Genomic DNA, 105660 nt, shown 5'->3' with positions numbered 1-105660 from the left:
GAACTGCCAACCTTTTCATTAGTATCTGAGAGCTTAACAGCATCATAAGGGATTCCTCAAGCTGTAAAAAGGACACTGATATTTCATGATGAGATGTGTTAGTTGAGATATGCAAAATATTACCACTGAATATTCCTATTATAATACTTATAGGAGTCAAGATTCTGGATGAACATGCACTTGATTACTTACAAAATTTGTGTGAAACTTTTGAGTATAATGAGATTGGGTGGTTGCTCTTAACTGCTTTGGAGGAAGTGGGGAAATAAAAGGAGTAGCTGTGGGCTTCAAATTCCCAGTAGCAGTACCCCATAAATGACATAAAACTTTCTGTGCCTTCCCTAAAAAAATATCTTTTCTCCTATAGTCTCAAGGGTAAGTTTTCAGAAAACAGCCCAAAGTTTTGCATTGTGAATGGCTGAATTATAACGCAAATTGATTTCCCAACCTTGCAGGATGTCTTCTGTTAAAGTGAGATTATTGATTGGAAAGGAATAAAAAAAAAAAAAAAAAAAAAAAAAAAAAATTTTTTTTTTTTTTTAAATCGGAAGGGAGACATGTAGGTAGATCATGATGAAGCTGGGGACATTGAAGCCACTGATGTGGCTTCTTGGCCAGTAGAAGGAGCCCTTACACTCCTGTCTGAGGTTTAATAAATTAACCCTGCTTTTCCAAGAGAACCTGTAATGGCCACCCCTCAGGTAGTTTCCATGCAAGACACTTCTGATTCTTCTCAGAACCCACCCAACCACTCATCTTGTCTTCTGGATTAAAACTAGACTCAAGTCCCATCAGGCCCAAAAAGACAAGGTACAAAGTATGACCCATAAGTTTGCTACAATCCAAAAAAATGCATGATTATTCCAATTTATACAGACAGAAATCTAGAGAATTTGTGTGAGAATGGTTATTAAGGATGTTGGATAATGGCGAAAGGAACATAAATTTGAATCACCATGAATATATTGGCATGGGTCCACTAAGCAGAGATTCTAGATTCAATTTCATAGCTCAAGGGGTTAGACATGCCCATTCATCCCAAAAGAGCTCAGAGGGCATATTTTTCATACTTTGAGAAATAAATAGGAAAGAAGAGTCCAAGTATCTTTAAAGAGCTCCGTGGTTGCTCTTCTATGTAGGTCAAAATTTATAGTGGGAAGCACTGCCACTGAACTGGGAGTCCTTACATGCACTGGTGATAATTGAATCCCAGGTGGCAGGGCCCAAGGGCTGTACTTAATCACCAAAGTCAAGGTGTGTGTGGTTACCATAATTGACAGAGGAGTGAAAACATTAATCAGAATAGTCTGACTAGTGGAGAACTATGGTTGCTTATAGTCTTCATAAAAGAGAGATAGGTGGTGTACTAAATACTTAATTTTTTCAAGTGGAGGAGTGCCAGATCGAGTGAATAGAAGTCTGTTTTGAATCATTAGAAGTGAGAGTCATGAAGTTTCAATCAATACTTAGACTTGAGCCAATTTATACACCCAGAATGCCTAGAATGAATACAAGTCCGGGTCCTTTGAGGTAGGACTGCACTGTACTGCTAATAATTTATACTGTTAATATTTCTTCAGCCTTTTCCAAAAGTATCTATAGCCTTTTAACAGTGTGGCTGTGTATCAAAGTTAGGATTTTTTTTAGAGAAACAGACCTAATACAATAGATAGATGATCAGTTAATAGGTATCATCTTAGTCATCTAGTGCTGCTATAACAGAAATACCACAAGTGAATGGCTTTAACAAAGAGAAATTTATTTCTTCACAGTAAAGTAGGCTAAAAGTCCAAATTCAGGGTGTCAACTCCAGGAGAAGACTTTCTTTTTCTATCAGCCTTCTCATCAGTCTTCCCCAGGTTGAGGAGCTTCCCAGGCACAGGGTCCCCAGGTCTAAAGGACATGCTCTCCTCCTGGTGCTACTTTCTTGGTGGTATGAAGTCCCCCACTCTCTGCTTGCTTCTCTTTCCTTTATCTCTTATAACATAAAAGGTGCTGCAAGTCACGCCCCCGGGAAACTCTCTTTACATTGGATCAGTGATGTGACCCTAGTAAGAGTGTTACAAGCCCATCCTAATCCTCTTTAATATATAATTACAATCACAAAATAGAGGACAACCACACAATACTGGGAATCATGGCCCAGCCAAATTAATACGCACATTTTTGGGGGATATTATTCAGTCCATGAGAGATAATAAACATACATATGTAGATAGATTGAGATTGATTGATATTTGAGGAATAAACTCATGTGACTGTGGGGCTGACAAGTCCAAAATATATAAGTGAGTCTGGAAAATATGGCAGTCTTGTGTCTCAGAATTGAATTGGTAGGTCAGCTGATGGAGGAGTCAGTAGAGTTCTGGTAAGTTGTCTGTTTATCTTCTAGAGCAGAATATTCCCTTGAAAAACCTCCATATTTGATTTCAAGGTCTTCAACTGATTGGATGAGACCCACCAAGTTTATGGGGGCTTATCTGTTATACTTAAGGTCAACTGATTTTATCACACGTAAATAGTTTATTACATCTAGACTAGTGTTTGACCAAACAATTGGACATTATTGTCTAGCCAAGTTGAAGCATAAACCATCCCATTGTGCATTTAGGAAAAGAAAATAATAAGACTTTGGGGGATTACTCCACACTGGTTATGTACCCACAATAATTACAGAGAACCTCAAAACTGCTATGGTTCACCAGTGAGAGTAAGGGCTTATGGAGGCCACGTAATCAGGGAATAATGAAAGAATAGAAGGAGAAAGTTGTTGTAAATATACTTATAAATATCAGAGACAGAACAAATCATTCCTTGCTGAGCTAAAATAAAATCTAATGAAATTTGGTAATTCAATACCACCTTTGCTAAGGACTCTAAAGATTCTTTTTGTGCAGTTATTTCATTAGCAACACAAACATCAATTTGGACCATAGTGGTAGCTAGATTATGAATGGACATTTCCTATTGCACAATTACAAACCATGGTACAGTAACAGGTAAGAAAAACTATCCCTATCCTGAGTAACCAGCTATGGGATTGTTCGTAAGGATAAGGTCTCTCTTTTTTCTGGATATTAATTCTGAATCGCTGTTCCATAGTAAGTTGTAGCTGTATGAGTGGGTACTCATGGAAATGTCTAATATTCCTAGAGTACATTGGCCTAGCACATTCCAGCCAGCTAAACACAACAAAGCCCAAATATAAGATGAAATATTGTACTTTTTTTTGCTGCCGTCTTAGTCATCTAGTGCTGCTATAACAGAAATACCTCAAGTGGATTATTTTAACAAACAGAAGTTTATTCTCTCCTAGTCTAGTAGACCAGAAGTCCAAATTCAGGGCATCAGCTCCAGGGGAAGTTTTTCTCTGTCAGCTCTGGAGGAAGGTCCTTGTCATCAACCTTCCTCTGGACTAGGAGCTTCTCCAAGCAGGAAACCCAGGTCCAAAGGACAGGCTCTGTTCTCAGTGTTGCTTTCTTTGTCGTATGAGGTCGCCCTGTCTCTCTGCTGGCTTCTCTCTTTCATATCTGAAAAGATATTGGCTCAAGACACAATCCAATCTTGTAGACGGAGTCTTGCCTCATTAACATAACGGCTGCCTTGTGATCCCTGTCAGGGGAGTTGGCAGTGGTAGCTGGGTACCATCTAGTTGTGCTGGACTCAGTCTGATGGAGGCTATGGTAGTTGCGGTCCATTAGTCCTTTGAACTAATCTTTCCCTTCTGTCTTTTGTTTTCTACATTCTCCCTTGCTCCAGACAGGGTGAGACCAGTGGACTATCTTAGATGGCCACTCATAAGCTTTTGAGACCCCAGACATTAAAGCAGATGTTTTAATCAAAGCCTCTTTTTAGTTATCACCTCTTGACCTTTGGGGATAAGATAGAGTGGATCAGGTTTAGAGGCTTTGAGATGTTCACTGAATGTTTGTGTCATTAAAGAATAATTAGAAATCAAAGCTTGACAGTACCTACAAAGACCTAGAAATCCCCTTGTTTCCTTGTCTTAGGAGAGGGAAAAGCAGCATTGTCTCTTTTCTCTTGGGATCAATAGAAATGCCTTCTGTAGAGATTAAATGACCTAGGTATTTGACAGAAAGCTGAAATAATTCCTATTTTTCCTTTGAAACTTTATGTCCACCAAGGATTAAATGTTTTAACAATTCAACATTATTTTAACAGAGTAGATTTATTTGGAACTTGCAAAGACTGCAAGTCTCCATGTAAAATTTGAGAAAAATAACTGGGAGGCAGGCTCTATAACCCTAGGGCATGGCATTCTAAGTCAATTGTTGATTTTTGCAGGAAAAAGTAAACAGATATCTACTTTTGGGGTCAACAGGAATGTTTAAAAATGCACTAATCAAAAACCAACCACTGTCGAGACAATTCTGACTCATAGCGACCCTATAAGACAGAGTAGAATTGCCTCATAGGGTTTCCAAGGATTGGCTGGTGGATTTGAACTGCCAACCTTTGGTTAGCAGTTGTAGCTCTTAATCACTGCACCACCAGGGTTCAAAGGCCTGTAACAGTAAAGCACACTGCTTTGGAGAGAACATTAGAAAGTAGCAGGTATGGACTGGGAACAATGGGGTAATTAGGAATAACAAAATGGTTTATTGCATGTAGATTTTGAACAAATCTCCAATGCCTTCTATGAGGTTTCTTAACAGGAAGAATGGGGGTGTTGCAAGTGCTAGTGTAGGTGACAAATAATCCTCTAGAAAGAAATTCTTGAATAATAGGTGTTATCCCTTATTTTGGTTTTTGTTTAAGTGGGTATTGTGGGATGTTAAATACAGGGTTAGATATGTCCACGTGGGTTTTAACAGGTTCAGCAGACAAAACTATACTAACATTTACTGGGAAAACACCAGCTACTCCTTGGAAACACTATGGGGCAGTTCTACACTGTCCTATAGGGTCGCTATGAGTCGGAATTGACTCAACGCAACCGGTTTGGTTTTCTTTTTTTTGGTTTTTATGTGATTTTGGGCCACAAAGTTTCAGAGACTTGAGAAATAACTTCAAGGGGGAGAGAATGTATTGGAACAGAATTTTGAAGAGGCATTGTAAGGGCTTGCATATGGCAAAAAATCTCTTCCTTTTGAATGTTGTCTGTTTCTGAGTTTTGATTACCAGGCTAGATCAGTAATATTTCCCCCTTTTCATTAAATTGTAGATGGCAATTCCATTTAGATAAAACATCTCTTCTTAATAAATTAACAAGTGTTTCAGGGCTCAGTAGGACAGGGATGAAAATTTCCCACAGACCAAGAGAGAATGGTACAGGTTGAGAATGAAAAAGTGCTGTTCTTTATTTGTAACCTCACTAAAACTGAAACCTTTCTACTCTGGGGCAGGCTCTTCTGGGCAAGTAGAATTTATCACAGACAAAGCAGTCCCCTAATCAAATAAAAATTTACAGCGTTCTCCATTAATATATGTAGTTGCTTGTCTTTGAGAGTTTAGAGCTACCATAAAAAAAAGTCTCTGTTTTGTCCCGGAAGTCCTTTCATTCTGAATCAGGTGAAGGAAGTGTGACTGATGTGGAAACCTTCTGTTTATTCTTTACCTTACAGCACTTGCTTTTCTAGTGACTACGGCTTTTATAATAGTTTTAGAAACTAGTTTTAGGTCTATTGAAAGGTTTTAAACCATTTTTTCTGAGTAGGCCCGTGTAGCTTTTGTAACTGGAGGGCTATTATCTTATTGAATTTGTTAGTTTGAGCAGTTTGCTTTGTTCCTAAAGTCTAAGTAAGCTCACAAACTAAAGCAGTTAATTCCTCAATGGAAGCTACTTTCCAGTCTAAATGATGCTTCTTGACTAATTCTGAAATTTCAGGCTTGAGACCAGAAAGAAATAATGTATTAAAACTTCCTTTCAGGAAGGTGAGGCCAAGATGGTGGAATAGCCACATGGCTCCTGCTATCCCTCTCACAACAAAGAACCAAAAAAAAAACAAGTGAAATGATTTATCACAATCTAGGAGCCCTGAACATCAAAGGGAAAGTTAGAAAATGGACTGAGCGGCAGTGGGAGGGAGAGTCCGTTCAGAAGTGGAGAGGAGCTACCAGACCTGAATTGCCGAGATCCCTCAGGCACCATTCCCGGGAGCGGTGGTGGTGGGCTGATGGTAGTGTTATGCCGCAGTTTCCTCAGAGAGAAGCAGCGAGCTGCAAAGCCTACTCACACCTCTGGAACCAGAGATGAGTGACGCTCTTGGCAAAAGCTAAGTACTGGCATGTATTTTAACACACGCCCAGCCCCCAAGCCGGCTTCACTGGCTGTTGATTTCCCTGGGCCTGAGATAGGCCCTGTTGAGCTCCTGGAGCCATCCTCCTGGCCTTGGAGAAGGAATGCAATTACAATTGGGGGAAAAGAAAATCTGCCAGCTCCACTAACCTGTGGAGCTCAAGACAGAAGCAGTTCCTGTCCAGGCAGAAACAGTCCATGGACTTTGAATACCTTTCCTTCTTGCATGGACCTGTGTGGGCCTATTTCAGGAGAATAGGCCCTTCTTGGCAGGCTGCAACCACTTAAGCTGTGTGGTGAAGAGGTGGGTGTTTGATATTTGACATAACTTTGCCTATTAAAGAGGGTCCTCACCTACCCACATCAGGGACCTAATGACTGGTGGTGGCTCTACTAAGGTCACCCAGCCACCCGTGACAGGGGTCCAAGGATAACTGGTACCTCCCCGGCCTTACAACCCAAAGCATTGGGTGCCCATGGTCAGTCTGCACAGCCCACCCACCTGTATGCTCAGGGAACACGAACACACTTTCTTCACAGACACCTTGGGGATGGTTCTCAGCCCCCTGCCTTGTTCAAAGAGTGACCCCTGCTGCAACCAGGTACCGGTACCTAAACTAATCACCCCATCACCTCTAAGACTGTAGAACACAGCCTCTACCACACACTTGATGATCAGCTACCTGGACACCTGAGCTGAATTCATATAAGAAAAGTGAATGGACTCCTAGGCTGACATACCTGATAACAGCTCCACCCGTCTGGTGACAGGACGTCAGAGTTTCAAAGGCAAAAATGATCAAGCCAGCTCACTCAAGCAACCCATTGGGTATATCAAAACAAAACAAAGCAAGAAGCTAGGATACAGTAAGGAAACATAAAATAAACTAATACATTAAATTAGATGGCTCGGAGACAACAGTCAATATCAAGTCACATAAAGAAACAGACCATGATCACTTCAACAAGTTCTGAAAACAAAGAATCAATGGATCTTGTGGATGAAGGTGCTTTCCTGGGATTACTGGATGCAGAATTCAAAAGATTAATATACAGAACCCTTCAAGACATTAGAAATGAAATTAGGAAGGAGATCAGGCAATATGCAGAACAAGCCAAGAAACACACAGATAAAGTAGTTGAAGAAATTAAAAAGGTTATTCAAGAACATAATGCAAAATTTAATAACGTGCAAGAATCCATAGACAGCAATCAGAAATTCAGAAGATTAACAATAAAATTACAGAAGTAGACAACTCAATAGAAAGTCAGAGGAGCAGAATTGATCAAGTGGAAGGCAGAATTGGTAAACTTGAAGGTAACGCATTTGGCACAAATATATTTGAAGAAAAATCAGATAAAAGAATTTTTTAAAAAATGAAGAAACCTTAAAAATCAAGTGGATCTCTATCAAGAGAAATAACCTACTAGTGATTGGAGTACCAGAACAGGGAGGGATAACAGAAAATACAGAGACAATTGTTGAAGATTTGTTGGCAGAAAACTTCCCTGATATCGTGAATTTGAGAAGATATCCATCTAAGATGCTCATCAAACTCCACATAAGGTAGATTTTAAGGAAAGTCACCAAGACATATTATAATCAAACTTAAGAGCAGGTAGGGATAAATGTAAAGTCACCTACAAAGAACAGTCAACAAGAATAAGCTTGGACTTTGGACTACTCGGCAGAAACCATGCAGGCAAGAAGGCAATGGGATGACTTATACAAAGCATTAAAGGAAAACAGTTGTGACCCAAGAATCACATATCCAGCAAAACTGTCCCTCACATATGAAGGTGAAATAAGGACATTTCCAGATAAGCAGAATTTTAGGGAATTCATATAAACCAAACCAAAACTACAAGAAATATTAAAGGGAGTTCTCTGGTAAGAAAATCAGTAATACCAGGTATCTATCCAAGACTAGAACACTGGACAGAGCAATCAGATATCAACTCAGACAGGGAAATCACAAAAATAAATCAAGATAAAAAAACACTCAAAACAGGGAAACAGTGATGTTATTGTGTAAAAAAGACAACATTAAAATAATAAAGTAAGGGACTAAGAAATGTAGTCATAGATCTTTCATATGGAGAGGAAGACAAGGAGATATAAAGAAATAAAATTTAGGTTTAAACTTAGAAAAATAGGGGTAAATATTAAGGTAACTAAAAAAAAGTTGACTGACTATCCTACCTGACAAAATAAAATACAAGAAAAAAATAGAGACACAGCAGAAACAAAATCAACAACAACAAATAAGAGGAAAAGACAATACATAAAGATAAACTGCTCAGCACAAAAAATTAAGTGGGAAAAAGAAACCGTCAACAATGCACAAAAAAAGATGTTAAAATGACAGCACTAAACTCGTATCTATCTATAATTACACTGAATATAAATGACTTAAATGCACCAATAAAGAGACAGTGAGTGGCAGAACTGATAAAAAAACACGATCCATCTGTATGCTGCCTACAAGAGACACACTTCAAACTTAGAGACACAAACAAACTAAAACTCAAAAGATGGAAAAAATATATCAAACAAACAACAATCAAAAAAGAGCAAGGGTGGCGGTATTAATTTCCAACAAAATAGACTTTAAAGTTAAATCCACCACAAAGGACAAGGAAAGACACTAAATAATGATTCAAGGGATGATATAGCAGGAGGATATAACCTTGTTAAACATTTATGCACTCAATGACAGGGCTGCAATATACATAAAACAAACTCTAACAGTATTGAAAAGTGAGATAGACAGCTACACAATGACAGTAGGAGACTTCAACACACCACTTTTGGTGAAGGACAGAACATCCAGAAAGAAGCTCAGTAAGGACATGGAAGATCTAAATGCCACACAATCAACCAGCTTGACCTCATAGACATACACAGAACACCCAACAGCAGCCAAGTGTACTTTCTTTTCTAGTGCACATGGAACATTCTCTAGAATAGACCACATATTAGGTCATAAAGCAAGCCTTAGGAGAATCCAAAACATCGAATTTTACAAAGCATCTTCTCTGACTATAAGGCCATAAAAGTAGAAATCAATAACAGAAAATACAGTGAAAAGAAATCAAATACTTGGAAACCGAACAATACCCTGCTCAAAAACAACTGGGCTACAGAAGATATTAAGGTTGGGATAAAGAAATTCATAGAATCCAAAGAGAATGAAAACACTTCCTATCAGAACCTTTGGGACATAGTGAAAGCAGTGCTCAGAGGTCACTTTAAATTACTAAGTGTACACATACAAAAAGAAGAAAGGGCCAAAATCAAAGAATTATCCCTACAACTTGAACAAATAGGAACAGAACAACAAAAGAAATCCTCAGGCAGCAGAAGAAAGCAAATAATAAAAATCAGAGCAGAATTCAATGACATAGAAAACAGAAAAAAAAATTAAAAAATTGAAAGAATTAACAAGACCAAAAGCTGGTTCTTTGAAAAATTTAACAAAATTGATAAATCATTGGCCACACTGTGAAAAGAAAAACAGGAGAGGAAACAAATAACCCAAATAAGAAATGAGATGGGTGATATTATGACAGACCCAACTGAAATTAAAGGAATTGCATCAGATTACTATGAAAAATTGTACTCTAACAAATTTGAAAACCTAGAAGAAATGGATGGATTCCTAAAAACATACTACCTACCTAAACTAACACAAACAAAGTAGAACAACTAAGTAGACCCTTAACAAAAGAAGAGATTGAAAAGACAATAATAATAATAATAATAACTCCAAACAAAAAAAGCTCTGGCCTGGATGGCTTCACTGCAGAGTTTTACCAAACTTTCAGAGAAGAGTTAACACCACTACTACTAAAGGTATTTCAGAGCATAGAAAAGGATGGAATACTCCCAAACTCATTCTATGAAGCCAGTATATCCCTGATACCAAAACCAGGTAAAGACACCACAAGAAAAGAAAATTACAGACCTATATCCCTCATGAACCTAGATGCAAAAATCCTCAACAAAATTCTAACCAATAGAATTCAACAACATATCAAAAAAATAATTCACCATGAGCAAGTGGGATTCATACCAGGTATGCAGGGATGGTTCAACATTAGAAAAACAATTAAGGTAATCCGTCATATACATGAAACAAAAGACAAGAACCACATGATTTTATCAATTGATGCAGAAAAGGCACTTGACAAAGTTCGACACCTATTCACGATAAAAACTCTCAGCAAAATAGGAATAGAAGGAAAATTCCTCAACATAATAAAGGGCATTTATACAAAGCTGACAGCCAACATCATCGTAAATGTAGAGAATCTGAAAGCATTCGCCTTGAGATCGGGAACCAGACAAGGATGCCTTTTATCACCACAAGAGTGACCAACACTGTGCTGAAGGTTCCTAGCCAGAGCAATTAGGCTAGATAAAGAAATAAAGGGCATCCAGATTGGTAAGGAAGAAGTAAAAGTATCTCTATTTGCAGATGACATGATCTTATACACAGAAAACCCTAAAGGACCCTCAAGAAAACTACTGAAACTAATAGAGGAGGTCAGCAGAGCAGCAGGATACAAGATAGACATACAAAAATCAGTTGGATTCCTCTACACCAACAAAAAGAACATTGAAGAGGAAATCACCAAATCAGTACCACTGGTGGATTCAAACTGCTGGACCTTTTTGTCGACCGTTGTAGAACCTAACCCTTGTGCCACTAGAGTTCGAACCTTTTCACTAGAAGATATCTTCTTTTTTAAATACTAGGATGTAAAGTTAACTATGATTAATACATCTTATAATATATGAAAATGGAATAAGAGAAGGAAGAAAATAAAGATATGGGCGTGTATGTGCATGTGTCTTTGTTATCTAGTGCTGCTACAACAGAGATGCTATAAGTGGATGGCTTTAAGAAACAGAAATTTATTCTCTCACAGGCCAGGAGGCTAGAAGACCAAATTCAGGGTGCCTGCTCCAGGTGAAGGCTTTCACTCTCTGGAGCCTTCCCTTGTTCTTCCTCTGCTCATCAATTGTCCCCTGGAAAATCACATCAGATGACATAATGGTGGTCAATCACACAATACTGGAAATTGTGGTCTAGCCAAGTTGACATGCATTATGGGGGGATAACAATTCAATCCATAACATTTCAACCTTTCACCCCCCGAAATTTATGCCCTTGTCACATGTAAAACACATTCATGCCATCCTATCAGAATAAAAGTCTTAAATGACCTCCAAGTCCAAAATTCAAAAAAATTCCTCATCACCTGTGAAATCTAGAATACATGTTATCTGCTTCCAAAGTACAATGACAGAACAGGTACAAGGTAGATATTTCCATTACAAATGGGAGAGATTGGAGGGAAGGAAGGGGTGATAGGCACCAAACATTATTTCACAAGTTCTCAGAACACCCTGGGTTGAACCTATCAGATGAGAGAATGATAGGAATTGCAATGCAGTGTTTATTTCTGGCCTCAGGACTGAAATTTCTGCATTAGTCAAGAAACATCATTTAGATTGGAAAGCAGCTTCCAAGAAGGAATTAACTACTTTAGCTTACTTAGACTTTAGAAACAAAGCAAGCTGCTCAAACTAACAAATTAGAAGCTTAGAAAACTAGTTTTAAACCCTCAAACAGAACTAAAACTAGTTTCTGCAACTATTATGAAAACCCTGGTCATTTGAAAAGCAAATGCTTTATGTTAAAGAATAAACAGAAGGTTTCCACCTCAGCTGCTCTTCCTTCCCCTGATGCAGATTGAAAGGGCTCTCGGGACAAAACAGACTTTTCCTGTAGTAGCTCTAAACTCCCAAAGACAAAAAACTACGTAAATTAATGGCGAGCCCTCTTCAAGGGCTAGACCCTTCTGATTACATGTCCAAAGTACATGAATCGAAGTCTTGCCATCCTCGACTCCAAAGAGCTCTCTGGGTGTACTTCTTTCAAGGCAGATTTGTACATCCTTTTAGCAGTCCATTGTATATTCAGTATTCTTCACCAACACCGTATTTCAAAGGCACCAATTCTTCTTCAGTCTTCCTGAATCATTGTCAAGCTTTTGCATGCATATTAGGTGATGGAGAATATCACGGCTTGGGTCAGGTGCACCTTAGACCTCAAAGTGACATCTTTGGTTTTCAACACTTTAAAGAAGTTGTTTGCAGCAGATTTGCCCAATGCAGTACATTGTTTGATTTCTTAAGTGTTTCACCCATGGGGGTTGATAGTGGTTCCAAGTAAAATGAAATCCTTGACAGCCTCAATATTTTCTCCATTTATTATGACAGTGTTTTTCAGTCCAGCTCTGAGGATTTTCGTTTTCTTTATGTTGAGGTGTGAACCTTACTGAAGGGTGTAGTCTTTGTTCTTCATCAGTAAGGGCTTCAAGTGTTCACTTTCAGTAAGCAAGGTTGTGTCATCTGCATATCACAGCTTGTTAAGGAATCTTCCTTCAATCCTGACACCTTGTTCTTCTTTATAAAGTTCAGCTTCTTGGAATATTACAAACACATATATTTCTGCCTTATTCATGCTGCACAGTATGAATGAAATGTTTCATTTCTGAGGAACACTTACTAGTATTCCTGTATTCCAAGTAATGATGTAATGAAAATTATTTAGACATTCCTCTATTTGCACGTGGAGTAGATATGAAGAATTTGAATTCTTAACATTGTAAGTTATTACATTTTATACTTTAATAAATACTGTCAAATTGTCTTCCAAATAGATGTACTAATTTATAATCCAGTCACCAGTGCAGGCAAGTACTCATCTATACATGTCCTTATATATATGTTGACAATGTATTTTCAGCCTTTGTCTTCATCAATTTGATGGCTGAAAGTAGTATCTTATAGGATAGCTTGCATTTTGCATACATTGCCTGGGTTAATTCTTGCAACATCTTACTAAGGTAAATAAAGTAGGTATTATCAACAATTTACAAACAAAAAAACCGAGGCTTCAAGGGTTAAGAAATCTACCCAAGTTATACCTAAGAGTAGCAGAGCCAGAGTTCCTACTGAGTTCCTCCCGATGGTTGCACCATGTTGCCTTGCATTTCTGAATGCCTACTTGAGTCTTCCATTCTCAGGACACATTTAGCTGCAAAGCTGTCCCTGATTCATAGAAAGGCCAGAGAGGATAAGATCCCCTTTCCACTCAAGTGACACTGTCATCTACCCTCTGCCCTAAACATGCAACTGTGATTCCCATCATGCATTTTTCTGGCTGCAAAATAAGAATCTGAAAATCTGAAAGAAACATAATCTGAGTACTTGAAAAGAAAATGCCCATGTTGCTACTCAGAGGAAGTAAGTCATCTTTCCCTAGGTTGTTTGTAACAACCATCTCACAATTATACGTAGGGGGACAAACTTAGCCTCTCCCTGCTCTTCTGCTTCAGCCCATAAAATATGAACTTTTGCCCTCTTGGAGTTATAAGTACACAGTCTCTTCTCTGAAACCCCTGGTGACCTATGTGTTTCCAAGTTCAGAACTGTTTGATTTTTTAGAAAGGTATTATGATGTATTTGTTGTAGATTTTATGTAATCTCAATACAGTGTGGGATAGTACCATATATATGTATACATGTTTTGGGAAATGGACAAACTACCACTAAAATTTATTTGGAAATGTGAACAGCTAAGAGAAACCTAAACAATCTTAAAGAAGCAGAACAAATTTGTAAGAGTTACCCTGCCAGATATCAAGGCCTGTAATAAAGTTTTATAGCCCCAAACTGGACACAACACAACTCAAAATCCATCAGCCCAGACTTGTGGTTTTTGCACTTTTCTCATCTTGTGTTGGTAGAGGATTGAAATCATACTGTGAACACAGGGACTTCAAGAGTACTGAGGTGCTGTGTACGAAAAGGAAATCTTACCCTGGGGATGAGGTAGTTCCTGAATTCAATATCACGGGTCACCTCATGGGCCAGGGGGATTGCGATGAGGTCGATGTATCTCCGGATCTCGTGCACCACAGCATCCGTGCAGGGCATGCTGCCCCTGTCCTGCATGCAGGGGCTCCAGTGTCAGCCATCCACACGGTCGATCTCTTCCTGGACTTTAGCTGAGAAGACATACTAAGAACTGACAAAAAGGAGAAAATTGGCACATTTGCCATAGCAATTCGGCATTACATGAAGTGTTATGAAATTGTACCAATATCGTCATAAACATACATTATATGCCCAGAAGTACACCTAGACAAAGAGACAGAGAATTGCAACAGTGCAGACACATATACCACCATTTGTCTGTTAGTTTGTTGTGCTGTGGTGGCTTTTGTGTTGCTGTGATGCTGGAATCTATGCCACCAGTATTTCAAATACCAGCAGGGTTACCCATGGTGGACAGGTTTTCTGCGGAGCTTCCAGACTAAGATACACTAGGGGGAAAGGCTTGGTGATCTATTTCTGAAAAGTATTCAATGAAACCCCATGGATCGCAACAACAAATTGTCCAATATTATGCTGGAACATGAGGCCCCTAGGTTGAAAACTACTGAAAATACCTAGTGGCTGGAACAATGGGCTCAAGCATGCCAACAATTGTGAAGATGATGCAGGATCTGGCAACATTTTGTTCTGTTGTACAAGTAGTTGCCATGAGTCAAGGCAACTCGATGGCAATAAGCAACAATAACAGACACATATAACTCTCTTAAAAGCTTGGCCTTAAGAAAAAATCTGTATAAACCTATATATTGTCACACAGAGTAACTAATACTTAAAGAAATGATAAAATGCTTCAAAATATAGGCAATTAACACATAATTAACTCAAGAAATTACTGTCCTTGCAGAAGGATAAACAGGAATGAAATTTTAATTTAAATCAAAATAATATATGGTAACCCATTACCCAGTGCCATCGAGTCGATTCCGACTCATAGTGACCCTATGGTATTAAATATTAAATTTTATTAAAAGATTCATGTGTGTGTGTGTATTTGAGTCTGTGCAATTTGCAGTAGTATTGTTTCTCATCCCCATTCCCAAAGGCAGCCACTTTGAATCATTCTGGCAGTTACTTCTGAAATTTATGTTCATATTTCTAATTAATGCCTCTAGTTCCATTTCCATTTCCAGATTTGCTCATTTTTAGACAACATCTAATAACTACCAGGTATGGATTCTAAAAGGATGTGGAATGAGGAATATCATTGTTGATATCACATTGATCTTGGCTGAGAACAGGGAATATCAGAAAGATGTTTACCTGAGTCTTATTGACTATGCAAAGGCATTTGACTGTGTAGATCATAACAAATTATGGATATCATTGTGAAGAACGGGAATTCCAGAACACTTAATTTCTGTTTGTTAAAGCCATCCACTTGTATTATTCTTGTTATGGCAGGACTACATAACTAAGACACACCTCTATTGTGCAAAGTTGTCTCATTTTTATTCCTTCATCAAATTTGGACAAATTTCACCCGGTGCCATAAAAGTTTAAATAATGAGGTTTCTCTAAGAGAAACAATGGAAAACACTAGCTGTGTCTTGCCAACTTCTTTTCTGAATTTCACCCCGCCCACCATCTGTGGTTGTACCTGTGACCTCTGGGTGCTTTAGCAGAAGCAGGAGTCCATATCTCAGGGTGATGCTTGTTGTCTCTGTCCCAGCTCCAAGCAGATCAGATACCTTGGCTAACAAATTTTTAGTAATAAATTCAGACTGTTGATTGTGCTTTTCCTAAGAATGATTTGACACAATGTTGACAAATTAGTTCACCAGCATATTTAATTACAACGCATCCAAAAAACTCAGTTGTTCTAAAGCTAAGCAAACTTAGAAACTGGAAAATGTAGTTGTATAAAACAATCTAGTGTACGGTATTGTGGAAATTGTTGATGAGTTGGCCCAATCTTAATTTTCTAACCTTTTATCATACTTGTACTTGACAAAAAAATTCATTTCCCAGCCTCTTTTGCAGTTATGTGGGCCATACAACATAGTTCTTTCCTATGAGATGTAAGCCAAAGCCTGGTGGTACCACTTCTTCTCTGTCCTACTTCTGACTTCAAACCCAGACGTGAAGGTGAAAGTTGGCAGTCATCATCTCAGGAGATGAGGATTTAAGCATGATGATATAGGCCTACATACTAAGTTTGGTGAAAGAAAATGGAAGACTATTGACTCCTTGATGCTTCAGGGCTATTGTGCTTGCTTGGACTGCCAAAAATGAGATTCCTTGTGAGATAAATCCACTATGTGTTTAAGCCATTGTTAATTGGGTTTTCTTTTATTTGAGGAAACTCTGGTGGCATAGTGGTTAAGTGCTATAGCTGCTAACCAACAGGTCAGCAGTTCAAATCCACCAGGCACTACTTGGAAACTATGGGGCAGTTCTACCCTGTCCTATAGGGTCACTGTGAATCGGAATCAACTCGAAGGCAACGGGTTTGGTTTTTTCTTTTTTTTTTTTATTTGAAGACAAAACACAATCATAGTTGGTAGACATGAGTAAATTGGGGCCATATCATGAAAGATATAAGCCTGAATCAAGAGTTTGTAATTCTCTTCTTCTGTTAAAGTTTTTGTATGAACTCAGTATTGCTTGAAAACTCATTGGGAAGTTTAAATTATGTGAAAGCTTATATGGCAGTACAGTATCGAATGAATTATAGGGAAAGAAAATGGATTCCCAGAGATAAGATGGACAGCACTATTGTACTCCAGATGGGATGCCATAGGCAACTTTGTCTAATGAACAACTGCAGAAATGGCTAGAAATATAAAAATTAAAGAGACACAACAACCATGAAGACAGAGAGTTAGGTCGTTAACTATCCATAAAGAATGAAGGAGAGAGTGGGGATAATGAAGATGCTGAGACTAAGGGACTGACTGAATGGAGCTCTTATGAATTGGAAGCTGGAAGAGGAAAAGGACCTGACAAGAACAAGTAAGACTTATTTAGGACTAGAGGATGATGAGACACTGAACAGAGAATTTAAAAAGGGCAGTTTGAAACATTGACTGAAGGGAGTCATTAATATACCTAAAGAAAAACTCTTTTCCTAACCAGTACACTAGGCCAGCATTATTTTAATGAGCTTCTTATAATCTCCTGGTGACCTGTGGCATGTCTAACCACTATGCAATTAAACCCATTAAGACTGACTTACCCATAACAACGGTTGTACATACTAGACAAATCTAATCGTCTCCTTAACCAAAAAAACCCATTGCCTTCGAGTCAATTCCGACTCATAGCGACCCTATACGACAGAGTAGAACTGCTCCATAGGGTTTCCAAGGAGCTTCTACTGGATTCAACCATTTAAACACCCATAGTAAGTACTACTCAGTGAACCACAAAATGCACAAGCAAACAAATAACTGAGTGGCCTCTACATCTTACCTGCTTCATTTTGATCAGGAAACAATCAATGAAGTCCCGAGGATTCTTAAAGTCCAAGGATTCTTCGTGTTCTTTCACTTTCTCCAAAATATAACTTCTTACATAAACAGTATTATTAAGGAATTTGCTATGACTCCCTGGGAAATAGGCAATCAGCATGGGGAATGTATTGCAGACCTATAAGAGAAAAAAAGTGATTTGTTAAATAAAAATATTTAATGAAGATATACATGTGACATGCTAAGCCCTGGTTAAAACTGGAGCTATAAAGATGAATAGAAAATGGTCTCCATTTGGAGGGCTAATTCCTTACTGTACATACATACAAAGTAATGTTCTATGCTTATAGAATTATTTGATGGCGAAAGCTGACCAGATTATCATAGATGATAATCATTTCTGACACTCACATTATTTCTATAGTATGAAAGCAACTTTATATCAATCCTCCCATTTTTTATATCAGTTCTTTCCTACAACCTTGAAGTACAAACAGCATGAATTACTATAATTCACATTTTGTAGGTGAGGACCTAGTAGGTTAAAGAAGTCTGAGCAACCTGATTGACATAGGACACAAAGCTAGTCATGGCTACCTCTACTTCTTTCAGGCTTACTCAAACAAAGAATCAGGGTTTTAAAACTGGGAGGGGCTTGAAGATATCATGAAACCAAACTTGACACCCTTTGATACATTACCTGTGCTCCAGAGCAGCTAAGTGAGTTCTCTAAGATCACACAATTATCATCCAGGAAGAGGGCAGAACATGCCAGCTAAGCACAGAGTAAAAATGTGATGATTGTTTATGGCTTACACCCTGTAAACCCCAATCATTTTGTCATCTAGGATCCCAACTGAAGCATAAGCAACATTACCTTAGTAACATCTGTGGCCCTAAACATTCCCACTCATTGACATGCCAAGTTAGAACATTTCTGCCAAGTTATTTGATGCATAGGTCATTAAGCATTGAATGGAGAACAAGCCTTGTTGGTAATGGAAGCCTTTCAACAAGGACCTTGGCTCTCCACTGAGTGCTGTGGTCATGCTTTTGGGGCAATCACTAAAGTACTTTACGAAAACTGGGCTTTGGGCTTTAGAGGAAAAACCACTGTGCAGGGAGCCACTGGGCTTGAACGGAGCTCTATATTCACAGCATCCGTTTTCATCTGTGTAAAATAAAGCTCTGGGGGAAGGTCTTTGTCATCAATCTTCCCCTGCTCTAGGAGCTTCTCAGGCCAGGGACCCTGGGCCCAAAGGCCACACTCCCCTCCTGGTTCTTCATTCTTGGTAGTAGGAGGGCCCCCTGTCTCTCTGCTCACTTCTCTCTTTTATATCTCAAAAGAGACTGGCTCAAGATACAACCTAATCTTGTAGATTGAGTCCTGCCTCTTCAACATAACTGACTCTAATCCTGTCTCATTAACGTCAGAGAGGTAGGATTTATAACACATAGGAAAATGACATCAGGTGACAAAATGGTGGACAATCAAACAATACTGGGAATCATGGCCTGGCCAAGTTGACACACAGTTTTGGGGTACACAATTCAATTTATAATAGAATCCACACGAATATGCGAAACTACTTGGGAGATCGTTTTCAGAATAGAGCATGACCTCCTGCAGACTTGACTGGGCTCTGGGAGAAGAGGTGGAGAGGGCCATAAAGACATGTCCTGCTCCAGCTGCCACTTGTTCTTTAACTTGAAAACCGAATTTCTGGCATTTTTTTTTTTTTAATTTTTAAAGTGCTTTAAGTGAAAGTTTACTAATCAAGTCAGTCTCTCACACAAAAACTCATACACACCTTGCTACATACTCCCAATTGCTCTCCCCCAATGACACAGCCTACTCTGTCCCTCTACTCTCTCTTTTCGTGTCGGTTTCGCCAGCTTCTAACCACCTCTACCCTCTCATCTCCCCTCCAGACAGAAGATGCCAGCACAGTCTCAAGTGTCCACCTGATCCAAGAAGCTCACTCCTCACCAGCATCCCTCTCCATCTCATTGTCCAGTCCAACCCCTGTCTGAAGAGTTGGCTTTTGGAATGGTTCCTGTCCTGGGCAAACAGAAGGTCTGGGGGCCCAGACCACCAGGGTCATTTGAGTCTCAGCCAGACTATTAAGTATGGTCTTTTTATGAGAATTTGGGGTCTGCATCCCACAGCTCTCCTGCTCCCTCAGGGGTTCTCTGTTGTGTTCCCTGTCAGAGCAGTCATCGGTTGTAGCCGGGCACCATCTAGTTCTTCTGGTCTCAGGGTGATGTAGTCTCTGGTTTATACGGCCCTTTCTGTCTCTTGGGCTAGTCATTGCCTTGTGTTCTTGGTGTTCTTCATTCTCCTTTGGTCCAGGTGGGTTGAGATCAATTGATGCATCTTAGATAGCCACTTGCTAGCGTTTAAGACCCCAGACGCCACTCTTCAAAGTGGGATGCAGAATGTTTTCTTAATAGATTTTATTATGCCAATTGACTTAGATGTCCCCTGAAACCATGGTCCCCAAAACCCTGCCCCTGCTACGCTGGCCTTTGAAGCATTCAGTTTATTCCAGGAACTTCTTTGCTTTTGGTTTAGTCCGGTTGCGCTGAGCTCTCCTGTATTGTGTGTTGTCTTTCCCCTCACCTGAAGTAGTTCTTATCTATCTAATTAGAGAAAACCCCTCTCCCAACCTCCCTCCCTCCTTCCCCCCTCTCATAACCATCAAAGAATATTTTCTTTTAGTTTAAACAATTTCTCGAGTTCTTATCATAGTGGTCTTATACAACATTTGTCCTTTTGCTGCTGACTAATTTCACTCAGTGTAATGCCTTCCAGATTCCTCCATGTTATGAAATGTTTCACAGGTTCATCACTGTTCTTTATCTATGCATACTATTCCACTGTGTGAATATACCATAATTTATTTATCCATTCATCTGCTGATGGGCACCTTGGTTGCTTCCAAATTTTTGCTACTGTAAACAGTGCTACAACGAACATGGATGTGCATATATCTGTTCGTGTAAAGGCCCTTATTTCTCTAGGATATATTCCAAGGAGTGTGATTGCTGGATTCTATTTCTAGCTTTTTAAGGAAGTGCCAAATTGATTTCCAAAGTGGTTGTACCATTTGACATTCCCACCAGCAGTGTATAAGTGTTGCAATATCTCCACGGCCTCTCCAACATTTATTATTTTGTGTTTTTTGGATTAATGCCAGCCTTGTTGGAGTGAGATGGAACCTCATTGTAGTTTTGATCTGCATTTCTCTAATGGCTAATGATCGTGAGCATTTCCTCATGTATCTGTTAGCTACCTGAATGTCTTCTTTAGTGAAGTGCCTGTTCATATATTTTCCCCATTTTTTCAATTGGGTTATTTGTCTTTTCGTAGTTGAGTTTTTGCAGTATCGTGTGGATTTTAGAGATCAGGCGCTGGTTGGAAATAAAGCTAGAAACTTTTTCCCAGTCTGTAGGTAATCTTTTTATTCTTTTGGTGAAGTCTTTAAATGAGCATAGGTGTTTGATTTTTAGGAGCTCCCAGTTATCCAGTTTTCTTCTGCATTTTAGTAATATTTTGTATACAGTTTATGCATGTATTAGGGTTCCTAGTGTCATTCTTATTTTTTCTTCCATGATCTTTATCGTTTTGGGTTTCACATTTAGGTCTTTGATCCATTCTGAGCTAGTTTTTGTGCATGGCGTGAGGTATGGGTCTTGTTTCATGTTTTTGCAGATGGATATTCAGTTATGCCAGTACTTTTGGTTGGAAAGACTGTCTTTTCCCCCATTTAACTGATTTGGGGCCTTTGTCAAATATCAACTGCTCATATGTGAGGGCATTTATGTCTGGATTCTCAATTCTGTTCCTTTGGTCTATCTGTTGTTGTACCAGTACCAGGCTGTTTTGACTACTGTGACAGTATAATAGGTTCTAAAATCAGGTAGAATAAGGCCTCCCACTTTGTTCTTCTTTTTCAGTAATGCTTTACCTATCTGGGGCCTCTTTCATTTCCATATGAAGTTGGTGGTTTGTTTCTCCATCTCATTAAAAAAATCATTGGAATTTGGATCAGAATTGCATTAAATCTATAGATCAATTTTGGTAGAATAGACATTTTTATAATGTTATTCTTCCTATCCATGAGCAAGATAAGTTTTTCCACTTACGTAGGTCTCTTTTGGTTTCTTGCAGAAGTATTTTGTAGTTTTCTTTGTATCAGTCTTTTACATCACTGGTAAGATTTATTCCTAAGTACTTTATCTTCTTGGGGGCTACTGTATATGGTATTGATTTGGTGGTTTCCTCTTCGATGTTCTTTTCGTTGATGTAGACGAATCCAACTGATTTTTGTATGTTTATCATGTATCCCGATACTCTGCTGAACTCTTCTATGAGTTTCAGTAGTTTTCTTGAGGATTCTTTAGGGTTTTCTGTGTATAAGGTCATGTCATCTACAAATGGAGATAATTTTACTTCTTCCTTGCCAATCTAGTTGCCCTTTATTTCTTCATTTTGCCTAATTGCTCTGGTTAGGACCTCCAACACAATGTTGAATAAGAGTGGTGATAAAAGGCATTCTTGTCTGGTTCCCGATCTCAAGGGGAATGCTTTCAGGCTCTCTCCATTTAGGGTGATGTTGCTATTGGCTTTGTATAAATGCCCTTTATTATGTTGAGGAATTTCCCTTCTATTCCTGTGTTGCTGAGAGTTTTTATCATGAATGGGTGTGGAACTTTGTCAAATGCCTTTTCTGCATCAATTGATAAAATCATGTGATTCTTCTCTTTTGCTTTATTTCCACGATGGATTACATTAATTGTTTTTCTAATGTTGAACCATCCCCGCATACCTGGTATAAATCCCACTTGGTCATGGTGAATTATTTTTTTGATATGTTGTTGAATCCTATCAGCTAAATTTTGTTGAGGATTTTTACATCTAGGTTCATGAGGGATATAGGTCTGTAATTTTCTTTTTTTATGATGTCTTTACCTGGTTTTGCTATCAGGGATATGCTTGCTTCATAGAATGAGTTTGGTAGTATTCCATCCTTTTCTATGCTCTGAAATACCTTTAGTAGTAGTGGTGTTAACTCTTCTCTGAAAGTTTGGTAGAACTCTGCAGTGAAGCCATCTGGGCCAGGGCTTTTTTTTGTTGGAAGTTTATTGATTACCTTTTCAATCTCTTCTTTTGTTAAGAGTCTATTTAGTTGTTCTACCTCTGTTTGTGTTACTTCAGGTAGGTAGCATGTTTCTAGGAATTCATCCATTTCTTCTAGGTTTTCAAATTTGTTAGAGTACAACTTTTCATAGTAATCCGGTATGATTCTTTTAATTGCAGTTGGGTCTGTTGTAATATCGCCCATCTCATTTCTTATTCAGGTTATTTGCTTCCTCTCCTGTTTTTCTTTTGTTGTTTTGGCAAATGGTTTATCAATTTTGTTGATTTTTTCAAAGAACCAGCTTTTGGTCTTGTTAATTCTTTCAACTGTGTTTCTGTTTTCTATTTCATTTAGTTCTGGTCCAATTTTTCTTATTTGTTTTCTACTGGTGCCTGAAGCTTTCTTTTGTTGCAGTCTTTCTATTTGTTCAAGTTGTAGGGATGATTCTTTGATTTTTGGCCCTTTCTTCCTTTCTTTTTATATGTGTGCTTTTATTGATATTAAGTTACCTCTAAGCACTTCTTTTGCTGTGTCCCAAAGGTTCTGATAGGAAGTGTTTTCCTTCTCATTGGATTCTATGAATTTCTTTATTCCATCCTTACTGTCTTCTATAATCCAGTCTTTTTTTGAGTAGGGTATTGTTCAAAGGAAAAAAAAGACTGGATTATAGAAGACATTAAGGATGTTTTTTTTTCTTTTTATTCTTCAGTTTCCAAGTGTTTGATTTCTTTTGCCTGCTTTTTCTGTTATTGATTTCTACTTTTATGGCCTTATGGTTAGGGAAGATGCTTTGTAATATTTTGATGGTTTGGATTCTGCTAAGGCTTGCTTTATGACCTAATATGTGGTCTATTCTACACAATGTTCCACGTGCACTAGAAAACGAAGTATACTTGGCTACCGTTTGGTGGAGTGTTCTGTAGATGTCTATGAGGTTAAGTTCATTTATTGTTGCATTTAGATCTTCTGTGTCTTTATTGAGCTTCTTTCTGAATGTCCTGTCCTTCATCGAAGGTGGTGTGTTAAAGTCTCCTACTATTATTGTGGAGCTGTCTATCTCACTTTTCAATGCTGATAGTTTGTTTTATGTATCTTGCAGCCCTGTCGTTGGGAGCATAAAAATTTTAAATGGTTATATCTTGTTGGTATATTGTACCTTTGATCATTATATAGTGTCCTTCCTTATTCTTTATGATGGATTTAACTTTAAAGTCTATTTTGTTAAAAATTAATATTGTCACTCTGATCTTTTTTGATTGCTTGCTTGATATATTTTTTTCCATCCTTTGAGTTCCAGTTTGTGCTTCTAAGTCTAAGGTGTGCCTCTTATAGGGAGCATATAGTTGGATCATGTGTTCTAATACATTCTGCCACTCTCTGTCTATTTAATGGTGCATTTAGTCCATTTACATTCAGTGTAATTATGGATAGGTATGAATTTAGTGCTATCATTTTGATGTCTTTTTTTGTGTGTTGTTGACAGTTTCTTTTTCCCACTTAATTTTAGGTGCTGAGTAGGTTATCTTTATATATTTTCCTTTCCTCAAGTTCATTGGTGTTGATTTTGTTTCTGCTGAGTCTCTATCTTTTTCTTGTATTTTATTTTGATGTGTAGGATATTTTGTCTCCTTTGGGGTTACCTTATTATTTACCTCCATTTTTCTAAATTTAAACCTAACTTTTATTTCTTTGTATCACCCTGTCTTCTTCTCTATATGGAAGATCTGTGACTACATTTCTTAGTCCCTCTTTATTGTTTTTTTTTTTTTAATAATTTTTATAGAGCTTCAAGTGAACGTTTACAAATCAAGTCAGTCTGTCACATATAAGTTTATATATACCTTACTCCATACTCCCACTTACTCTCCCCCTAATGAGTCAGCCCTTCCAGTCTCTCCTTTTGTGACGATTTTGCCAGCTTCCAACTCTCTCTACCCTCCCATCCCCCTCCAGACAGGAGATGCCAACACAGCCTCAAGTGTCTACCTGATACAAGTAGCTCACTCTTCATCAGCATCTCTCTCCTACCCACTGTCCAGTCCCTTCCATGTCTGATGAGTTGTCTTCGGGAATGGTTCCTGTCCTGGGCCAACAGAAGGTTTGGGGACCATGACTGCCGGGATTCCTCTAGTCTCAGTCAGACCATTAAGTTTGGTCTTTTTTTTTTTTAATTTTTATTGAGCTTCAAGTGAACATTTACAAATCAAGTCAGTCTGTCATATATAAGTTTATATACACCTTACTCCATACTCCCACTTGCTCTCCCCCTAATGAGTCAGCGCTTCCAGTCTCTCCTTTTGTGACAATTTTGCCAGCTTCCAACCCTCTCTACCCTCCCATCCCCCCTCCAGACAGGAGATGCCAACACAGTCTCAAGTGTCCATCTGATACAAGTAGCTCACTCTTCATCAGCATCTCTCTCCTACCCACTGTCCAGTCTCTTCCATGTCAGATGAGTTGTCTTCGGGAATGGTTCCTGTCCTGGGCGAACAGAAGGTTTGGGGACCATGACCGCTGGGATGCCTCTAGTCTCAGTCAGACCATTACATATGGTCTTTTTGTGAGAATTTGGGGCCTGCATCCCACTGATCTCCTGCTCCCTCAGGGGTTCTCTGTTGTGCTCCCTGTCAGGGCAGTCATCGGTTGTGGCCGGGCACCATCTAGTTCTTCTGGTCTCAGGATGATGTAAGTCACCGGTTCATGTGGCCCTTTCTGTCTCTTGGGCTCATAGTTATCATGTGACCTTGGTGTTCTTCATTCTCCTTTGCTCCAGGTGGGTTGAGACCAATTGATGCATCTTAGATGGCCGTTTGTTAGCATTGAAGACCCCAGACGCCACATTTCAAAGTGGGATGCAGAATGTTTTCATAATAGAATTATTTTGCCAATTGACTTAGAAGTCCCCTTAAGCCATAGTCCCCAAACCCCTGCCCTTGCTCCGCTGACCTTTGAAGCATTCAGTTTATCCCAGAAACTTCTTTGCTTTTGGTCCAGTCCAACTGAGCTGACCTTCCGTGTTTTGAGTGTTGTCCTTCCCTTCACCTAAGGTAGTTCTTATCCACTAACTCATCAGTAAATAACCCTCTCCCACCCTCCCTCCCTACCCCCCTCATAACCACAAAAGTATGTGTTCTTCTCAGTTTATACTATTTCTCAAGATCTTATAATAGTGGTCTTATACAATATTTGTCCTTTTGCCTCTGACTAATTTCGCTCAGCATAATGCCTTCCAGGTTTCTCCATGTTATGAAATGTTTCACAGATTCGTCACTGTTCTTTATCGATGCATAGTATTCCATTCTGTGAATATACCACAATTTATTTACCCATTCATCCATTGATGGACACCTTGGTTGCTTCCAGCTTTTTGCTATTGTAAACAGAGCTGCAATAAACATGGGTGTGCATATATCTGTTCGTGTGAAGGCTCTTATTTCTCTAGGGTATATTCAGAGGAGTAGGATTTCTGGGTTGCATGGTAGTTCTATTTCTAACTATTTAAGATAACGCCAGATAGATTTCCAAAGTGGTTGTACCATTTTACATTCCCGCCAGCAGTGTATGAGAGTTCCAATCTCTCCGCAGCCTCTCCAACATTTATTATTTTGTGTTTTTTGGATTAATGCCAGCCTAGTTGGTGTGAGATGGAATCTCATCGTAGTTTTAATTTGCATTTCTCTAATGGCTAATGATCGGGAGCATTTTCTCATGTATCTGTTAGCTGCCTGAATATCTTCTTTAGTGAAGTGCGTGTTCATATCCTTTGCCCACTTCTTGATTGGTTTGTTTGTCTTTTTGTGGTTGAGTTTTGACAGAATCATATAGATTTTAGAGATCAGGCGCTGGTCGGAGATGTCATAGCTGAAAATTCTTTCCCAGTCTGTAGGTGGTCTTTTTATTCTTTTGGTGAAGTCTTTAGATGAGCATAGGTGTTTGATTTTTAGGAGCTCCCAGTTATCGGGTTTCTCTTCATCATTTTTGGTAATGTTTTGTATTCTGTTTATGCCTTGTATTAGGGCTCCCTAAGGTTGTCCCTATTTTTTCTTCCATGATCTTTATTGTTTTAGTCTTTATGTTTAGGTCTTTGATCCACTTGGGGTTAGTTTTTGTGCATGGTGTGAGGTATGGGTCCTGTTTCATTTTTTTGCAAATGGATATCCAGTTATGCCAGCACCATTTGTGAAAAAGACTATCTTTTTCCCAATTAACTGACACTGGGCCTTTGTCAAATATCAGCTGCTCATATGTGGATGGATTTATATCTGGGTTCTCAATTCTGTTCCATTGGTCTATGTGCCTGTTGTTGTACCAGTACCAGGCTGTTTTGACTACTGTGGCTGTATAATAGGTTCTGAAATCAGGTAGAGTGAGGCCTCCCACTTTGTTCGTCTTTTCCAGTAACGCTTTTCTTATCCAGGGCTTCTTTCCCTTCCATATGAAGTTGGTGATTTGTTTCTCCATCACATTAAAAAATGACATTGGAATTTGGATCGGAAGTGCATTGTATGTATAGATGGCTTTTGGTAGAATAGACATTTTTACTATGTTAAGTCTTCCTATCCATGAGCAAGGTATGTTTTTTCACTTAAGTAGGTTCTTTTTAGTTTCTTGTAGTAGTACTTTGTAGTTTTCTTTGTATAGGCCTTTTACATCCTTGGTAAGATTTATTCCTAAGTATTTTATCTTCTTGGGGGCTACTGTGAATGGTATTGATTTGGTGATTTCCTCTTCGATGTTCTTTTTGTTGATGTAGAGGAATCCAAGTGATTTTTGTATGTTTATCTTATAACCTGAGACTCTGCCAAACTCTTCTATTAGTTTCAGTAGTTTTCTGGAGGATTCCTTAGGGTTTTCTGTGTATAAGATCATGTCATCTGCAAATAGAGATAATTTTACTTCCTCCTTGCCTATCCAGATGCCCTTTATTTCTTTGTCTAGCCTAATTGCTCTGGCTAGGACCTCTAGCACAATGTTGAATAAGAGCGGTGATAAAGGGCCTCCTTGTCTGGTTCCCGTTCTCAAGGGAAATGCTTTCAGGTTCTCTCCATTTAGAGTGATGTTGGCTGTTGGCTTTGTACAGATACCCTTTATTATGTTGAGGAATTTTCCTTCAGTTCCTATTTTGTTGAGAGTTTTTATCATAAATGAGTGTTGGACTTTGTCAAATGCCTTTTCTGCATCAATTGATAAGATCATGTGGTTTTTGTCTTTTGCTTTATTTATATGGTGGATTACATTAACGGTTTTTCTAATATTAAACCAGCCTTGCACACCTGGTATAAATCCCACTTGGTCATGGTGGATTATTTTTTTGATATGTTGTTGAATTCTATTGGCTAGAATTTTGTTGAGGATTTTTGCATCTATGTTCATGAGGGATATAGGTCTGTAATTTTCTTTTTTTGTGATGTCTTTACCTGGTTTTGGTATGAGGGATATGGTGGCTTCACAGAATGAGTTAGGTAGTATTACATCATTTTCTATTGTCTGAAATACCTTTAGTAGTAGTGGTGTTAACTCTTCTCTGAAAGTTTGGTAGAACTCTGCAGTAAAGCAATCCGGGCCAGGGCTTTTTTTTGTTGGGAGTTTTTGGATTACCGTTTCAATCTCTTTTTTTGTTATGGGTCTATTTAGTTGTTCTACTTCTGATTGTGTTAGTTTAGGTAGGTAGTGTTTTTCCAGGAATTCATCCATTTCTTCTAGGTTTGCAAATTTGTTAGAGTACAGTTTTTCGTAATAATCTGATAGGATTCTTTTAATATCAGTTGGGTCTGTTGTGATGTGGCCCTTCTCGTTTCTTATTCGGGTTATGTGTTTCCTGTATTTCTTTAGTCAGTCTGGCCAATGGTTTATCAATTGTGTTAATTTTTTCAAAGAACCAGCTTTTGGCTTTGTTAATTCTTTCTGTTGTTTTTCTGTTCTCTAATTCATTTAGTTCAGCTCTAATTTTTATTATTTGTTTTCTGCTGGTGCCTGATGGATTCTTTTGTTGCTCACTTTCTATTTGTTCAAGTTGTAGGGACAGTTCTCAGACTTTGGCTCTTTCTTCTTTTTGTATGTGTCATTTATCAATATACATTGGCCTCTGAGCACTGCTTTTGCTGTGTCCCAGAGGTTTTGATAGGAAGTATTTTCATTCTCGTTGCATTCTACCAATTTCTTTATTCCTTCCTTAATGTCTTCTATAGCCCAGTCTTTTTTCAGCAGGGTATTGTTCAGTTTCCAAGTGTTTGATTTCTCTTCCCTAATTTTTCTGTTATTGATTTCCACTTTTATGGCCTTGTGGTCTGAGAAGATGCTTTGTAATATTTCACCATTTTGGATTCTGCAAAGCTTTGTTTTATGACCTAATATGTGGTCTATTCTAGAGAATGTTCCATGTGCGCTAGAAAAAAAAGTATACTTTGCAGCAGTTGGGTGGAGAGTTCTGTATAAATCAATGGGGTCAAGTTGGTTGATTGTAATAATTAGGTCTTCTGTGCCTCTATTGAGCTTCTTACTGGAAGTCCTGTCCTTCTCCAAAAGTGGTGTGTTGAAGTCTCCTACTATAATTGTGGAGGTGTCTATCTCACTTTTCAGTTCTGTTAAAATTTGTTTTATGTATCTTGCAGCCCTGTCATTGGGTGCATAAATATTTAATATGGTTAAATCTTCCTGGTCAATTGTCCCGTTTATCATTATGTAGTGTCCTTCTTTATCCTTTGTGGTAGATTTAAGTTTAAAGTCTATTTTGTCAGATATTAATATTGCTACTCCTTTTCTTTTTTGCTCATTGTTTGCTTGATATATTTTTTTCCATCCTTTGAGTTTTAGTTTGTTTGTGTCTCTAAGTCTAAGGTGTGTCTCTTGTAGGCAGCATATAGACGGATCGTGTTTCTTTATCCAGTCTGAGACTCTCTGTCTCTTTATTGGTGCATTTAGTCCATTTACATTCAGCATAATTATAGATAAGTATGTGTTCAGTGTTGTCATTGTGATGCCTTTTTATGTGTGTTGTTGACAATTTCATTTTTCCACTTACTTTTTTGTGCTGAGATGTTTTTCTTTGTAAATTGTGTGTTCCTCATTTTCATAATATCTGACTTTATGTTTGCTGAGTCGTTATGTTTTTCTTGGTTTTTATTTGAGTTATGAAGTTGTTATACCTCTTTGTGGTTACCTTAATATTTACCCCTATTTTTCTAAGTAAAAAGCTAACTTGTAATGTCCTATATCGCCTTGTATCCCTCTCCATATGGCAGTTCTGTGCCACCTGTATTTAGTCCCTCTTTTTGATTATTGTGATCTTTTACATATTGACATCAATGATTCCCTGTTTTGAGCGTTTTTTTTTTTTTAATTAATCTTAATTTGTTTTTGTGATTTCCGTATTTGAGTTGATATCAGGATGTTCTGTTCTGTGACCTTGTGTTGTGCTGGTATCTGATATTATTGGTTTTCTGACCAAACAATTTCCTTTAGTATTTCTTGTAGCTTTGGTTTGGTTTTTGCAAATTCTCTAAACTTGTGTTTATCTGTAAATATCTTAATTTCACCTTCATATTTCAGAGAGAGTTTTGCTGGATATATGATCCTTGGCTGGAAGTCTTTCTCCTTCAGTGCTCTGTATATGTCATCCCATTGCCTTCTTGCCTGCATGGTTTCTGCTGAGTAGTCTGAACTTTTTCTTATTGATTCTCCTTTGTAGGAGACCTTTCTTTTCTCCCTGGCTGCTTTTAAAATTTTCTCTTTATCTTTGGTTTTGGTGAGTTTGATGATAATATGTCTTGGTGTTTTTCTTTTTGGATCAATCTTAAATGGGGTTCGATGAGCATCTTGGATAGATATCCTTTCGTCTTTCATGATGTCAGGGAAGTTTTCTGTCAGCAGATCTTCAACTATTCTCTCTGCGTTTTCTGTTATCCCTCCCTGTTCTGGGACTCCAATCACACACAAGTTATCCTTCTTGATAGAGTCCCACATGATTCTTAGGGTTTCTTCATTTTTTTTTAATTCTTTTATCTGATTTTTTTTCAGCTATTTTGATGTTAATTCCCTGGTCCTCCAGATGTCCCAGTCTGCATTCTAATTGCTCGAGTCTGCTCCTCTGACTTCCTATTGCGTTGTCTAATTCTGTAACTTTATTGTTAATCTTTTGGATTTCTGAATGCTGTCTCTCTATGGATTCTTGCAACTTATTAATTTTTCCACTGTGTTCTTGAATAATCATTTTTAGTTCTTCAACTGCTTTATCAGTGTGTTCCTTGGCTTTTTCTGTAGCTTGCCTTATTTCATTTCTGAGGTCATCCCTGATGTCTTGAAGCATTCTGTAAATTAGTTTTTTATATTCTGTATCTGGCAATTCCAGGATTGTATCTTCATTTGGGACAGATTTTGATTCTTTAGTTTGGGGGGTTGTAGAAGCAGTCATGGTCTGTTTCTTTATATTGTTTGATATCGACTGCTGTCTCCGAGCCATCACTAAGATATTGTAGTGATTTATTCTATATTTGCTCACTGAGTCTTGTTTTGTTTTCTTTCAATATACATGGTTGGGCTACTAGATTGTGCTGTCTTGATTGTTGTAGCCCTTGACTCACTTATGACCTATTACCAGCTGGTTTGGGCTATTACCAGACATATATGCCTGAGTCCATTCACTATTCTTGAGTAGAATCTGGTTTTGGGTCATCAAGTGTGTGATGCAGACTGTCACCATCCACCTAGAGAAGTAGTGGTGATGGTTGTGTGCACCAGATTCTAGTAGCATCTGGGGTTCACACTCCGGGGGGGCAGGATGTTGACAGGCTTCCCCCAAGTGTCAGTGAGGTAGGTGTGTCTTTATTCCTAAAGCACCTTGGTGGGTGGGCTCTGCAGCTGTACCTTAGGCCCCCAATGCAAGTACCTCTACAGATTGGTAGGTGTCACCCTCCTTAGCCCCCTAAGGCAGGAGGCTAGGTGGTCTGGGGGGAGCTTCAGCCCTCAGTTCCCTGTTGTGGGTCAGTGAGGGCTCTGTTGAATACACAGAGGTATCAGACCTGGGAAACTTGTCTTTCCAGTAAATCCGCTAAAACAATTGCAGTCAGATCCCTATCAGAAATGCCTTTGCATTATAATAGCCACCTTGTCCCCTGTAGGGATGAAAGCCCAAGACTGTGGATCACATATGCTTGGCTGGAGGTGGTTCTGTGTTTTCAGTCCAATTAGGGAAGGATTTTTGGCCCTTGGGTTTTTTGTAGTTGCTTCTCCCAGGCCAGGAGAATGGGTTAGGAAAAGACAAAAAAAAAAAACGGAAAAAGAAAAACCACAGAGCAGTTCACTCTGGCTCAGGAAATTCCAATGTTAATGAAGCTGCCTGGAAAGGGGAGAGTTCAGATAAATAGGAGAGAGTAGCACCCTGGAATATAGACAAAGTTACTTATCTTGCTTGGGATGACTGTTTTGTCTGAGATTCCCAAGGGGCGCATCGACTGTGTGTGCTGGCTGGGTAGAGATTGCCCCCGAAGGTCAGGCCTGCGTCCCATGCTTGCGCTGTCTCAGAAGCTGCAGTCAGTTCCTCCGCTCCGAGTCCAAAGCCCAGCGTCAAGGTTCCCCAGCTGGGACGCTGCACTCCCAGCTCCAAAACCAGTCGCTGCCTCTCGGTGACTTCTCCTCCTGTCAGCCACGTCGCTGCGCTGCCTGTGTGCACTGGCTGGGCTTCCCCCGAGGTCAGTTCAGGGGGCTGGGGCTGCGCCCTGTGTTTGCACCATCACAGGATGCCGTGCTCAGCTCCCATGCACCCAGTCCAAAGCCCCATGCCAAGGATCCCCAGCTGGGACGCTGCACTCCCGGCTCCAAAACCAGTCGCTACCTCCCGGTGACTTCTCCTCCTGTCAGCCGCATCGGCGCGCCGCCCGCGCGGACCAGCTGGGCCCCCTCCCAAGGTCAGTTCAGGTGTGTAGGGCTGCTCCCCGTGTTTGCGCCGTCACAGGATGCCATGCTCAGCTCCCCTGCACCCAGTCCAAAGCCCAGCACCAAGGTTTCCTGACTGGGACGCTGGCTCCAGGCTCCCAAAACAGTTGCTGCTTCCCCGTGGTTGTTCGTTCTCAGTCTCTGTTACTCAGGTCAACTCTTTAAATCTGTGTTTGTTGGTCAGGGTTAGTAGATTGTCATGTATGTGATCGAGTCACTCGTTTTCCCGAGTCTTTGTTGCAAGAGGGATCCGAGGTCGCATCTACCTAGTCAGCCATCTTGGCCCCGCCTCCCTGTATTGTTTTAATATTGTGTTCTTTTGTGTAATAACATTGCTGTTTCCCTGTTTTGTTTGTTTTTTAATCTTGATTTATTTTTGTGATTTCCCTGTCTGTGTTCACTTCTGATCGCTCTGCCCAGTGTTCTAGTCTTGGGTTGATACCTGATATTATTGATTTTCTAACCAGAGAACTCCCTTTAGTATTTCTTGTACTTTTGGTTTGGTTTTTACAAATTCCCTAAACTTCTGTTTTTCCGGAAATGTCCTATTTTCACCTTCATATTTGAAACACAGTTTTGCTGGATATGGGATTCTTTGCTGACAATTTTTTTCCTTCAATTTTTCATATAAGTCATCCCACTGCCTTCTTGCCTGCATGGTTTCTGCCGAGTAGTACAAGCTTATTCTTATTGACTGTCCTTTGTAGGTGACTTTTCATTTATCCCTAGCTGCTCTTAAAATTCTGTCTTTATCTTTGGTTCTGGCAAGTTTGATTATAACATATCTTGGTGACTTTCTTTTAAAATCTTCCTTACATGGAATTTGATGAGCGTCTTGGATAGGTATCTTCTCATATTTCATAATATGAAGGAAGTTTTGTGCCAACAAATCTTCAATAATTCTCTCTGTATTTTCTGTTATGCCTCCCTGTTTCAGTACTCGTCACTCGTAGGTTATATTTCTTGATAGAGTCCCACATGATTCTTAAGTTTTCTTCATTTTTTAAATTCTTTTATCTGATTTTCTTCAAATATATTAGTGCGAAGTGCTTTATCTTCAAGTTCAGAAATTCTGCCTTTCACTTGCTCAATTCTACTCTTCTGACTTTCTATTGAGTTGTGTACTTCTGTAAGTTTATTGTTAATCTTCTGAATTTCTGATTGCTGTCTGTCTCTGGATTTTTGCACCTTATTAAATATTTCATTATGTTCCTGAATTATATTTTTAATTTCTTCAATTGCTTTATCTGTGTGTTTCTTGGATTTTTCTGCATATTGCCTCATTTTCTTCCTGATGTCTTGAAGGGTTTTTATGTTAATCTTTCGTATTCTGCCTCTGGTAATTCCATGAAGGCACTTTCATCTAGAAGATCCCTTGAATCTTTGTTTTGAGATTTTGTTGAGGCAATCATGGCGTTTCTTCATGTGACTTGATATTAATGGTTGTCTCCGAGCCATCTATAAGTTATTTTATTAGTTTATGTTTGCTTACTGTGTTGTAGGTTCCTGCTTTGTTTTGTTTTGATATACTGAAATGGCTTCCTCAAGCGAGGTAGCTTGATTATGTTCACCTTTGGAGCTCTGATGTCCTGTCCCCAGATTGCTAGAGCTGTTATCAATATATCAGTCTAGGAGTCTGTTCACTTTTCTTGTATGAATTCAGCTCAGGTGTTCAAGTAGCTGATCATCAAGTGTGTGGTGCAGGCTCTGTCCTACAGTCTCAGAGGGCAGGGGTGATTGGCGTAGGTACCGGTATCTTGTTGCACCAGGATGTCACACTCTGAACAAGGCAGGGGGCTGAGAATCATCCCCCATGTGTCTCTGAGGACAGCATGTCCCTGTTCCCTAGAGTGTACAGGTGGGTGGGTTCTGTAGATGGACCATGGGCATCCAATGTTTTTGTTGTAAGCACTGGGAGGTACCAGTTATCCTTGGACTCCTGTTGTTGGTAGTTGGGTGCCTGAGTGCAGCCACCAGTCCTTAGGCCCCTGATGTGGGTGTGTGAGGGCCCTGTATCATACCAAAGCAATGTCAAATATCAAACACCCTCTGCTGAAATGGTTGGAGTCTGCCAACAATGGCCTATTCTCCTGAAATAGGCCCACACAGGTCCATGCAGAGGGGAAAGGTACTCAAAGTCCATGGATGGTTTATACCTGGACAGGAGCCACTTCTGTCCTGAGCTTCCCTGGTTAGTGGAGCTGGAAAACTATCTTTTCTCCCAATTGCAAATTTATTCCTTCTCGAAGGCTGGGAGGATGGCTCTAGGCACTCAACAGGGCCTATCTCAGGCCCAGTGAAATGAACTGCTGCTTGGAAGTGGGGGGCAGAAGGGGCAGGGTTGTGTCATAAAATATATGCAAGTGCTTAGCTTCTGCCTAGAGCGCTGTTCTTCTCTGGTTCCGGAGGTGTGAGTAGTTTGTGTGGCTGGCTCCTTCTCCCTGAGGAAACTGTGTCTGAATGCTAGTACCCGCTTGCCACCACTGCTCCTGGGAATGGTGCTTGAGGGTTCCCGGTGATTCAGATCTGGTAACTCCTCTCTGCTTCTGAACCGTCTCTTCCTCCCCCTGCCCTCAGTTCTTTTTCTAAGCTTGCCTTTGATGTTCAGGGCTTCTAGGTCGTCATAAATATACTTGTTTCAGTTGTTTTTTTCAGGTCTTTGTTGTAAGAGGTCTAGCCGGAAGCTTCTGTTTATTCCGCCATTTTGGCTCCACCTCTGAAAGAAAAATTCTTGGAAAATACAGGAAAAAAAAAGGAAGAATTCAGGAAAATAATACTCCTGCCAGAAGGCCAAAATAAACTCACAACTAGAAATCATACAAAAACAACAATTAGAAATCCAAAAGATAAACAACAGGATTTCAGAAATGCACGGTGTCATAGAAGGGATGAAGAGCAGGTTTGAAATGATGGAATACAGGATCAGCGAAATTGAAGATAAACACTTGGATACAACTCTGAGGAAAAATCAAATAAACAAGACAAAACAAAAAACAAAGAAAAATGAGGAAACCCCTGAGAATTATGTGGGATATAATCAAAAGCAAAAATTTGCAAGTGATCAGAATTCCAGCACAGGGAGAGAATATAGAAAACACAGTAAGAGTCATTGAAGAATTGCTGAGAGAAAACTTCCCTAATCATGAATGATAAAAAGCTGACCATCCAGGAAACCCGATGAACCCAATACAGGAGAAACTCCAAAAGAAAAACAGCAAAGCGTATCATAATCACACTCAGTAAAACCGAAGACAATTTTCTGAGAGCAGCTCGAGAAAAACAAAAGTCACATACAGAGGAGAAACAATAAGTCTAAGCTCTGATTATTCAGCAGAGACCACACAGGCAAGAAGGCAATGGGGTGACACCTTCAAAGGAAAAAATTGCCAACCAAGAATAATATATCCCGCAAAACTTTCATTCTAATATGATGGTGAAATTCGGACTTTTCAGATGAACAGAAATTAAGGGAATATGTACAAACCAAACCAAATGTGAAAGAATTATTGAAGAGTCCTTTGACCTGAGAACAACAATATCAGAATCTAGGACAGCCTGAATCTAGGACGCAAGATTGTACCATTAAGATAACAACCTAGGAAGTAAACTCTCTAGAACTATCCAAAACCAAAAGAATTGCAACAGGGAACCAGAGAGGTAAATCTGTAAGTGGCAACAATGTCAGGACAACAAAAGACGGAATAAACGGTATAGGTTTTGAACTTTCTAATTGAGAGCAAGTCAAGGGGATACCAAGTAATGAGAGACTGGCTCAAATCTAGGAAGATAAGGGTGAATTTCAAGGTAACCACAAAGAAAGTTAACAAACCTACTCATCGAAATAGAGAAGAAAAACATTAAGTCTCAATATAAACAAAATCTACAAAAACAAGAGAAATGAAAAAGAAATCCTCAAACAAAAGGAACTCAGCACAGGAGAGTAAAAGGAACAAAGAAAATGTTAGCACCGCAAAAGAAAAAAAAAATACTACAAAATGACAGCAATAACCTCACACTTGTCAATAATTACACTCAATGTAAATGGCCTAAATGGCCCCAGAAAGAGATAGAGTGACAGAATGGATTAAAAAAAAAAAAAAGGATCCATCAATATGCTGTCTACAAGAGACATGCTTTAGAAACAAAGAAGTAAATTTATTAAAAATCAAAGGATGCAAAAAATATATCAAGCAAATAACTACCAAAAAAGAGCAAGAGTGGCACACTAATCTCATATAAAATAGACTTTAAAACAAAACCCACCATAAAAGGAAAAGTAAGGTACTACATAATGATTAAAAGGATGATCCATCATGAAGACTAAACCACAATAAACATCTAAGCACCCAATGACAGGACTCCAAAATACATAAACTCTAACAGCACTGAAAAGAGAAATTGACAGTTCCACAATAGTAGTAGGAGACATCAACACACCACTCTCAGTAAAGAACAAAATATAAAGAAAGAAACTCAACAAAGATACAGAAGAGCTAAAGGGCACAATCAGCCAACTTGACTTCATAGATATATATAGAACACTCCATCCAAGACCTGCAAAGTACACATTCTTTTGCAATGCATACTGAATGTTCTCCAGAATAGACCACATCCTAGGCCATAGAGCAATTCTCAACAAAATCCAAAACATTGAGATAATACAAAGTATCTTCTCTGACCACAACACCATCAAAGCAGAAATTAACAACAGGAAGAGTAGTAAGGAAAAAAACAAAAAACAACCAATTACATGGGAACTGAATAACACCCTGCTTAAAAACCACTGGGTAATAGAAGAAATCAAAGATGGAATAAAAAAATTCCTATAATTAAACAAGAGTGAAAGCACATCATACCAAAACTTTGGGACACAGCAAAGGAAGTCCTCAGAGGTCAATTTATAGCAATAGATGCACGCATCAAAAAAGAAGAAAGGGACAAAATCAAAACATTAGCTGCATAACTTGAAAAAATAGAAAGAGAACAGCAAAAGAAGCCCGCAGCCACCAGAAGGAAGGAAATAATAAAGATCAGAGCAGAAATAAATGAAACAGAAAATACAAAAATAATAAAATCAACAAAACCAAAAGTTGGTTCTTTGAAAAGATCAACAGAAACGACAAACCACTGGCCTGTCTGGCAGAAGAAAAACAGGAGAGAACACAAATAACCCAAATAAGAAATGAAATGTGGGACATTAAAACAGACTCAACTAAAATAAAAAGGATCATAACAGAGTTCTGTTTTTTTAGAGGAAATGGACAAATTTCTAGAGACACACTAACACAAAATGATGCTGAAAATCTGAGCAGGCCCATAAAAAGTGAAGATATTAAAAAGGTCAAAAAAAAAACAAACCTCTGAAGGAAAAAAAGGCGTGGCCCAGACGGCTTCACTGGAGAATTCTACCAAACATTCAGAAAAGAGCTTACACCAGTACTACTCAAACTATTTCAGAACATAGAAAAGAAAGTGATACTTCTGAATTCATTCTATGAAGCCAGCATAACCCTGATACCAAAACCAGGCAAAGACACCACAAGAAAAGAAAATTACACACCAATATCTCTCAGGAATATAGATGCAAAAATTCTCAACAAAATTCTAGCCAATAGAATTCAGCATCACATCAAAAAAATAATACACCACGACCAAGGAGGATCCATACCAGGTACACATGGATGGTTCAACATTAGAAAATCAATCCACATAATCTACCACATAAATAAAAGGAAAGAAAAGAATTACACGATCATCTCAATCGATGCAGAAAAGGCATTTGACAAAGTTCATCACCTATTCCTGAAAAAAACTCTCAATAAACTAGGTACAGAAGGGAAAATTCTTAACATAATAATGGGCATCTACGCAAAGCCAACAGCCAACATCATTCTTAAACATTCCCTTTGAGAACAAGGATGCCCTTCATCACCACTCCTATTTTACATTGTGCTGGAATCCTAGCTATAGCAATAAGGCAAGAAAAAGAAATTAAGGACATAAAAATTGGTAATGAAGAAGTTAAACTTTCCCTATTTGTGGATGATAGTAAACCCAAAAGACTCCACAAAAAAATTACTAGAACTAACAGAAAGATTCAGCAGAGCAGCAGGATACAAGATCAACATACAATAATCAGTTGGATTCCTATACACCAATAAAGAGAATGATGAAAAGGAAATCAGGAAAACAATATCATTTATAATAGCCCCTAAAAAAAAAAAAAAAAAAAAATTTGGGAATAAATCTAAATAGGAATGTAAAAGACCTTTATAAAGAAACCTACAAAACACTTCTGCAAGAAACCAAAGGAGATCTACATAAACAGAAAACATACCATGCTCATGGATAGGTAGACTCAACACTGTGAAAATGACAATTCTACCCAAAGCAATTTACAAGCACAACGCAATACTGATCCAAATACCAACAAAATTCTTTAAAGAAATAGAAAATTATCATTAACTTTATATGGAAAGGGAAGAGAGCTTGTATTAATAAAGCACTACTGAAGGAGAAAAATAAAGTAGGAGGACTCACACTACCTGACCTCAGAACCTACTATACAGCTACAGTAGTCAAGACAGCCTGGAACTGGTACAAAGACAGATACATTGACCAGGGAACAGAATTGAGACCCCAAATGTAAATCGATCCATCTATGGTCACATGATCTTCGACAAGGGCCCAGAGTCCATCGAATGGGGAAAACACAGTGTTTTCAACAAATGGTGCTGGCAAAACTGGATGTCTATCTGCAAAAAAAAATTAAACAGGACCAATACCTCACACCACATACAAAAACTAAACTGAAAAATGGATCAAAGACCTAAATATAAAGTCAAAAACTATGAAGTTCATAGAAGAAAAAATAAGATCAATGCTAGAGGCCCTAATAGACGGCATTAACTGGATACAAACCACAACCAATTACACACAAGCTCCAGAGGATAAGCTAGATAACTGGGATCTTCTAAAAATTAAACACTTATGCTCATCGAAAGACTTCACCAAAAGAGTAAAAAGAGAACCTACAGATCGGGAAAAAAATTTTGGCTATTACAAATCCGACAAAGGTTTGATCTCTAAAATCTCCAAGAAAATCCAACACCTGTACAACAAAAAGACAAATAATCCAATTAAAAAAGGAGCAAAGGAAATGAATGGACCCCTCACCAAAGAAGACATTCAAGTGGCCAACAGACATATGAGGAAATGCTCATGATCTCTAGCCATCAGAGAAATGCAAATCAAAATCACACTGAGATACCATCTCACCCCGGCATTACTGGCAGGAATCAATAAAACAGAAAATAACAAATGCTGGAGAGGCTGCAGGGAGATCAGAAATCTTATGCAGTGCTGGTGGCAATGCAAAATGGTACAATCACTTTGAAAAATCATATAGCGCTTCCTTACAAAGCTAGACAAACAAACCACCCATATGGTCTAGAAATACTACTCCTAGGAATATATCCTAGAGAAATAAAAGTCATCACATGAATAGACATATGCACACGCGTGTTCACTGCAGCGCTGTTCACAATAGCAAAAGATGGGAACAACCTAGATGCCCATCAACTGATGAACGGATAAAAAAACTGAGGTACATACACACAACGGTGTATTATGCAACACATGAAGAACAATGATGAATCTGTGACGCATCTCATAACATGGATGATTGCTCAGCATACAGACTGAATAGATATGGTGAAAGAATACAGCCCTGACGCACACCTTTCCCGACTTTAACCCAATCAGTAGTATCCCCTTGTTCTGTCTGAACAACTGCCTCTTGATCTATGTAAAGGCTCCATATGAGCACAATTAAGTGTTCTGGAATTCCCATTCTTTGCGTTGTTATTTGTAATTTGTTATGATCCACAGCATCGAATGCCTTTACATAGTCAATAAAACACAGGTAAACATCTTTCTGGTACTCTCTGCTTTTAGCCAGGATTCACCTGACATCAGCATAGATATCCCTGGTTCCACGTCCTCTTCTGAAACCGACCTGAATTTCTGGCAGTTCCCTGTCAATATACTACTGAAGCTGTTTTTGAATGATCTTCAACAAAATTTTGCTTGCACGTCATATTAATGATATTGCTGTATAATTTCCCCGTTCAGTTGGAGCACCGTTCTTGGGAATAGGGATAAGTGCGGATCTCTTCCAGTCAGTTGGCCAGGAAGTTGTTTTCCATATTTCTTGGCATAGAGGACTGAGCATCTTCAGTGCTGTATGTGTTTGTTGAAACATTTCACTTGATATTCCATCGATTCCTGGAGCCTTGTTTTTCACCAATGCCTTCAGAGCAGCTTGGATTTTTCCTTCAGTAACATCAGTTCTGGATCATATGCCACCTCTTGAAATGGCTGAACATTGACTAATTCTTTTTGGTATAGTGACTCTGTGTATTCCTTCCATCTTGTTTTGATGCTTCCTGCTTTGTTTAATATTTTCCCCCATGGAATCCTTCACTATTGCCACTCGAGGCTTGAATTTTTTCTTCAGTTCCTTCAGTTTGAGAAATGCTGAGCGTCTTATTCCCTCTTGGTTTTCCATCTCCAGCTCTTTGCACATGTCATTATAATACTTTTCTTTGTCTTCTCGAGACACCCTTTGAAATCTTCTAGTCAGTTCTTTTACTTCATCAATTCTTCCTTTTGCTTTAGCTGCTCCAAATTTGAGAGCGAGTTTCAGAGTCTCCCCTGACATCCACCTTGGTCTTTTCTTTCTTTCCTGCCTTTTCAATGCAGTAAACCTTTTGGGACCTTCATTTGCTGATGTGGCAGAACTCAAAATGAGAAGAAACAGCTGCAAACATCCATTAATAATTGGAACCTGGAATGTAGGAAGCATGAATCTAGGAAAATTGGAAATCATCAAAAATGAAATGGAACACATAAACATCGATATCCTAGGCATTAGTGAGCTGAAATGGACTGGTATTGGCCATTTTGAATCCGACAATCATATAGTCTACTATGCTGTGAATGACAACATGAAGAAGAATGGTGTTACATTCATCGTCCAAAAAAAGTTTCAAGATGTATTCTGAAGTACAACACTGTTAGTGATAGGATAATATCCATATGGCTACAAGGAAGACCAGTTAATATGACTATTATTCAAATTTACGCACCAACCACTAGGGCCAAAGATGAAGAAATAGAAGATTTTTATCAGCTGCTGCAGTTTGAGATTGATTGAACACGCAGTCAGGGTGCATTTATAACTACTGGTGATTTGAATGTGAAAGTTGGAAATAAAGAAGAAGGATCGGTAGTTGGAAAATATGGCCTTGGTGATAGAATCAATGCCGGAGATCGAATGATGGAATTTTGCAAGACCAACGACTTCTTCATTGCAAATACCTTCTTTCCCCCACATAAACTGTGACTGGGTTTTTTTTTTATACACATGTACCTCACTAGGTGGAACACAGAGAAGTCAAATTGACTACATCTGTGGATAGAGATGATGGAAAAGCTCAATATCATCAGTCAGAACAAGGCCAGAGGCCAACTGTTGAACAGACCATCAATTGCTCATATGCAAGTTCAAGCTGAAACTGAAGAAAATCAGAGCAAGTCCACGAGAGCCAAACTATGACCTTCAGTATATCCCACCTGAATTTAGAGACCATCTGAAGAATAGATTTGACACATTGAACACTAGTGACCGAAGACCAGACGAGTTGTGTGATGACATCAAGGACATCATGCATGAAGAAAGCAAGAGGTCATGCAAATATTAAAATATTAGCAATTAAAAAAAAATCACTATTTGATTTATATTCTGTGGATTATTCAGATTGATAATGTCATCGTATTCTTGATGCTTTTATTATACTATATCCAGTTTCAAATACTTTTAATTTTACACAGACATGATGGTGATTTTATAGCTGCCATGTAAAGGGATCTCTGATGTGCCAGGCCATGGGACAGACACTTCTTCCACACGTTGCTACAACTAATCCTCACATAAACACCATGGGCAGGTTTACTTATGCCTATTCTACAGAAAAGCAAACAGATTCAGAGAAGTTCAGTTTGTTTCCAGTGTCTCTCAGTTAATGATTAAAACCCATTGTTGTTGAGTGGGTTCCAATATAGCAACACTGCGTACACTAATTGCCAATCACCCTTGCCTGTCTAAGACAGTAGGTGAGAGCCTGCACCACACACTTGTTGACTGACTATGTGGACACCTGAGCTAAATCAATACAAGGAAAGTAAACAGACTCTTGGGCTTATATACCTAGTAACAGATCTAACCACCTGGTGACAGGACATTAGAGCTTCAAAAGTGCCAATAATCAATCTAGCTCACATGAACAGCCTATTTGGGCATATCAAAACAAAAGAAGAAGCTAAATAAAATAAATAAATTTAATAACTTACTGACGGCTCACAGGCAACAGTCAATATTGAATCACACAAAGAGGCAGACCATGATGTCTTCAACAAGCTCCCAAAGCAAAAAATGAAGAAATCTTATGGATGAAGAGATCTTCCTGGAATTACTGGAGGTAGAACACAAAAGATTAACATACCAAACTCTTCAAGATATCGGGAAGGAGATCAGGCAAAACCCAGAACAAGCCAAGGCACACGCAGATAAAGCATTAAAGAATTTAAGAAAATTTTTGAAGAGCATAATGACAAATTAACAGACTGCAAGAATCCACAGAGGCAGCAAACAGAAATCCAGAAGATTAACAATAAAATTTCAGAATTAGACAACTCAGTAGAAAGTCAGCATTGAGGCAATGGAAGTCAGAATTAGTGAAATTGAAGGTAAAGCACTTGACATCAATTTATTTCAGGAAAAACCAGATAAAAGATTTAAAAAAATGAAGAAACCCCAAGAATTATGTGGGACTCTATCAAGAGGAATAACCTACACGTGTTTGGAGTACCAGAGTGAGGGGGATGACAGAAAACACAGAGAGAATCATGGGAGATTTGTTGCTAGAAAACTTCCCTGATATCATGAAAGATGAGAAGGTATCTATCCAAGATGCTCACTGAACCCCACACAAGGTAGATCCCAAAAGAAAATCGCCAAGACATATTATAATCAAACTTGCCAAAACCAAAGATAAAGAGAGGATTTAAGAGCAACTAGGGATAAATGAAAAGTCATTTACAAATAAGAGTCAGTAAGACTAAGCTCAGACTACTCACCAGAAACCATGTAGTCAAGAAGGCAAGTGGATATATATAAAGACTTGAAGGGAAAAATTGCCAGCAAAGCATTATATATCCAGTAAAACTGTCTCTCAAATATGATGGCAAAACTAGGACATTTCCAGATAAACAGAAGTTTAGGGAATTTGCAAAAACCAGACCAAAAATGCAAGAAATACTAAAGAGAGTCTTGCACTTAGAAAACTGATAACATCAGATAAAAACCCAAGAGTAGAAAACAGGATAGAGCAATCAGATATCACCCTAGATAGGGAAGTCACAAAACTAAATCAAAGCTAAAACACTGAAAATAGGGAAACAGAGATGTCAACATGTAAAAGATGACAACATAAAAACAAAAAAGAGGGACCAAATAGTGTATTCTTATATAGAGGAAGTCAAGGTGATATAAAGAAATAAAAGAATGGTTTAAACTTAGAAAAATAGGGGCAAATATTAAGGTGACCACAAAGGAAACTAATAATCCTAAACATCAAAATAAAAACATTAAGACTCAGCAAATACAAGATCAACAACAATGAAAACGATGAAAAGAAATCACATAAAGAAAAATGACTCAGCACAGAAAACTAAGTGGAACAAAGAAACTGTCAACAACACACACACGAAAAGACATTAAAATGACAGCACTAAACTCATACCTATCAATAATTACACTGAATGTGAATGGACTAAGTGCAACAATAACGAGACAGAGAGTGGCAGAATCGATAAAACAACATGATCCATCTATATGCTGCCCATGAGAGACACACCTTAAACTTAAAGACACAAACAAAAACTCAAAAAGTACAAAACATATATATACCAAGCAAAAAACAATCAAAAAAGAACAGGAGTGGCGATGTTCATTTCTGACAAAATAGACTTCAAAGTAAAATCCACCACAAAGAATAAAGAAGGACGCTATATAATGAATAAAGGGTAGATACGCCAGGAGGGCATAACCATAATATTTATGCACCCAAAGACAGGGCTCCAGAATACATACATAAACAAACTTTAACAGTGTTGAAAAGAGAGATAGACAGCTCCACAATAATAGTAGGATACTTCAACACACCACTTTCGCTAAAGGACAGAACATCCAGAAAGAAGCTCAGTAAAGACATGAAAGGTCTAAATGCCACAAGCAACAAACTTGACCTCATAGATATATACAGAATACTCCACCCAACAGCAGTCAAGTGTATTGTCTTTTCCAATGCACATGGAATGTTCCCCAGAATGGACCTTGTATTAGGCCATAAAGCAAACTTTAACAGAATCCAAAGCATGGAAATACTACAAAGCATTTTTTCTGACCATAAAGCCATAAAAGTAGAAATCAATAATGGAAAAAGCAAGGAAAAAAATATCAAACACGTGGAAACTGAAGAACACTTTGCTCAAAAACAACTGGGTTGTAGAAGAAATTAGGGAGGGAATAAAGAAACTCACAGAATCAAATTAGAATGAAAACACATCTTTTCAGAAACTCTGGGATACAGCAAAAGCAGTACTCACAAGTCAGTTTATAGCAATAAGTGCACACATCCAAAAGGAAGAAAAGACCAAAATCAAAACGTTAACCCTGCAACTCGAACAAACAGAAAGAGACCAGCAAAAGAAGCCCTCGGGGAAGGCGGGGCTAAGGTGGCAGAGTAGTCAGGTGCTTCTGGTGAACCCTCTTACAACAAAGACCAAAAAAACCAAGTGAAACAAGTATATTCATGACAAGCTAGGATCCCTGAACAACAAAGGCAAAGTTAGAAAATGGACTGAGCAGAAGGAGGAGGGAGAGATAGTTCAGGCGTGGACAGGAGTGGCCAGACCTGAATTGCCAGGATCCCTCAGGCATCATTCTTGGGAGCGAATGCAGTGGGCTGGTAGTAGTGTTTGGCCACGGTCTCCTCAGGGAGAAACAGACAGCCACACAGCCTACTCACACCTCCGGAACCAGAGAAGAACTGCGCTCTCCGCAAAAGCCGAGCACTTGTGTATATTTTACTGCACCCCCAGGCACCAAGCCGACTACAGTGGCTGTCAATTTCCCTGGGCCTAAGATAGGTCTGCTGCATGCCCTGAGCCATTCTCCTGGCCCTGGAGAAGAAATAAATTCACAATTGAGGGAAAAGATAATCTGCCAGCTCCATTAACCTAGGGAGCTCAGGGCAGAAGTGGTTCCTGTCCAGGCATAAACGTACCCCAGACTTTGAAAATCTTTCCCCCCACATGGACCTGTGTGGGCCTATTTCAGGAAAATAGGCCCTTGGTGGCAGACTGCAACTGTTTCAGCTGTGCAGTGGAGAGGTGGGTGTTTGATGTTTGGCACCACTTTGCCTATTAAACAGGGTCCTCACCTACCCACATCAGGGGCCTAAGGACTGGTGGTGCCACTCAGGTCACCCAACCACCCGTGACAGCAGTCCAAGGTGAACTGGTATCTCCCAGTCCTTACAACCAAAACTATTGGTTGCCCATGGTCCATCTGCAGAACCCACTCACCTGTGCTCTCTAGGGAACAGGGACACGCTTTCCTCACAGACACTTGGGGGATGGTTGTCAGCCCCCTGCCTTGTTCAGAGAGTGATCCCCTGCTGCAACCAGATACCAGTACCTACACCAATCATGCCTGCCCCTCTAAGATTGTAGGACAGAGCCTATACCACGCACTTGATGACCAACTACCTGAACACCCGACCTGAATCCATACAAGAAAAGTGAATGGACTCCTATGTTGATATACCTGCTAATAGCTCTAGCTATCTGATGGCAGAAACTTAGAGCTTCAAAGGTGAAAAGAATCAAGCTAGCTCACTCAAGCAACGTATTTGGGCATATCAAAACAAACAAAGAAGCTAGAATACGATAAAGCAAACATAAAATAAACTAATGCAATAGCTTATATATGGCTTAGAGACAACAGTCAAGATCGCTTCAACAAGCTCTCAAAACAAAGAATCAAGGATCTTCTGGATGAAGGTGACTTCATGGAGTTACTAGATTCACAATTCAAAAGATTAGTATACAGAACTCTTTAAGACATCAGGAATGAGATCAGGAAGGAGATCAGCCAATATGCAGAACAAGCCAAGGAACACACAGACAAAGCAGTTGAAGAAATTAAAAAGGTTCTTCAAGAACATAATGAAAAATTTAATAAGCTGCAAGAATCCATAAAGACACAGCAATCAGAAATTCAGAAGATTAACAATAAAATGACAGAATTAGACAACTCAATAGAAAGTCAGAGGAGCAGAACTGAGCAAGTGGAAGGCAGAATCGGTGAGATTGAAGATAAAGCACTTGACACCAGTATATCTGAAGAAAAATCAGATAAAAGAATTTAAAAAAACGAAACAACCCTAAGAGTCATGTGGGACTCTATCAAGAGAAATAACCTACAAGTGATTGGAGTACAAGAACAGGGAGGGATAACAGAAAATACAGAGGGAATTATTGAAGATTTGTTGGCAGAAAACTTCCCTGATATTGTGAAAGATGAGAAGATATCTATGCAAGATGCTCATCAAACTCCACATAAGGTAAATCTTAAAAGAAAGTCACCAAGATATATTATAACCAAACTTCCAAAACCAAAGAAAAATAGAGAATTTTAAGAGTAGCTAGGGATAAATGAAAAGTCACCTACAAAGGAGAGTCAATAAGAATAAGCTTGGACTACTCAGCAGAAACCATGGAGGCAAGAAGGCAATGGGATAATTTACATAAAGTATTGAAGGAAAACAATTGCCAGCCAAGAATCATATATCCAGCAAAACTGTCAAATATGAATATGAAGGTGAAATTAGGACATTTCCAGATAAACAGAAGTTTAGGGAATTTGTAAAATCCAAACCAAAACTACAAGAAATACTTAAGGGAGTTCTCTGGTTAGAAAATCAATAATATTAGATATCAACCCAAGACTAGAACACTGGACAGCGAAATCAGATGTCAACACAGACAGGTAAATCACAAAAATAAATCAAGAAAAAAAAAACACTCAAAACAGGGAAACAGTGATGTAATTACATAAAAGAAGACAACAGTAAAACAAAAAAGAGGGACTAAGAAATGCAGTCATAGATCTTTCATATGGAGAGGAAGACAAGGCAGTATAAAGAAATAAAAGTTAGTTTTAAACATAGAAAAATAGAGATAAATATCAAGGTAACCACAAAGGAGATTAACAATCCTACACATCAAAATAAGGTACAAGAAAAAAAGAGAGAGTAAGCAAAAATGAATTCAACAACAAAGAATATGAGGAAAAGACAATATGTAAAGATAAACTACTCAGCACAAAAATTAAGTGGGAAAAAGAGACCGTCAACAACACACACAAAAAAACATCAAAATGACAGTACTAAATTCATACCTATCCATAATTACGCTGAATGCAAATGGACTAAATGCACCAATAAAGAGACAGAGAGTGGCAGAATGGATTAGAAAACATGATCCGTCTATCTGCTGCCTACAAGAGACACAACTTAGACTTATAGACACAAGCAAACTAAGACCCAAAGGTTGGAAAAATATATATAAAGCAAATAAACAAAAAAGATCAAGAGTGGCTATACTAATTTCTGACAAAATAGGTTTTAACTCAAATCCACCACAAAGGATAAGGAAGGACAGTTTATATTGACTAAAGTTACAATATTCCAGGAGGATATAACCATATTAAACATTTATGCACCAAATGACAGGGCTGCAAGATACATAAAATGAACTCATTGAAAAGTTAGATAGTTCCACAATAATACTAGGTGACTTCAACACACCACTTTTGATGAAGGACAGAACATACAGAAAGAAGCTCAATAAAGACATGGAAGATGTAAATGCCACAATCAACCAACTAGACCTCATAGCCATATACAAAACACTCCACCCAACAGCAGCCAAGTATACCTTCTTTTCCAATGCACATGGAACATTCTCTAGAATAGACCACATATTAGGTCATAAAGCAAGCCTTAGCAGAATCCAAAACATCAAAATATTACAAAGCATCTTCTCTGACCATAAGGCCATAAATGTAGAAATCAATAACCAAAAAACCAGGGAAAAGAAATCAAACACTTGGAAACTGAACAATACCCTGCTCAAAAAAAGACTGGGTTATAGAAGACATCAAGGAGGAAATAAAGAAATTCACAGAATCCAATGAGAATGAAAACACTTCCTATCAGAACCTTTGGGACACAGCTAAAGCAGTGCTCAGAGGTCAATTTATATCAGTAAATGCACACATACAAAAAGAAGAAAGGGCCAAAATGAACGAATTATCCCTGCAACTTGAACAAATAGAAAGAGAGCAACAAAAGAAACCCTCAGGCGCCAGAGGAAAGCAAACAATAAAAATTAGAGTAGAATTCAATGAAATAGAGAACAGAAAAACAATTGGAAGAGTTAACAAGACCAAAAGCTGGTTCTTTGAAAAAACTGACAAAATTGACTAAAAAAATTGGCCAAACTGACAAAAGAAAAAAAAGAGAGGAAGCAAATAACCTGAATAAGAAATGAGATGGGCTATATTACAACAGACTCAACTGAAATTAAAAGAATCATATCAGATTACTATGAAAATTTGTACTTCAAAAAATGTGAAAACCTAGAAGAAATAGATGAATTTCTAGAAACACACTACCTACCTAAACTATCAGAAACAGAGGTAGAACAACTAAATATACCCATAACAAAAGAAGAGATTGAAAAGGTAATTAAAAAAAAAACCCCAAGAGTTCTACCAAACTTTCAGAGAAGATTTAACACCACTACTACTACTACTACTAATAGTTTTTTTTCACTACTAACGGTATTTCAGAACATAGGAAAGGATGGAATACTCCCAAACTCATTCTATGAAGCCTGCATATCCCTGATACCTAAACCAGGTAATCACACCACAAAATAGAAAACTACAGACCTATATCCCTCATGAACTTAGATGCAAAAATCCTCAACAAAATTCTAGCCAATAGAATTCAACAACATAAAAAAAAAAATTTCACCACGACCAAGTGGGATTCATACCAGGTATGCAGGGATGGTTCAACATTAGTAGAAAAACAATTAATGGAATCCATCGTATAAATAAAGCAAAAGACAAGAACTACATGATCTTATTAACTGATGCAGAAAAGGCATTGGACAAAGTTCAACACCCATTCATGATAAAAACTCTCAGCAAAAGAGGATTAGAAGGAAAGTTCCTCCACAGAATAAAGGGCATTTCTACAAAGCCGACAGCCAACATCATCCTAAATGGAGAGAGTCTGAAAGCATTCCCCCTTGAGACTGGGAACCAGACAAGGATGCCCTTTATCACCACTCTTATTCAACATTGTGCTGGAGGTCCCAGCCAGAGCAATTAGGCTTGATAAAGAGATAAAGCTCATCCAGATTGGTAAGGAAGAAGTATCTCTATTTGCAGATGACATGCAAAACTTCTAAAACCCAATAAGTTATTTTAAAATTATGTCCTTTAAAATTTGGCCTGAATAACGCAAGTTAATTAAAGATGTAAAGAACTTGACTTAACTACTGCAAGCTCGTTGCAAGAATAAACCAGCCTTACCATAGATAGGGATTCACTGTTATCCTTAGCATTTACCTGAAATATATTACAACAATTAAGGAAGGGGGCCCAGGTGGGCACGTCTTTTTTTCATCCACTGTGTTCAGAGTATAAACAGAAACCAACCTGAGAAATAAAGTACTAGGACTACAGCTGGATCCATTGAAGTTGAGCACTGTAAACTGTAATACAGAATTTACAACCAAAAGTCCTCTTACTGTTTCTTTACCTTTTTTTTTTTTTTTTTTTCGCTTGTAACCTTTAGAACTTCAGTAAGCAGGAAATTCAACAAATCTGTTAAGCCAGAAAAAGAAAAGCAGTTATTAGCTGCCTGGCACTATGCATGGTGTAGTGTGACTCAGATTCTAAATTCTGAATGTACACCAGTATATCTTGATTCAGATAAAAGAACCGCAAAGAAAACTGTTTTTGCTGTTTTGCTTTTCGCCTTTGTTGTTTTGTTTTGTTTTTTGCTTGGGGAGACACCTGACCTACTTGTATTTACAATTTCTCCCAGGCGGTGCTCCTGCCTGGATGAGGGGTAAAAGTACACGGTAAAATGGCTTAGCCAGTAGTAAAGACATGCTCTTCACCACAGAGAGACACTTCTAGGTGCCACAGAGGGCCTTTCCAAAGCTCTCACACATCTAGCTACGTGCCTTAGGGCTTTGCTGGTGGTTTCTTCCTAACAGTCTACCTTTCTCTGTGTGAATCTTTGGCTTTCAGCCCTGAGATCAATACCAGATTCTGACTCCGTCTGAGGTCTAATATGTTAAAAGAGCCTCTACTCTGCTCTCAGAAAGAGATTACGGGATTTCATGATAAAGTAGATAAGGAATTTGGGAAACTGAGCTATCTTGTGAAGTCATAAATTAAAGTGGAATCGAATTTCATATAGGGAAGTATGATGCTATATTCTTGTCAGATGCCGTAGAGGCAGCTCTGGCTCATAGTGAACTCACATACACCAGAAAAAATTACTGCCCAGTCCTGTGCCATCCTCACAACCATTGTTATGTTTGAACCCATTGTTGTAGCCGCTTTGTCAATCCATATCCTTGAGGGTTTTCTTCTTTTTTACTGACCCTCTACTTTACCTGGGCACTGGGTTCTGGGTTCTACCTTACCAAGCAAGATGTCCTTCACCAGGGACTGGTCCTTCCTGAAAACATGTCCAAAGTATGTAAGACAAAACTTTGCCATCCTCACTTCTGAGGAGCATTACAGCTGCAATCCTTCTAAGAAAGATTTGTTTGTTCTTCTGGCAGTCCACGGTATATTCAAAAATTCTTTGCCAGCGCTATAATTCAAAGGCATCAGTTCTTCTTTCATCTTGTTTATTCATTGTCCAGCATGCATATGAGGTGTTTGAAGATAGCACGATTTGGGTCAGGAGCATCTTAATCGTCAAAGTAACATCTTCGCTCTTTAACACTTTAAAGAGGTCTTTCGAAGTAATTTTGCCTAGTGCAATACGTCATTTGATTCCTTGACTGCAGCTTCCATGGGTGTTGATTGTGGATCTAAGTATCTAAAAACTTAGTTGGTTACACAGCCCCACTTGCAATACCCTAAATTTTGGTATCAAGTTAAGTTTCCTTCTACAAACCAAAAAACTAAACCCATTGCCTTCGAGTCAATTCCAACTCATAGTCGACCCCCCATAGGGTTTCCAAGGGGTGCCTGGTAGATTCAAACTGCCAACCTTTTGGTTTACACCTGTAGCACTTAACCACTCTGCCACCAGGATTTCCAGTTTCCTTCTACAGACCCCAGCATTAAGCCCTTTTTGCTTTAAAAGAACATTATCTTGTCTATCACTTTGGCCTCAGTGCTGAAGGGACTTGATCAGAGAAAACCCTATTTAGAGGCTCAACTATTGGATCCATTTCCTTTTTTTCTGCTGTTGGTATGTAATACATTTAAAGAATTATTATTAGGCTCCAAAAGTTTATAAAAGAATTGATTTGGAGTAACAAGACTCAATACAAGAGTTGGGATCTCTTATAATGAGCATCTCCTGAGAACAGCAAAATTTACATGAGATAATTTTACAAAACAATTTAGCTTTAGATCATACTTTAGTTTCTCAAGTATATCTGTGCCTTAGCTGGAAATCAAAGTTGTGTGTATATCAATGACACTGAAAGTAAAGTTGCTTATGCTAGGAAATTGACCTAGACAACATATACTGAGTCTAAGGTGCCTTGGAGACTTTTTCCTTGGTTTTCAATTCCTAATTCTATAATCAGCAAATTGGTACAGATATTACTCCCCACCAACAAAAAAGTAGCACAAACTTATAGGTTTATGGGAATATTGGAGTCAACATATACTACACTTAGGAATAATTCCTAAACCCATTTATGAAACAACTAGTAAAAATAAGACATTGACTTGAGGGCCTACAAAGAAACATTCTCTAACACTTTTAAAAGAAGCTGTGCAAACAGAGCAGACTCTTGCTCCCATACTTTCTGAATTAAAACTCCAACTACAATGTTTATATTCACAAAGATCTGCCACACGGTCTTTATAGACTAAAAATCTTACAGACTCTATAATGGTATGACTGAGACTAGAAGGACCCCAGATGTCATGGTCCCCAGACCTTCTGTTAGCCAAGACTGGAACCATTCTCAAAGCCAACGCTTCAAACAGGGATTGCACTGGACTATAGGGTCGCTATGAGTCGGAATCAACCCGAAGGCACTCGGTCTGGGCTGGTCATAAGACAGAAGATAATGCTGCTGAGAAGTGAGCTTCTTGACTCAAGTAGATGCATGAGACTATGTGGGAAGCTCCTGTCTGGAGGGGAGATGGAAAGGCAGAGGGGGACAGAAGCTGGCTGAATGGACACAGGGAATACAGGGTGGAGAAAAGGAGTATGCTGTCTCATTAGGGGGAGAGCAACTAGGAGTGCATAGCAAGGTGTATATAAATTTTTGTATGAGAGACTGACTTGATTTGTAAACTTTCACTTAAGCACAATTAAAAAAAATATTACAGACTCTACATTTAACCCCGTTGACTTTCGTTCTAACAATTTCCTTGGGTAGAACACAGACATTCCCCTATGGAAGGCTTACATCAGCTTTGAATGAAGTGGCACAACACACAGAGCCACTAGCTCAAAAAGGAGTATCCAGCTCCACATACCATGACTCATCCTGGCGTAGGTCCAACATATTCCTGGCAAAAACTTGTAACTGACCACAGAGTTCTCAATTGGAATGGTATATGTCTGAGGGAGACACATCGGTAGAGGGTTGAACCCATGCATTAACTAAGGGAATGTCAGCATTGCCACCAGTGGGCTTGCTGAAATTTCAGAGAGGTAGGCCAATCCAAGTCTGAGTAGTTAAGCAATGGGGACTGTCCTGGTCCTCTGGTATTCGTCAATGCATAGTTTATAGATTGTTGAGCCACCATAATCTCATTCGGAGTATGCTGTAAGGTTGTGACCTTGAGAACCTTGCATGGCATAAATCTAACCAAGAAAGGTGTAGGTAAATTGGCTCAATATGCAAAATGATGGCTCTGAACTTAGTGATCAGACAAACACTAACAGAAGGACAGAAAATTATGTATATTTGTAGATATATTTGTGGGAAGGTATTAATGCCTTGGCCACTTGGTCCAGCAAACATGACATCAAAATGGCTAGAAAATTGGAAACCAAAACATTTGGGGAAAGACATTTGGCAAAACATTATAAACACTAACAATAAAATTTATATTACACACATTTCTAACCAATCAGATGATAGCAAGGAAACACAATCCAATTATTCAGTAGATAATCTAACTACATTCAATGCATCCACCAAAATAACGTTATTTTTTTTTTTTAATGAACAAGGAGGAAACCCTAGGGGCATACTGGTTAAGTGCTACAGCTGCTAACCAAGGGATTCGAATCCATTGGGCACTTTCTGGAAACTCTATGGCAGCAGTTCTACTCTGCCCTGTAGGGTCACTCTGAATCAAAATTGACTCAACAACAATTGGTTTGTTTGTTTGTTTTTATGAACCAGGACGTATGGAAAATTAGTCAGAGAATATCTAAGATTAAGCCAAAAAGAAACTTTAATGATAGTTGGCAATCAGATAGATCTCTATCAATACTTTTAGAAAACATGTATAAATGAGCTCAGGAATGACATGAACGTAAAGATTTCATACTACTAAAAATTATGCACTTCAACAAAATCTATCCATAACACAGAAAACTGTACAATATATACTTACATATTATATACCTTATAAGACGTTTAATACATGCAGACACCCTAAGGGATACACTAACAATATAAAGCTTAACAGACCCTTTCAAGTTATTCAAATAAGACTACATTGGTCCTTTGCCTACCTCTAAAAATAAGAAATTATTCATGCAACATGGTAGGCACATGGTCTAGTTTAGAATTACCTCATCCTCGTAAAACTTGTAACCAACTCTCCACCATAAAAGCATTAGAAATATGGATCTCTTGTTTTGGCATACCTCGCATTATAGAATCAGATAAAGGCACACATTTCACTGGACATAAAGTGCAAAAAATGGTCTGAAAAGTAAAGAAATCTCATGAAGCTTTCCTTTACCGTATAACCTTACAGTATCTTGAATTTTAAACGGATAAGATGGTTTATTTAAACAGAAATTGAAACTCCTTGCCAATAATCAGAAACTTACAGGATGGTCTAAACAGTAATGGACAACAGCTAAATCTTTTAACAATAGAGAAAGTATTAACACCCCATAGATATGATGATTAATCTAATGCTATTAAAATAATTAATACCATAAATAATAAACAACATGATAACGTTTCTGGTAAACTCATTATAAAATCCAATACCTCATTTAGTAAAGGGGAAATTATTGCCAGAGCCACTGGAAAGATATTCTGGGTGACTACAGGGAAATCTAAACTCCTACAGATTAAGGACACTTGTCTAATTCCTATCTGATTCTTTTTATGTGTAACAAAAAAAAAAAAAATTAAGCTACACTGTCTTTTTGAAACCATATTACTTACATTTACGGCTCTCAGCATTTTTGTCTTAGCAGTGTAGTTCATTGCAGAGGATCCCAAATGAATGCCATGGATTCCTCTGCTTCTTTCAAATATTACAATTCTGCTGGGTGTACTGTCTGGCACTGAAGTTCCAACACCTTCCACTTCAAAAGAATTCTTCTCCACTGCTGTTACTCTAACTGACCTTTTGTTACTGACCCAGGCATATGGGAACTCATGTTTAATTCTAGGCTATTCTGTATATTTAGCCCTACTATTGTATCTTATACCTTAGTTTTTAATCAGTTCTTCCTGGCAAATAGACGAGTACTTACATGCTCTGACCATCTGGCTGAATCTTATGCTTCAACTTTAGATGTTATGTCAATGAGAAAGTCCTTAAAACTAAGAAAGCCCTTACAATTTTAGAAGTCTCATAAGAGACCTGTTAAAAACTTTACTATCACAATTCCAGATTAGTTATCTAACAGTTACATGAAAGGTTTTCAGAAGTAATAACAGAATTTTAATACTCATGCTATGGCAGCTTTGTCACATTTAGGTAAACAAATCATAGATATTTCTTGAATAATTAATAACACTAATAAGCATAATTCTTAATAAACCATGCTAGGGACACCTTAACCCAAGCTACTGGATACGAACAAATAATCATCAGATGATTTAACAACTTGAAAATCTAAAAGTGAGACAGAATGTGGTGTCCTAGTAACTAAATTAACTGCAAGGTGTAATACTTTAAGACAAACTGTCTTCAATATCTACTGTTGGTAACAAGTAGATATTGGAGCCTTGTTGTCATGAATAATCCCATTAAGTCTAAATAGATGTAACCTTCACAGGGAAAGGATAAATTCAAATCTTAGCTCTAAAAGACAATGTCATGAAATCAAGCTACCACACCACAGTGATAGCCCTATTTCAAAAGTGAAGATGGAGTTTTAGAACTGAATAAATGCCTGGGAGGATCGCTGGTGGTACAGTGCTTAAAGTGCTCATCTACTACCCCAAAAGTCAGAGGTTTCAACTCACCAGATGCTCCCCAGAAGAAAGATGTAGCAGTCTGCTTCCTTAAAGCTTACAGGCATGGAACCCTTACGAGGCAGTTCTGTTCTGTCCTATACAGTTGCTCTGAGTTGAAACTGACTTGACAGCAATGAGTTTTTATGAGTACATGGAAGGCATACATGTTCCACTGAGCAATTATTTCAATTGAACCACACTACCTGGATAACTCCTGACAACATTAAGAGGACAGTGATGTCTTCAGCCAGAAAGACAACGTAATTAACAAGGATGTATTTGTAGTTAATGATCTTGTGAAAGTGGCCTCCAATAGCATTTGAAAGACTAAATTCCTGGATTTCAAACGTTCTAAATTCTCTCTTCTTATCACCAATTTGGATGCTGGTGTTTTTCCCCAACTGCTACTTTTCTATTTCTTCACTTCAGTTTTCATACATTTCATACGCAGATTATCGTTTAAAATCAAAGTCTCTCCTGACCTTAAAAAGTCAGGAATACTTGAAATGTCTTCATATGGCTTTCTTAAAAACAGATCTGAGAGACTTCCAGCCAACATGGTACCGTAAACAGAAGCACTGCACGGTCCCTCCACAGCAAAGACCTGAAAAACTAAGAAAACAGAGGCTTACGTTGCTCCTGGAACCCAAAGTGTCAAATAAAGTGATAAAAAACTAAGCCAAGCACCGAATGGAATAAGAAACTGTCAGAGACAGAGAGTGAAGAGAGATGTGCAGAGGTTCCCTATCAGGTAACGCAGCATGGATCCACCATCTTGGACTTCTGTTGGAGATCGGCAGACAAGAAGCACGGGAAAGCAGCTTCATGGAGCTCCCAGCAGAATACAGAGCACCTGGTAACCAGTGATACATGCTTTCCCTCCTTCCATCCCCTCCCCGCTGCTCTACTACCTTGCTTCCTGGCTGGCAGTGGTGGATCTGCCAGCCAGGAAGTGCAACGTCTACACTGCTTGTATTCACCCCACCCACATCAGAGATTGGTAGACTGGGGTTCAGAGATTGATAGACTGGGTTTACAGGAAAGCAGATTCAAGAGGTCTCCAGCAGGACACAATGCACCCAGTAACCAGTGATATATGCTTTCCTAACCCCACCCTTCTTCCCCACCCCTCAGCCTCCTCTGCTTCCCACCAGCCCACAGTCTCTTGGCTGGGAGGCAACTGCTTCCACCCAGGCTGCTTAGGTTCACCTCGCCCACACTGGTCAGCTACCTGAGTGCCACTTGTTTGTTGCTGTCGTTTTTTTCCATTTCTTTTGGTTTCTTCCCTGCTTCCCACCATCTCCTGCCTTTTTCTCGAACACTTGGCTTTGTGTGCCACCTTTGAGTCTTCTTGAAAGGCTGTGAAGCACCACTGAACTGGGGAGCCACTCCTATGGCCCGAGATACGTCGCTGATGAGATCCCTGGATTTTGTTTGGTTTTCCTTTGTTCTGTTCTATTTGTTTGTTTGTTTTCCGTTTCTTTCCTGGCTTGGGAGCCCCTTATAGCCTGGCTGCACTGCATGCCTTGGGAGTCACTTCCTCAGTTGGTGGGATCCCTGGGGCCATTTCTTCTTTTCTTTTTTTTCTCTTTCTCTTTTTTCATTTCTGTCTTTATTTCTCAGTTCTTGTCTCTCTATACTTACTTTCTCTTCCTGTCTTGTAAATACCTGGCACTGTGTGATATCTATATGCCGTCTAACCAGGCTACACTGGACAGCCTGGGAACCACTCCCTGGTCTTTGCAGCTGCACCGGTGGGACCTCTGGAGGCTTTTCTTTCTTTTCAAATTTTTTATGTAGTTACTTTTTATTCCCTTGTACTTTTTTTTTCATTTTCTTTTCTCAATTTCATGGGTCCTCATCTCTCCACTCCAATGGCTAGCTCCATTAGCACTCTTTTTTGTTTCTTTGTTTTTGCTACTGTTTCTCTCTCTGCTCTCTCCTCCTTCCCATACCCATATTAGTTCCACAGATCAAAACTCCCTCTCTTCCTTCCTGCCTACCTTCACCATGCACTGAACATCACACTCCCGAGCAGCACAGGTGCAGCCTACCAAAAACTGCTCAGCACTGATAGGGGACCCACCCTGTCAGCCCTAGTATATGCCACAAACAACCCATCCTAGCCCCTCCCTTTCAGCTGGACCTGCCCTGCTGCACCATAGCTGAGTTACCGGACCTGCCCATTGGACAAGGAAGTAAAAAATATTGTGACACTGATGAGCAAATAACTAAGAATGCATAGCTGACTGGCTCAGACATAACCAAATAAAACAAAAAAGCAGGATGAAACAAACAGATCTACAACCAATAAACAAAGAAAATAGCTACTTGATGTCCTGAAGACAGCAGACAATATCAAAACATTAAAAAAAAAAAAAAAAGACAAGAAGGTACCAGTAGGCTTTGAAAATAAAACACCAGATGACTATGCAATAGAAGAAAAGGCACTAGAACTACCTGACAGGGAATTCAAATCTCCAATATTCAAAGCTCTCCAAGAGTTGAAGCAAAAAGTGGACAAAAATGAGGAAAAACTAGACAAATTTGTGGAAAAGGCAGGCAAATTTGTGGAAAATTAAGACAAAAAAGGGAAGAATCTGGGAAAATAATACAGGAACAGAATGCCAACATAAATTCACAACTAGAAATCATACAAAAGTAAGAATTAGAAATCCAAAAAATAAACAAGATTTGAGAAATGGGCAGTGTCACAGAAGGCCTGAGGAACAGGTTTGAAATGATGGAAGACAGGATCAGTGAAATTGAAGACAAACACTTGGATTCGACTCAGTTCGAGGAAAAATCAGAAAAAAGAATGGAGAAAAATGAAGAATTATGTGGGATACAATCAAAAAGCAAAAATTTGCAAGTGATCAGAGTTCCAGAGCTGGGGAGAATCAATAAAGAATTGCTGACAGAAAACCTCCCTAACATGAAAGATGAAAAGCTGACCACCCAAAAAGTTCAATGAACTCCATATAGGGTAGACCCCCAAAAAGTAAATCACCAAAGCATAACACAATCACATTGGCTAAAATCAAAGACAAAGAAGAAATCTTGAAGGCAGCTCAAGAAAAACAAAAAGTCACATACAGAGGAGAAACAATAAGACTAAGCTCTGATTATTTGGCAGAAACCGCACAGGAAGAAGGCAATGGATAAACATATATAAAATCTTAAAAGAAAAAAATTGCCAATCAAGAATAATATATCCTTCAAAACTCTCATTCAAGTACGATGGTGAAATTACGGCATTTCCAGATAAACAGAAAAAAAAGGAAGAAGTAAAAACCAAACCAAACTTACAAGAATTATTAAAGGGAGTCCTTTGGCTGGAGAACAAACAGCATCAGACCACAGCCTGAATCTAGGATGAAAGATTGTACCAGCCAGATAGCAACTAGGAGATGAACTCATAAGGACTATCCAAAACCAAAAGAAATATAGCGGAACCAGAGAGGTTAATCTGTAAATGACAACAACTTCAGAACAATAAAAGAGGGAATAAATGGTGTAGCTCTAGAACTTTCTTACAGACAGGAAGCAAGGGGATACCAAGAAATAACAGACTGGTTCAAACTAGGAAGATGTGTTGGTCATCTAGGCTGTGTTATAACAGAAATACCACAAGTGGATGGCTTTAACAAAAAGAATAATACTCTCTCACAGTCCAATAGGCTAGAAGTCCAAATTCAGGGAGTCAGCTACAAGGGAAGGCTTTCTCTCTCTGTTGGCTCTGCAGGAAGGTCATTGTCCTCAATCTCCCCCAGGTTGAGGAGCTTCTCAGATGCAGGGACCCCAGGTCCAGAGGACACGCTCTGCTCCTGGCACAGCTTTCTTGGTGGTATGAGGTCCCTAACTCTCTGCTTGCTTCCCTCTCCTTTAATCTCTTGACAGATGAAAGGTGGTTCAGGCCACATCCCAAGGAAACTCCCTTTACATTGGATCAGGGAGGTGGCCTGAGTAAGGGTGGTGTTATAATCCCACCCTAATCCTCTTTATCACAAAATTACAATCACAAAAATGAAGACAACCACAATACTGGGAATCATGGCTTAACCAAATTGATACATATTTTGGGGGACACAATTCAATCCATGACAGAAGATAATTTCAAGGTAACCACAAAGAAAGTTAACAAGCTTATTCATCAAAATAAAGAAGAAAAACATAAAGTCTCAATAAAAACAAAAATGAAAAAGAAATCCACATACGAAAGGAATTGAGCCCAGGAGCATAAGAGGAACAAAGAAAACATAAGCACCACACACAAAAAAAAAGCACTACAAAATGACAGCAATAAACTCACACCTGTCAATAATTACACTAAATGTAAATAGCCTAAATGCAACCATAGAGACAGAGAGTGATAGAATGGGTAAAAAAACAGAATCCATCAATATGCTATCTAAAAGAGACACGTCTTAGAAACAAAGACCTGAATTTGTTAAAAATCAAACGATGGAAAAAAAAAATTCAAGCAAACAGCTACCAAAAAAGAGGAGTGGCAATACTAATCTCAGATAATATAGACTTTGAATCAAAATCCACCATAAAAGACAAAGAAGGGTACTATATAATGATTAAAGGGATGATCCATAATGAAGACTTAACCATAATAAACAACTACACACCCAATGACAGGACTCCAAAATACATAAAACAAACTCTAACTGCACTGAAAAGAGAAATTGACGGTTCCACAATAAAAATAGTTGACGTGAACACACCACTCTTGGTAAAAGACAGAACATCTAGAAAGAAACTGAACAAAGATACAGAAGAGCTAAAAGGCAAAATCAGCCAATCTGACCTGATAGGCATATGTACAACAATTCTCCCAAGAACTGCAAAGTACACATTCTTTTCCGACGCACACGGAACGTTCGCCAGAATAGACCATCTCTTAGGCCACAGAACAACCCTCAACAAAATGCAAAACACTGAAATAATACAAAGTGTCTTCTCTGACCACGACACCATCAAAGTAGAAATTAACAATAGGAAGAGCAAAGGAAAAAAAATCAGTTGCATGGAAACTGAATAACACTCGGCTTAAAAACCACTGGGTAATAGAAGAAATCAGAGATGGAACCAAAAAATTCCCACATTCAAACAAGAATGAAAATACATAATACCAAAACCTTTGGGGCACTGCAAAGGAAGTCAACAGAAGTCAATTTATAGCAATAGATGCACACATCAAAAAAAAGGGACCAAATCAAAACTTTAGCTACACAACTTGAGCAAATAGAAGGAGAACAGCAAAAGAAGCCCACAGCCAGCAGAAGAAAGGAAATAATAAAGATTAGAGCAGAAATTAATGAAATAGAGAATAGAAAAACAAAAGAAAGAATCATCAAAACCAAAAGTTGGTTCTTTTTTTTTTTTTTTAATTTTAATTGTGCTTTAAGTAAAAGTTTACAAATCAGGGCAGTCACTCACACACACAAAAAAACTTACATACACACCTTGCTACATACTCCCAATTGCTCTTCCCCAATGAGACAAACGGCTCCCTCCCTCCATTCTTCTAATCTCCCTTCCAGACAGGAGATGCCCACATAGTCTCAAGTATGCAGTCTTTTTTGAGCAGGGTATTGTTCAGTTTCCAAGTGTTTGATTTTCTTTTGCCTGCTTTTTCTTTTATTGATTTCTACTTTTATGAACTTATGGGCAGAGAAGATGCCTTGTAATATCTCAATGTTTTGGATTCTGCTAAGGCTTGCTTAAGACTTATGATGTGGCCTATTATACAGAATGTTCCATGTGCGTTGGAAAAGAAAGTAAACTTCGCTGCTGCTGGGTAGAGTGTTCTGTATATGTCTATGAGGTCAAGTTGGTTGATGGTGGCGTTTAGATCTTCCATGTCTTTATTGAGCTTCTTTCTGGATGTCCTGTCCTTCACCAAAAGTGGTATGTTGGAGTCTTCTACTATTGTTGTGGAGCTGTCTATCTCACTTTTCAATGCTGATAGAGTTTGTTTTATGTACCTTGCAGTTCTGTCATTGGGTGCATAAATATTTAAGATGGTTATATCCTCTTGGTATATCATCCCTTTAATCATTATACAGTGTCCATCCCTATCCTTTATGATGGATTTAACTTCAAAGTCTATTTCGTCAGAAATTAATATTGTCACTCCTGCTCCTTTTCGATTGTTGTTTCCTTGATATATTTTTTCCATCCTTTGAGTTTTGGTTTGCTTGTGTCTCTAAGCCTAAGGTGTATCTCTTGTAGGCAGCAGATAGACGGATCATGTTTTTTAACCCATTCTACCACTCTCTGTCTCTTTATTGGTGCATTTAGTCCATTTACATTCAGAGCAATTGTGGATAGGTCTGAATTTAGTGCTATTATTTTGATGTCTTTTTTTGTTTTGTTGAAGGTTTCTTTTTTCCACTTAATTTTATGTGCGTAGATTCTCTTTATATATCGTCCTTTCCTCATATTCGTTGTTGATTTTGTTTCCGGTGAGTCTCTATTTCTTTCTTGCATTTTATTTTGATGTGTAGGGTAGTTTGTCTCCTTTGTGGTTACCTTATTGTTTACCCCTTTTTTTCTAAATTTAAAGCTTACTTTTATTTCTTTGTATCACCTTGTCTTCCTCTACATATGAAAGATCTATGACTACATTTCTTAGTCCCTCTTTATTGTTTTAATGTTGTCTTCTTTTACATGTTAACAACCCTGTTTCCCTTTTTGAGAATTTTTTATGTTGATTTATTTTAGTAATTTGGGTTGAATTCTGATTTCTCTGTCCAGTGTTCTAGTCTCGGGTTGATATCTGTTATTACTGATTTTCTAACCAAATAAATCCCTTTAGTATTTCTTGTAGTTTTGGTTGGTTTTTACAAATTCCCTAAACATCTATTTATCTGGAAATATCCTAATTTCACCTTCATATATGAGAGACAGTTTTGCTGGATATATGATTCTTGGCTGGCAATTTTTTTCCTTCAATGTTTTGTATACGTCATCCCATTGCCTTCTTGTCTGCATGGTTTCTGCCGAGTAGTTCAAGATTATTTCTTATTGGCTCTCCTTTGCAGGTGAATTTTCATTTACCCCTACCTGTTCTTAAAATTATCTCTTTACCTCTGGTTTTGGCAAGTGTGATTATAATGTGTCTTCGTGACTTTTAACATCTACCTTATGTGGAATTTGAAGAGTATCTTGAATAGATATCTTCTCATCTTTCACGATATCAGGGAAGTTTTCTGCCAACAAATCTTCAACAATTCTCTCTGTACTTTCTGTTGTCCCTCCCTCTCCTGGTACTCAGATCACTCATAGGTTATTTCTCTTGGTAGAGTCCCACATGATTCTTAAGTATTCTTCATTTTTTTAATTCTTTTATCTGATTGTTCTTCAAATATATTGGTGCCAAGTGCTTTATCTTCAAGTGCAGAAATTATGACTTCTCCTTGCTCAATTCTGCTCCTCTGACTTTCTATTGAGTTGTCTACGTCTGTAATTTTGTCATTAATCTTTGGAACTTTTGATTACTGTCTATCCATGGATTTTTCCAGCTTATTTTCTTTTTCACAATGTTCCTGAATAATGTTTGTAATTTCTTCAACTGCTTTATCTGTGTGTTCCTTGTCTTGTTCTGTGCACTGCCTGATGTCTTGAAGGGTTCTGTACATTAATCTTTTATATTCTGCCTTTGGTAATTCCAGGTAGGCAATTTCACCTAGAAGATTCCTCGAATCTTCGTTTTGTTGAGGTGATCATGGTCTGTCTCTTTATTTGACATGATATTGACTGTTGTCTCTGAGCCATCTGTAAGTTATTGTACTAGTTTATTTTATGTTTGCTTACTGTGTTGTAGCTTCTTGCTTTGTTTTGCTTTGATTTGCCCAAATATGTTCCTTGATTGAGCTAGCCTGATTATTTTTGCCTTTGGAGCTCTCACATCCTCTCCCCAGATGGCTAGAACTGTTATCAGGTATATCAATCTCAGAGTCCATTCACTTTTCTTGTATGAATTCAGCTCAGGTGTCCAGGCAGCTGATCAGCAAGTGTGTGGTACAGGCTATATCCCACGGTCTTAGAGGTGCAGGGGTGATTGGTGTAAGTACCAGTATCTGGTTGTAGCTGGGTGTCATGCTCTGATCAAGGCAGGGGGCTGAAAATTGTCCCACAAATATCTCTGAGGAAAGCGTGTTCCTGTTCCCTAGAGCATACAGGTGGGTGGATTCTGCGGATGGGCCGTGAGCACCCGATATTTTCGGTTGTAAAGACTGGGCGGTACCAGTTATTCTTGGACACCTATTGCAGGTAGCTGGGTGACCTAAGTGGAGCCACCAGGCCTTAGGCCCCTGATGTGGGTAGGTGAGGAGCCTGTTTAATAGGCAAAGGAATGCCAAACATCAAACACCCACCTCTCCACCACACAGCTGAAACAGTTGTACTCTGCCAACAAGGGCCTATTCTCCTGAAATACACCCACAAGAGTTCATGCAGAGGGGAAAGGTATTCAAAGTCTATTGACAGTTTATGCCTGGACAGGAGCTGCTTCAGTCCTAAACTCCCTCAGTTAGTGGAGCTAGCAAAGTACCTTTTCCCCCAATTGCAAATTCATTCCTTCTGCAAGGCCAGGAGAATGGCTCTAGGCACTCAACAGGGCCTATCTCAGGCCCAAGGAAATCAGCCACTGAAGCCAACTTGGGGGTGGGTGTGTGTGGTAAAATATATGCAAGTACTTAGTTTTTGTCGATAGTGCTCTTCTTCTCTGGTTCTGGAGGTGTAAGTAGGCTGTGTGGCTGGCTATTTCTCCCTGAGGGAACTGCAGCTGAACACCGATACCAGCCCGCCACAGCTGTTCCTGGGAATGGTACCTGAGGGCTCCTGGAGATTCAGGCCCAGTAACTCATCTCTGCCCCTGAATTGTCTCTTCCTCCCCCTGCCCCTCGGTTCATTTTCTAACCTTGCCTTTGATGTTCAGGGCTCCTAGCTTGTCATAAATATACTTGTTTCACTTGTTTTTTTGGGTGTTTGTTGTAAGAGACCTGGCTGGAAGTGCCTGTCTATTCTGCCATCTTGGCCTCGCCTCCAAAAGCTGGTTCTTTGAAAGGATCAAGAAGGCCCACAAACAACTGGCCAAATTGACAGAAAAACAGAAGAGGATGCAAATAACCCAAATAAAAAATGTAAAGTGGAGATTACAACAGACCCAGCTGAAATAAAAAGGATCATAACTGAGTATTGTAAAACACTGTACTCCAACAAATTTGAAAACCAGAGGAAATGGATAAATTTCTAGAGACACACTACCTACCCAAACTAACACAAAATGATGTTGAAAATCTGAACAGATCCATAACAAGAGAAGAAAAGGAAATTAAAAAAAAAGAAAAAACTCTCAACAAGAGTAAGAGCCCTGGCCCAGATGGCTTCAGTGGAGAATTCTACCAAACATTCAGAGAAGAGCTTATGCAAATAGTACTCAAACTATCTCAGAATATAGAAAAGGACACGATACTTCCGAATTCATTCTATGAAGCCAGCATAACCCTGATACCCAAACCAGGCAAAGACACCACAATAAAAGAAAATTACAGATCAAGATCTCTCATGAATATAGATGCAAAAATTCTCAACAAAATTCTAGCCAATAGAATTCAGCATCATACAAAAAGAATAACACACCAGGACCAAGTAGGAGTCAGACCAGGTTTGTAAGGGTGGTTCAACATTAGAAAATCATCAATGTGATCCACCGCATAAATAAAAGGAAAGAATCGTGTGATCATCTCAAATTGATGCAGACAAGGCATTTGGTAAAGTCCAACACCATTCCTGAAAAAAACTCTCAATAAAATAGGTGTAGAGGGGAAATTTCTCAACATAATAAAAGGCATCTATGCAAAACCAATGGCCAACATCATTCTAAATAGAGAGAGGCTGAAAACATTCCCCTTGAGAACAGGAAAAACAGAAGGATGCCCTTTGACCCCACTCCTACTTAACGTTGTGCTGGAAGTCCTAGCTAGAGGAATAAGGCAAGAAAAAGAAATAAAGGGCAACACCAAGTTGGTAATGAAGAAGTTAAACTCTCCCTATTTACAGATGATATGATACTATACATAGAATACCCAAAAGACTCCACCAGAAAACTACTGGGACTAACAGAAAGATTCAGCAGAGTTGCAGGATACAAGATAAAAATACAAAATCGGTTGGATTTCTATACACTAATAAATAGAATGATGAAAAGAAAATCAGGAAAACAATCCCATTTATAATTAAAAAAAAAAATAGCCCCTAAAAAAATACAATACTTGGGAATAAATCTAAACAGGAATGTTAAAGACCTATACAAAGAAAACTACAAAACACTACTGCAAGAAATCAAAAGAGACCTACATAAATGGAAAACATACCAAGCTCATGGATACGTAGACACAACATTGTGAAACTGACAATTCCACCCAAAGCGATTTACAAATACAACGCAATACCTATCTGGATACCAACGGCATTCTTTAAAGAGCTGGAGAAACTTATCGTTAATTTTATATGGAAAGGGAAAAAGCTCCGGATATGTAAAGCACTATTGAAGAAGAATAAAGTAGGAGGACTTGCACTACCTGACCTCAGATCAGTGAAAAAGAGGAAGACCGTCAATAAAATAGTTTGACACTGTGCTGCAACAATGGGCGGAAACATAGCAACAATACTGAGATGGCGCAGGACAGGACAGTGTTTCCTTCTGTTGCACATAGGGTCACTATGAGTCAGAACCAACTTGACAGCACCTAATAGTAACAACACTTTTATAATTGTTCCATCTTGATAATACATAATGTCCTTCCTTGTCTCTTCTAACAATTTTTGATTAAACTGTTTTTCATGCGATAATTGTATAGCTACCCCAACTCTGTTTTGGTTACAATCTGCTTGGAATATCTTTTTCCATCCTTCCACTTTCAAACTATTTGAGTCTTTGTATCCAAAGTAAGTTCCTTGTAGACAGCATGTAGATGGATCATGCTTTTTTAAATCTATTCATGCAATCTTCGCCTTTTAAATAGAGTGTTCAGACCTTTTTACATCTTAACCCATGACTCATATTTGTTTTCTGTATGTCTTTTATCATTTTTGTTCCTCAATTCTGTCTTTATTTTGCTTTTAATTTATTCTTTGAGATGTACCATTTTGATTCCCTTCTCAATTCCTTTTCTGTGTATTTTTAAAGATATTTTCTTGGTGGATAACTGGTAGATTACAATTATTAAATTTCTAGTAACCTACTGTCAGTCACTACTAGCTTAGATGCAATAGTGTACAAAAGCTCATCTCAACTACATCTCTGTCCCTCGCTCTTTATATTGTTATTGTCACAATTACGTCTTTATGTGTGTGTGCCCAGTAAGATAGATTTATAATTCTTGTTTTATCCATTTGTGTTTTCAGTTATGTGGGAAAAAAAAGGAATTACAAACCAGACATAAAATAATTCTGGCTTTTACATTTACCTGTGTAGCTGCCTTCACCAGTGTTCTTTATTTCTTTGTATTACTTGAAGTTTCTGCCTAGTATTCTTTCATTTCAGCATTTATCGTAGGATAAGTCTAGTAGTCCTGAATGACCCCAGCTTTTGTTGATCTGCAATTGTCTTAATTTATTCTTCATTCTCAATGAGAGTTTTGCCAGATATAGAATTGTTAGTTGACAGGTTTTCTTTCAGCATATTTTTGTCATCCCACTGCCTTCTGGCCTCCATGGTATCTGAGGAAAACTCAGATATTAATCTTATTGAGTTTCTTTTGTACATTATGAGCTATTTCACTCTTATTGCTTGCAAAATTCCCTTTATTGTTGTGTTTCTACTGCTTGATTATAATATGTCTTGTTTGATCTTTGAAATTTATCTCACTTTGATTTCCTTGGGCTTCTTTCATGTATAGATCATGTCTACACATTTTGATTTCATTTCCATGAAGTTTTTGAGCTAATATCTTCAAATATTCCCTCTGCCCTTTTATCTCTCTCTTCTTCTTCTGGGACTCGCATTATGCATTTGTTGGTACAATCGATGGTGTCTCACTAGTCTTGGGCTCAGTTTACGTTTCTTCATTCATTTTCCTTTTGGGTACTTAACTGGATAATTTCTTTTGACCCATCTCCAAGTTTGCTGCTGCTTTCTTTTGTCTTCTCAAATGTGTCGAACACTTCTGATGTATATTGCATCTCAGTTATCGCACTTTTGAGCTCTAAAATTTCTTTAGGTTTTCCTTTTAATTTCTCTTTATTGATACTCTAGTTTGTAAAATATTATTTTCCTGATTTCCTCTAGTTTGTAGTTCATGGTTCCTTTTGTTCTTTAAGTATACTTAAGACTGTTGATTGAAATTATTTCTGTAAGAATTCCAATGTCTGTGCTTCTTCAGGGAAGATTTCTATTAATTTCCTTTTTTCTTATGGATTGGCCATACTTCTTGTTTCTTTGCATTTTTTTTTTAAAAAACTTTTTTTGTTGAGATGTGGAAATTTTGAATGATATGATAAAAAAAAGAGGAAAGGAAGAAAAAGAAAAAACAAAATACCCTCCAGATATTCACAAATTGACTCTGATTTGGAGTACATCTTCAACATTAGCCAAGGCTTTACATTTCTGCCATAGCCTTAACTTCCTCTTGCACTGAGCCTAGAGACTAAACTCAGGAGAAAACTTATAGTCGTCTCAGTTTTTTTCTGAGCATGCTTCCTGCACTGAGCATGTGCATGGCTTTCCAGGTTTCTGGTATATGCAATAGCTTTTCTAAGGTCAACTTTTTGTTTCATTGAATCTTTCTATTGTTTTTCTATTCTCTATTTCATTTATTTCTGCTCTGATCTTTATTATTTCCTTTTTCTGATGGCTGCAGGCTTCTTTTGCTGTTCCCTTTCTATTTGTTCAAGTCATATAGCTAAAGTTTTGGTTTTGTGCCTTTCTTCTTTTATGATGTGTGCATCTGTTGCTATGAATTGTCCTCTGAGCACTGCCTTTGCTGCGTTCCAAAGGTTTTGGCATGACGTGTTTTCATTCTTGTTTGATTCTAGGAATTTTTTTTATTCTGTCTTTGATTTCTGTTACCCAGTATTAAGCAAGGTATTTTTCAGTTTCCATGCGTTTTTTTTTTTTTTTCCTTGCTCTTCCTGTTGTTAATTTCTTTTATGACAATGTGATCAGAGAAGATGCTTTGGATTATCTCAATGATTTGGATTTGTTGAGGGTTGGTTTGTGGTCTAAGTGTGGCCTATTCTGGAAGACATTTGTGTGCATTGGATAAGAATGTATACTTTGCTGCTGTTGGGTGAAGTGCTCTCTATAGGCCTATGCGATCAAGTTGTTCGATTGTGGCCTTTAAATCTTCTAAATCTTTGTAGTGTTTCCTTCTAGATGTTCTGTACTTTACTGAATGGTATGTTTTAGTCTCCTACTATTATTGTGGAGCTGTCAATTTCTCTTTTCAGTGCTGTTAGAGTTTGTTTTATGTGTTTTGGATCCCTGCCATTGGGTGGATAGATATTTATGACGGTTATATCCTCATGTTGGATTGTCCCTTAAATCATTATGTCATTCCTTGTCTTCTATGGTGGATTTGGTTTTAAAATCTATTTTATCTGAGACTAGTATTACTACTCCTACTCTTTTTTTGATGCTGTTTGCTTGACTTTTTTTTTCTTGCATCCTTTGATTTTTGCTATAGTTATGTCTTTGTTTCTAAGGTGTGTCTCTTGTAGAAATCATACCGATTGGTCCTTTTTTTAATCCATTCTGTAATTCTCTTTCTTGTTATGGGTTGATTTAAGCCATTTCCATTCAGTGTAATAATTGATAGATGTGAGCTTATTGCTGTTATTTGGTAGTGTTTTCTTTTGTGGTTCTGATGGACCTTTGTTCCTCTTACTCTTCTGAGCTGAATTCCTTTTCTTTGTAGATTTTTTTCACTTCTTTTGTTTTTGTAGATTTGTGTTTACTGAAATTTGATTTTTTTCTCTGTTTTTTGATGAATAAGTTTGTTAACATTCTTTGTGGTTTCCTTGAAATTTACCACGATCTTCCTAAGCTTAAACTCATCTTTTATTACTTGATATTGCTTTGACTTCCTCTCCATTTGAAAGTTCTTTAGCTATCATTTTATTGTTCTGATGTTGTTATCATTTGCAGATTGACTTCTCTGGTTCCCTGTTTTAAATCTCTTAGTTTTGTTTCATCCCTGAAGTTTATTATTTAAGTTAGTATCTGTATGATGCTATCCTGTGTCCTAGATTCTGGTTGTGTGATATTGTTTGTTCTGGAAGTGAAGGACTCCCTTAACAATTTTTCCAAGTTTTGTTTGCTTTTTACATGTTTCCTTAATTTCTCTTTATCTGAAAATGTTCTGTCACCATCATATTTAAGTGAGAATGTTTTAGGATATATTACTTTTAGTTGGCAATTTTTTTCTTTTAACGTTTTATATATACCATCCCACTGTCTTATTTTCTGAATGGTTTCTGCTGAGTAATCAGAGCTTAGTCTCATTGTTTCTGCTTTATAATGTGGCTTTTTGTTTTTCTCTAAGTGCTCTCAGTATTCTTTCTTTGTTTTTAGTGAGTGTGATTATTGATATGTCTTGGTGACTTTCTTTTGGAGTCTATTCTATATGCATTCATTGAGTTGCTTGGATGGTCAGTTTTTCATCTCTCATGATATTGGGAAGTTATCTGTCTGCAAATCTTCTATGACCCTATGTGTGTTTTCGTTTTTCTCCCCTATTCTGGAACTCCTATCACATACAAATTTTTGTTCTTGAATATATCCCACACTATTCTCAGGTTTTCTTCATTTTTCTTCAACCTTTCTCTGATTTTTCTTTAAATGAAGTGTTAGCTAAGGATTTGTCTTCAATTTCGATGATCCTGTCTTCTTCAATTGTTTCAGATTTTCTCCTGAAACCTTCCTTCTGATGCACTGTCCATTTCTGAAATCTTGTTTTTTATCTTTTTTGTGTGATCTCTAGTTGTTTATTTATTAAAATTTTTTTTTCCTGTATTGATTTCCTGAATTCTTCCATTGCTTTGTCTGGTTTTCCTGATTTTGTGTATTTCCCATGATTCTGTCTATTTTTTCCTTATATTTGTCTGCATTTTCCTTTATCTCTTTCCTAATCTTCTGGAAAGCCCCTGATACTAGACTTTTGAATTCCCTATCAGGTAGTTTCAGTGCCTTTACTTCTACCAGAAGGTCATCTGGTGCTTTATTTTGGTGGCTTTCTGGAGCCATCTTGTCTTGTTTTGATATTGTCTGTTGTCTCTGGGAGATTCAGAAATTTTTCTTTATTTATTGTAGATTTGTTTGTTTCATCCTGCTTTTTTTGTTTAATTTGCTTATGTCTGGGAAGGTGGGCTGGGAGTGTTTTGATGTTTGTCTGTGGGCATGATAGCTCTCACCACCTTGTCCAGGTGGGCAAGGCCAGTCATTCAGCTATGGAGCAGCAAGACAGGTCCAGTGGTGACATGAGCAGTGGCGATGCATCATCTGTGGCACAAACTGGGGCCTACAGGGCAGGGCCAGTGGATAGTGTGGGGATGGGTCTCGGTGTCTGTGCTGGTGCCATTTTGGGGCATGACACTTAGCATGTGGTACAGATAGGCAGGAGGAAAAGTAGAGGATGCAATGTGTGTAGCTAAGTGGGTAAGAGAAAGAAGAAAAATAAGACAGAGAATCAGAAGCAAAAAATATGAAGAAAATAAATATAATAAAATGGCTGCATGGTGGGATTTGGTGGGTGGAGGTAGGGTATAACCAGGGAGGCCATGTGCTGATAGCTTTCTAACTGAGCAGCACACCTTGGCCTGTAGAGAATGGGCTTGGGTGGTGTAACAGGCTAGGTGACTGAAAGAAAGGAAATGAAAGAAGGAAAAGAGAGAGAAGAAACAGAAACAGACAAAAGCTATATATATGGCTGAGGGAGCCAGCCATTGGAGGTGGGGCAGAATCAGGGTGGTGGTGAGCTGGTGTCTCTCTCATCATGTGGTGTGGCACAGCCCCTCAGGAAAGGGAGAGGGAAATGCGGGGCCTAGACAGGAGGGAGATGGAAAGGGAGAAGGGGAAAGAAAAGAAAAATAAAAAATATGGCACTAAGGGAGCTAGCCTGTGGGGGCGTCACAGACCCACACGCCCGAGACTTTCTAGCTGAGTGGTGCAGCACTGCCTGTAGAAGAAGGGGGGTATTTCACATGGGGTTTGGTGGATGGGAGAAAGAAAAGGAAGGAAGAGAGAGAGAAGAAAGAACAACCAAAAGAAAGAGAAAAAAAGAACATACAAAAAGAAAATGGCGCTATGGGTGCCAGTTGGTGATGGTGGTGCAGACCTGGTGGGGTCATGCTCCAGTAGCTCACTAGCCAAGCAGTGCAACATGGCCTGTTGAGATGAGGCAGGGGCAATGCATGGTGTTAGGTGGGTGGGAGAAAGGATAGGAAGGAAGGGGAAGAGAGAAAAGACACAACAAAAACAAAACAAAAATATAGCAGTGAAAGAGCTGGACAATGGGGTAATGTGGACTTGAGGAGGTTGTGTGCTAGTGGCTCTTAGCACAGCAGTGTGGCATGCCCTTCAAAGAGGCCTGGGGAAGGCACACTGGGTTAGGTGGGCAGAAGAAAGAAAAGGAAGGAAGAGAGAAAGAAGAACCAAAACAAACAAAAAACATGGTGGTGAAGAAGCACGTTTATAAACACAGTAAAATAATAAAGAATGCTATAAGAAATAACTTTGTGTATGTGTTTTCATGTTGTCCAAGGTGTATCTTCAGGACAGATTCCTAAAAAACCGGAATACAGAAGGCATATGCAGTTTTGTTAGATATTGCCAGCTTTCTTTCCCTAAGAGTACTATTTTGCATTCCTATCAGCAAAGTTTAGGAATAACTTGCTCCCCACACCTTCACCAAAGGGATGTGTTGTCATATATGTTAATTTACTTCGATCTGACAAGTTTAACATTTTTCTATTATATATTTAAAAGTTTAATGTAATTTTACACAGAAAATATTTGTGTTGTAATTACACTTAGTTGGAATATTTTTGTATGTTTAAGAAAAATATTCAAACTATTTTTTAACTTTTGTGTTCATGTTCTTTTCACACTTTCCATCATGTTATTAGTCACCTGTTCCTAAATTTTTAAAACATTATTTACATAATTGATATATTAACCCATTGTCAGTAATGTATATTAGAAATATATTCTCTTAGTTTTTTAGTTGTAGTTTGACATTGCTGATGGATTTTTTAAAATTCAGAACAAACTGTTTTTTATAAGGTTAAATTTATCAATATTTTCTTTATTGCCTCTGCATTTGAGTCTTTTTTTGAGTCATAGTTAAAAGATGTCTTCCCATAGTGTGGTTAAAGAGGAATCATCTCAAGTTCTCTTCTTGTACTCACTCTGTTTTGTTTTTCACATTTAGATTTCTAATACATTTGGTGTTTGATCTTGTGTATGGTGTGAGATATTGATGCAATTTCATGTTTTTCTAAATGACTATCAATTTGTCCCAACAATATACTCTTAAAAGTTCATCATTTATTGTCAAATTACAGCTTCCGCGTAGGACGAAGAAAGCTGAAAGAGCATTAACGATCCACAAATCCGTAAGTTTTCTTAAATTTAATAAAGAACTCTGTTCTCAGAGCAGCCAAGAATCTAAGCAAAGATAGGGCTTTCCAAAGGGAGAATGAACATGGACACTTGCTTAATGGAACATTACAACTGCACACTGATAGGAAGAATTTAGCTAAATTATTTAACTGCTAAAGGTGAAATGTGGGCTAGAACTCATGGAGGTCGCAGACACAAATAGATTTCACAATTACTCTCATATTCTTCTTCAAGGACCTGAGTGTATACTCACAGAAAGAGTAGGGAGAGGGTGAGATTTCTAATAAATAGTCCCTCATGGTGTAGGTCTGGATGGTGGGAAAGAACTGCCACCACCATGGAACAAAAACTCAAACTGATGAAATAAGGGTAACAATATGTATTGCCCTTAGGTCACTGGTGAGAACCCAGGTCACATTGAGAAAGGAATGGAATACTTTTTCGACCCTTGGGTGAGGGGCAGGGATGTGTCCTGGCACAGACCAACAACTAAGGGTGAGGCAGAACCTCTGAGAGTTCCCAGCTCTAAGACGTGAACATAGTGTCTATCTGATATTTAGTCATGATTAGAACAACAGAGAATGAAACCTCTGCAATTGTGCAGTCCTAGAAAACAGTGAAAACAAATGAAAAAGCTGTTGCTGCCTAGGGCAAAAATTAAGTTTGGGGTGACAATAGACACACTAAAAGCCTGCAATAAAAATCAGGGAATTGAGATTATCGTGGGTAATGAGACCTTAGAAAAGCTATTGCATATACCAGAAACTTTGAAAGGTATGTGAAGGCTCAGTGCAGGGAGCATGCTCAGAAAAAGCCTGAGCAGACCATAAATCTTCTTCTGAGTTTAGTCTCTAGAGGAAGTTAAGGCTATGGCAGAGCTGTAAAGGCTTGGCTGATGTTGAAGATGCACTCCAAATCAGAGTGAATCTGTAAATATCTGGGGGGTATTTTGTTTTTTTCTTCTTGTTTCCTTCCTTTTTCTTCATCATATTATTCAAAAGATCAAATTCCCAACAAAAATTTAAAAAAAGAAAGAAAGAAACAAGAAGTATGGCCCATTCAGACGAAAAAAAAAAATTAGCAGAAATCTTCCCTGAAGAAGCACAGGCATTGGACTTACTACAAAAATAATTTCAATCAATCAACTGCCTTAAGTATACTCAAAGAGCAAAGGAAACTATGAATTGTGAACTAGAGGAAGTCAGGAAAACAATGTTTTGCAAAATAGAGAATATCATTAAACCAACCCCAGTGCCGTCGAGTTGATTCTGACTAGAAATTAAAAAGAAAACCGAGTAGAAACTTTGGAGCTAAAAAGTGCAATAACTGAACTGAAAAATTCATCGAAATTGTTCAACACATTTGAGAAGACAGAAAAAAGAAGTAACAAACTGGGAGATAGGTCAAGTGAAATTATCTTGTTGGGTACCCAAAAGGATAATGAATGAAGAAATGCAAACTGAGCCCAAGAGACTTGTGGGACACCATCGATTATATCAACAATTGCATAATAGGAATCCCAGAAGAAGAGGAGAAAGAGAAAAGGGCAGAGGGAATATTTGAAGATATTAACTCAAAAACTTCCTAGACAAGACATCTACACGTGTAGACATGATCTATACATCCAAGAAGCCCAAGAAAATCAAAGTGAGATAAATTCGAAGATCATGCAAGATATATTCGAGAAGTAGAAACTCAACAATAAAGAGCATTTTGCAAGCCATAAGAGTGAAATAGCTCATAATGTGCAAAAGAAACTCAATAAGATTAATATCTCATTTTTCCTCAGATACGATGGAGGCCAGAAGGCAGTGGGATGACATAAATGCCCTGAAAGAACAACTGTAAACTAACAATTTTGTTTCTGGTGAAACTATCCTTCCAGAACGAAGAAGAAATTAAGACAATCACAGATAAGCAACAGCTGAGGGCCATTCTGACTGAAATGAAAAGAGCACTAGGCAGTAACTTGAAGTAGTAAAAAGAAATAAAGAATACTGGTGAAGGCAACTACACAGGTTAGTGTAAAAGCCAGCATTATTATTATTTTATGTCTCATTTGTAACTTTTTTTTCCCCCTACATAACTTAAAAGAAAAATGGATAAACAAGAATTATAAATCTATCTTACTGGGCACAATGCAGAAAGATGTAATAGTGACAATAACAATACAAATAGGGAGGGACAGAGATGTATCTGAGAACTTTTGTAAACTATTGAATCTAAGCTGGTATTACTTAAAAGTAGGTTATTATAAGTTTAACATGGTAATTGTAATCCAGCAGTTAGCCACTAAGAAAATATCAAAAAAATACACAGAAAAGGAATTGTGAAGGGAATCAAAATGGTACATCTCAAAAAATCAATTAAGTACTAAGTAAGGCTATGCAGAAAAGAAGGAACTGGAACATAAAAGATAAAAGACAGATAGAAAACGAATTGCAAAATGTCCAAAATAAGTCCCTCCTTATCAGTCATTGGTTAAAATGTAAAAAGGCCTAAACACTCTATTTAAAAGGCAAAGATTGGATGAATAGATTTAAAAAAACCATGATCCATCTACATGCTGTCTACAAAGGACTTACTTTGGATCCAAAGACTCAAATAGTTTAAAAGTGAAAAGATGGAAAAAAGATATTCCAAGCAGATTATAACCAAAACAGAGGTGGGTGTGGCTATATTATTATCACACGTTGTTTTTGTTACATGCCGTCGAGTCGGTACCGACTCATGGTGATGCTAAGTACAACAGAACGAAACACTGCCTGGTCCTGAGCCATCCTTACAATCGTTGTTATGCTTGCCATCCTGGGGAGCTCATCTTCCAGCGCTATATCAGACACTCTTCTGCTGCTATTCGTAAGGTTTTCATTGCCTAATGCTTTTCAGAAGTAGACTTCTGGGTCCTTCTTCCCAGTCTGTCTTAGTCTGGAAGCTCAGCTGAAATCTGTCCTCCATGGGTGACCCTGCTGGTATCTGAATACCGGTGGCATAGCTTTCAGCATCACAGCAACACACAAGCCCCACAGTATGATAAACTGACAGACACGTGGGGGATTATCACAGGAAAAAGAATTTAATCAAAAACTGTTAGAAGAAACAAGGCAGGACATTATATATTAACAAAAGGGACAATCAATCAAAAAGATGGAAAAAGTATAAACATGTTGTTGTTATTAGGTGCTGTCGAGTTGGTTCTGACTCATAGCAACCCCATGTGCAACAGAATGAAACTCTGACCAGTCCTGTGCCATCTCACTGTTGTTGCTATGTCTGAGCCCATTGTTGCAGCCACAGTATCAATCCATTTTGTTGAGGGTCTTCATCTTTTTCGCTAATCCTCTACTTTACCTAATATGATGTTCTCTAGGGTCTGATCCCTCTGGATAGCATTTCCAAAGTATGTAAGACAAAGAAAGTCTACCATCCTCCCTTCTAAGAAGCATACTGGCTATACATATTGCATTGGGCAAATTTGCTGCAGAAGACCTCTTAAAAGTGTTAAAAAATACAGATGTTACTGTGGGGACAAAAGTGCACCTGAGCCAAGCCATGATATTTTCAGTTGCCTCCTATTCTTGCAAAAGCTGTGACAGCCAATGAAGCCACTATCAGACAAAACCCTGAAGTGATTCCGCAGGGTGTGGCTCAGCTGGGAGCTGTTCAGACCAAAGGGAAACATGCCCCTCCCATCCATTGTCTTCAAAGCTCTGGGTGTGGCTCAAGCCAGTGAAACTCATTTTGCTAGCATGCATGCCAAAGAAAAAAATGCAATTTGTCTTACTGAACCTATGTGCCATGATAACATATGTAGTCTATAAAGTTTGTATGTACTTTCTTGTGAGAGATGGTAGAAAAAGTTCTGCCTGCCTTTGTTCAGGAAGCTTGATTTGAGGGATACACCTCCTTGCTCCTTGCCTGAATGCTTGCAATAAATGATCTTCCTGCCTCCTCAGCTCAGTGTGTCTTTATTGACGAGAAGTCACACTGAGCAGAACCTGCTTTAAGTAACAGCTGGACAATGAATATAGAAGACCGAAGAAGAGTTGACACTTTGAATTATGGTGTTGGCGAAGAATATTGAATGTATCATGGGCTGCCAGAAGAATGAACCAATCTTAAGACAGGGAACAGAGGGCCCCCCAAATCTGCAAACAAGGTAACAGGAAATGGGCCAGGGCACAGAAACAAAGCCATTCCCCAGAACAATCTGGCAAGGTATCAGAAAACAGCCTGCAAACTTCTTTAAAGTTGTCTGACAGAAGCAGCTGGATAAAACCAGCCCCAGGGACATGTGCAGAACATCACCTGTGACCACTGTGTGACCTTCCACCAGGGGCAGTAAGGGGCAGCAGCAGCAGCTGGGGATTGGACTTGAGGAGTGAGAGACTGTGCAGGCGTGACACCCCATAATAAGTCCTGTTATGAATCCCAGAGGCCTCAGGGACAGAAGCCATCTTAGAAAGCTGCTGCTCACACACCTTAGTTAACCTATCCCCACCCAAAATGGGCTACTTGCCGGAAAACCCTGCCTATGCCTGTGAATAAACATGAATCTTTTCCTGCCCAAGAACTTTTAAAAACCCGGGTGGGTCTTTTGTTCCGTGAAAGGGGGGTAAGCATTCCTTTAGGCCCTCCTCATCTCTGCTTGCAAGCCTCTTCAATAAAGCTTTGCTCATGTGGAAAATTCTGTGTGCCTTACCTGTTCATTCTTGATAGGCCAGAGGCAAGAACCTTATTCTGGTAACAATCTGTCTTGGAAGAAATACAGCCAGAAAGCTCCTTAGAAGTAAGGAGCTTATGTTCAGGATCAAGAGGATGATGCAGGACAAGGCAAGATTTTATTCCATTGTGAGGCTGCTGTTGAGTCAGAGTTGACAAGACAGCAGATAATAATAATAATAGTAAACAGTTCCCTTTCTTCAGAGCCACCAAAATTGATGAAGCCAGGAAACTATTGCTCTGAGGTACCATATTTTTATGCAAACAACATAAGCATTTTTTGTTTGTTTGCCAAGGGCCCCCGTCCTTCCCTCCCTACACCCTGAGGTATTTTCATAAGTGCTGCTATGCTAATTTTTAAAACATGTGTTGTAAAAAAAAATTGGACTGTTACAAAAATACCTCCCAGGGTGAAACAGGTAGGCTAGAACAAGTAACCCCGTAGCATCTGACTGTGTCCAAATTGTTTCCTGGAACAATTGGGAAAAACAGCTCCATAAAAGGCTGTTAGAATTTCAAATTACCTAAGATGCACTTCCCTAAAGCAGGTGGATGGAACCAGTCCTAGGAACATGTGCAGAGCATCCACCTGTAACCACTATATGACCTTCCGGCAGAGGTAATAAGGAGCTGCAGCACAGCTGGGAATCAAACTCAGGGGAGTGAGCAACTGCGCAGGTACAACACCCCATAATAAGTGCTGCCAACCTTCCCAGAAGCCTTTGTCACGGACTCCAACTTACTGGCAGAGTTCAGGTGGGCAGATAAGGAACGAAAGAGCCACGTGGAACTGCTTATACCAAAAAAGGAATTATCTGAAATCTTAGCTGCTGATTTGCTATTACCCTACTTCCTTTTCTTAGCAAATAATAAAAGCTCGAGACAAAGACTTGTGTGTGGGAGTAGCCTGCTAGAGTGCTATACACTGGGCTGCTGCCCCACTGCACGGTGCTTTCATTTTCTAATAAAGGCTTTCCTTTCAAAAGTCAGCCAAGTCTCCCGGAGGAATTCTTTTCTCATGGACAAGACAGGATTCACTTTTTGGGGTCTATGGGTCCCACACTGTAACATCCTTGGCATCCCAGATGGGACACTGCAACAATGGCTGACTGAGGCCCCAGCCCAGGCGGACAATGGACAGGCCATCTCACCATCGGGACCAGGCAAGTGGCTGCAGGAACATTTTTACTCCCAGCCTTCTCCTGAGGTGAGTGACAACTCTGGCTTCCGAGTGGGTTGGGGCCTATGGAACGCCTTTGTCTTTCTTTCTTTTTTTTTTTTTTTTGGTTTCCTTTTCCTTCTTCTCTCCCTCTTCATACTTTGGATTTTGGGTTTTAGTTAGTCCCAGATGGTTTATCTGTCAGTTTGGAGCCAGGCATAGACACCCACTTTCTGTTAAGTCCTAGGGAAAAGTCCTCTAACTCCTAGGTGTTGGACTGACCTCATCCTGAAGGGCAGAATTTGTTGGTGTTTGGCCTTCTTGAATCACTCTTATTTCTCTCAACTCTGTCCTCTTCTTTTATCGACTCCCCTTGTATCTTTCCTTAAGAGGGTCTCCCAATCACAGTGTGAAGACCTGGGGTGCTGTTTCTGTGTGCCTCCTCAACACCTCTTGGATCCAGCCAGGGACCTTCTATTTAACCTTCGCCTGTTTGATCAGGCATCTTGTCGATTGCCACTGTTCGGTGACTCGTGCCAGAGCCAAGTGTGGTCAGACTTGGTCCTGGATTAAATAGAAAATTGTCTGACCCTCCATAGGCCATGTCAAGGCACTATTCTCACAATCACTGGCCTGTTTCAATTAAAATATTTGGAGTATTGTAGAAACCATGCAGGCAAGATGACAATGGGATGACTTATATAAAAAACTGAAGGAAAAAAATTGCCAGCCAAGAATCATATATACAGCAAAACTATCTCTCAAGTGTCAAGGTGAAATTAGGACATTTCCAGGTAAATAAAAGTTTAGAGAATTCGTATAAACCAAACCAAAACTACAAGAAACAGTAAAGGGAGTACTTTGGTTAGAAAATCAATAATATCAGGTATCAAACCAAGACTAAAACACTAGGCAGAGCAATCAGAAGTCAACACAGACATGGAAATCAAAAAATAAATCAAGGTAAAAACAAACAAACAAAAAGTTCAAAACAGGGTAAAAGTGACGTTATTATGTAAAAGAAGACAACATTAAAACAATAAAGAGGGACTAAGAAATCTAGGCATAGATCTTCCATAAGGAGAGGAAGTTAAGGTGATACGATGAAATAAAAGTTAGGTTTAAATTTAGGAAATTAGGGGTAAATAATAAGGTAACCACAAAGGAGACAAACTATCCTACACATCAACATAAAATACAAGAAAAAAATACAGACTCAGCAGAAAAAAAATAAACGACAGTGAATATGAGGAATGGAGAATATATAATCTACTCAGCACATAAAATTAATGGGAAGAAGAAACTGTCAAGAACACACGCACAAAAAGACATCAAAATGTTAGCACTAAATCCACACCTATCCATAATTACACTGAATGTAAATGGACTAAATGCACCAATAAAGAGACAGAGAGTGGCAGAATGGATTAAGAAAAGATCCATCCATCTGTTGCCTACAACAGACATGCCTTAGACTTAGAGACGCAAACAAACTAAAACTCAAAGGATGGAAAAAATATATCAAGCAAGCAACAATCAAAAAAGAGCAGGAGTTACAATATTAATTTCTGACAAAATAGACTTTAAAGTTAAATCCATCATAAAAGATAAGGAAGGACACTATATAATGATTAAAGGGACAATATACCAAGAAGTTATAACCATATTAAATATTGATGCACCCCTTAACAGGGCTGCAAGATAATAAAACAAATCTATCAGCATTAAAAAGTGAGATAGACCACTCCACAGTAATAGTAGGAGACTTCAACACACCACTTTTGGTGAAGGACAGGATATCAAGAAAGAAGCTCAATAAAGACATGGAAGATCTAAATGCCACAATAAACCAATGTGACCTCATAGACATCTACAGAACACTCCACCCAACAGCAACCAAGTATAATTTCTTTTCTAGTGCACATGGAACATTCTCTACAATAGATTACGTATTAGATCATAAAGCAAGCCTTAGCAGAATCCAAAACGTTGAAATATTACAAAGCATCTTCTCTGACCATAAGGCCATAAAAGTGGAAAACAATAACAGAAAAAGCATGGAAAAGAAATCAAACACTTGGAAATGGAACAATACCCTGCTCAAAAGAGACTGGATTATAAAAGACATTAAGGATGGAATAAAGAAATTCATAGAATCCAATGAGAATGAAACCACTTCCTATCAGAACCTTTTTGGCACAGCTAAAGCAGTGCCCAGAGGTCAATTTATATCAATAAATGTACACATACAAAAAGAAGAAAGGGCCAAAATCAAAGAATTATCCCTGCAACTTGAACGAATAGAAAGACAGCAACAAAAGAAACCGTCAGGCACTAGAAGAAAATAAATAATAAAAATGAGAGCATAACTAAATGAAATAGGAAACACAAAAACAAATGCAAGAATTAACAAGACCAAAAGCTGGTCCTTTGAGAAAATCAACTAAATTGATAAACCAAAGGCTAAAGTGACAAAAGAAAATGAGGAGAGGAGGCAAATAACCCGAATAAAAATGAGATGGGCAATATTACAACAGACCCAACTGATATTAAAAGAATCGTATCAAATTACTATGAAAAATTGTATTCTAACAAATTCAAAAACCTAGAAGAAATGGATGAATTCCTAGAAACACACTACCTACCTAGACTAACACAAACAGAGGTAGAACAACTAAATAGACCCTTAAGAAAAGAAGAATTTGAAAAGTTAATCAAAAAACTCCCAGCAAAAATAAAGCCCTGACCCAGATGGCTTCACTGCAGATTTCTACCAAACTTTCAGAGAAGAGTTAACACCACTACTACTAAAGGTATTTCAAAGCATAGAAAAGGATGAAATACTCCCAAACTCATTCTATGAAGCCACCTTATCCCTGATACCAAAACCAAGTAAAGACATCACAAAAGGAGAAAATTCCAGACATATATCCCTCATGAACACAGATGTAAAAATCCTCGACAAAATTCTAGCCAATAGAATTCAACAACATACCAAAAAAAATAGTTCACCATGACCAAGTGGGACTCACGCCATGCATCTAATGATTCAACATTAGAAATGTAATCTATCATGTAAATAAACAAAAGACAAGAATCACATGATTTTATCAATTGATGCAGAAAAGGCATTGGACAAAGTTCAACACCCATTCATGATAAAAACTCTTAGCAAAATAGGAACAGAAGGAAAATTCCTCAACATAATAAAGGGCATTTATACAAAGGCAATAGTCAACATCATCCTAAATGGAGAGAGCCCGAAAGTATTCTGCTTGAGATCAGGAACCAGACAAGGATGCCCTTTATCACCACTCTTATTCAACATTGTGCTGGAGGTCCCAGCCAGAGCAATTCGGCAAAATAAAGAAATAAAGGGTGTCCAGACTGACAAGAAAGAAGTAAAAATATCTCTGTTTGTAGGTGACATGATCTTATACACAGAAAACCCTAAAGAATCCTCAAGAAAACCACTCAAACTCATAGAAGAGTTCAGCAGAGCAGCAGGATACAAGATAAACATACAAAAATCAGTTGGATTCCTCTACACCAACAAAAAGAACATCGAAGAGGAAATCACCAAGTCAATGTCATTTACAGTAGCCCCCAAGAAGAGAAAATACTTAGGAATAAATCTTACCAGAGATGTAAAAGACTTATACAAAAGAACTACAAAACACTTCCGCAAGAAACCAAAAGAGACCTACATAAATGGAAAAGCATACCTTGCTCATGGATAGGAAGACTTCATATTATAAAAATGTCTATTCTAATAAGAGAGATCTACAGATTTAATGCAATTCTGATCCAAATTCCAAAGATATTTTTTAATGAGTTGGAGAAACAGATGACCAACTTCATGTGGAAGGGAAAGAGGCCCCAGAGAAGTAAAGCATTACTGAAAAAGAAGAACAAAGTGGGAGGCCTTATTTTACCTGATTTTGGAACCTATTACACTGTCATAGTAGTCAAAACAGCCTGGTAGTGGTACAACAATAGATACATAGACCAATGCAACAGAATTGAGAATCCAGACATAAATCCATCCACATATGAGCAATTGATATTTGACAAAGGCACCAAAACAGTTAAATGGGGGAAAGGACAGTCTTCTTAACAAATGGTGCTGGCATAACTGGATATCCATCTGCAAAAAAATGAAACAAGACCCATACCTCACTCCATGCACAAAATGAGCTCAAAATGGATCAAAGACCTAAAAATAAAATCTAAAATGATAAAGATCAAGGAATCAAGAATAAGGACAACGTTAGGAGCCCTAATACATGGCATAAAAAGTACACAAAACATTACTAACAATGCAGAGGAAAAACTAAATAACTGGGAGCTTCTAAAAATCAAACACCTATGCTCATTCAAAGACTTCACCAAAAATGTAAAAAGATTACCTACAGACTGGGAAAAAGTTTTTAGCTATGACATTTCCGATCAGCGCCTGATCTCTAAAATCTACATGATACTGCAGAAACCAACTACAAGAAGACAAATCACGTGATGAAAAAATGGGCAAAAGATATGAACAGACACTTTACTACAGAAGACGTTCAGGTAGCTAACAGATATATGAGGAAATGCTCACGATCATTACTATTAGAGAAATGCAAATCAAGACTACAATGAGATTTCATCTCACTCCAACAAGGTTAACATTAATCCAAAAGCACAAAATAATAAATGTTTGAGAGGCTGTGGAGACATTGGAACACTTATACACTGCTGGTGGGAATGTACAATGGTGCAACCAGTTGGAAATCCATTTGGCACTTCCTTGAAAAGCTAGAAATAGAACTACCATATGATCCAGAAATCCCACTCCTTGGAACATATCCTTGAGAAATAAGAGCCCTTTACAAGAACAGATACATGCACACCCATGTTTATTGCAGCACTGTTTGCAATAGCAAAAAGATGGAAGCAACCAAGGTGCCCGTCAACAGATGAATGGATAAATAAATTATGGTATATTCACACAATGGAATACTCGCCTTGGTAAAGAACAGTGATGAATCTGTGAAACATTTCACAATATGGAGGAGTCTGGAAGGCACTATGCTGAGTGAAACTAGTCAGTTGCAAAAGGACAAATATCATGTTACACCACTGTTATAAGAACTCTACAAATAGTTTAATCAGAGAAGAAAGTATTCTTTGGTGGTTACTTGAGGGCGAAGGGAGGGAGGGTGAGATAGGGGTATTCACTAATTAGATAGTAGATAAGAACTACTTTAGGTGACGGGAAAGACAACACACAGTACATGCAAGGTCAGCACAACGGGACTCAACCAAATGCAAAGAAGTCTCCTGAATAAACTGAATGCTTTGAAGGCCAGCATAGCAGGGGTTGGGGTTTGGGGACCATGGTTTCAGGGGACATCTAAGTCAATCGGCATAATAAAATCTATTAAGAAAATATTCTGCAACCCACTTTGGAGATTGGCATCTGGGATCTCAAACGCTAGCAAGTGGCTATCTAAGATGCATCAATTGGTCTCAACCCACCTGGACCAAAGGAGAATGGAGAACACCAAGGACACAAGGTAATCACAAGCCCAAGAGACAGAAAGGGCCACATAAACCAGAGACTACATCAGCCTGAGACCAACAGAAGTAGATGGTGCCTGGCTGCAACTGATGACGCCCTGACAGGGAATTCAACAGAGAACCACTGAAGGAACAGGAGAGCAGTGGGATGCAGACCCCAAATTCTCATAAAAATATCAGACTTAATGGTCTGACTGAGACTAGAAGGAGTCCTGTGGTCATGGTCCCCACACCTTCTGTTGGCCCAGGAAAGGAACCATTCCCAAAGCCAACTCTTCAGACAGGGATTGGACTGGACAATGGTTTGGAGACGGATGCTGGTGAGGAGTTATCTTCTTGGATCAGGTGGACACTTGAGACTATTTTGTCATCTCCTGTCTGGAACGGACATGAGAGGGTAGAGGAGGTTAGAATCTGGTGAAATGGACACGAAAAGAGAGAGTGGAGAGAGGGAGCAGCCTGTCTCATTAATGGGAGTGTAATTGGGAGTGTGTAGCAAGCTGTATATAAGTTTTCGTGTGAGAGACTTACTTGATTTGTAAACTTTCACTTAAAGTACAATAAAAATTAAAAAAAAAAAAGATTTGGCTGCTTCAAAATTGTTAGGGTTGCTTTGTCACTGGGGACACTGGGATTGAGAATGCTCCTATATCCAACAGGACGCCCGATCCCGTGGACTTCCCCCTTTGCCCTCATATCAATTGCTAGTAGGGCATAAACTTTATCACCATGGGAAATAATCCCAGCATTCCCCAGGACACCCCGTTGGGCTGTCTTTCAAGGAAGTGGGGGCCCTATCAGTTAGATGGGTTAAGGAAGAAAAAACTTATTAAATATTGCACTCAGGATTGTCCCTAGAATGAACTGGGGTACCAAGAAAAGTGGCTGGCCTCTGGCTCTCTGTCGTTTAACACCATCCTTCAATTGAGTATTCTTTTTTTTTTGCCAAAGGGAAGAGAAGACCATTGAAATTCCCTATGTACAAGCCTTCATGGGCTTGTACAAGACAAGAAACTTAGAAAAAAGTGTAATTTAGGATATCCCAACAGGTGTCCCCCTACGGTGCTCCTAAATAAATCCACTGGCCAGGAAGAAGATCTCCTGGATATCCTTTTCATTCCAACCCCCTCCCCGGTCCCCCCCCCCCCCCCCCCCGCAACCAGGCCTGACCACTGTGGAGCCAGAGACAAGGCCGGTCACAGTGCCCTCAGATGCTCAGGCCCCACCCACTCATGCCTCATTTCCAATGGGACTTACATCAGGCCATAAATTATACCCTCCTTTTTTTTGGAGGAGGTCCTTAAGCCAGCAGCCCCTATACTGTGCCCCTTGAGAGAAGTCCCCAATGGAATAGGAACCGCTATTAAAGTCCATGTTCCCTTCTCTATGCAGGATATAAGCCAATGTACGGAACAACTGGGATCCTAATCAGAACCCCCAGAGGTTCAGAAAAGAGTTTGAAAAGCTGAGCTTAAATTTCTCCCTAACCTGGAGAGATGTCATGGTCATTTTAACCCGATGCTGTAATGATGAAGAGAAATTCAGGATTTTAGCCCGAGCCTGAGAGGTGGCAGATGAAATGCAACGGTCTAATCCGCAACTTCCCCTAGTGGACGAAGCTATTCCTCCAGGGGAGCCAAGGTGGGATCCAAATTCTAGGGCCAGTCAAGAAAATCTAAAACACGTTAGCGTGCATTCTACAAGGAATGGCAAGAAGAATCAAAAAGGCTGTAAATTATGATAAAATTAAAGAAATCACTCAAGGCAGCGAGGAGAATCCTGCAGTTTTCTTACGAAGACTGACAGAGGGTTTTAAGAAATTCACCCGTACAGATTGGGAGAGTTCCGAAGGGAAGATAGTTTTGGCACATGCATTTATCACCCAGGCTGCACCAGATATTAGGAGAAAGTTACAAAAGCTAGAAGCGGGACCCAAGACCCCAGTCTTTAGACTGGAGGAAGAGGCTACCAAGGTCTTCGATAACCGAGACCAGGAGGAAGAGGCGAAAAGGAGGAGAGAGAGGCCGGGAAAGATAGGAAAATAGAGAAGCAAACCCGTGTCCTAGGAAGTCAACAGGCCAAACCCTTGGCTGTGGTCACCGGTACCTCCACTGGAGGGCCCCACACTGCTAGCGGGAAAACAAGCCTCAGCCTCGGGCAAAACCAGTGTGCCTGTTGCAGCGAAGAGCGTCTTTGGAAAGGTGAGTGCCTGCGTCTCCCTAAAGGAAGGAGATGCGAGAACCCCAAACCACCATCCCCCTTGCTGGCTCTTTAGCAGCAGGACTACTGACGGCGCCCTGAGGGTCCCCCCTTCAGGTGAGATTATCATCTCTCCAAGCTTTCCTTGGGTGTCTCTTGAGGTGGAAGGTAAGGATATCCTTTTTTTTATTGGATAAGGGGTCAGCCTTTTCTGTTCTCTCATTTGGAATGGTACCTCTCCCTAAAAGTAGCTCAGTGGTTGGGGTTGATGGAAAGCCGAAACCCCAATATTTTACACAGCCTCTAAAATGCCAGGTGGGAGAGTGGCAAGGAGCCCACTCTCTCCTTTTTATCCCTGAATGCCCAGACACTTTACTGGGGCAAGACCTTATTTGCCAACTGGAGACTCAGGTGTTTTGGGGCCCTGCAGAAGATATCCACCCGCTGCTGATGGTGGCAGGTACGGCTGGTGACCAGGAACTAAAACAAACTTTGCCTCTCAGCGATGAGGTGGGCCAACCAGTATGGGATATTAGCAGCGTGGGTTTAGCAGGTAATATACCCCCTGTAAAAATCCAATTAAAGCCAGGATTTCCTTGCCCTTGGAAAACACAGTATCCTATAAAATTGGAGCCTTTAATAGGGTTGAAACCTTTAGTAAACCACTTCCAGGCACATAAAATTTTGGTTCCTTGTGAGTCCCCCTGTAACACTCCCATCTTACTTGTAAAGAAATCAGATGAAACATACAGGTTTGTGCAGGGCCTGTGGGTGGTAAATGAGGCTGTGATTCCTATTCATCCTATGGTCCCCAACCCCTACACTCTAATCTCCCAAATTCTGGGGGACCAAAAGTATTCACTGTGTTAGATTTGGAAGAAGTCTTCTTCTGTATCCCCCTGCATGTTGATTCCCAGTTCCTATTTGCTTTTGAATGGCGAGACCCTCATACGGGTGAGACCGCTCAACTCTGCTGCACTCGCCTCCCACAGGATTTGGGGACAGCCCTCACCTGTTTGGAAACGCTTTGGGAGGAGAATTGAGAACAGCACGGTGGTCCAATATGTGGACGACCTACTGATTGCAAGCCCGACCTGACAAGATTCCAGGGAGGACGCTGTAAGGACGTTAAGATTCCTGGATGAACGGAGACATCACGTTTCCCCTAAAAAGGCTCAGCTATCCCAACCCTAAGTTAAATATCAGGGGTTTATCATTACTGAGGGAAAAAGAATGCTAGATCCTGGGCAAAAGAAGCTTATCCTCGATATCCCTGAGCCCACTACCAGGGAACATCTCTGGGGATTCTTAGGTATGAGTGGGTTTTGCCAGGTATGGATCCCAAATTATGGAGTAATAGCTAAAGCCTTGCATGAGGCCTTGAAGGGAGAAGAAGCCCAACCCTTGACCTGAAGCCCGGAATGTAAAAAGGCTTTTCAGATGCTCAAAGAAGAGGTGACTGCCACACCAGCTCTGGGACTTCCCAACCTTAAGAAACTTTTTAAGTTATATGTATCTTAAAAGCATGAAGTAGCTGTGGGAGTCCTCAGGCAGATGTTAGGCCCAGTGTTCCAACCAGTGGCTTACTTGTCAAAACAGCTAGATGAAGTGGCCAAAGGGTGGCCCGGGTGTTTATGAGCTGTGGCGGCTACTGCTCTAACGGTTAAGGAAGCATCCAGACTTTCTTTGGGCCAGCCCACAGAGGTACTCACTCCACACCCGGTCCAGGCAGTTGTGGAAACAAAAGATAAATGGATAACCAGGGGACATATTAGTCAGCATTAAGCCCTATTGCTGTATACCCCTGAAGTCACCCTAAAGGTCTGTAATACCTTAAACCCAGCCACCGTAATCCCCATCTCAAACCAGGCTTCCGCACTCCACGGCTGCACCCACATAATAAACGAAGTATTCTCCTCAAGACCAGACCTGATGGACCAGCCGTTAGAAAATCTAGATTAGGAATGGTTCACTGATGGAAGCAGTTATGTAGAACACGGAACTAGGAGGTCAGGTGATGCAGTAGTGAGCCAAAGCCAGGTCGTTGAGTCCGGCCCCCTGCCAAAAGGAACCTCAGCCCAAAAGGCTGAGCCATTTGCCCTGATCAGAGTTCTAGAATTGGGAAAAAGGAAAAGGCTTAATTTGTATCTAGACTCCAAATATGCCTTTTTGATTCTTCATGTTTGTGCAGCAATATGGAAAGAAAGGGGAATGTTAACAGCAAGAAATTCCGCTATAAAACATAAAGACCTCATTTTAAGGTTGCTACAGGCTGTAACCTTGCCAGAACAACTGGCAGTGGTTCATTGTAGGGCTCGCCAAAAGAGAGAAGACAAAGTCTTCAAAGGAAATTCTAGGGCAGACACAGAGGCAAAGTCGGCAGCAAGAAGGGAGGAGGTTTGTCAAGAATACCCCCTCCTTCCCAAAGCATCACTGGCCCGAGTATGGGCCAGAAGATATCCAATACTGTCAGAAAAGGGGATTAGAAAAAGAGACATCTGGGTGATATGTCACAGTGGGAGGTCAGATCCTGCTGCCTCAGGAATAAGAATGGAAAATAGTGAAGTCAATCCATCAGGACACCCATTATGGACCAGATAGCCTTTCAAGGCTTCTAAAGTCCATCGTGTTTCACCCAGATCTAGAGAAAACAGTTAAGCAGGTAGTAAAGGGCTGTGAAGTATGCCTTCATAACAGTTTAAAAAATCACCCTACTCCACCCCCATGCTTAATCCTGTCCAGCACCAAGGAACATACCTGGGTGAGGACTGGCAAGTAGATTTCACACTTATGCCCCAATCACAGTGTTATAAATACCTACTGGTGTTTGTAGACACCTTCACTGGGTGGGTTGAATCCTTTCCAGCTTGGACCAAAAGGGCTATGGAAGTCTGCAAAGCCTTATTAAAAGAGATTATCCCCAGGTTTGGCTCTACCAAAATCCCTCCAAAGCACTTATGGCAGCAGTCATCCAAAAATTATCAGAGGCACTGGGCATTAAATACAGGTTACATTCCTCATGGCATCCTCAGGCTTCTGGAAAAGTAGAGAGAATGAAGCAAACCTTAAAGAGAACCATTGCTAAATTATGTCAAGAGACTCAGTCTAAATTGCCTGTCATGCTGTCAATTGGTTTAATGCAGGTCCGAGCAGCCCCTAGAGGGAAAATAAAATGAAGCCCTTTTGAAATAACTCATGGCAAGCCCTTCGTAACTCAAGGCTTTGTCAAATACATAACAGAATTAGGAAAGTTCCAACAGGCCTTAAGAGACTATGGAGGGAAGGCCCTCCCTAGGCCTCCAACGCAAATAGGAGAAACAAAAATACAACCCGTAGATCAGGTGCTTATAAAATCCTGGCGAGAGGGAGGGCCTGAACACCAACTTCAGGAGAAATGGAAGGGACGGCACCACATTATTACAGCCACATCGTCAGCCATCAAAGTCCAAGGAATTTCCTCTTGGATTCACGTGTCTAGAGTAAAGCCTTATGTCTTACACGAAATACAAGAAAAGGAGCAGGAATGTCCCTGTGAGCCCATCGAAGACCTCAAATTCCTCTTAAGGTGAAGAGACCCCTCCTCCAGATGAGTAGCCATCCCCATACCCTAACTAGCGTTTTAGGCGTGGGCTTTGTTGTAGCACTAATACCCCTCGTAGTCCTAGTCAGCCCCAAAGTACTTCCTCTGTTTGGGACAAATCAGGTCCCCTGGTGCTGTGAAACCCCCAGGGTGGGGGCTCTGCCCATCAATCATCAGTTGATTCCCCTGTGCTAGTATAAGAGCACTAATGCTTTGGAAAATCTCCCTACTTCTTCCTTCTCTTTTCATACGAAGCAGCAGGGCAATGGGAGGCTAACTCATTGGCTAGGTTGGTTCAGGCATACAGTTTGGGGTCAAATCTATCTAACTGTTGGATGTGCTCCTGCAAACGACACTGCCTCAACCACCCACCTCTGTTTTGAAATTTTCCCAGTTACAAATTTCCCCAACGTCTTTGCTGCATGCGTTTCCACCAGCTCGCCATACGCGCAAGTGCCTACCCTTTTGGTAGAGAACAACACCCCCAATCATACTTCATAGTTCAATTCAATGAACCTTTCCTTATCCTATAACCCTTCTCTGTCAGAGTTTGACTAGTTAAATTGGTTACTTCCAGGCTAAAACAGTCCCAGATGAAGGTCATGATGCTGCAGGGCTTTCACCTGGTTCCCCGGGATTGTCAAAAGCTAGATCTAGAAAGAGAGAGAGAATTTTACTCAGCTAGGCAGGACAGCACCCCTAACCAGCAGGAAGTAGATACAGAAGAAGAGACCATCATCCATCTTCCATAAGTAACATGAGTAACATTCTCTCAGGGGGGAATTGAAACAGGCAGGCTAGAACAAGAAGCCCTGTAGCATCTGACTATGTCCAAACCATTTCCTGGGAAAAACAGCTCCATAAAATGCTGTTAGAGTTTCAGATTACCTAAGATACATTTCCCTAACGTTGTTTTTCAGAAGCAGAAGTTTTCACAGAAGTGCACAGTCCTAGGGACATGTGCAGAACATCCATCTGTGACCGCTATATGACTTTCCAGCAGAGGCAGTAAAGAGCTGTGGCTGCAGTTGGGAATTGACCTTGGGGAACAGGTGACTGCGCAGGCACGATACTCCATAATAAGTGCTGCCAGCCTTCTCCGGAGCCTTTGTCATGGACTCCAACTTACCGGCAGAGTGCGCACTCAGATAAGGAACTAAAGAGCCATGTCGAACTGCTTCTACCAAATAAAGAACTATATGAAATCCTAGCTGCTGATTTGCTATTACCCCATTTCCTTTTCTCATCGAATAATAAAAGCTCAAGACAAAGACTTGTGTGCAGGAGTAGACTGCTAGAGTGCTATACACTCGGCTGCTGCCCCACTGCACAGTGCTTTCATTTTCTAATAAATGCTTTCCTTTCAAAAGTCAGCCAAGTCTCCCGGAGTAATTCTTTTCTCGTGGATAAGAGAAGGACTCACTTTTTGGGGTCTGTGGGTCCCAGACTGTAACAACGGGGAGGGAGCGGTTGGCAAACAAACATAGAAGGTGCACATTTTGTGTGTGTGTAAAAGTACAACACTCTTTATTTTTAAACCAAAAGTATTCCCTGAACCCTTCTTTAAATCAAACAATAGTTAGTTGGGAATGAATGCCTACCTCTTTTAAAAACTCTCTATGTGGGATCAAACTGACAACAGAAACTTGAAAGATTAGATAGGAAATGTTGGAGGCAGCGAGTTTACTTTATTGGGGAAGGAAAAATAGGAAGAAAGAAAGGAAAAGGAGAAAAGGAAGGTGAGAATTGTTGCACCACTGACAAAATAGAAGCAAAGTCACACAAGTGCACATGTAGAAATTATTGAATTGGTGCATGTTTTGCTGTGTATATTTCCACGAACAACAAATTAGATAAAATATTTTTAAAAAGATGAGTTCTTTTTTGTTGTTTTGTTTTGTTTCCTTTCAGCATATTGATATTTTTAAAGGGTCTAGCTATATAACATGTTCACCAGCCTGATTTGGGGGGACTGTTTTTTGTAATGAGTTTCCAGTTATGTGTTGTTGGAAATAAAATTACATAGGTGATGCTGTGTATGTCCCATTGCAACACATTGTGCGGGGGTATGAATGGATGGGGGTGGGAAATAATGACAGTTTATTCCATTATTGCTTATGCTAAGTTCCTCACTTGGTAAAAAGTGTCTATGTGATGTCTTCATTGTAGAGGTACTGTTTTCCATATGAAATGAATGGAAAAATCTATGGCATGGTACTTTAAGCCTTTGAATATCTTGTTTGCCAAACAATTCACAGTTTTAGCATTAAGTGATGATCCTTGCCTGAATTATCATACAATGATTTTTCTAATTTTACCATTCCTTTTCATTTTTCACTGAAATGTACCTGTACAGAAGAGTTCCCCCAAAACCAGTCTATTATTACTTCGTATAGCCTTGCCTTCCTCCCATTAGAAAATGCTTTATACACACTGTTTATTCCCTCTTCTAATGTTCTGATGTCATTGATACATTAACTTCTCTGGTTTCCTGTTGCATTTCTTTTGGTTTTGGATAGTCCTCGAGAATTCATCTCCTAGGTTGGTATCTGGCTGGTACAATCTTATGTCCTAGATTCAGGCTGTGGCCTGAAGTTGCTTGTTCTCAGACCAAAGGACACCCTTTAGTAGTTCTTGTAAGTTTGGTTCGGTCTTTCCATATTCCTTAATTTCTGTTTTATGGAAATGTCCTAATTTACCAGCATACTCGAATGAGAGTTTTATAGGATGTATTATTCTTGGTTGGCAATTCTTCTCTTTCAAGGTATTATATATGTCATCCCATTGCCTTCTTGTCTACATGGTTTCTGCCAAATAATCAGAGTTTAGTGTTATTGTTTCTCCTCTGTATGTGACTTTTTGGTTTTCTTGAGCTGCTCTCAGGATTTTTTCTTTGTCCTTGGTTTTAGTGAGTGGAATTATGATATACTTTGATGATTTCTTTTGGGGTCAATCCTATATTGGGTTCTTTGAGCTTCTCGGATGCTCAGCTTTTCATCTTTCATGGTATTAGAGAAGTTTTTTTCAGCAATTCTTCAATGATTGTGCCTGGTTCTGGAACTCTGCTCCCTTGCAAATTTTTTGCTTTTGATTATATCCCACATAATTCTCAGGTTTTTTTCTTTTTTCTTCATTCTTTTTTCTGATTTTTCCTCAAACACAGTTGCACCCAAGTATTTGTCTTCAATTGCACTGATCCTGTCTTCCATCATTTCAAACCTGCTCCTCAGCACTTCTCTGACACTCTCCATTTCTGAAATCTTCTGGTTTATCTTTTGAATTTCTAATTGTTGTTTTTATATGATTTCTGGTTGTGAATTTATTTTGGAATCTTGTTCCTGTATTATTTTCCTGAATTCTTCATTTTTTATCCGTATTTTTCACAATTTTGTCTGCCTTTTCCATGAATTTGTCTATTTTTTCCTCATTTTTGTCTGCTCTTTGCTTCAACTCTTGGATAGCTTTGAATATTAGAGATTTGAATTCACTGTCAGGCAGTGCCTTTTTTTCTACTGGAAAGTCATCTGTTGTTTTCTTTTGGATGCCTACTGGTACCATCCTGTCCTTTTTTTTTTTTTACTGTCTTTTGATATTGTCTGCTGTCTTTGGGACATTCAGTAGTTATTTTCTTCATTTATTGGTTGTAGATCTGTTTGTTCTGTCCTGCTTTTTTGTTTTATTTGGTTATGTCTGAGCAGGCAGGCTGTGCGTTCTTTGTTATTTGCTCATCGGTGGTCATGATACTTGTCATGTCCTTGTCCAAAGGGCAGGTCCAGTTGCTCAGGTATGGTGCAGAAGGGAAGTTCCAGCTGAAGGGGAGGGGCTAGGATGGGTTCTTTGTGGCATGTACTAGGGCTAAATGGGTGGACCAGGAATCAGTATAAATTTATCTACAAATATACATAATTTTCTGTCCTTCCATTAGAGTTTGTCTGATTGCTAAGTTCAGAGCTATCGATTTTGGATATTGAGCCAATTTACCTACATCTTTCTTGGTTAGGGTCCTGCCATATGAAGTTCTCAAGGCCATAGCCTTACAGCATACTCGGAATGGGGTCGTGGTGGCTCAACAATCTGTAAACCATGCATTGATGAATGACAGGGACAGTCGCTATTGCTTAACTGCTTGGACATGCATTGGCCTAACTCTTGGAAATTCCAGCAAGCCCACTGTTGGCAATGCTGACATTTCCTTAGTTAATGCATGGGTTCAACCCTCCAGCCATATGTCTTCCTCACTAATATACTGTGGTCAGATATTACAATTTTTGCCAGGAATATGTTGGACCCATGCCAGGGTTGGCCCAGGTATGTGGAGATGAATACTCCTTTTTTCAGTTAGTGGTTGTGTGTTGTAGCACTTCCTTCGATGCCCATGTAAGACTTCCCATGGGGGAATATTTGTCGTCTACCCAAGGAAATTTTTGGAACAAAAGCCAATTGGGTTAAATTTAGAGTCTGTAAGATTTTTAATCCATAAAGACCATGTGGCAAATCTTTGTGAATATAAACATTGTAATCTGAGCTTTGATTCAGAATGTATGGGAGCAAGACTGTGGTCTGTTTGCACAGCTTCTTTTAAAAGTGTTAGAGAATGTTCCTTTGTAGGTCCCCAAGTGAATGTCTTACTAGCTGTTTCATAAATGGGTTTAAGAATTAATCCTAAGTGTGCTATATGTTCTCTACAATACCCCCATAAACCTATAAGTGCTCGTGCAACTTTTTTGTTGGTGGGGAGTAAAGTCTGTAACAACTTGTTGATTACAGGATTAGGAATTGAAAACCAAGTGAAAAGATTCCAAGGCACCTTAGACTCAGTATGAGTTGCCTAGGTCGCTTTCCTAGCGTGAGACTTGGCATTGGCAACTTTGAGCAACTTGACCTTCAGTGTCATTGATATACACACAACACTGATTTCCAACTAAGGCACAGATCCCCCTTGAAAGATGAGAATATAGTCTAAAGCTAAATTGTTTTGTAAAATTATTTAATGTAAATTCTGCAGTTCTCAGAAAATGGTCATTATAAGAGATCCCAGCTCTTGTATTGAGTCCTGTTATCCTAAACCAATTCTTTCATAAACTGTTTGGAGCCTAATAATAATTCTTTAAATGCATAACCTACCAGTACCAGGGAAAAAAAGGAAATGGATCCAATAGTTGAGCATTTAAATAGGGTTTGCTCTGATAAGGTCTCTTAAGCACTGAGGGCCAAAGTGATAGACAAGATAATGTTCCTTTAAAGCAAAGAAAAGCTTAATGCTAGAGTCTGTAGAAGGAAACTTAGCTTGATACCACAGCTCAGGGTATATTGCAAGTAGGGCTGTGCAACCAACTAAGTTTTTAGATAGTTGGATTCATAATCAAGCCTATGGAAGCTGCCATCAAGAAATCAAATGACTTATTGCATTGGGCAAAAATACTTCAAAAGGCCTCTTTAAAGTTTTAAAGAATAAAGTTGTTACTTTGATGACAAAGATGTTCCTGACCCAAATCATGGTATTTTCAATCGCCTCGTATGCATGTTGGACAATGAATAAGGAAGACCAAAGAAGAACTGATGCCTTTGCATTACAGTGTTGGCAAAGAATTTTTGAATATACCATGGAATGCCAGAAGAACAAACAAATATTTCTTAGAAGAATTACAGCTAGAATGCTTCTTAGAAGTGAGGATGGTGAGACTTTGTCTTACATACTTTGGACATGTTTTCAGGAGGGAGGAGTCCCTGGAGAAGGACGTCTTGCTTGGTAAAGTACAGGGTCAGTAAAAAAGAAGAAAACCCTCAGTGATATGGATTGACAAAGTGGCTGAAACAATGGGCTCAAACATAGCAATGGTTGTGAGGCTGGCACAGGACTGGAGAGCATTTTTTTCTGATGTATATAAGTTCACTGTGATTTGGAACTGCCTCCACAGCACCTGATAAAAACATAGCATCATGCTTCCCTATGTGAAATTAGATTCCACTTTAATTGATGATGTCAGAAGTTAGCTCAGCTTCCCAAATTCCTTATCTACTTTATCGTGAAATCCTGTAATCTCTTTCTGAGAGCAGAGGAGATGCTTTTTTGACGTATGGGACCTCAAGAGGAGTCAGAATCTGGTTTCCATTTCAGGGCTGAAAGCCAAAGATTCACCTAGAGAAAGGGAATCTTTTATGAATTTACCACCAGCAAATCCCTAAGGCATATGTCTAAATGTGTGAGAGCTTTGAATGGGCCCTCTGTGACATGTAGAAGTGTCGTTCTGTGGTGATGTATATGTCTTTACTACTGGCCAAGCCATTTTATCATTCAGATAAATGCTGTACATTCAGAATTTAGAATTTGAGTCACACTCAACCACACATAGTGCCAGGTAGGTAATAGCTGTTTTTCTTTTTCAGGCTTAACAGATTCATTGAATTTTCTATATACTGAAGTTCTAAAGGTTACAAAGAAAAAGAAAAAAAAAGTAAAGAAACGGTAAGAAGACTTTCGATTCTAAATTCTGCATTACATTTTGCAATGCTCAACTTCAGTGGATCCAGTTGTGGCCCTAGTACTTTATTTCTCAAGTGTGTTTCTCCTTTTACTCTGGACACAGTGGATGAAAAAAAAGAAGTGCTCACCTGGGCCTCCTTCCTTAATTCTTGGAATATATTTCAGATAAATGCTAAGGATAACAGCAAATTCCTATATATGTTAAGTCTGCTTTATTCTTGCATCTAGTTTGCAGTGATTAAGTAAGGCCTTTTATATTTTTAATTAATTTTCATCTCCAGGCCAAATTTTAAAGGATAAAATTTAAAAATAACACATTCGTTTTTATCAGTGCAAATTACAGAAGAAGCAAAGATTAAAGTACAGTATACATACTCGAGTCATATTTTTTGTAGTTTTAAAATCAACTGAAAGTGAAAAAAGTAGTGATTAGTTATTTCTATTAGAACTTCAGTTCCTTTTTCTAAGATTGTGTTGTGATACAGTTACATTGATATTCGGAGACAATGTTTATGTGTGTGGTCCAAGCAGAGAAGCGTTCCTAGGTAGCCACATGTGGTTAAGTTAAACCTTGGGTCTTCCAGAGTACAGTGAAAGGTGTGAGAGCCGGAACTCAATGGGGCTGCCTTGTTTCTTCAGGTTTTGCAAGTTTTCTGCTTTTGACAGGGTGTAGACTTACCACTTTTCTATTGCTTTTTTTAGTGCAAAATATCTGTGCCTTCCTTCTCTGATAGGTTTCTGCCTTATACAGGTTCCAGCTTTAACAAGTTTTCCTGTATTTGATGAAGAAGTGAGGGAGTAACCATTGCTGTATAGTCGATGCCTACACATAGTGACCCTATACGACAGAGTAGAACTGCCCCATAATGTTCCCAAGGGGCAACTGGTGGATTTGAATTGCTAACATTTTGGTTAGCACTGAGCTCTTAACCACTGTGCCAGCAGGGCTCCAATGAGTTTAATTTTCTTTTATCACTGAACTCAGAAAATCTGGTGTCTCAACCCAGATGATCCTCTTGATCACCAGTGTTGATTGGTTGCCCAGTCACTGCAACTTGAAATTCCTTCTTGGCCTTGGTGTTAGACAGACCAGTGTAGAAATCTTAGCTCTGCCACATATCTACTCCATGACACTTGTGCAGATTTTTTATTAGCTTCATAAGTTAGTTATTGCATCATTAAAATCCAGGTGCTGTAGAGTCAGTTCCAATTCATGGCAATACCATGTGTTTCAGAGTAGAACTGTGCTCCATAGGGTTTTCAGTGACTGTAATCTTTTGGAAGTGGACCATTAGGCCTTTCTTCTGAAGTGCTTCTGGGTGAACTCAAACCATGAACCTTTTGATTAGTACCCAAGCATTTAACCTTCTGGACCACCGAGGTACTCCATATCATTAATATGAAGAAAATATGCCTTACCTCTCAGATTTATTACCTGTGTATATCATTCATTCTAAAAATACTTACTGAATAGCTCTTTTCTGCCAGGCACTATACTGGGTACTAGGGATACAGTGATGAGCATAAACAGATATGACCCATGATACAGGGAACTGACAGTATCTACCAGGAAAAGTGGTATTGATTATTTCACCACAGAAATAAACAATGATAACAAGGAATTACAGAAAAGAATATATTGCTCTGAGAACTGATAATAAGGACAACCCACGCAGGAGGAAACAGAAATGGAATACACTGGGAAATCAAAAAGACATGTATAGAAATGTTCATAACATTATTCTTAATACCCTCAAACTAGAAGCAACCCAAACACCCGTAACAATATAATGGAAAAAATAAATTGTGGAATAATTACAAAATGCAACTCTACACTGAAAGTATAACCTAATACTGCCATTTACAACATGCATGAATCTCGTAAACATACTAGTAAGTGAAAAAAGCTAGACACGAAAAACTACATACCCCACGTGTCTGTCAGTTTGTCGTACTGTGGGGGCTTGCGTGTTGCTGTGATGCTGGAAGCTATGCCACTGGTATTCAGACACCAGTCGGGTCACGCACGGAGGACAGGTTTCAGTTGAGCTTCCAGGCTAAAACAGACTAGGAAGAAGGACCTGGCAGTCTATTCCGAAAAACGCTAGCCAGTGAAAACCTTATGAATAGCAGTGGAACATTGTCTGCTATAGTGCTGGAAGATGAGCCCCCCTGGTTGGAAAGCACTCAAAAGATAACTGGGGAAGAGCTGCCACTTCAAAATAGAGTCGATCTTAATGATGTGGGTGGAGTAAAGCTTTCAGGACCTTCATTTGGTGATGTGGCACGACTCAAAATGAGAAGAAACAGCTACAAACATCCATTAGTAATCAGAACCTGGAAGGTACGAAGTATGAATCTGGAGAATTGGAAATTATCAAAACTGAAATGGAAAGCATAAAAATCAATATCCTAGGCATTAGTGAGCTGAAATGGACTGGTACTGGCCGTTTTGAATTGGACAGTCATTTAGTCTACTATGCTGGGAATGACAACTTGAAGAGGAATGGTGTTGCATTCATCGTCAAAAAAGAACATTTCAAGATCTATCCTGAAGAACAACGCTGTCAGTGATAGGATAATATACATATGCCTACAAGGAAGACCAGTTAATCCAACTATTATTCAAATTTACACACCAACCACTAAGATCAAAGATGAAGAAATAGATTTTTCTCAGCTGCTGCAGCCTGAAATTGATCGAACATGCAATCAAGATTCATTGATAATTACTCATGATTGGAATGTGAAAGTTGGAAACAAAGGGGAAGGATCAGTAGTTGTAAATGTGGCTTTGGTGATAGAAACAATGCTGGCGATTGAATGATAGAATTTTGCAAGTCCAGTGACTTCATTGCAAATACCTTCTTTCACCAGTATAAATGTGACTATACACAAGGACCTTGCCAGATGGAACACACAGAAACCAAATTGACTACATCTGTGGAAAGAGATGATGGAAAAGCTCAATAACATCAGTCAGAACAAGGCCAGGGGCCTGACTGTGGAACAGACCATCGATTCTTTCTATGCATGGGTTTTGGGGGTTCAAGCTGAAACTGAAGAAAATCAGAGCAAGTCCACGAGAGCTAAACTATGACCTTCAGTATATCACACCTGAATTTAGAGACTATCTGAAGGATAGATTTGACACATTGAACACTAGTGACCGAAGACCAGACAAGTTGTGGGATGACATCAAGGACATCATACATGAAGAAAGCAAGAAGTCATTGAAAAGACAGGAAAGAAAGAAAAGACCAAGATGGATGTCAGAGGAGACTCTGGACCCAGCTCTCGAACCTAGAGCAACTAAAGGAAAAGGAAGAATTGATGAAGTAAAAGAACTGAACAGAAGATACCAAAGGGTGGTTCGAGAAGACAAAGTAAAGTATTATAATGACATGTGCAAAGAGCTGGAGATGGAAAACCAAAAGGGAAGAACATGCTTAGAGTTTCTCAAGCTGAAAGAACTGAAGAAAAAATTCAAGCCTCGAGTTGTAATAGTTAAGGATTCTATGGGGAAAATATCAAACGACACATGAAGCATCAAAAGAAGATGGAAGAAACACACGGAGTCATTACACCAAAAACATTAATTGATGTTCAACCATTTCAAGAGGTAGCATATGATCTGGAACCAATAGTACTGAAGGAAGAAGTCCAAGCTGCTCTGAAGGCATTGGCGAAAAACAAGGCTCCAGAAATTGATGGAATATCAATTGAGATATTTCAACAAACAGATGCAGCACTGGAGGCGCTCACTCCTCTATGCCGAGAAATATGGAAGACAGCTCCCTGGCCAACTGACTGGAAGAGATCCGTATTTATGCCTATGCCCAAGAAAGGCGATCCAACCAAATGTGGAAATTATAGAACAATATCATTAATATCACACAAAAGCAAAATTTTGCTGAAGATCATTCAAAAACAGCTACAGCAGTATATTGACAGGGAACTGCCAGAAATTCAGGCCGGTTTCAGCAGAGGACGTGGAATCAGGGATATCAATGCTGATGTCAGATGGATCCTGGCTGAAAGCAGAGAATACCAGAAGGATGTTTACCTGTGTTTTATTGACTGTGCAAAGGCATTCAACTGTGTGGATCATAACGAATTATGGATAACATTGCAAAGAATGGGAATTCCAGAACACTTAACTGCACTCATGATAAATTTTACATAGATAAAGAGGCAGTTGTTTGGACAGAACAAGGGAGTACCGATTGGCTTAAAGTCAAGAAAGGTGTGTGTCAGAGTTGTATTCTTTAGCCACATCTATTCAATCTGTATGCTGAGAAAATAATCTGAGAAGGCGGACTATAGGAAGAAGAATGGAGCATCCGGATTGGAAGAAGGCTCATTAACAACCTGTGTTATGAAGATGACACAACCTTGCTTGCTGAAAGTGAAGAGGACTTGAAGCACTTACTAATGAAGATCAAAGATCACAGCCTTCAGTATGGATTGCACATCAACATAGCGAAAAAAAAAAAAAAAACCTCACAACTGGACCAATGAGCAACAGCATGATAAAAGGAGAAAAGATTGAAGTTGTCAAGGATTTCATTTTATTTGGATCCACAATCAACAGCTATGCAAGGAGCAGTCAAGAAATCAAAAGATGCATTGCATTGGGTAAATCTATTCTAAAGGACCTCTTTAAAGTGTTGAAGAGCAAAGATGTCACCTTGAAGACTAAGGTGAGCCTGACCCAAGCTATGGTATTTTCAATGGCGTCATATGCATGTGAAAGCTGGACCGAAGAAGAATGTATGCCTTTGAATTGTGCTGTTGGCGAAGAATATTGAATACACCATGGACTGCCAAAAGAACGAACAAATCTGTCTTAGAGGAAGTACATCCAGAATGCTCCTTAGAAGGAAGGATGGCGAGACTGCGTCTTACATGCTTTGGACATGTTGTCAGAAGGGATCAGACCTTGGTGAAAGACATCATGCTTGGCAAAATAAAGGGGCATTGGAAAAGAGGAAGACCCTCAACGAGGTGGATTGACACAGTGGCTGCAACAATGAGCTCAAGCATACCAACAATTATAAGGACGGCTCAGGACCGGGCAGTGTTTCATTCTGCTGTGCATAGGGTTGCTATGAGTTGGAACCGCCTTGACGGCACCTAAGAAGGACAACAATGTGTAATTCCATTTATATAAAGTTCACAAACAAGCAAGACACACTCTGGCATGATAGTGGATACAATTGAGGAGGGGATACAAATAAGTGCGGGGGCATAAGGGGGCTTTTGGAGTCTTGGCAAAATTCTTTTGCTTGACTTTTGTGTTGGTTATATAGAATGTTCACTTTTTGATAATTCATCGAGCTATACTCTTAGGACATGTGCAACTTTATGCATATTATGATTCAATGAAAAAGGGCATTGAAAAAGAAATGGTTCAAATTCACCACTCTGGCTAAGCTGAAGTTTGCGTTACCCTGTGACTGTGGAGGCTTCGTGCTGATGCCTTTATGCCATCCATTTGGACAGTGATGGGAAATTTCTTCAATGTGGAAAGTCACTGAACTGGGAGTGGGGAATCTGGAAACTGAGACAAGGCCTTGTACTGATCTTTGGTGACACTCCATCTCACTGAATCATCAATTGCTTATTCTTAAAAATAAACAAAGATCGGACTGTTGGATCTGAGATCCCTTCTGTCTCTAAAATATCTACAGTTCCCTCATTCTTTAAAATGAGAAGAGCCAGGCATGAACCTCAGCAGAAGGAAGGAGGAGCAGAGTAGAGACATCTATCTCTCAGAAATAAAATGTTTGCTCTAAAGAGACCAATGGAGTTCGTTTTACCCAAGTAAGGTAATGTGATTGTTTTACACTCCGGAGCTCTGTGAGTCAATCAGCTAAATCCCTGCTTCCCTTTGTCCTGGATAAAGGACCCCAGGAGACCAGGGCTCATACCAGTTCTAAAGGTTACAAAGTCAAACATTTCTACCTCTGATTTTAATCAGCTAGAGCTGCTGCAATTATTAACTTGATTATTGCTTATTTCAGAAGTCACTGCTTAGGATGAATCATGAAATATTGCATCATAGTTCACACTCAGTAAATGTGGGTGACGTGCTGGAACTGAATGTTCAGTGTTCAGTGCTCAGACTGTGTGTCCTTGGACAAGGCACAGAACCTCCTAGGCCCAAATTCCTCATCTCTAAAGGGGAATCATTTTAGCATAGGCCTAAGTAATTGAGGAAATCAAAAGAGATATTATGGGTGTGAAAATCCTCTCTAAATTGCCAGTCTGCATTGTAAACCTGCGAGGTAAGAGATTCTGAATTGACAAAGTAATTTTCCCCAATATATTAAAATTATAATAGAAGACCTTAAAAACAACTACACTAATAACTATCAAGCAAATGTGATATATCTTCACATCTTTGTGCAAGCATTGCAACTAGTGATGTAGTAATGTATATCAATCCAGTTATATTTAGGTTTTCATGACCACTAAGCGTCGTCGCCCATTTGGTTCTGTGGTATGTGGACATTGTGTTCATTCCGTGCTGTGTGTCTGTTTAATGAAGTCCCTGCTCCCATTTTACACCAAAACACACAGCTGCTGTTCCTCCTATAATCTCCCTTCCTTGCTCTGCAATAGGTTCATTCTGTTTTTTCTGACAAGGACAGACCAAAAAAGCAACAGACGCATCTGTGTGTGGAGGTAACTGGGAAGTGGGGAAGCCATAGACTCTCAGGCCCTTCCCATTAAATTCCTCTGAGACTGGCTCTTCCCTCTGTCATGCTGAGCACACTTCATCTCTGCAGTGATGGAGAGGGAAGATACTGTATCTTGAGCACTGATGGCCCTGTTATCTATGGAGTCAGATATGGGCTTCTATTCAGTGTGGGGAGTCCTCGGGTGGTGCAAAAGGCTCGCCTGCTAACTGAAAGGTTGGAAGTATGAGTCCACATAAAGGTGCCTAGGAAGAAAGTCCTAGTGATCTACTTACAAAAACTCAGGTGTTGAAAAGTCTATGGAGCCCAGTTCCAATCTGACACATAAGTGGTCGCCATGAGTTATAATTGACTCTAGCGCAACTGCTTGTATTTTGTTTATTTCGTGTGAAGCATGTAGTTTTGTAAACAGAGTTAGTGGGGAGTATATTCAGAGTAACAAATGTTTGGGGGTTTTCTCTTGTTGTACTCGGTTTATTCTTGAGTTAGCTGCGACGTAAGAGAGAGTGCCCCACATGGGCATCAGAGGTTCTCACTCAAATCCCAGTTCCGCCACATATGAGCCGTGTGATACTCGAAGGCCGTTCACTCAGTGTCTTCCTTTTGGTTTGAAAAATGAAAAAATGAATTTCTACCTTGCACTGGTTTGGGTGGAGGGTGGGCTTTAATGGGAAAAGGTATGTACTGAAACAGATAAATTACAAGGTGCGTGAGTTATGCTAGGTACTGTATTTTATGTTCAGATAGGGGAATTATTACTATGATACATTAAAAAGTTCAAAAGTCTTCCATGTTCAAGGTCAAAGTCTTCTAATATTTCAAAAAAATCATTGCAGGACATTTTTATACTCAAGGCTTAGAATACACTGACTCCCTCAGTACTTAAATTTCCAACTTGCCATCAGTCTGAGAATCCAGAGTGCCTGGAATACTTTTTATCAAATCATTTACTTCAATATTTTTCAATCCTGGCTTTAGATTGGAATCACAAGTGGTGTTTTGTTAATTTTTTTTTTTCACCAGTACCTGGGCTTG

General features: G+C 39.1%; 1 pseudogene; it reads right to left on the bottom strand.

Moving 5' to 3' along the window:
- Positions 1-8458: 8458 nt before the first annotated feature.
- On the bottom strand, positions 8459-87987 carry LOC126060002 (cytochrome P450 2C42-like; annotated as a pseudogene).
- Between the last annotated feature and the right edge of the window lie 17673 nt (positions 87988-105660).

This window comes from Elephas maximus, chromosome 16 (genome assembly GCF_024166365.1).
Source record: "Elephas maximus indicus isolate mEleMax1 chromosome 16, mEleMax1 primary haplotype, whole genome shotgun sequence".
NCBI lineage: Eukaryota > Metazoa > Chordata > Mammalia > Proboscidea > Elephantidae > Elephas > Elephas maximus.
Note: the sequence above shows the minus strand (reverse complement) of the source record. Positions and strands in the feature narration are given on the sequence as shown.